Genomic DNA, 110,275 nt, shown 5'->3' on the forward strand with positions numbered 1-110,275 from the left:
CCGGAACCGATCTGGGGAATTTGCAGGAAGCTGAGTCAGGGAGGGCATCAGGTTTCCTGTGAGCTCTTGGTAAACTTCTGCAGAAGGTGAGGTTGTGCTTCTTTCGTCTCCCACCAGGTGGGTCTGCCATGTCTCCTGCTTTCCACATCCCTCTGCCTGTCGCAGGGGTCCCAGACCACCAGCGGGTCCCAAAGGTGGGGCATCAAATGGCTGTCTCCCCCCCCCCCCCAAATGCTCCCTCAGACGCAGAGGACAATCTACTGGCTGGAGGGATTGTCCTTTATGCAACTCCTAGGGGAATGATCTCATTAAGTCTTGTTATGGGTCACTTCTATTTCAGGGAGAATAAATTTGTGAGACTCTTTCTATGGGTACCGAGTTAATTGAAACCTGAAGTAAGGGTTAGGGGGAGGGGGAGGCTTGGGTGGGATGGTAGAGAAAGCCTGAAAGGGCGGGGAGTGGGACTGGCTGAGTAAGGAGCTGGGAGCTAGTTGAAAGGAGGAGCTAGAGGGTCCCTAGGAGGAGAGCTGATAAAGGAGAGAGACACAGGCCGTGGAGGGGGAGGGGAGACAGAACAAGCATCCACTGCAGCCTGATCTGCTGAGCTAGCCTCCTAGCTGCCTCCCAACCCTGCCCAGACACATGAGTCCAGACCAGCATGACGTGATTAAGGGCCTAGGCCAGGACGTGGCAATAGAGATGGAAAAGAAGGAGATAGGAAAGAACTTGGAAACAAATTTGATATAGAGATGGAGGAGAGGAAAGATCCCAAGATGACCTTAAAAGATCCCTGGAGAAAGTGGAGAGGTGCCAGAGTACAAGCCCAGCAGTGGCCTAGGATTAATGCCAAGTTCACAGCTCCTTTGAAGAATCCCTCTTCATCCACTTCTGAAAACATGGCATTTCTTGTCTCCAGTCTTCTGACGCTTCAATCACTCATTCGTTCATGGGTGTATGCATATATGCATGCAGCTAACATGAATTGAGTACCCACCGTGGATCAGACCCTATGCTGAACACTGGGGACTGCAAATATAAACAAAGACATTTTTTTTAAATTTTAAAATATCTTTTATTGATTGATTTTAGAGAGGGAGAGAGAGGAAAGGAGAAAGAGAGAGAAACATCAATTTATTGTTCCACTTATTTATGCATTCATTGGTTGATTCTTGTATGTGCCCTGACTGGGGATTGAACCCACAACCTTGGTATATCTGGACGACGCTCTAACCAACTGGTCAGGACCTTAAAAATACCCTTCTTAGGCCGAGGGACTTGAATCCATTCAGAGCACTTAGCTGCTCTCAGAAGTTCTTTTACTTAAATTACCTTTCAAACAGTTGTGCTGAGCTTTAGGACAGGCACTACAGAGAAGATAAAAAGATGGAAGACAGTTTTGTGTTGGGAAACTTAAGTTAAATGAACTTGTGACCTTTGGTAATGCTGGAAGACAGGTGACCACTAACCAATTAGGTGGTCCTTGGCAGCTCTCTTAAACTTCTAGGACTGGATTCTTTCATCTGTAAGAGGAGGGAGGAAGGTTGGGTGATTTTTGAAAACTCTTGTATCTTTCTTTCTATGCTTTGTTTTATGGATGTGAAAGTGCTTTGAAAAGTTTGATTTGTGCATAAGTGTGAGATAGTCCTGTATTTCCGAAAACAGTAATAACTAATGTGAGTACACACAGAGTGGATGTGGGGTGTGCCATGGAACCTCCAATTGTACTCCTGTGTTTCCATGTGGAGGGGGCCCCATTGAGCCATGCTCCTAGAGCAGCCGTGGGCAAACTACGTCCCGCGGGCCGGATCTGGCCCGTTTGAAATGAATAAAACTAAAAAAAAAAAAAAGACCGTACCCTTTTATGTAATGATGTTTACTTTGAATTTATATTAGTTCACACAAACACTCCATCCATGCTTTTGTTCCGGCCCTCCGGTCCAGTTTAAGAACCCATTGTGGCCCTCGAGTCAAAAAGTTTGCCCACCCCTGTCCTAGAGTCTCTGTCTTCTCTCCTGGGAAGAAAGACCTCTCTGATTGGAAAGTCTGAGGGAAGGAACTGAGCGTTCTCTGCTAACACATGCTGGGTACTTGCTATGGGCTGAATTGTATTTCCCCAAAATGTATAGATTGAACCCCTCTCTCCTCAGTACTTCAGAATGCGACTTTATTTGAAGATAAGGCCTTTAAAGAGGCAATAACATTAAAATAGGGCTGTTGGGGTGGACCTAATCCACAATGACTGGTATCCTTATAAGAGCAGATGAAGACACAGACTGATGGGTGACCACATGAAGACACAGAGGGAAGGAGGCCATCTGTGAGCCCAAGGAGAGAGGCCATAGAAGAAATCAAACCTGCTGACACATTGATCTTGGACTTCTAGCCTCCAGAACTGTGAGAATAAATTTCTGTTGTTTAAACTACCCAATCTGTGGTGCCTTGTTATGGAAGCCCTAGCAAACTACTACAATACTTTCCAGGACTTGAGAACTAATACAATACTCTTTTTAGGATTTGCCTGCCTACTGGGGGTAGTTGGGAGCCGCGGGGGGGGGGGGGGGGGAGCGGGATATTCTGGGCTGTTCATAATGTAGCAAACCTGCTTTTGGGGGGAAGGGCTGAGGTTGTCCCAGTCTATTTGAAGCTGGCTGAATATCTCTGCAATGGCCATGACATATTAGGACGTCCCTGGGGACTGCACCATGTCCATGGGGACATGTTTGTATCATGTCTTCCAATCTAGCTTTTATCTACCACAAAGGTGACATTTAAATGTTCACCTATTTCCTATGTCTTATTTCTCAATTGTTTACAAACTTGAGAAGAGGAAGAGAGAGGGCTATTTATTGCATTTCCACTCCCACCCCAGCAAGAAAAAAAGGAAAAGGAAGGTTTGGGGATTTTGTTCTTTTTTCCTAAACTTCTTTCTTACTATTGCCCTCACCACTCCCAAATGAGCAGTCGTCCTCCAAGTCCACCTGTTCCCTGGAGAATGGCTTTGCTCTTTGATTCTACCATGACGTCTGCCTAGAATGCCTTTCCTTGTCTCCTCTTTACTGCAAAATTCTCTTCATTCTCAAGGTCTTGGCTCAGACATCTCCTCCTAGGTGAGTACTCCCTGGGGCACAGGCCAAGTTTGCAGCTTCCTTGTCTCAGCCTCTATGATTCTGGGCACATATTTCCATTATGTTGTCATATAGTCCTAATATTAGATGACCTCCTATCTGTCTTCCCCACTAGGACAGGCTAGTGTGAGTGTGGAAGAACTTCCTCTGTTTCCATCTGTGTCCCCAGTGCTGACATGGTGCTTGGCTCCTAAGTAGGTGTTCATAACGTCCTAGAGAACGAGTAAGTGGCAGAATCATAGTTTGACATATTAATTTGTATGTTTCTCATAGTATTTTGCTCCCTCTTCTATTTCAAGTGGACTGCCCAGTTGGTAATTTCTTGTTTCAGAAATTTGGGCTTGGTGCAAAGCAGAGGGAACCTGAGGTCAATGACTCCTCCAGCCGTGGCAAAGATTTCTGCTCCCCATATTTAAGATGAAAACAGAGCCAAGCTACTCTTTCTTCCACTGGGCTTTGGAAAATGACATATCTGCATGGATAGAAGACTATATACTACCCTAACTTTTCAGGCATTTGGGTTCTGGGGGTCATGGGTGGGGACAGGAAATGAGGCTTCAGCAATGACTGATGTGGACTTTCCTGCCGGGTGGGGGCCTTAGCATAGAAATGAACTTGATTTACAGTATATAAAGAAAGTGATGTTTTTTGCGTACTTGAGTTGGAGTGAGATAGGGTATGTGGCTAAACAAAACTGCTATAACCAATAAGGGCTACAGGGACTATCAAGGAGATAGTAAAACCAACCCCCAATGGATTTATGTCTTAGAACCAGCAGAATCCAACAGGGTGACTAATTGCACCTAAAGGTAACCCTGAGTCTCATTATACGCTCATTGTAATACATTAGCATACAAAATGACACACCCTGTGCCCACCAAGACCCTAAAGAGAAAGCCCACAAAAGGTCACAAAATGGCCCTTTTGAGAAATTTCTACCCCTTTCCCAGAAAAATCTTTTTTTTTTAAAAAAAAATATATTTTATTGATTTCTTACAGAGAGGAAGGGAGAGAGATAGAGAGTTAGAAACATCGATGAGAGAGAAACATCGATCAGCTGCCTCCTGCACACTCCCTGGGGATGTGCCCTTGACCAGAATTGAACCTGTGACCTTTCATTCCGCAGGCCGACGCTCTATCCACTGAGCCAAACCGGTTTCGGCCAGAAAAATCTTTTTTTAAAAAAATATATTTTATTGATTTTTCCACAGAGAGGAAGGGAGAGGGATAGAGAGCTAGAAACATCGATGAGAGAGAAACATCGACCAGCTGCCTCCTGCACACCTTCTACTGGGGATGTGCTCGCAACCAAGGTACATGCCCCTGACCGGAATCAAACCTGGGACCCCTCAGTCCACTGAGCCAAACCGGTTTGGCTCCTAGAAAAATCTTGAATATTCCTCCCTCTTATCGAATGCCCTCTCACTCCCCCTCGATTCAATGAGCTTCAATAAAAAAAGTGAATCCCATTAGGCAGGGGCTGCTCTGCCTGTGGAGTAGCCTTCTCTGTCCCACTGCTTCACTAGTAAACTCTCTTTCACTTTAAACTCGATGCTGGCTCTTATTTGAATTCTTTCCTGTGCAAAGCCAAGAACCCACAGTGGGTCACAGACACGCAAGTGCCCAGACCCCCAGAATGCCTGCATTCCTTTTCTTTTTCTTTTTTTTTTTACATCCTGATATGTTGTTCCTCCTCCCCTTCTTTCACCCCAGAAATTTTGCCAAGGCCTGAACTGTCCCAGAATTTACTCCATTCTCTCGCTTTTTAAAAAATGTATATTTTTATTGATTTCAGAGAGGAAAGGAGAAGGAGAGAGATAGAAACATCAACAATGAGAGAGAATCATTGATCAGCTGCCTCCTGCACACCACACACTGGGGATCCAGCCTGCAACCTGGGCATGTGCCCTGACCTGGAATCGAACTGTGACCTTCTGGCTCATAGGTCAATGCTCAACCACTGAGCCACGCCAGCTGAGCACTCCATCCTCTCTTTACCCATTGCCTAGAATGCGGCAGTTTGGGGAGTGTTTTATCGTTTTTCTAGACTTACGGATAGTAATGTGTCCGCAGCATCCTGGGCCAGGTGCAGAAGAGGAAGCCTTCAGCTGATGGGTATTTCCTGCCAGAGACTAAAGGCCCCAGTAAAGAAACTTCTACTATTGCCTCAATGAGGATGGAGAGTGGAAGGGCTGCTCAAGGTCAAGCTGCAACCACTGGAGGGAAAGGCACCCTGGGGAGGCTAGAGGAGAAGCTTCCAAAGAAATGAGCCCAGGTGAGATGGGGTGGGGTGCTGGTGGGGGAGGTTGGAGGGAATGGGAGGGATCCCTCCAGTCAGCATCAGGCTACCTGCTGGAAGCAAATTCATAATTATGCAGGAAGTTCATCAGAAGGCTGATGGATCTTGGGGCGTCAGCAGGGCTGAAGATCTGCATATTATTACCTGCTGCCAAACAGCTGAGGGCAATTCCCCTAACCTGATGGTCCTTTGTTATTTAGCAGGCCTTACCTTTGATATGTATATCTGCTTTACTAAAGGGCAAAATGTGTGAATAAAAAGCCATGGGTGCGGACATTCGGGGAGCCCACTTCACTAGAAAGTGGAGCCTCCCCTGGCTCCCCCATGCCTCCCACATTTATATTTCTTGTCTAGTTATTCATTTATGCGCAGCCCTTGAACCCTTGCTGTGAGAAAGACTGAGGCACCTACCTCCAGAGAATAAGGTGTCCAAAGAGCAGGAGGTCAATAGATCTCTCTCTCAGACCCAACCGTGTGAGGGATCAGAATGAGTCACCCCAAGGTGTGCCAGTCTGGCATGCAGATTATTTCAAACTGAAAGCAGTCAAGGCACAGAAGGCTCAGGAGGAAACTTTGACTGCCTAAAAGAATTTAGACAGCCCTAACCGGTTTGGCTCAGCGGATAGAGTGTCGGCCTGGGGACTCAAGGGTCCCAGGTTCGATTCCAGTCAAGGGCATGTACCTTGGTTGCGGGCACATACCCAGTAGGGAGTGTGCAGGAGGCAGCTGATCGATGGTTCTCTTTCATTGATGTTTCTAACTTTCTATCCCTCTCCCTTCCTCTCTGTAAAAAAATCAATAATATATATTTTTAAAAAAAGAATTTAGACAAAGGGCTTGCTCCAGGAAGGAAGCTATCATCATAGATGACTATGTTTTAGTAAGAACTAGGTGTGATTGACAGGGAGGAACCTAGCAAGACCCATTTGACCAAAGTCCTCTCTGTGTCCATTGTTTCAAGATGGCCCAATATACATTTGTCTAATAAACAGTAACTCCTCTAATCTGTGAATTATTCCCCTTCCATAGTTCTGAATGACATGTAGACCTCATTTTGACTTACTGTCTTTGGAATCTTTTTTTTTTTTTTTTTTTAAATATATTTTATTGATCTTTTACAGAGAGGAAGAGAGAGAGATAGAGAGTCAGAAACATCGATGAGAGAGAAACATCGATCAGCTGCCTCCTGCACATCTCCCACTGGGGATGTGCCCGCAACCCAGGTACATGCCCCTGACCGGAATCGAACCTGGGACCCTTCAGTCCGCAGGCCGACGCTCTATCCACTGAGCCAAACCGGTTTCGGCTGTCTTTGGAATCTTCATGCTCATGTGAATTCCCTGTGTGCAGGTATCAAAACTTAATTTTCTCCTATTTTAAAAAATATTTATTTTTATTAATTTCAGAAAGGAAAGGAGAGGAAGAGAGAGATAGACACATCAATGATGAGAGAAAATCATTGATTGGCTGCTTCCTGCATGCTCCATACTGAGGACTGAGCCCACAACCCAGGCATGTGCCCTGACCAGGAATCACGCTGTGACCTCCTTGTTCATAGGTCGACTCAAACACTGAGCTATGCCAACCGGGCTTAATTTTCTCCTATTAATCTGTTGTATGTCATTCAACCAGCCAGAAGAACTAAGAGGGGAAGGGGAAAGTTCCCTCATCCCTGACACTAATCACCTCTATCCCAATTAAGACTTCTTTTTTTTAAAATATATTTTTATTGATTTTTTACACAGAGGAAGGGAGAGAGATAGAGAGTCAGAAACATCGATGAGAGAGAAACATCGATCAGCCACCTCCTGCACATCCCCCACCGGGGATGTGCCCGCAACCCAGGTACATGCCCTTGACTGGAATCGAACTTGGGACCTTTCAGTCCGCAGGCCGACGCTCTATCCACTGAGCCAAACCGGTTTCGGCAAGACTTCTTAATAAAGCCACAGGACTGTTGATCACAGAAACAGAGTTTCAGTCAAGCTAAAGATAGCATCTTGACTTTAGCTGTGTTTCAGCCCAGGCCCCGGGAAAGTGGAAGGGCCCTAGAGACCACACTCTCACAAAACCAGGCAGAACGATGCCATGGTTGACATCAGGACCTGATGCAATGATCAACGACTCCCTCCCCTGGCCTCAACCAATCAGTAGAGCCTCCGACTCCACTCACTCAGTCACCATGATGATTTCTCCTCTATATAGTCCAACCTCTGGAAACCATCAGATTCTAGCACTAGCTTACCTATGACTCCAGGCTTGGTACCATTTCCTCAACTGATAAACCACTACTTTCTTTGCAGAACATTCTTGTTGACATTTGAGCTTTGATGCACGTAGGTGAATGAACCCTTTCAGTCTGGTAACAGAAACTGCCAGCGTCTCTCCTCTCCCTGGCCCTCTCTTGTCCCTGCCACTCTCCCCTCCCTTGATGATGTGATGACACAGAGACCAAAGCTTCCCAGGAACTGTGTGCTGATGGAATCTCTGATTCCTCACACTCAGACGGCCTGGGACACACTGTCTCCAAAGTAGACGAGGGAGGAAAATAGACATTGAGAGAAGAGAACAGCAAAGGGAAGAGGGAAAGCCCAGTCGGGACTGGGGAGGAAAGGAAAGAGGAAGAAAAGCTGTGGCTTGGGTTCCCCCAAAAGTAGAGTTGGGCCCTGACCTGCTTGGCTCAGTGGATCGAGCGTCGGCCTGCAGACTGAAAGGTCCCAGGTTCGATTCCGGTCAAGGGCATGTACCTTCGTTGTGGGCACATCCCCAGTAGGGGGTGGGCAGGAGGCAGCTGATCGATGTTTCTCTCTCATCGATGTTTCTAACTCTCTATTCCTCTCTGTAAAAAATCAATAAAATATATATATTTTTTTTAAAAAAAAGTAGAGTTGGATACAAGAGCTTGTACACCCGCAGTCGATTGGGGAAGTACCCCAGGAATAGGAGGGAGGGTCAGGGAAGAGCTGCACAAGAAAGGAGGGAGGGCCATTCCCAGGGTGCCTGTCTTACCAAGTTAGTCCCCGTGGGGACACCTGGGGCGCGGTCCTGCTGTTCGCCTCTGAGGGGCTCTGCACAACAGAACGGGCTGTAGAACTGTCCACCCAAAGGAAAGACCAGACGTTTCTCCACCAGTTCTCACGCTACTGGCCAAGGGTAACCCCGTGGCCCTTCTCTCTTCCAGGTTTATCCAAGCCCGTCCCAGTGTCCCAGGAGGGAAGTTCCAGGGCAGGTGACATCAGCGCATAGATGGAGTGAAGGTAGGAACTGGAGCACAACACAAGAGAGGAGCATGAAGAAGAAATAGCAAAAGAAGAGAGATAGGAAGGAAAAGAGGGTGGTGACGAGGAGGGGAGGACAAGACATACATGAACAGTCCTGTTTTGTGGAAAGGTACAAGCAGGGCAGCTGGGGACCCTTTGCAAAGCCCCTGGCTGGGATAAGTTCTCAGTGTCCCAGTCTTTTCTGATGGGTATTTCCTCTCCCAAATGCTCCTTCAGACACAGCAGACAATCTCTTAGCCTCATACAGACAGGCCTATGTGCAGGGACAGAGTAGCCTTGGCAGTGACTGCACAACCCCACCCCCTTGTAGTCAGGGGCGAGCTCTTTTGGGCCTCCCAGGAAGATAAGCTGTCTCCTTTGTGTTCCTGCCTCTTCCAGTTCAATAACATTGAAGCTGGGGTTTCTGGACACGATGATTATATAGGGGATCAGACCTGTCAGAATGAAAGCAAGCATCCTATAGACCTTGTGGCAATGGGCAATCCTGTTTGGGCTATGGCTGTCCTCCCCAACCCCTGATGTTGGGTGGATTTGAGGATATAGACTTCGAAGCTTCTGAGGTTTAAGTGGAAATCTTGGGAAAAGAAGGGCCTTTTGCCCTTCTGGTGACTTGAAGGCCTCATGGCAGAAACCACAGCAGAATTAAAAGGCAGAACAGTTCTACTAAGGACTTTAAGTGACACATTTCTCCAAAAAGTAAAATTAGTAAGAAAAGATACCATTTTTCTGCAAAATAAGAGGGTGATTTCTAAGGCCCCCTTCTTGACCTGATGGTTAATCATGGTTGCCAGTAAATGACGATTACTCAAGAGGAGCGAGGCCTTTGGAAGTTGGTTGAGGTTCTGCTGTCCCAGGGGCTTGCTTGCCCGTCTGGTAGGGCCCTCCCAGCCAGCTGGCTCCACACCGATTCTGTAAATCTCTGTTTTGTCTTTCTTCTAGGGAGCCCTGTCCTGTTCCCCAAAGCCTGGTGCCTTTGCACTGACTCCTCAGAGAAATCACATGAAATACTTTGCTTCTTTAATTTGAGGTATTGTTGCTGCTGCCAGTCTATTGAATTCCTTTGACAAGTGTTTGTATTGTTCTTATACCCAGAGCCTTTTCCAAATGATCATCACATTAAAAAACACAGTAAGTCCAAGCCCCCTCCCCCAACATACATAAACGATGGTATTGCTAAGTACCCCAGATATATAGGTACAGTAGTGAGAAGAGTCAAATTGGTGACAGTGTTGGCAGAATTTACCTGGCAACTGGAAAACACACAATGAGTACTCAGAAGATTCAGTCAGGAAAAACCCTTTATTTGCAGATGTGTTAGTACAGTGACTCAGGGGAGTCGGTTTCCAAAGCCTGAGTACTGAATGCGGAGGGTCTCTCCCATTTATCCCCTTGGTTTCTTTGTCTCCCCAAATATGGACCAGGCTTCTGGACTTTTCATGGGTTTTGCAGTCCCTCTGTGGGTCGGGACGGGGGAAGTGAGATTACATACTAGGGCCTGGCCTGGGTGGGGCCAGTGACCTCCCCTCTGGCTAAGCTTTTAATTCTTGGTTTATGGCCCTTATAAACTGGGAATATTTAGGAAAACAGATTATTGCCTAAGGAAGGGGCAGTGACTTAATTATAGGCTAACAAGAATGTGCATTAGGATACTGGTTACTGGCACAGATTCAGATTGCTAGCCCCGCACCCTCCCCCAGTTTGCCCCCTATATTACCCCTCAACAGCAGAGCAAGATTTGGTCCTGATTTTCCCATTTAGGGCATGTTTTTCATTCATTCATTCATTCATTCATTCATTCATTCAGAATTTATTCATAATCTCCTTGTGTCAGTCATTCATATCATCTCTGCAAAATGCTAACAATACCCACCCTCACTACCTTTCAGGACTGTTTAGAGAAGCTAATAAAATCATGCTCTGAAGTGTTCAAAGTAAACTCTATACAAATGTATGTTGTTGGTATTAATCAGGCAAACAGATAAAAACAAAATTGGAGGGGTGAGGGATGACAGCCCAAACCATAGTACTTGATATACCACTTCTATGAGAAAGACACCTATTCTGGGCTCTTGGGTTGTGCCCTGCACTCAAGGTATCTCTTCGTCTCTGTCCTTGGACACCCTGCTCTTTATCCGAGGCCCTGGTCAAAAGCCTCCTCTCCCTCAAAGTCCTTCTTGCTCTTGGGGATAATTTCTCCCTCCTACACGTCCCTCGTCTGCCTCAGAGATCACCATGTTCCACCTGTGAACTATTGCAATTTGTTTCCATATTGATCCCTGTTGCAAGACAGACAATGTTGTTCTTGAGGGAGGTGACTGTGTTCTCTTCCCGGAACCTTCCCTCTGCCCCGTTAGCTCATATGACCTTGATCTTGTGTACGGCCTCGTCCAAGCTTCAGTTTCTGCCTTTGTAAAACTTGCCTACCCTTGCTGACTGTTGTGAGGATTGATGAAATGTCACATGTGCACCTGTGTTAGTGGGCAGGCTTCCAATAGATGTCTTTTAAACCAAGTTGAATGGCATGCATACTTTGCTGGGCCCTCCTCACATGCACATAGAGGAGGTGGCCACTTAATATTGCAAACGAGGGATGTTGGGACCATCGTCACCCAGCAGTATTTTCCCCACCAGGATTTGGTACCTGTAATATCACCAGGAAAGATTAATTCCTCCCCAAAGACACTCGTTTATGTTTCAATACTACTGGGAGAGGCAAAGCATTAAACCAATCCACCTTCTGAGTTTTGGGTGATGGGAGCTTTGGCTGCCAATGAAAAGGTGGACACAGTCATAGGGAAAGAGGAATCTGAAGAGAGACTTGGAAGAAAGGCCTCAAGGCTTAGCACTGGTCTTGTTTAATGCAACATGTTTATTTACAACTAAATATAACATATTTATTGAAAGCCAAAGCTTTAGGATCCTGTGTAATTATTTTCTGACACCAATTCTCTGGAAATGACTGGGTATCCAACAATTCAGTTCAATCCTGACACCAGAGTTAATGCAGATGCCACAGGTTCAGGGCTCAGTCCCACCAGACGGTCCCACTTCAGATGCCAGTCACAAGTGTGACCCCCAGGCTACCCACACTTATGCTCTGCAGACTGTAAATTCGGGATTGCCATGACTCCTCCTCAAGTTCTATAATTCTCTAGAATGACTCACAGAACTCAGGAAGTTACTTAACTTCTATTGTTGGTTTATTGTAAAGGAGACAACTCAGGAGTAGCCAAGTGGAAAAGAGACATGATGGTGGTGGTGGTGAGTTGGCACAGAGCTTTGTGCCTTTTCCAGGTGAACCAGACTCCCAGCATTTCAATGTGTTCAACCTGGAAGCTCTTCGAGCCCCAGCGTTTAGGGATATGTTATTGAGGTGTCATGATGTAGGCATGGTTAATGAAATCACTGGCCATGGGTGATTGAATTCAATCTCCAGCCCCTCTCCCCTTTCCAGAGGAGGGGGTGGGAATGAAAGTTCCAACCCTCCCATCTTGAGGTTGGTTCCTCTGGCAACCAGGCCCCATCCTGAAGTCATCTAGGGTCCACCAAGAATCACCTCATTACCATCAACTCAGGTTGAAAGGGGTCTCTTAATAACTGAAGGCACTTCTATCACTCAGGAAATTTTAAGGGTTGTCCTCTGTGCCAGGAGGTGAGGACAAAGATTTTATATATATCACAGATCCCCTGATGTTCTTACTTAAATACCGGAGTTTTCAGAGCTGAGGAGGGGAAGGTAGAGGTCAGGGGATGGTCTCCATAAAGTTGGTGTTTTAACTCCTCTGAAGCGCTTACAAGTCCTTGAGTCCTTTCTTCCAAACCACAGTATTCCTTTGGAATGTGTCCTCTCTGCCACCCACAAGGAAGGTTCCTAGGGCTGCAGGCACTTCCCTTCTTTCCTAATGCGTCCCCTTCTTTCTTCTCTTTGAGCGGTCCTCAGTTTTAGCCCTTTCCCCTCCCAGAGACCCACCTGCCTCCTGGTGTGGTCAGCCTGGGATCAATCACTCTCCTTCCTCTCCAAGTTGTCAGTGGGCCAGGGAGGGACTGCTTCCTGCTGATCTTGACTACAATACTCAGTAGGAGCCTAGGTGAGAAAGTCACACCTGCTTGCCCTTTAGTGCTTAAGAAATGAAGCCCACACTCCTTACCCTCGCATTCAGCTTCCCACCTCCCGCTGGCCTTCTTGTCCTCTGCTGCCCAGCCTTGCCCTTGAGTTGTCATCCTCCAAACATCTCAAGGGCATTTCCACCTCTTTCCCTTTCCTCTAGTGTCAGCTTCTCTGCATATTTGTTCTTCCAGTCACACATATTTACTGAATGTGTCCTGTCTGCCAGGCCCTGTGCTGGATGTCAAGAGGACCACGAGGAAGGATGGCCTGACTCTTCCTCCTAATAAACAGCTGTCATCAGGCTTCAAGTCCTCCCCCAGGCATTCCCCAATTGCCCTCCTCCCGGCCGCTCATCACCTTGGCACCTGGCACCACTTCCTTGTTTTGACATCCTTTCAGGTTTCTATGTCTCCCCAGCTAGATGCTTAGATGGACTTCCTCCATGCACTTCCCTGTACTGCGTGCCTGCCCCCAAGCAGAACAACAGAGTGTAGCCCCTCCCCTCTGGTCTGGTGTGTCAGATGGGTAAGAAAGAAGAGCATGGAGGTACACAGGAAGGCAGGTGCTGTGACGGGAACAAACAGTGCCATGATGGGCAGAGAGCCTGCTGGTTCAGAGATGGGGTATCCGAGGAGCCCTTGCCCCTCCCATCCCCGAGGTCCCACAAGGTGGGTGTTGTGTCATACAGAACTGTTCTTTTCATTGAAAAATGAAAGACCAATACGTTTTTGTTGAAAAGTTTAAACTGTCTTTTGCTTTTATGTCCAGTTTTTATTAGAAGTTGGTTATAGACTTTCAATATAGAAGCAATATTAGTAGGATCACCTGATTGAAAAGAGGGACTTGGAGCCCAAGACAGGGGAGCCTCAATTATCCATCCCAGAGGACGGAGGGAGCGGAGCGAGGTGCCCCTCCCATCACCCTGGCCACCGAATGGCTCCACGTTCATGACATCCTTCTGCCCTGTTCTATTCTGGTTCCACATGAACTTGTTGCTCTGGAAAAATGAATCTGTTGAGATGGTAATGCCCCTGTACTTGACCAGTGTGTCTGTGTGTGTGGGAAGTGCTGGCCTGGAGTGTCACCATCAGAATAATGGTCCTGTTTATAGAGCATTCTCTCTGAGCCAAGAATTGTACTGAGATCTTTACACACACCACTCGTTTCACCCTGACCTCTCACGAGAGCCTGTGAGGTTGTATCGGGTCAGCTGCATTTGACAGGTGAGGACGCTGAGGCTCCGTGAGGTTATGGAACTGAGGGAGAACCGGATCCAAATTCAGATCCGTCAGATTCCAGAGCCCCTGGTCCTGACAAGCATGCCACCTTAGAATGCTTCTGACCGGCCTTCCATATGCGCACGTAATGACATCCTGTGCAGTAATGCTCTGAGGCAGAGCAAGTAATGGTAACTCTGGAAGTGGTGACTTGTCTGAGGTTACGTGGCCACCTCAGTGCAGAGGTTCATTCCTGTCCCCAGCCCAATTCAACTGCCTGCTTGAGGTGCTGGGAGATCTAGTGACTGCTGGTTATGCTGGGAGGGGGTGGTTATGCCAAGAGAGGGCTAGCCCAGGTTTCAGCAATCTGATATGGAAAAGAAGAGGTGTCTCAGAGCCCCCCCAGAAAAGGGTCCTGCTCCTCAGGCCCCCCCCATTTTCCTCATTTAAAGAGTGATTCTAATAATAATGTCTACCTTACAGGGGCCAATGGTGGAAGTAACCTGCTTGGTCAGGAGGGAACAGACTACAGAAGAGTCAAAGCAAGGCCAGTGACATTCTGATGCTACTGCTCAGGTCACCATTTCTAACAGGCACCTGCTGCAGGCCCAGACCCATTCCAGGTGGTGCATCGTGAGCAAACAATAATGCTGACAGGCCTGGCCTTGGCCTCCAGGGCTTATAGCAGAAGTTGAGAGGAGAACGACCAATATGATTCAGTCGTAATACTGCAGAGAGGCCAATGGGTAGACATTTGTAGGACAGTGCCTGTGAGGAGAGGAAACTTGACAGAAATTTCTGTAGAGGCAACGGGGTGGAGGGGGATGGTGAGGGTGGTGGTGATGTGGGTGGTGTCAGGGCTGGGCTGAGCTGGGCTGATTTTATGGAGGTGGGGTTTCAGGAGCTGGAAGAGATGAGTATATGATGCACAGGAGATTCTAGGAGACAAATCCAAGGCAGCAGTAGGATCAGCTGTCCAGCCCTTCTACTCCTACAGGGGGTAGAAGAAAGCAATTGCCCTTTTTAGCTATCTCAATATGGCAGTAATAGGGATAATAAGTAGGATATCAAATGCACCATCCTCTAGCAATATGCACAGTCCATTCACTATAGGGAATCGACTTATTAGCATTAAACAGGAACAGCCAAGATGGTACATCAGTAGTCAGGGTCCTATATCAGTATCTCTATAGCACTGACAAAATAAGACTGTCAGGAATTGTTTTAAAATGTAATGTAGCCAAAACCTGTTTGGCTCAGTGGATAGAGCGTCGGCCTGCGGACTGAAGAGTCCCAGGTTCAATTCCGGTCAAGGGCATGTACCTTGGTTGTGGGCACATCCCCAGTGGGAGATGTGCAGGAGGCAGCTGATCGATGTCTTTAACTCTCTATCTCTCTCCCTGCCTCTCTGTAAAAAATCAATAAAAAAATATTAAAAAAATAAATAAAATGTAATGTACTAGTCCACATTCATTCATTCATTCATTCATTCCGAGACTGACAGCTTTGATCTGAGTAGTTATTTTCTTTTCTGTTTCTCCTGAAAGAATCTGGGCTCTTGTGAGAACTCACAAGATCTCAAATTCCTGGAGGAGGAAGGTAGCAGGGAAATAAATAAATGAACAAACAAACAAATGAGTGAAATAACCTACATAGACACAATGTGTATCTGGCACCCAGTCTGTTCTCAGTTAATTTCAAGGAGGCAGCTGGTGATAGTGGTGGAGAAAGCAGGGTCTGGAGTTGGGCTGCGTGGGAGTCCAGTCTTGCCACTGATGTGTGACCTTGGGCAGGTCCCTTTGCCACTCTGTGCTGCAGTTTCCAGCTTTGTCACCATGGGCTAGTCATACCACCACACTCATAGGGGTGTGAAGATTAAATGAATGAATCCATTGAAATGCATAGTCCAGTGGCTGGCATATAGTAGGCGTTCAATGAGCATTAGCTATTATTATAAAATTATTTTATCAGCTTATTCCTTTAGTTCGGGATGGAAAACTCCCGGGCATACAGGCAGTCGGAATAAATAAGTGATCTGGGGGGAGCTTGAAGGCTGGGTCTAAAGATGAGACTGACGCTAATGGGAGTATGGGGCCAGCGCCCTGTTTTCATAATCTCCTCCTAGGGAGGGACTGTCACACCAGGTCCCAGCACAGCTCCTGAAAACGTAAATACCTTTAACATTTTTCTCCTCAAACCCCATATTTATTTATCTCTCGAAATCCTGCTTGTAGGGAGCTCAGCCTCTTGGCCATACTTGAACAGTGTGGTTTGTTCTCAGCACCTCTTGTAGCTGCCAGGTGGCCTGTGCCCACTTCATCCTCCCTCCGGGTCCCGAGTCCCTCACGTTTCTTCCATCTCAGGCCGCGACAATTCATATTGTGCGCCCGTGCGCCACCCTCCCCCGGGAGAACTGCAAGTCAGAGTGACTCTGGACTCCGCAGTGGAGTGCCCAGGTGGAATTTGGGGTGTCTGCAGCGCGCCTAGGGGTGGGCGGAGCGGGTTTCCCTGGCGCACCCTGTATCGCCAGCAGGTGGCGGTCTATCTGTGAGGCCTGCAAGGTTCCCGTCCAGAAACTTGAACGGGATGTTGACGGCACTGCGTGAGAAGAGCAGAGCCGAGTATCCCCGCGCCGAGGTGGGCATCCTCGAAAAAGTGGGGAGAGAAAGCTGCTTCCTGTTGGAGTTATTCAAGCTTTCAGACGCCACGAGCTTCGCTCAGGAAGGCTTCAGGAGGGGTGAGTACGGAGCTGCGCACGGAAAAGGTAGCGCTGTCCTTTTCTTAGGGTATGGCCTATAGTTTGTACTGGCTGGCTTTTCGAACCTCCAAGAAAGATTTCTGGAACGGAGCTGCCTAACCAGGTGGAGGAAAATGCGGGGGGGAAATCCCGGGAAGCCGCTGACTGCGCGCCCGGCTCTCTGCAGCGGGAGGAGCGCGCGCTCCTCCCCGCCAGGTGGCGCTGTCTGGCTGGCCTTCGGCTTCCCGCTCCGGCCCCTGGAGATTCCCGCCGGTGCGGCCGCTCTAGCCGACCCCGCGGGCTCTGTGGTTCCGGGCGGAAGTGAGGCGCCGAGCCGAACGGCCTCTGGTGACATTTTCTCCGGGCGGCGCGGACGAGTGCTGGGACTAGGTGGTGGTGGACCCTGCGGAGGCGGCGAGATTCCCTTCGGCCCCGGCTGGGCTCTGACTGCAGCTCTGCGCTCGCCGCCGGGGCCTGTGCTGAGGAGGAGAAGGCGGCAGTGGCCGTCGCGGCCCTAGTCACCGCGGCCCGGAGAGTCCCGGCCGGGTCGGTGCGTGCCCCGACGGGGCGCGCGGAGCGGACGCGGAGGTGCGGCGCCGCCGCGGAGCGCAGGTGAGGCGGGAAGGGGCGCAGGGCAACGGCCTGGCCGGGGTCTCGGGGAGGGGCCGGGTTGAGTCGGAGGGTGGCGGGCCGCGCGGGTGAGGGACCTGCGGCGCCCGCCGGGGTTGTGACGGGCCCGCTGGCGGGCGCCGGGTGTTCGCACCGGGACTTGGCGGCAGCCGCGGCCCGGGTAGGGACAGCCTAGAGGGGTTGCTCGCTCGCTCGCCCGCCGCTGGTGACCCCCTTGTCCTCCGGCTCGGCCGAGGTGGCGGAACGAGCCCCCCTCCCGTTCCCGGGACCGCTTGGGGCCCGGGCGAGGCGCGTTCCCTCCCGGGGGGCTGAGAGGAGGCTGGAGGTGCCGCAGTCCGTGGGCCGCGCGGCGGAGCGACTTTATGGCCCTGGAGTTGCCTTCGTGCAACTTTCCGGCGCCCGGGCGGGCGGGGGAAGCGGCGGCAGCTCTGCCAACTCCGCGGCCCCGCGGCCGGTGCCTGGCGCCGACAGCTGCCCCTGCCCCTGCCCCTGCGAGCCAGGCAGCCGGAGCGCCGCGGCTGCGGGCGCCTCGGAGGCAGGAAAGGCTGCCCCGGGCTCGGCGCCGGCTGCCTCCGGGCGCTTTCTTCCCGGCGGCAGACGCCTCTGGTCCACGGGAGGGATGCGTCAGTCTCCAAAATGGGTGTCCTCGGGTGCGTTTGTCAGCTTTATTTAGAAAACCGGCGAGGATGTGAGGTGGCGAGCCCCAAGTGAAAGATCATCGTCTTCCCTGACTCTTCCCAGGGCGTTCTCTCCTTTTCCCGTAGCACTTCCTACGGTATGTCTCCTGACGCCGACCTCAGTGCACTGTCGGGGCAGCCCCCCCCCGCCCCCCCCCAAAAAGCACCAGCTGCACGTCCCTCGTTCTGCCTGGGAGATCGCCCCCTCCGCCGTCACGGAGTAGATGCTCCCTGGTCGGAGGAGTGAGCGTCTGAACGTGTTCTCCCGGGTGGCGCAGCTGGAGCGGTTTATCCCGGGTTGGATGTGCTTTTGGTTTCTTGCTTGAACTTTTGCTTTCTGAATTCTTCCATCCAGTCGGATGCAGGTCCCACTGATGGTGCTGTGTCAGGGTTGGCCCGCGTAATGACAAATTCTCCTGGCAGTTTTGCTTAGGCTTTTCTTGTGTCGTGTCGCGAGGCACATGCTAACCGTTTGAATGGCTCCCTCTCTTCTCCTGGGATATCTAAGGACGGAGGTTCTTAACTGTCTGGTGTAGTTTTGCTGGCCCTGGCAATCTGGGTTCTTCCAGGCAGAGCGTTGCCTTTGGGGTTAACAGTCATTTTTAGAGGCCTACGATTGATAGTTGTTACCCGAAGCCCCGAGGAGTCACAGCACTAACGTTTTTTTTTGTTTTTGTTTTTATAGGAAGTGTAATATTTTGGCAGAGTGACCTGGCTAATACAATGTCTAGTTGAGTACTTTATGTTCAGTAAATATAAAATTATGAATTAAGTCTGAATTCAGGAAACTAGATGAGATTTACTGTGATAATCTGTATGTTACTTTAAAAAGAGCTTAAGTGAAATTTCTTGCAGTTCCATGAAATGAGAAATAATATTTTTAGACATTTCTAAATTAGAATCCTTTTTGCTACTACTATAATCTTAAAACTTAAAATCGCATCCTTTTCATAATGTAAATATTATAGATGTAAACTTCAAAATAGGTGTATACAAATTAGAAAGGGAGGAACATGGTAATTTTACCTAGAGCATCAGCTAAACATGATTTCTTAATGGGAAAAATATTTTTCCTGACATCTTTTAGTGAAAAAATAGGAGGGACTGGATTTTTGAGCTGGAAACTTTCTCATTGTTAATTAGCATCATATTAAGTTCACAGTGTAGCTCTTAGTATTACTAATTCATATTAATCTTAAATGCATTTATCAAAGAGTGTCACTATACGTTGTGTTAAAGTCTTCATGATTTATCCAAGACTGATATATTAAAGAAAAACTAAGCTTTAGGTGTTGTTGTTTTTTTAATATATTTTATTGATTTTTTTACAGTGAGGAAGGGAAAGAGAGAGTCAGAAACATGGATGAGAGAGAAACATCGATCAGCTGCCTCCTGCACATCTCCTACTGGGGATGTGCCCGCAACCCAGGTACATGCCCTTCACCGGAATCGAACCTGGGACCCTTCAGTCCGCAGGCCGACGCTCTATCCACTGAGCCAAACCGGTTTCGGCAGCTCTAGGTGTTTTTTAAAAAATATATTATTTATTGATCTCAGAGGAAGAGAGAGATAGAAACATCAGTGATGAGAGAGAATCATTGATCGGCTACCTCCTGCATGCCCCCACACTGGGGATGGAGCCCACAACCTGGGCATGTGCCCTGACCAGGAATTGAAACATGACCTCCTGATTCCTAGGTCGATGCTCAACCACTGAGCTACACCAGCAGGCTAAGCTTTTAAGTTTTAATTTAATGCAGTTTTCTTAGAACTGAGTGCACGTATGTCCTTTAAAGGTTTCTTTCTTTTTCTTTTTTTGGTTAATCCTCACCGGAGGATATTTTCCCATTGATTTTTAGGGAGAGTGGAAGAGAGAGGGAAAGACAGAGAGAAATACTGATGTGAGAGAAACACATCAATTGGTTGCCTCCTGCAGGGTCCTGACCAGGGTCTGCTGGGGAGGAGCCTGCAACCTAGGTACTTGCACTTGACCATAATGAAACCTGGGACGTTTGGTCCGCAGGCTGATGCTCTATCCACTGAGCCAAACTGGCTAGGGCAAAGGTTTCTATTTTCATAAGTGACATTGGTAGCTTAAGTCTCCTAACTATATGACTAGCAAATTCTGGGAGCTTGTGTAGTCATTCTTCAAGGAGTCATTTTGCTGGGATCTTCGATTTATATGATTTATCCAAGACTGATGTACTAAAGATAAACTAATCTTTATATATGGGTAATTAAGATGTTTTTGCTTTTTGTCTTCAAAGTTTGGAATTGGTATATGCTGGAGACCTAAACCCTGTGTTTGTAACTTTGGTAAATCACTTTAGAATTTTCTAATTTTTCTGCATGTAACTAGGGAAACGTTTACTGAATTGACAATACTTGAGAAAACCTGTAACAGATGAAAAATGTACAATGGTATGTTTTCTTTTGAACCATGCTGATTTCAGTATTCTCTTATTTAGGAAAGAGTTTGGGGCCAAATAAAGTTTCTTGGGTAGCTGTAATTAAATAGTAAAAATGAAATAGATACATTAATAACCGAGTAGAAAGCCGAAACTATAGAAAGTGAGAAGAACTTTTTTTAAAAAATATATTTTATTGATTTTTTACAGAGAGGTAGAGAGAGACAGAGAGTTAGAAACATCGATCAGCTGCCTCCTGCACATCTCCCACTGGGGATGTGCCCGCAACCCAGGTATATGCCCTTGACCGGAATCGAACCCGGGACCCTTCAGTCCGCAGGCCGACGCTCTATCCACTGAGCCAAACCGGTTTCGGCAGAGAAGAACTTTTGAGAAAATACAGACAACAAAACACTCAGGTGGCACCTCTTTATTCTTACAGTACTAACTTATTGATCGTTTACTGTGTGCCAGTAGTACTCTAGTTGCTAGAGCTGAAGTGATGAATAAGACTGACAGGATCCTGATGGTATAGGAACTTACACATTTAAACCTGAGGTTTGAAGTAGATTTCAGGTGTGCATTCCAGGCTAAAGAACAGCAAAGTCATGAGTATTAATGATCTTGAATGGTTAAGTGTGTCCAAGTGCCTTGAGTTTATAGAAGGATAGGTAGGGTAGAAGGAGGTAGGGCCAGGTTGTGAGAGTAACAGCACCTTAGTCTGCTAATGAGTTATTATTTCTTTGGGGGGTAGGGGTGGAACTCAGGAGGAACATAAAAGATGAGATAGGCATTCTTTTAAAAAAATATATTTTATTGATTTTTTACAGAGTGGAAAAGAGAGGGATAGAGAGAAACATCGATGAGAGAGAAACATCGATCAGTTGCCTCCTGCACAATCTTTACTGGGGATGTGCCGGCAACCAAGGTACATGCCCTTGACCAGAATCAAATCTGGGACCCTTCAGTCCGCAGGCCGATGCTCTATCCCAGGGGTGGGCAAACTTTTGACTCGAGGGCCACAATGGGTTCTTAAACTGGACCGGAGGGCTGGAACAAAAGCATGGATGGAGTGTTTGTGTGAACTAATATAAATTCAAAGTAAACATCATCACATAAAAGGGTACGGTCTTTTATTTCAATAGTTTTATTCATTTCAAACGGGCCGGATCCGGCCTGTGGGCCGTAGTTTGCCCACAGCTGCTCTATCCACTGGGCCAAACTGATTAGGGCTTATATATATACTAGAGGCCCGATGCACAAAATTGATGCAAGAGGCTTGGCCCCCACCACCAAGGTGGCTGCCTCTGCCTCAGCCCCCTCCTGCTGTGGTGGTCACCTCTGCCTCAGCCCCCACTGCTGCGGCTTCGCCTGGAAGGTCGTCCGGAAGGATGTCCAGAAGGACATCAGTCTAATTAGCATATTATGCTTTTATTACTATAGATATGTGTGTGTGTGTGTGTGTGTGTGTGTGTGTGTGTGTGTATTGATTTCAGAGAGGAAGGGAGGAGAGTGAGAGAAACATCAATGATGAGAGAGAATCATTGATTGGCTGCCTCCTGCACATCCCCCACTGGGGATCAAGCATACAACCCGGGCATGTGCCCTTAACCAGAATCTAACCTGGGACCCTTCAGTCTGCAGGCCGATGCTCTATTTACAGAGCCAGACCAGCTAGGGCGAAAGATTTAGCCTTCATTTCAGTGAGTTGACATTTTATGGTTTTATTTTTTTTATTTTGGGTTGATTCTTTCATAGTTATTTTTTAGTTGTCAAATATCTGTTAAATTTAAATTTGACTGTTATCACGGAAGTTTTTATAATCCTTAGCCATTATCTTTAATTTTACCTACTTTCCTCTACTCTTTAAAGACTCATGATTGCATTTAAGGGAAGTACAATAAACAGTGTTTTCAGCTTCTGTGTGGGCAGTTTTTCTCAGTAGAAGTGGGATTGATGTTCATTTAGTCAGTTTTTTCACACTCTGCCTACATGTCCTTGTGGTAAAAGAAGGAGCAGGGTGAAACAAAAAAGTAAGTTATCTTGCTTTCCCTGGCCAGTGTGGCTCAGTTGGTTGGAGTATCATCCCATACACCAAAAAAGGTTGTAGATTCGATTATCAGTCAGGGCACATACCTAGGTTGTGGGTTTGAACTCCAGTTATGGCACTTAGAGGAGGTAACCAGTGTTTCACATCTATGTTTTTCTCCTCCTCCTCCTCCTCCTCCTCCTCCTCCTCCTCGTACAAAGATAAAAGAAATAATTTCTGTCCAGGGAACTCAAATGTAGTGCTCTAGATGATTTTTAAGTTTCTTTCCTGCTCTAAAATGTAGAGAAGAAAAGTAGGAGAAAAAAGTACTATATAATGAAACAGCTATAGTATGGAGTTAATCTTTTCCTTTATAAAATCATTTTAAATAAGGTATTGGAAGATAGCTCTTTTCTTAAATGGGTCTCTAAGCTTGAAATGATTGGAGTCTTTAAAAAAAATTAATTTCTTTTTTATTGTTTAAAGTATTACATATGTCTCCTTTACACCCCCTCCCCCCACCTCCCAGGACAAGCCTCCACCGCCCCAGTGTCCACGTCCTGATTGGAGTCTTGAATGTTCTTTTTGAACTGCCAGTTCATTTACAAAATACTTTTGACTCTGCCTGGAATTCTTGTCAGTGTATTAGTAAATCCGTTCTGATTGTTGTTCAAAGAGGAATGAAATTAAATCTGTTAAAACTTATACAAAAAAACCCCCAAACACTTTTTTTCCCATTTCCATGAAACTGGATGAACTAGGATTGTGTTTAGGTAATATAGAAATTAAAGTTTTCATTAGCATGGTTAGCATTAGGGAAACAAGATATCAAAGCAATCAGTGGAAGTTGTTTTTTTACTGAGTTGTCTGGTTAAAAAACAACAGCACTTTTATGATGTCCAGAGTTAGCGTTTTGTTAGTCTTATAATTAGAGAAAGGTATTGTTGGGGAGAGGGAAGTTGGGTGTGGACTAAAACTCTAGGAAAACAGGACTGTTTTCGTTTCTGTATTAAGAACAAAAACCTCATGTGGTTAAGATTTTAAGTAGTATCCTGTCTGCCTTAGTTTTAACCCAGCATAGGAAAGTATAGTGTATTCTTCAATCAACATTTTATCATCAAAGCTTTCCCATTATTTTTCTGCACTGTAATCCACTAAATAATTTGCCATGAGCCTGAGGGCATGTATAGTGGATAGGTTTTTGGCAACATATATTTTGGGGACCTCAGGTCCCAGCATGTGGTGATCCATCTTTATGTGTACTGTCTTCTGAGAGAGATACAAAGTGGCCTGAACAGCATTCTAGGAGGAAACCTAGAACCTGTGTTTTAAATTATTCTTGATTTACACTATTGGTGCTTTTGAGTTTTTAGAGGTCCTTTCATTAGCCACTGTGCATTTTTTGCATTTGATAACACCCTTGCCTTCTTATTTGATGCTATTTTATACGCAGTCCTGGTACTGGGCCAGATACATGTCAGTAGTAGTAGTATCTGCCACATGAAGTGATTTGAGCAGCCATTATCACTCTTGACCTATTTATAGAGCTTATATCAGTGAAGAAAAGTTGGTTGGCAAGCAAGCAAAACTCTCTTCCCATGGTTGCAATCTCAGAATTTATATTTTAGTTTCGCTTAAGCTAGATCATTGAGCTGCATTAATTTTTAGTGATCCCTTTCTGTACACTAACCTTTTAGCACTCCAGTTTCTTAACTCTTGAAGGAAAAAATACCAAATAACTATTATCACACTGAAAAATAATTGGGGCAGTAATTTCTTAATATGATATTTGGGGTTCAGATTTCTATATTTTATAAATGTGTTTTTACAGTAATTCAAATCACGAGTCAAATAAGGTCTGTGCATTGTTTTATAATCTATAGGTTCCCTTCCGTTTCTTATTCCTGGCAAATAATTTGTTGAATAAACAAGAGTTTTCCCAGTTTGAATTTGCCACTTACATTCCTATGGTGTTATTAAACACATTCCTCTGCCCCCCTGGGTTTCTTGTTAATTGGTATTAGGTTTAGAGGCTTGATCAAATATGGTTTCTATGAGGTATATTCTCTCTCATTTTTTCCTTTGAGGGGAAAAATGCTTTAAAGATGATGCTGAGTACTTGTATCAGGAAGCGCATAATGTTTGGTTCTCTGTGGTGTTAGCAGCTGTTGATGCTTATTGCCTAGCTCCATTAATTTATTACTCATATTTTCTCACTCTAAATGCCTTTTATCATTCCTAGTTCTGAGTTTTTTATATTGTATCTTATTTATAGCCTGTTCAACCTCTTTGAGAGCTAAATGAAGGGAAGAGTTGCTGTGGAGAAAAGAGCCATTTTCTATATTGTAATTCTGTAGTGTTTTTAATTCAGTCCTGATCTTTGGTTCCTGCGCTGTTCCACATTATCCAGGCTACAACTTCTGAGTGAAAAAACTAACCCCAGATCCTGACTCAAAATTGGGAAAATGTCCTTCGAAATGAGAATTTGTTTTGTAATATTGGTGTTTGTTTAAGATAAGGGTACTGTTATCATTAAGTTAGTATTTATAATAAGAATTAAAAAGGGGTTAATTTTTATATTTCAAAAGATTTGGGAACATCACTGTTACAGATGCAATATAATCTTCTAGACCAGTGGTTCTCAACCTTCCTAATGCCGTGACCCTTTAATACAGTTCCTCATGGTGTGGTGACCCCCAATTTCATTGTTACAAATTGAACATAATTAAAGTATAGTGATTAATCACAAAAACAATATGTAATTATATATGTGTTTTTCAATGGTCTTAGGCGACCCCTGTGAAAGGTTATTTGACCCCCCAAAGGAGTTGCAACCCACAGGTTGAAAACTGCTGTTCTAGACCTAAATATCTGGGGAGGTAGGGCTTAATTTTGTTTCTTAGTAAGATACTGCTCTTCTTCGGTTTTGTAGTATCTGTTTTTTGCATCTTTATGCATAAATGCACAATCTTTTTATAATACATATAAATGTAAGGAAACAGTTTTATTAGACTATTAGCAATGTGTCAGTTTTGTCTTATGTTTTTACTAGAGGCCTGGTGCACAAAATTCGTGCACGGCGGGGGGGTGGGTGGGCGGGGTCGGTCCCCTCAGCCCGGCCTGCACCCTCTCCAATCTGGGACCCATTGGTGGATGTCTGGGACCGTGGGACAGGCGGCTTGTCCCTTTCCTGGGCCACAGACACAGGTGCAGCCGCTGGTGCCCGGGACTGTGGGGTGGGCGGCTTGTCCCTGTCCCGGGCCGCAGCCCCAGCCGCTGTTGTCTGGGACTGCATGGCGTGCGGCATGTCCCTCTCCCGGGCAGTAGCCTGGCTGGTCCCCATTCCTCTCTCCCCAGTGTTGAGTGTCTGAGCTGTTACTGGGTGATAGGGTGAGGGTGTGATGACCATTTGCATATTAGCTCTTTATTATTTAGGATGTGGAAAGATAAAAGGAGAGTTATTGTCAGAAATTATGTTGATTCTTTGTAATGGGAAAACATATCTATATATTTAATATGTTTTTATAGATTTCAGAAAGAGGCGGGGGTGGCGGAAAACATCAGTGAGAGACATCAACTTTGATTGGCTGCCTCTTCTACATGCACCCTCCACTGGGGATCAAATGCAAAACCTGGGCATGTGCCCTGATCAGGAATAGAACAGTTGACCTCTTGGTGCATGGGTTGACACTCAACCACTGAACCACACTGGCTGGGCTGGAAAATATATATATATATGATAATAGAGAAACATGGTAATTAACCGTAACTTTGCTACCCTTCCCATTGGCTAATCAGCGAGATATGCAAATTAACTGCCAACCAAGATGGCATCCGGCAGCCAGGCAGTTGAAGCGAACATGAGGCTTGCTTGCTCCAGTGACGGAGGAAGCCAAGGTTCCCCACCTGCCGCAGCCCAGTTCTGAGCTCCAGATACAACAATGTTGCAATTATAGAAGCTAAACAAACCCAGAAACCTGCTTTCAGCCGCCAGCAGGCTCAGAGCTTAGAGCGCCAGTGATGGCAACAGAGTTTCAATTATAGAAGCTAAACAAACCTAGCCAGATACCTGCTTTCAGCCGGCAACAGCCTCAGAGCTGGCAACAACTCTCAGCTCCAGTGACAGGTATAGAAGGTAAATAAATCCCAGAATAAAAAAAAAAGAGGCTGGGAGGTTCAGTTGCCTGCCAGCCTGAAAACGGCCCTCAGCCCCTCACCCAGACTGGCCAGGCACCCCAGTGGGGATCCCCACCCTGAAGGGGGTGTGAACAGCTGCAAACAGCCATCATCCCCTCATCCAGGCTGGCCAGGCACCCAAGCGGGACCCACACCCTGATCTGGGGCACCCTTCAGGGCAAACCAGCCCGCCCCCACCTGTGCACCAGGCCTCTATCCTAAATAGTAAAAGGGTAATATGCAAACTGACCCTAACAGCAGAAAGACTGGGAATGACTGGTCACTATGACCCACACTGACCACCAGGGGGCATATGCTCAATGCAGGAGCTGCCCGCTGGTGGTCAGGGCACTCTCACATGGGAGGAGCTCTGCTCAGCCACAAGCCAGGCTGATGGCTGCCAGTACAGCGGTGGTGGTAGGAGCTTCTCCTGCCTCCTCAGCAGCGCTAAGGATGTCCAACTGCAGTTTAGGCCTACTCCCCGCTGGCAAGTGGACATCCCCCGAGGTCTGCCGAGCTGCCAGAGGGATGTCTGATTGCCATCTTAGGCCCAAACCCCCCGGGGAGTGGGCCTAAGCCAGCAGGTGGTCATCCCCTGAGGGGTCCCAGACTGCGAGAGGGCACAGGCCGGGCTGAGGGACACCCCCCTGCACTCCGAATGCACAAATTTTTGTGTACCGGGCCTCTAGTATATATATTTTTAAAAATATATTTTATTGATCTCCTGCAGAGAGGAAGGGAGAGGGACAGAGAGTTAGAAACATCGACCCGAGAGACGCATTGATCAGCTGCCTCCTGCACACCCCCTACTGGGGATGTGCCTGCAACCAAGGTACATGCCCTTGGCCGGAATCGAACCTGGGACTCCTCAGTCTCCAGGCCGACGCTCTATCCAGTAAGCCAAACTATCTAGGGCTGGAATACATTTTTATATGCAAGTCAGTAGTACTTAGTTTTAAGCAAACAAAAGATTTCATTAGTAGTCTTTTTTTTTTAAATTAAATCTTTATTGTTCAGATTATTACATTTGTTCCTCTTTTTTTCCCCCCATAACTCCCCTCCTCCCAGTTCCCACCCCACCCTCCGCCCTCACTCCCCACCCACTGTCCTCATCCATAGGTGCATGATTTTTGTCCAGTCTCTTCCCGCATCTCCCACACCCCTTTCCCCCCCAAGAATAGTCCATTCCCTTTCTATGTCCCTGATCCTATCTAATAAAAGAGAAAAATGGTAATTGGCGTACGACGATACCCTTTTCATTGGCTAATCAGGGCTATATGCAAATTAACTGCCAACTATGATTGGCAGTTAACTGCCAACTAAGATTCGCAGTTAACTGCCAACAAGATGGCGGTTAATTTGCATATGTAGGCACAATGCAGGGAGGCGAAAGGGAAAGCAGGAAGAAGCCCCCTGACACTGACAGTGATCAGAAACCCAGGGGGGAGCTAAGAGCTGGGGGGCAGGGCAAAGACGGCCCTGGGGCCGCCTTTGCCCTGCCCCCCAGCCATGATCGGAGAATCAGGCGCCTTTGCCACCCTGGCCAGTGATAGCAGGAAGTAGGGGTGGAGCCAGCGATGGGAGCTGGGCACGGTCGAAGCTGGCAGTTCCGGGAGCTAGGGGTCCCTTGCCTGGGCCTAAAGCGGAGCCCACGATCGCGGGGCCACTGCAGCTGCAGGTCCCCGCTGCCCGGGCCGGACGCCTCAGCCCGAGGCTTCCTGCAGGGGCAGGGGCGGAGCCTGCAACCGCGGGGAGCTGGGGGTCCCCTGCCCAGGCCTGACACCTCTGCCGGAGGCCTCAGGCCTGATCCGGTGATTGGTGATCGGAGGGTGATGAGGGTCAACTCCTCTGGCCAAGGCATCAGGCCTGGGTGGGGGGCGGAGCCGGGGATTGGGGGGATATGATGGTCCCCTTGCCCAGGCCTGAAGCCTGGGTCAGAGGCGTCAGGCTTGGGCGGGGGATGGAGCAAGTGATCAGAGGGAGATGGGAGTCCCCTGCCCAGGCATGATTCCTGGGCCAGAGGCCTCAGGCCTGAGCGGGGGCCAGAGCCAGTGATCAGGGGGAGATGGGGGTCCCCTGTCCAAGCCTGACACCTCTGGCGGAGGCGTCAGGCCTGGGCAAGGGGCCGATCAGGCGATCGGAGGGTGATGGGTGTCTACGCCTCTGGTCGAGGCATCAGGCCTGGGCAAGGGGCCGATCCTGCGATTGGAGGGTGATGGGGGTCAATGCCTAAGGGCTCCCATATGTGAGAGGGGGCAGGCTGGGCTGAGGGACACTCCCCCCCCCCCCCACACCCAGTGCACGAATTTCGTGCACCGGGCCCCTAGTTCTATTATAATCACCAGTTCATTCTGTTCATCAGATTATTTATTCACTTGATTCTTAGATTCACTTGTTGATAGATGCATGTTTGTTGTTCATAATTTGTATCATTACCCTTTTCTTCTTCTTCCTCTTCTTAAAGGATACCTTTCAGTATTTCATATAATACTGGTTTGGTGGTGATGAACTCCTTTAGCTTTTCCTTATCTGTGAAGCTCTTTATCTGACCTTCAATTCTGAGTGATAGCTTTGCTGGATAAAGTAATCTTGGTTGTAGGTTCTTGGTACTCATCACTTTGAATATTTCTTGCCACTCCCTTCTGGCCTGCATGGTTTCTGTTGAGAAATCAGCTGACAGTCGTATGGGTATTCCCTTGTAGGTAACTGAGTTTCTTTCTCTTGCTGCTTTTAAGATTCTCTCTTTGTCTTTTGCTCTTGGCATTTTAATTATGATGTGTCTTGGTGTGGTCCTCTTTGGATTCCTTTTGTTTGGGGTTCTCTGCGCTTCCTGGACTTGTAAGTCTATTTCTTTCACCAGGTGGGGGAAGTTTTCTGTCATTATTTCTTCAAATAGGTTTTCAATATCTTGCTCTCTCTCATCTTCTGGCACCCCTATAATTCTGATGTTGGTACGCTTGAAGCTGTCCCAGAGGCTCCTTACACTGTCTTCGTATTTTCGGATTCTTTTTTCATTTTGCTTTTCTGGTTGGGTGTTTTTTGCTTCTTCTCATTTCAAATCTTTGACTTGATTCTTGCGCTCCTCTGGTCTGCTGTTGGGAGTCTGTATAATATTCTTTATTTCAGTCAGTGTATGCTTAATTTCTAGTTGGTTCTTTATCACAACATCAAGGGTCTCATTAGATTTCTTGCAGATCTCATTAAGTTTATCGGCAGTTTCTAGAAGATTATTGAAAGACCTTAAAAGTATGGTTCTGAATTCTATATCCTCCATCGACATTTGTGTCCTGTTTCTTTGTCTCCGCATTTTTTATGCTTTCTTGGTGCACCCCCTAGTGGTCTTTGTGCGCAGTCTTGTTGTAGCTAAGCCTTGATTGTTGTAGGTAATACTGGGGGTGATTTGACCTCCAGGCCAACTGGCTGTGAGAATCAGCTGTGTCTGCAGTGGGAGAACTTCTGTCCTCTAGGGAGGTGCTAATCTAGCCCTTGCCTGAGTCTATCTGGCAAATGGCTCTGTGCAGGGCTTGGGCGGGGCGGGCCGCAGGGGATCAAACAGGGCGGGCGGAGCGAGCAGTTATGGCTGCTCTCAGTCCCGTTCCCAGAGGCTCTGCCTCTCAGAGTCCCAGTAACCACTGCAAACCTCGGAGAGAAAGCTGCCCTCGAGTTCCGACTGATGCCAGACAGTCCTGCTTCTCCCGTTTGAGTCTGGGTCCCTAGAGACTCGCCCAGAACTGGAGCTCAGAGCCTGAGACTCAGTCCCGATTGAAATCCAACCGCACCCTCAGCCGCCAGCCCGCTCCATGCGCACCTCCGCACCTTTGTGTTTTCCGTACTGTGCCTCCTCTGAGTCTCGGTATGCTGTTCTCTTTCCTTCTAGTTGAAGAATTTCCCCTCAGCCAGCCTTCCTGTGGTTCTGGGTGATGTCTGTTCCGTCTTTTAGCTGTATTTTTGAAGTGGTTGTGCGAGGCAGCAATCTCCGGTGTTTACCTATGCCGCCATCTGGGTTCTCCCCTCATTAGTAGTCTTGGTGATTTTTAAAAGTGATTGAGTTCATCAATTCAAATACTTATTAAATATTATGTGTTAGGAACTGTGAGTGAACTAAAGATGATTAACATAATAATCCCTGTTTTAACCTAATCTCCCTCTAAGGAGATTGTAATATAATGGGGCTGAGGGGAGTGAGTGAAAACATTTACATAATTAACTAGAAGGCAAAATTCTAAGGTTAGCTATATTCCTGTAGGCCATCGTTTCTCAACCTGTGGGTCGCCAACCTGGGGGTCGAACGACCCTTTCACCGGGGTCACCTAAGACCATCAGAAAACACATATATAATTACATATTGTTTTTGTAATTAACCACTATGCTTTAGTAATGTTCAGTTTGCAGCAATGAAAATACATCCTGCATATTATATATTTACATTAGGATTCATAACAGTAGCAAAATTACAGTTATGAAGTAGCAACGAAAATAATTTTATGGTGTGGGGTCACCACAACATGAGGAACTGTATTAAAGGGTCGCGGCATTAGGAAGGTTGAGAACCACTGCTGTAGGCAGTTCCATGGCTTTATTTTTTTTAAAAAGTCCCAGCCATTTAAGAAGTAAGTGGGTTTGTTTTGTTGTTTGTTTTCTTTTTGTTAATCCTAACCTGAGGACATATATATTTTTCCCATTGATTTTTAGAGAGAATGGGAGAGAGGAAGAGAAACAGTGAAAGAGAAACATTATGTGAGAGAGACACATCAATTGGTTGCCTCCCTCATGCCCAACAAGCACTGGAGATTGAGCCTGCAATGTGGGTACGTGCCCTTGATGGGAATCAAACTCACGACCCTTCAGTCCTTGAACTGATGCTCTGACCACTGAGCAAAACCAGCTAGTGCAAGAGCTAAGTGTCTTTACAGCAGTTTAAAATATAGTCCAATTGCTTTAATTTTTAGTGCTAGGAATGCATCATTTTTGACTCAGATTCAGCAGTAAACATGCATAGTTGAATATTTAAACTGTAAGTCAGCTAAGGGTTTTGAAGCTAAGCCCATTAAAAAATAACTTTTAAAAATGTGTTTATACTAGACTAGAGCCCCCCCCCCACCCCTTCGTCCACACTGCCCTCCCCTGCCTACCTGATCGTCCACAACCGCCCTCCCCTGCCGCGACCTGCCATGAGGAGCCTGGGACCCCCAGGCCTCACTGTGTGGAGTGGCTCCCAGGCCCCGCCTCGGCGCCGCGCGGCCACCATCTTGTGAGGGCGAGGGCACAGGACCACTTAGGCTTTTATTAGTAGATTGTTGGAGGCTATTTAAACTGCAACTCTATTGTTGAATAACTGCTCCCTCTTCATTTATTTTTTTAATTGAATTTTAGAGAGAGAAAAGAGAGAAACATTGATGTGAGAGCAAAACATCAATTGGTTGTCTCCCACACACCCTCTCCTGAGGATTGAGCCCACAACCAGAGCATGTGCTCTGTCCAGAATTGAAGTGGCAACCTTTCCGTGCACAGGTTGAACACCCATCCAACTGAACCACACTGGCCAGGGCAACTCTTTCTCACTTTATATTGCATAGTTTTTATTTTTATTGATTAACCATTTGGTGTGCCTTGGGCATAATTTAAAATAAACACATGGGAAACTACAGTTTTTTTCCAATATAAAGATAACAAAAAATGGTGGTTGTGTAGTTTGTATAAAATTAATCAAAACAATGGATGTTTTGTTTTTAGTAAAAATTTTCAAAGAAGTTTTGTTTACTTTCTGAAGTGTAAAATGTAGGTATGCCTTAATTTATATAAAATATATATTCTTGTATATTTTTTTGGAAAGCCAAATTTTAAATGACATACTTCAAATACATTAGGAAAATGTGTTTTAAAGGGGTCTATATTAAAACCTTACCTTTTAAATATGTAACCTAATTTAACTTTTACAAGATTCAGAAGTTCAGAACTTTTATTTTGGTTAGAGGAAGCTACTTGTGTAGTGTGATCTAGTCTTAGCTTAAGAAGCAGGTTGGAAATTCAGAAACTGTTCTAAATATACCTGTCTAAATTTTTCTAAATATATCTTGGCTATTGACCTACATGTTCTTTTCTTAGAAATGAGGATTATACTTTTCAGGTTAACTATGAGCCATAATTAATAAAAATAATTAAAGTGTTCCCCAGCCCTAGCCTATTTAGTTCAGTAGATAAAGTGTTGGGGGGGCCTGTGGACTAAAGGGTCCCATGTTCGATTTTGGCCAAGGGCACGTGTCCGGATTGCGGGCTCAATCCCCGCCATTAGGGGGCGCGCGGGAGGCAGCCAATCAATGATTCTCATCGATGTTTCTATCTCTCTAACCCTCTCCCTACCTCTCTGAAATCAATAATAATAATAATAATAATAAAAATGTTCCCCAAACCTAAATAGAATTGTTTAGATAATGTTAGTATGGATAGACCACTTTTAAAATTACAACTTAAAAAAAATCCTACAAATAATGCAATAAAACATTCATTGATTTTAAAATATACATATATTTTTATTGATTTCAGAGAGAGATAGAAACATCAGTGATGAGAATCATTGATTGGCTGCCTCCTGCACACCCCATACTGGGGATTGAGCTCACAACCTGGTCCTGGGTGGGTATATGCCCTGACTGGGAATTGAACCATGACCTCCTGGTTCGCAGGTTGACGCTCAACTACTGAGCCACGCTGGATGGATCAATTTTATCTTTTTTTAATCACTAGTGTCTGAAGCAGTCTTTTAGTGGGTTTTATTTTAAGCTGAAATTGCCTTTTATCTTTTTTTTTCTTTTTTAAAATATATTTTATTGATTTTTTACAGAGAGGAAGGGAGAGAGATAGAGAGTCAGAAACATCGATTAGAGAGAGAGACATTGATCAGCTGCCTCCTGCACACTCCCCACCGGGGATGTGCTCGCAACCAAGGTACATGCCCTTGACCGGAATCGAACCTGGGACCTTTCAGTCCGCAGGCCAACGCTCTATCCACTGAGCCAAACCGGTTTCGGCGCCTTTTATCTTTTTGCTTTTTAAAATATCACTTGAAACTTTTTGAAAACTTTGAGGTCTTGGATAATTAATTCATGGTTGAGTATTTATGCTGCATCTAAAATTGATCAACAGCACCAGTAGTGCCACTTAGAAGCACTAGTGTTCCAATGCTGAGAAGCAAAGGCCACGGTAATGCAAATTGTTCTTATGTTGCCTTTTTCATAAAGTCTACAAGTAGAGCCATTAATGCAGTGGTTTTTCTGTATGCTATGACCCTAGCTCTTATGAAAATATTTATGCAGAAGATAACTGTAGTGTGTGCACAGACACATACAAAGTAGCTTTACATGCCTTTTTAAAAAAGCAAAAATGAGATTTAGTAGGTTCATTTAACTGTGATAAGTTCAATATGCAACTGGCTTCTGGCCTAGTTGGATCTAGGAACTCATTTGATAACTGAGCACTATTTTTCTCCCTTTGTGTACTGGCTTTTTACTGCTTTTTTTTTTAAATTCTCATCTGAGGATATGTCTTTATTGATTTTTGGTCCAGCAAAGTGGTTGAGTGTTGAACCAAGAGGTTACCACTGTTCAATTCCTGGTTAGAACACATGCCTGGGTTGTGGGATCGATCCCCAGTAGGAAGCGTGCAGGATCTATGATCCTCTCTCCTCGATGTTTCTATCCTCCATTTCTCTCTCTAAAATCAATAGAAACTTTTTTTTTAAAGGTCTGTGTCTAGATTAATTTTTTTCAATGTGGCTGTTCAGTTGTCCTAGCACCATTTATTGAGGAGACTTTTTCCATTGAATTACTTTGGCTCTTTTGCCAGAGGTCACTTAACTATGGGTCTATTTCTGGGCTCTCTATATTCAGTTCCATTGATCTATGTATTTGTTCTTTGGCTGGAATTACACTGGCTTGATTACTGTAGCTTTATAAGTCTTGAAGTTGGATAGTGTCAGTCCTCCAACTTTCCATATTTTGTTGACTATCCTGGGTCTTTCGCCTTTCTACATAAATGTAGGACCCATATGTCATTATCTACGAAATTCCTTGCTGGAATTTTGATTGGGAATACATTGAATTTATGGATCAAATTGGGAAGAATTGCCATCTCAGCAATAATGAGTCTTTCAATCCATGAACACAGAATATCTCCCCACTTATTTATATCATCTTGAAGGTTAAGAACAGGAAGAATTGGTTTGTGATAAAGGTCAGAGTAATGATTACTTTTGAGGGGCAGTAATGAATGACCAGAGGTAGCAGGAAGGCTTTAGGATTTTGGAAATATTTTGTATCTGTGTGCTTACTAAATAGATATGTGAATTAAAAAAAAAAATCCATGAAGTTACACACTTCTTTTTTTTTTTTTTTAAAGATGAGTTTAGAGAGAGAGGAGGTGAGAGAAACAGCCATTTATTATTCTACTTATTTATGCATTCATTGGTTGATTTTTGTATGTGCTGTTACTAGGGAGTCAACTTTGGTGTATGGGGATGATGCTCTATCCAACTGAGCTACCAGGATAAGTTGCATACTTATGGTGTGTGTAGACTTTTCTGTGCTAATATTTAAATAAAATGTTTCTTAGAAAAGAAAAAAACTTAGAGGACAGAATCAATTTTGATTTAAAGAGCAGAGAACTTAGTACCCAAGTTTGTTTTATAGTGGCCTAACACCCACTTACTGGTACTTTTGAAAATTTGTGAGTATAGATTTTTTTTGGGGGGGGGGTGGCGGGAAGTGGGAAAGACTTTAAATATTGAAAATAAGCAGACTCATCTGAAAGGTAGAACTTTAGTGTGTTTCTTTTTTTTTATATATTTTTTAAAAAATATCTTTTATTGAGTTTTTACAGAGAGGAAGGGAGAGGGATAGAGATTAGAAACATCCATGAGAGAGAAACATCGATCAGCTGCCTCCTGCATGCCCCCTACTGGGGATGTGCCCACAAACAGGATACATGCCCTTGGCCGGAATCAAACCTGGGACCCTTGAGTCCGTAGGCCGACGCTCTATCCACTGAGCCAAACTGGTTAGGGCTAGTGTGTTTCTTGTGGACTGTTTTTATGTTGGATACTTCTGTTGGTCACAGATATAGACAGAATTTTTATTATCAATTTTAAATAAAATAGACTATAGTAAACTTAATCTTTGAAAATACTATGCCATAAATTCAATTTGAAATAATGTTCTCAAGGGAAGTTGGTATACGTAAGCCCTATCACTTGTTATTTGAAGCTAGATTAGATAAAACAGGTATTCTATTTGGACCATCCTGAATTGCAAGGGAATAGACAGGATCACTTATAAGGTGTTTTTTGTTTTGTTTTGTTTTTAACTTAAATTTCTTTGACGAAGTGTTATAGCCTCTACTCTAGTGGGAAAAATCATTCTTGTTTTGTCAGTAAAACACTGACCCTCTCCAAAGTTGCTTTTTTGTCTAAATATTAGATTAGAATATTGTTTTGTGCAAGAGAGCAAAGTAGGAATTCATGAATTTAATACTACACGTGGAAAATCAGTGTAAGCTAACTGGTTCATATATATCCTGTTTGAGGTATTAGCTCTTTGTATTTCTTAGAGTTCTAGGGTCGTGATATGAAATAAACAGATGCAGGAGTGTTAGCAATTAGCAATTCCCATTTTACATGACTGTAAAGCAAAATCTTGCCTAGAAGCAATTTAATTTAATGGGCTGTGCTTGTGTCAGCTTGTGGTTTCAACGGAAAGTGCCTGTAGCAACATAAACTTGTAACAAAAAACGACTTCAGTTTGCATTTGTCACATCAGGAAGGACAATACAGTTTGTTTATTCATTCAAGTTTGTGTCAGGGTAGTGGTGTTAAAGAATGGTTAATGATGGTTGTTGCTCACAGGAGGTATAATTGAAAGTGGTAAAATTGAAAGGCAAGGCTTTCTTATGTTGAATGCTCAATGATTTTATACATTGCTATGTCAAAACCCTCAGGAGGGTTTCCTGTATGGTTGCTCTTAGATAAGATCCCATTAATCATGGTCCTTTTTTACAGTTCTGAGTCTATAGGAAGTTATTAAATATCTGAGAATATATCTATGAAGGAAGTCTTCTGTACGTGCTTTCTAAAAAAAATAAATATTTTTATTGATTTCAGAGAGGGAGGGAGAGGGAGAGAGAGAAACATCTATAAGAGAGAATCATTGATTGGCTGCCTCCTGCACACCCCCCCACCCCCCACTGAAGATGGAGCCTGCAACATGGGCATGTGCCCTTGACTGGAATCGAACCTGGGACCCTTCAGTCTGCAGGCCAATGCTCTCTTCACTGAGCCACACCAGCTGAGGCTCTTCTGTGCACGCTTTCAATGGATATCTTTATATTTTTTCCCCCTGCAAGATAAGATAATTCTTACCTACTATTTTATACAATAAAGCAACTCATTTGTTTTTTAAATTTTTTATTTTATTTTAAAGTCTTTTCTCTGTTCATTTGATGCTTTTTCCTCTGGGTGAACTATTTTATTCAGCTACCATCTCTATTTTTATTGATAATGTCCAAATCTGTATTTCAGTTTTATATGTCAGTAACTATCCAAGGAATGATGTGTTTGATATATAATTTGTATGGGTTGAGTTGGTTGATAATGTTCAAGTATTCTATATTCTTGCTGATTTTCCCTCTAGTTTTATCTACTTAGAATGAGGAATTGAAATATATTAGTGTTGAATTAGCTCTGTCTTTTTTATTCTGTTAGTTTTTGGTTCATGTATTGTGAACCTGTTAAGTGCATATATTTTTATATGTATACATGTATAATTATTTTATTTTCTTATATATTAAATCTTGTATCATTATGAAGCGTCCGTCTTTGTATCTAGTAATATTGTCTGATGTTGATATAGACATTTCTGCTCTACCATAGTTGCTCTTTGCGTAGTATGTTTTTCCATTATTTCAGTCTAGTGTATCTTTTTTGTTTGTTTGCTTATTTATTATTTAAGTTTTTTGTCTAGTATATCTTTGAATTTAAGTTATGTCTATTGTAGAATTGGATCTTATTTATGTAGCCTGACGATCTCTCCCTTTTGATTGGAGTGTTTAGGCTACTCATATTTATGTAATTATTACGAAGGTTGGATTTACATTGCCATTTTGCTATTTATTTTCTAATCTCTCTTTTTTAAATCTAATGTCTCTCTTTTTTTTTTTTTAAAAAAAGATGTTTGCATTGAGGTTTTTTTTTCTGAAAAGATGCTTATATTAGTTTCCTAGGGCTTCTGTAACAGAGGACTGTATACTGGGAGGCTTAAAAACAATAAAAATGCATTGTCTTACAATTCTGGAGGCCAGCACTCCAAAATAAATGTGTTGGCAGGGCCATACTCCCTCTGAAGGCACTAGTTTGTTCCATGCCTCTCTCCTAACTTCTGGTAGCCTCAAGTATTCATTGGCTTATAGATACACTGTAGGCCTGAAGCACAAAACTTGTGTAAGGGGCTTGGTCCTCGCAGCCCTTGAAGCCCTGGCTTCGTCCAGAAGGACATCTGGAAGGTCATTCGGCTGTTCAGTCTAATTAGCATATTGAGCTTTTATTATTATAGACTACAGGCCCGGTGCACAAAAATTTGTGCATTCGGAGTGCAGGGGGGTGTCCCTCAGCCCGGCCTGTGCCCTCTCGCAGTCTGGGACCCCTCAGGGGATGACCACCTGCTGGCTTAGGCCCACTCCCCGGGGGTTTGGGCCTAAGATGGCAATCAGACATCCCTCTGGCAGCTCGGCAGACCTCGGGGGATGTCCACTTGCCAGCGGGGAGTAGGCCTAAACTGCAGTTGGACATCCTTAGCGCTGCTAAGGAGGCAGGAGAGGCTCCCACCATCACCGCTGTACTGGCAGCCATCAGCCTGGCTTGTGGCTGAGCAGAGCTCCTCCCATGTGAGAGTGCCCTGACCACCAGCGGGCAGCTCCTGCATTGAGCGTCTGCCCCCTGGTGGTCAGTATGTGTCATAGTGACCAGTCATTCCCAGTCTTTCTGCTGTTTGCATATTACCCTTTTACTATATAGGATAGAGGCCTGGTGCACAGGTGGGGGCGGGCTGGTTTGCCCTGAAGGGTGTCCCGGATCAGGGTGTGGGTCCCGCTTGGGTGCCTGGCCAGCCTGGATGAGGGGATGATGGCTGTTTACAGCTGGTCACACCCCCTTCAGGGTGGGGGTCCCCACTGGGGTGCCTGGCTAGTCTGGGTGAGGGGCTGAGGGCCATTTTCAGGCTGGTGGGCGACTGAAGCTCCCAACCTCGCCTTTTTTTCTTTTTTTTTTTTATTCATTCTGGGATTTATTTACCTTCTATAGCTGTCACTGGAGCTGAGAGCCAGCTTTAGCTCTGAGGCTTGGCTCCAGCTCTGAGACCTTGGCTGCTGAAAGCAGGTATCTGGGCTTTGTTTAGCTTCTATAATTGAAACACTGTTGCAACTCCAGCTCTGAGGCCCGACTGGCTGAAAGCAGGTTTCTGGGGATTGTTTAGCTTCTATAATTGCAACATAGTTGCTTAGAGTGCAGCTCAAAGCTGGGTGGTGGCAGGTGGGGAACCTTGGCTTCCTCCATCACTGGAGCAAGCAAGCCTCCTGTTCGCTTCAGCTGCCTGGCTGCCGGCCACCATCTTGGTTGGCAGTTAATTTGCATATTGCCCTGATTAGCCAATGGGAAGCGTGTCGGAGGTATGGTTAATTACCATGTTTGTCTTATATTAGATAGGACTAGAGGCCCGGTGCACAAAAATTCGTGCACTCGGGGGATGGGGGGATGTCCCTCAGTCTGGCCTGCGCCCTGTCGCAGTCTGGGACTCCTCGGAGGATTTCCACTTGCCAGCTTAGGCCTGCTCCCTGGGGGATCAGACAGTCAGACATCCCTTGGGCAGCCCAGGAGCCCCCGGGATATGTCTGACTGACAGCATAGGCCTGCTCCCCAGCCTAAGCTGCAGTTGTACATGCTTAGCACTGCTGAGGAGGCGGGAGAGTCTTCCGCCACTGCCGCTGCACTCGCAGCCATCAGCCTGGCTTGTGACTGAATGGAGCTCCCCCTGTGGAAGTGCACTGACCACCAGGGGACAGCTCCTGCATTGAGTGTCTGCCCCATGGTGGTCAGTGCGCGTCATTGCGACCGGTTGTTCCCAGTCATTCTGCTGTTAGGGTCAATTTGCATATTACCCTTTTATCATATAGGATATCACTCCAACCTGTGTCCTCACATGGCATTCTCCTTATGTTTCTTCACATTGTCTTCCTTCTGTACATGTCTGTTTGTTTTTATTGAGTTTAGAGAAAGCACAGGGGAGGGGAAGGGAGAGGGAGATGGAGTGAGAGAGAGAAAGACAGACCTTGATGAGAGAGAAACATTGAATGACTGCCTCCTGCATTCCCCCACTGGGGATTAAGTCCACACCCAGCATTTGTGCCTTGACCGAGAATAGAACTGGCAATCTTTCTGTGCATGGGATGAAGTTCAGTCTGCTGAGCCACACCAGTCAGGGCATCTAATGTCTCTTTTTTGTTTTTCCTCCATATCTTCTTGACTGTCTTTGGGGTGGAGGGTCAAATGATATTTTTGAGTTATTTTCTTAGTGGTTGCTTTAGGGATTTCATCTGTACCTTTAGTTATCACAGTCTTCTTCAAATTAATACTTAATTCCAATAAAATATAGAAACATTGCACCAGTATGGGAGAACTTGACCTCCTTTTATGCTGTTATTTTAATACTAGAGGCCCAGTGCATGAATTCATACATGGGTGGGGTCCCTCGGCTTGACCGGCGATCAGGGCCGTCTTGCCCAGTCCATTGCAATAGGGGCCGGCCAGCCGGGGGTAGGGACTGCGGGAGGTTGGCCAGCCTTGGGAGGTTGGCTGTGGGAACACACTGACCACCAGGGGGCAGCTCCTGCATTGAGCGTCTGCCCCCTGGTGGTCAGTGAGTGTCATAGCAACCTGTCAACCCGTCGTTCTGCCTGCTGGTCATAGTGGTCGCTTAGGTTTTTATATATATAGAAGGCTTTTTTTATATATATAGATAGGTAACATCTATGTATATTATAAACCTAGCAATACAGTGTTATACATATTGCTTTGTACAAAGCTTTTAAAAAGATAAGAAAAATATTATTTGTAGAGTCTTTATGTTAATGTACACATTTACCACTTTTTGTTACTGCAGTTTTTTTATGAGTTTGAGTCACAGTATGGTGTCATTTTCTTTCAGTTTAGATAGTTTTTCTTTTACTAATTCTTCTAAAGCAGGTCTGCTACCAATTAAATCTGTTAGTCTTTGTTTAGCTGGGGAATTTTCTTTGTTGTTTTCCCCTCCTTCATTTTGAAAGAGTAGTTTTGTTGGATATAGAATTCTTAGTTGATAGTCACTCCCCTTCCCCTCTGGCCTGAAGAAGGATGGGTAAATGATTTCTTGTTCATCATTGCCACCTTTCAGATAATTGTTCTCTTTCATTTTTCCCCATATTGCTGTCTTCTTTTTACCACTGACCCTTTTGTATTGTGATTTTTGTTCCTTGTTTAGTGTTATTTTGTCCATATTACTTTTAAATCTGTGTGACTTTAATATACACATAGATAATCCTTCTGACACTGTCCATTCATTCTGTGAACTTTCCCATAATGATTTTACTTTCCACCTTACCTTAGCCAAAGTACTTCCATAGTCATACTTTAACCAATACTTCTCGAACTATCTGTTGTGAAGGAGCAGTATATTTATTTTTAATCCATTATTATTAGTTTTTTTTTTTAAGTACAGTCAAAATCAATTACTAGAAAATTGAAATGCTCTTTGGATGTCATGACAATACTAAATGGCTGTAAATTTCTAACTTTACTCTAATTTTTACACTTCTTTCATTGCAGACAGTCAGTTATTCAGGGCACCACTTTAACACTATTTCGAGATCTTGCAGGTTACCAATAACTGCAACGCTTCTCGTCTCAATTTCATTCACTGTGCTCTTGGATTTCCACCATCTTTCTAGCTCACTCTATAGTACCCTGACTGCACTGGATTTTCTGTTTCATTGTTCCTACCACAGCTTTCACAGACTTGTACCTTCTTGATATGATCATTAAAATCATTTCCTTGCACACACATTTCCTTGCTTCTTTCTTGCTTTGTTTTACTAGCTTGGCAAAACTACAGTTCTGGTTAAATCCAGTTTCTACCTCCTCTGCCCTTGGATTTACACAGCTGAACTTGAAAGAAGAGAAAAACACCCATGGTTACCAGTCTCACTCTTAAGTTCATGACTACAACCCTTAATATGGGGGCTTTTATTGTTTGGAAATAACATACTTCCAGTTGCTTTATTTTCTCACTACTGTTTCACACCTGGTCCTCTGATCAGCCTCAACACCACCTCATTTATCTTCTCTTTTAACTGGTGATCTTGCTGTCTACTGCCACAGAAAAAAACTCCTACAGAGTCCCATTAGGCTTGTCATCATTAGGCATGCAAGATTAGAAAGACACCTTTTGTCTTTATAATTATTTTTGCCTTAAGGTATGTTTTTGCCTGTTAATCATTGTGTTAAATCAGCTGGGGTGGGGGGGTTAGTTATATAAATTTCCTTTAAAACTTTTTATGTCCTTATGTGTGGGGGATGGGCATTAAACAGTTACTTAACTACAGTTATGCAAAGTGTTTCGAAGGAAAGTAGCTGTGTAAAATGTTTATTATGGGGATTTTATTAGTCTGTAAAGTACCAAAGGCTGCCCCAAGGAAGTAATATTTATTCTGATATTTGTAATGAGTACTGGCAAGAAAGCAGGCACAAATATAATTGTGAAAGATCAGAGATCTGAAAAAACTATTTATGTGACATTCTTTGTAGCTGGAGAGAGGTAGGGTGCGAGTGGGCCTAGGTGAAAGTGGAGAAGTGGCAGAGATTTTGAGCAGGGGAGAGCAATCTCTTCTCTCCTCCCGCAGCCCCTTTAGTTTGCGAAATGGTCCATTTGTAGTTTGGAAATTGAGTATCGTGATTTGTTCTTTTTTGTCTGTGTTTTATTCTCTGTCAGATTTTCTGTGACAAATGTTCCATTTTTCACAAACTCCCAAACCTGCCTTCTGTTTCACCTTGTATTAAGCTTTGTTGACCAAGAATGAGGTTTGACATGAAACAACCTCCCTCCAGATTTTCACAGTAGCCTCTTTCAGCCTTATACTTCCCACTTCCCTGTCTCCTCGGAGTAGAGCAGTATATTCCTTTCTTTCTGTGATTTAACTCTTCTACCTGTCCTCATCTTAGTTTTTTAAATCAAGTACAAGGACTGGAAAAAACAACAACTCTATTTTGATTGTCCAGAATTAGCTGGTTTTAAAAATTATTGCATGTAACCCTTTTTAAGATACAGCTCAAGTTGCCTTTAACTACTTTCCGCTTGGTCATCCCCATCTTAATCTTATATGGTATTTAAAAAATACTTTCTATTTATGTGTAATTTAAAAAAAAATGCTTTTTCATATTAACATGTCACATTTACCTTGTGAAAATATTGTTCTGCCTGCTGTAAGGAAAACAGGTCATACCAAGACAATACAGAGACACAGGAGATGATTGTCAGTCATACTACTGGAAAATAAATGGCAGAGGTTGTGCTCAGAGTGATTGACAATGGAGATGAATTATAGTGGACAGGCTAGAAATTTAAGGAGGTGGGATTAATAGAAATTAGTGAGTGATGGGATACAGTGAGTAAAGGAGAAAGCATTATCAAAAATAATGGTTGGGTTTTTGACAAGAGCAGTTGAGATAATAGTGGTGCTATTTACTGAGCTACAGAGGCTTTAGATGACTAATTTGGTTTTGGACATGAGATTGTGGTGCTCTTGTGAAATGGAGATGTCAGGTGGCTTATTTGGTGGACTTGTATAGAGCTCAGAGAAGGCCTGAGATGGAGTAACAAATTACTAATATAGGGATGGTATTGGAAACTAGGTGTAGAAGAGGTCACTTGAGTGGGTGAGTAAAGGACGTAGCACTAGGACTAACTACTGAGATTTGGTAGAGGAAATTAAGCCTATAAAGTAGGCTGAGAAGGTATAGCAAGAAGAGTAGGAGACCTGGGAGACAAAGACAGTTTAAGGAGAGGGAGTGGGTTAGGCATAGGATAGGTGGGCAAACTTTTTGACTCGAGGGCCACAATGGGTTCTTAAACTGGACCGGAGGGCCGGAACAAAAGCATGGATGGAGTGTTTGTGTGAACTAATATAAATTCAAAGTAAACATCATTACATAAAAGGGTACGGTCTTTTATTTCAATAGTTTTATTCATTTCAAACAGGCCGGATCCGGCCCGCGGGCCGTAGTTTGCCCACGGCTGGTTAGACATTAGGATGAGGGCCAAACTGTTTGTTGGATTTAGAGATACGGGTTTTTTAATGACCCTGGCAAGAACTGTTCTACTAGTTTTATAGAAGAAGATATCAGATGGGACTGGGTTGGAGCGGGAATCTGAGAGGTAAACAAATAGAAGGAGGGTGTTTAGACAGCTCTCTTAATAAGGGCTTTGAAAGAAAAGTGGTACCTGAAGGGTGCAATAAGAGGTTGAGAAGATATGCAGAGGAGGATTTTAAAAAATGAAAGAAGAGATGAATGGATGGATGGATATCTAGTTGAGTGTGAGATGTTGATGAATGCCAAGGAATAATCATTAATGTAGGGTTCTAGGGAGGTGAGAGGGGGATGATAATATAACTAGAGGCCCAGTGCATAACATTTGTGCACTGGGTGTATGTGTATGTATGTGTGTGTGTGTGTGTGTGTGTGTGTGTGTCCCTTAGCCCTGCCTGCACCCTTTCACAATCCAGGACCCCTCGCTCCTTATTACCCGCCTGCTCACTGCTCCTTACCTCTCGGCTCACTGCTCCTTAGCACTGCCATGGAGGCGGGAGAGGCTCCCACCACCGCTGCTGCGCTCGCCAGCCGTGAGCCTGGCTTCTGGCTGAGTAGCTCTGCCCCTGTGGGAGTGCACTGACCACCAGGAGGTAGCTCCGGTATTGAGCGTCTGCCCCCGGTGGTCAGTGTGTGTCATAACGACCGGTTGTTCCACCGTTCGGTTGATTTGCATATTAGCCTTTTATTATATAGGATTAGTGGTGATGCAAATATGCTTATGAAATAGGCTACACATTGGGTTGTTTTAAATTAATCAAAACATTCATAGACACTAGGGACATTTATTTTCATGAACTAATTAAGGAAACTTCCTTCAAATGCCTATTTTATCAGTAGCTCAGATGAGGGCCATGAAAAACAAACAAACAAAAAACCCAGGTGTAGCCCAGCTGGTGTGGCTCAGTGGTTGAGCATTGACCTAGGAACCAGTAGGTCGCGGTTCAATTCCCGGTCAGGACACATGCCGGGGTTGCGGGTTTGATCCCCAGTGTGGGGCATGCAGGAGGCAACCGATCCATGATTCTTATCATTGATGTTTCTATCTCTCCCTTCCTCTCTGAAATTAATAAAAGTACATTAAAAACAAAAACAAAAAAAAAACACCCAAGTATATAGAAAATTTGTGTTTATACTAAGCAAAAAGTAGGCTTGGCATGTTAGATTAATAAAAGGTGTTTTAGATATTTTCTAGTTGCTGTCTACTATATATTTTAACTGTCAAGTAACCTGGAGTCAAATGATGGAGATGTCTTTTTACTGATTAATTTGAGAGAGAGAGAGACAGACAGACAGACACATTGATTTGTTGTTCCACTTAGTTATGCATTCTTTGGTTGATTCTTGTATTTGCCCTGACTAGGGATGGACCCTGCAACCTTGGCATAACGGGACGATGCTCTAACCAACTGAACTACCCGGCCAGGGCTGATGATGTTTCATTGTACCTGACTAGCATACCATCTAGCTTAATATTTTGTCTGTGACCTATGGGACATTATGATAATTGCCTTCTTTAACATCACATATTACAGGGTGAGGTATTTACAATGGGACCTTGACTTATGAGTTTAATTCGTTCCATGACGGAGCTCATAACTCAAATTACTTGTATGTCAAATCTTAAAGTGAACGGTGAGACACGTGATACTGGGCTGATGTGGTGGTGGTTCACTGTGACGTTCGCTGCGCCAACTAGCGGTGGGGTATCTGAAGCTGGCTCGTAACCTGAATTTTAGCTTGCAACTCAAAGCAAAAAATCGGCCGAGAGACGGCTCGTATCTCGAAAAACTCGTTAGTTGGGACACACGTAAGTCAAGGCCCCACTGTACTTGCTTTGCACATTTTTAGCATCCTCTTAAAAACTGTCAGTTAATGAAGTTTGCACTGTATAGGTTCCAACTCTGGTGGCTAAAGATTATGTCCTGTTTCTCCATGATTAAGTGGAATTGTAGCACACACAGTGAATAGGGTAAGAATGTTAGGTTCTAAAGTTAGCATATAAGGTGGAAAATGTGTGTAGGGTATTTTCTCTTAAACCCTTTAAATCATTCTTGGAATAGAGTGTATTAGGTTTTCTGGGTTCACAAAGTAGTTAAATAAAACATGTTTAAACACTAAACTCATATTCAGCATGATAGTACTGTGGGAACGAGGAGTACTGAAGAAAAGCAGAGCCAGGCCTTTCATCTTAATGCCCTCTAGAGCAACTTCTGTTGGGAGGGATGGCAGACAGGGTTCAATGCATATAATTACTTTGCGCATTTGCCAAATGCACCTAGTTGAAGGTTTTTTTTGTGTGTGTGTGTTTTTTTTAATATAAGGGTACATTGAATGCTACTCTACTGTAATTTCCCCTTTGCCTTTCTTTGATGATTTGAGTGTAAAAGTAATCATTTCATTTAACTTGTTCTAGACCAGTTTTTAAGCATTCTTTTTCATTTGTATTAAACCCAAAATGTACATATTAACTATATCATAATTTTGAGAATCTCTTTCTTAAACACATGAAATTAAGTTTTAGAGTTGAAAATCCTTGTTTGATTGTTTGCTGTCCATTCAAGTTCAGGAATAGAGGATTAAATTGTGTCATTTTTGGTAGCTGTGTATGCTAGTATTTTGATAGTTCTGAGTCTTTTGAATTTGACCATTGATGAATATATGAAGGCATATATATTTTAAAAGCCTGTATAATGATAACTTTTGCTACCCACTTAGAAAGGTAGGCATATTGTGTTAATTAAATAATTTGCCATTTCTGTTTGTTGATTTTGTGTGTTTTTGCCCAGGTTGCTTTCCTGTTGCATCTTTGACATAGTTTCCTTGACCCTGCTCCATGATTAACTCAAAAGTTTGAAATGAAGATGGAGGAGGCAGTGGGAAAAGTCGAAGAACTTGAGTCTGAAGTCCCACCAAAAACATCCAAACAAGAGACAACTAAGGAGGAAGATGGATCTGTAGAACTGGAATCTCAAATTCAGAAAGATGGTGTAGTGGATTCTGCAGTTCTTTCTTCAATGCCTTGCTTGTTGATGGAACTGAGAAGGGACTCTTCTGAGTCTCAGTTAGCATCCACAGAGAGTGACAAGCCGACAGCTGGCCGAGTTTATGAGAGTGACTCCTCTAACCACTGCATGCTTTCCCCTTCCTCTAGTGGTCACCTGGCTGATTCAGATACATTGTCTTCTGCAGAAGAGAATGAACCCTCCCAGGCAGAAACAGCTGTAGAAGGAGACCCTTCCGGCGTGTCTGGTGCCACAGTTGGGCGCAAGTCTCGACGGTCCCGATCTGAAAGTGAAACGTCCACTATGGCTGCCAAGAAAAACCGGCAATCTAGTGATAAACAGAATGGCCGAGTCACCAAGGTTAAAGGTCACCGGAGCCAAAAGCAAAAGGAGAGAATCAGGCTACTGAGGCAGAAACGGGAGGCTGCTGCGCGTAAGAAATACAACCTGTTGCAGGACAGTAGTACCAGTGATAGTGACCTGACTTGTGACTCAAGCACAAGCTCATCAGATGATGATGAAGAGGTTTCAGGGAGCAGCAAGACAATCACTGCAGAGATACCAGGTAGAGGATGTTTTTTAAACTGACTGTAGAGCACCTGATGGCATTTCTCAGCTTTCAGGCTCAGTTAAATGAGTGACACTTGAAAAAAATCCAAGAGACCTGCAGCTCTGTGTAAATTTGAAGACTGCAGTGTATTAACAAGACATGGCCAATTTAAAAAACCTATTCTGAGGTTTCCAGTGCACTTTAGCACATTAGCAAAAAAAAAAAAAAAAAAAAAAAAAATTAAATGGTTAATGATAGGGACAAGATTATTTTTAGATAACGGAATTTCTTATGTCTCTTTCTCTGTAACACATTACCTGAACTTTCATCATTGCCTTTTTAGCACTGCTTAGATTTAATACTCACTGCTCAGCATTATTACTAAGTACATTATCCTCAGGAATAGGCACCTTGCTTTATTATATAGCCACTGCACTTAAGCTTATGGTGTCTGAAATCACATGTCTTACCGTTCGTTAAAGTTCTCTAATAACTGTTTCTCCTAATACAGTAGTTTTATGTGCTTTTCCTCATTCAGTGCATGATAAGCTAGTTATACCTTGTTGCACATTTTTCTATTCTAAGTTGTCACTCTCATCAAAAAGAATGTTGTTTTTTTCAAAGTTTCCCCCTTACTTCCTAAGCTTTAAAAAGTTTGCTAGAAATTTTCTTGTTCAGCTCTCGCTGGTATAAGGGTCTAATTTATTACATGTTTGACATCCTGCTTTTTCCATATTATCACATCTGGTACTGTGCACTACAGAGGTAGTATTGCTATCTCATAGTGGGAGAAAGATGACGTTTGAATTGTTAGTAATTGGTGGATTCTTATTATTAAAGAGACTTATGATTAGGAACATTCTGTAAATTACATGGCACTTAGTAGATCACAGCAGCATTACTTATTACTACATTAAAGGGGGAAATTTTGGTTTTATGGGTGACTGTTTTTCCTTCTATTCTGAAAGTGTTTTTTTTTTTGTTTTTACACATGAAGATAACATATTGCTGATATACAAAGAATATTTGAAGAAAAAATATTGGTTAATTATACCAATAGCTAACTAAACTTATATAAACTCAATAACAAGAATGATTAGTTTTAAAGCTAACCAAACATAAACTCAGTAACAAGAATGATTGGTTTTAAAGCTATATAATTTATAATATAAAACACATTCATATGTTATGTTAGTGTTTTACAGTCACTAGACATGCTTACTGTTTTAATATCTATTGAATTCCTATGGTAGTTCTTGTGCTAAAATTAATGGGGAAGGGATTTAATTGAAGCTCATCATTGAATGCATGAGCGAAGCAGACTTTGGAGTTCTGAGGCTGGTTCTAGGTATATTTCAGTTTTGCATTTAATAATTTTAAAGCTTTTAATATCTATAAAATTGTTTGATCATGCATTTTATGTTCTGTACTAATCTGTTAACCAGGATAATGATGGATCTCTTGATACAGCGCTTAATTTCACTCACTAAACAAATTTTTATGTAACCACCCCAATACTTTGCCTTTTTTTGGGAAGGTAGAAGAAGTGGGTAAAAAAAAATTCCCTTTGAAGATAGATACTATTATAGAGGTAGCAAGAGTAGCATGAGAAAATGTCTTCATGGGGACTCTCCCTGTTTGGCTTATAAGTTAGGTGTGCTTTGTTTATATTTTCCATATCTCTTTGACTACCTTGACCAGTGTTGAAAACTAAAACACCGTTGGTTTGTTTCTAGTCTATTCTGAATTGTATACTAACTAAAACCTCAAAGTAAATTAACTGGATCTATAATTTAGTTTCTGTTTTTCACACCATTTAGTAAGTTTGTGGCTTTTGAAAATATGTAGAGTTTTCTAAGGTAATCATGGAGAATCAAATGGTAGGGAAGGTGCAGGGTCGCTGTATATGACTGCCTGTGCTGTGCCTTGCACAGTTTCAGGAGGTGCTGTTCACACAAGACATATATGAATGGTCTTCCTAGAATTATGCAAAGCAGCAAAGTTAGAACAGCCTAAGTTTAAATATTAAGTTGACATATCATTTACACTGACCATATTGTTATCCCAGAAAAGTTGCGACATTGTGCATTTTTGATATAATTTGTACTTCAGGTTTTTGAGTCACATGATTGGAGAAGGGGGATACACCCAAACTTATAGCAAGGGCAGTTGAAAAGTTGTGTAAATTGCAAAGATGGGATAAATTATGAGTTGACTTGAGTGCAATAACACGGACATTTAGGTGAACCTTAAACTGGATGTGCCTAACAATCTCTGGGATGTTGAAATTTGAATTCAGCTGTTACACAGAATGGAAACCTAGAGGAAAAGTAAAAACTGAGATTCTTGCTATAATATTTTATCAAGGTAATCTAATAATTCAGAAAATGCTTCATTTAGAAGCTGTTGTTTGGCAGCAGCTTAAATGTTGAAGGAATTATGCTAAATGTTCTCTTACGCCAAATAATTTAACAATTAATGTGTTTTCTTATAAGAGTGAAAATAAATAATGATTAGGCTTATATAGTGCATGATAATGCTTAATAATTGAGTTTGGTATTTGGGCAACAGTGTTTATGAAGACTTTTTTAGTTCACAGTTAACTAGCAGGCAGCTTATTGTGCATGTATATTAGATCATTCTCTTCTTTGAAATCTTTGAAAAATATATTACTGTTTTAAGAGTCTGTTTGGAGGTATCATACCAAGACAATTTTGGCAGTTCTTTCAGTTGGGGGCCTTGAAAATGAGCAAAAATAGAGTATTTTGTAGTGCATCTACACTAATAAAAGAGAAAGATGCAAATTGACTGTACCTTTGCAATGTACCACCAGCCAATCAGGAGTGAGTATGCAAATTAACCCAACAAAGGTGGTGGGTTAATTTGCATACGCAGGTGCCAAGTGGCCAGGGGCGGGGCACTTGCATCGTTGCCATGGCAACGACACAGGTGTTCCGCATCACCCCAGCCGCTCTAGGCCTCTGGGCAGTGTGGGAAGGCGGAAAGGCGGCTCCGGGCCAGAGCGAAGGCAGTGCCGGCAGCCAGGGGAAGGAAGGCCCATTCTTCCATGAATCTTTGTGCTTCGGGCCTCTAGTATTAATATAAAATACTATGTGATGGTCTTGAGTGTTCAGGGCTGTTATCAAATGTCTCATTTATTTTTATAGATTATCTTTTTTTAAAATACATTTTTATTGATTTTAGAGAGGATGGGAGGGGGAGAAAGAGATAGAAGTATCAGTGATGAGAAAGAATCATTGACTGGCTACCTCCTGCATGCTCCCTGCTGGGGATTGAGTCCACAATCTGGGCATGTGCCCTTGACCAGAATCAAACCCAGGACCCTTCAGTCTGCAGGCCAACACTCTATCCACTGAGCTAAACCGTCTAGGGCTATTGATTATCTTTTTATACTATTAATCACCTGTCAGTTTTTTGAGTAGAACATTTTTTCTTGGGGTGGGGGTGGGTTTCTCTCTGTAAAATCACTTTAACACATTGCGTACTGCATAGAAATCTCTAAGACATACGCCAGGGACCGCACGTTTTTGGGCAAACAGCATGTTATTTAAATCATCATAATGCACTTTAGGTGTTGTTTTTCAATAATTATAACGTTTTTATTTACGAAAACAAACAATTAAAGTTCCTAGTACTTTTTTAACGTATGGTACTGCATAAAACATTTTCCTCTATGAAGAGGGACCAAATAAAATTTACATAAGTATCTAGATTCGCTCCTTTTTCCATGGGCATGAAAAACGAGAACACTCGTGAGCGGTCTTTAACAGATGGCACGAGAAACACGACAAAACTCCTGAGCGGTACAAAATGTGTTAAGTTGAGACTAGATCTGGAAAGTCTGCTCTTACAGGAAATTTTGATTTTAGTGAATATGAATAATGGACATCAGACTTCATTCAGTTCAAGAAATTCTCTGAATAGACTAACATGCATCCGTGTACATGGCAGTGGGGAAAAGTTTTTTCAATACTTGTTTTTCATAACTACCCTAGAGTAAAACCATACGGTTGCTTCACCTTGTCGTGACTAAAATGACCTGCTTTTGTGTGGTTTAATAGTCACCATATAAATGCCTGCTCAGACTGAGGTTCCAAAAATCGTGCCCACTTTGGTAGGAAGGGTTGCATTTAGAAAATCTAATTGGTCTGTTATGGAGCATGTCAGGGAGGCTGCTGAGGACAAGTGTCTGAGATCACCTGAATTCTCATCTGTGTCCAGGTTAGAACAACTTAGTCCCGTTGAAACCAGGATCTCACCACCCATTATTCACCATAAACATCTGTGCACTGAAATGCATCATGATAGGGTATCTTACCTCACAGTTTTTCTGAGGTGGAGACTTATGCTTGATTAGTTAACTCTTGCTTGGAAATTTAAAAATGAAATGTTTGAAGTAGTAAATCCTTTGTAGAAATTTTTGAAAGTAGAAAACTGTGAAGTAGAAGATTAAAATCACTCATCCTGCTTTTGTTAACATTGAGTATATTGCTTTCCATAATATGTAACAAAAAATTATCATATTGTGTATACATCTCTTTTCCTTTCCTCTTAATTGCATTTTGAGCATTTAACCAAAACATAATATTCTCTCTAAAAAAAATAAAAATGAATACTTTAGCTAACTAAGAGAGCTTCCCTAACGATGGTTCTTTGGGCTGTTTTTAGTTTTTACTTTACACTTTAAGGCTCTTGACACATACTGTCAAACTGCTTTTTAAGAATATTTTAAGTTTGTTCCATCTAGGAGCTTGAGTATTTGTTGCATTACATTCTTGATATTGTTTTTTAAAAATTGCTGATTTGATGGGAGAATTGTATCTTAGTGTTAATTTGTATTTCTTTGATCACTAGTGAAATTGAAAAATCATGTTTGGCCATTTGTATTCTTTTAGTAAACAGTCTATTCATGTTCTTTGCACATTTTCCTGCTGCCACATTTGTTTTTCTTATGATTTGTGAGGGTTCTTAACCTATTGGAAATTGTATTACTTGGAAAAAAATTAATATTAATTTAAGCAGTGGGGACTCACGTTAAAAGACCATAACCCATTATGGGAATACCATGACCTTTTCCCTAGATTGAATATGAAGTGGCTGAAAGTCCCATATCCCCACTTTAAGCCTTTTATTATCTGTTTGTATTTTAGTAGCTATTAAGGAGACTCACTAAGTACATTGGTAACAAAACACTGAGACAGAGTAATCAGATGATAAATGCCTATTTTCATCTTAGTAAATGCAGATGAGTCAGGCAAACTCCATGCAGTTTTTAAACTGGCTCTATATATTAGAATCACCTGGGGAGCACTTAAAACTTAGGATGCCCAGACCCCACTCCAGACCAATTAAATAAGAACTTCTGGACCTGACCCAGTTATCAGCATTCTCCCCTTCCCCCCAGCTTTTTAGTGATATTATATATAAATAAATAAAGCATTGTGTAAGTTTAAGGTGTATAACATTGAATATTTGATAAATGTTTATATAGTGAAATGATTACCACAGCAAGGTCAGTTAACATATCTATCAGTTCACATAGTTATGATTTGTGTGTGTGTATATTGAGAACTTTAAAGTCTGCTCTCTTAGCTATTTTCAAATATACAATATAGTAAGTATTGTTAGCTATAGTTACCATGCTGTGCATTGCATCCCTAGAGCTTACTGTCTTATAACTGGAAGTTAATAGCCTTTGATCATCTTTTTTTTTTTTTTTTTTAAATATATTTTATTGATTTTTTAACAGAGAGGAAGGGAGAGAGACAGAAAGTTAGAAACATCGATGAGAGAGAAACATCGATCAGCTGCCTCCTGCACATCCCCCACTGGGGATGTGCCCGCAACCCAGATACATGCCCTTGACCGGAATCGAACCTGGGACCCTTCAGTCCGCAGGCCGATGCTCTATCCACTGAGCCAAACCGGTCTCGGCACCTTTGATCATCTTTATTCTCTTTCCACCAACTGCTCTATCTTTATGAGTTCCGTTTTAAATTCCACATATAAGTGAAATTAATACAGTATTTGTCCCTTTCTGTCTGACTTATTTCACTTAGCATAAAGGCATCAGAATTTTTAAAGTTCCCCCAGTGATGACAGTCTGCAGTTGTGGCTGAGAACTCAGTTGAGCCAGTGATGTTTTAAGTCAGAGCTAAACATCAGTTGTGAAATTTGTAGTTCTGTCATGGCTAATGGGTATCATATTCTGAACATTGGAGTCTGGTCTTAAAAACTCTTATTAGTTATAAAAACCACAGCACAGTTCTCTATTAGTTAGCAAGCATAAGCCCTTTTATTTTTACTCCATTTAAGTGATAACTTTAAAAGCATGTATTCTTTAAATGTGGTTTTCTCTATGCTACAATGTCTGGATAATGTTACGTTAAATTTAGAAGCTATCCTTTGGCAATTTCTAATGTTTAAAGCACCAAAGTATTATTTTCAGTGTGCTTTTTCTAACTTATTTCCTAAAGTGACTACCTATATTAACTTTGTATATGCAAAAGCATTAGCTTTGCTTTCAATATAATTCTTTTTCTCAAAGTAGGATATATGTTAGTGTCAATAAAAGAATAAATGTGTATTTAAGGTGAGAATATGGTCCTTGGTTTGGTGTTTGTTTTTTTTTTTATAGATTTTATTTTTTAGAGTAGTTTTAGGTTTACAGCAAAATTGAGCAGATTGTACAAAGATTTCACATATACTTCCTGTCTCCACTCATGCACAGCCTCACCCCTGATCAACATTCATCACCAGAGTGGTACATTTGTTGCAGTCAGTGAACCTACATTGATATATCATTGTCACTCGGAGTCCATAGTTTACATTAGGGTTCACTCTTGGTGTTGTAAGCACTATGAGTTTTGACCAATGTATAATTAATCCCTGTTTTTTAAGATCTGGAATTATTTTGCTTATCAGTATTTATTGTTGGTAGTCATTTTTATGAGGCTGCTTGGATCCAGCATAAGTATTTTCAGAACATTTTCTGAATTCAGCTTTTAAATGTTATTTTTCTTTGAAAAATAAGCAATGCCAGAATCTGTAACAGATCAAAGTAGCTATCTGATTTTCTGTCCTATACAATTAGGTTTACCCAGCATTGAAAATGGGAATAAACTGCTTAAAGAAAGTTTAATATTCTTTAAATTCCGCTTCTTTCAATAAGCTAACTATACTACCCTCTGGTGAAAGGTAAGTCCGACTTGAAGTTTATGTATAAAAAAGATTTTTTAAAACATGAAGAAGGGGATAGACTAACTAGGGGAAAAGGAATACGATGAAGTTATTGGGAAAGATTGGCAACAGACTTGATGAAGTTTTTATTTTCTAGGTAGAATGGAGCTAAAACTTTTTAGGCATTGAAAAGAGGTGTCATGATGGATTAAGCAGTTCTCATTGTCTAAGAGAAACACTTAATACTGAGAATTGATGTTTTTCTCTTGCATCTTCACAAAAAGTCACTGAGATAAATTGAACCACATTTCCAGAAATATCTAGGATTAGTTACAATAGAGCATTTCATAGGATTATTCTTTAGAAGACTTTATGGTACAAGTAGATATAAGGCCAAGATTGATTGATTCCAGCATTCATTTATTCAGTAGATATTTGAGCACCTCCCATGAAATAGTGAATGTAAAGCCCCTGCCCTCATGGAACTTAATTTTTTTTGAGGAAAACAATAAATGCTTTATCATGCTATCAGGCAGGAATATATACTATCCTATCCTCCTATATAATAAAAAGCTAATATGCAATTCGACCAAACAGTGGAACGACTGGTCGCTATGATGCGCACTGACCACCAGGGGGCAGACGCTCAATGCGGGAGCCTGCCCTCTGGTGGTCATTGCACTCCCCCTGTGGGAGCTCTGCTCACCAGAAGCGGGGCTCATGGCTGGTGAGCACAGTGATGGTGATGCGAGCCTCCCGCCTCTGCAGCAGCACTAAGGACCCCATGGGGGATGTCCAACTGCTGGCTTATACCCGCTCCCCACAGGTGGATATCTCCTGAGTGGTCCCAGATTGCGAGAGGGCGCAGGCTGGGCTGAGGGATTCCTCCTTCTCCCCCAGTGCACGAATGTCGTGCACCGGGCCTCTAATTAGTAATAAACAGGATAGAAGAGATAAAGATTGACTAGGAAAGGTTGCAAAAGCCATTTTAGATAGTGTAGTCAAGTGGTCTGAGGAGATAAAATTTTTTAAATAGCTCCCTGAAGACATGAAGAGTTCAATATAATTAGATGCTTTTTTTTTTTTTTAAGAGACCCAAATCAAAGATGATCTGGCCTAGTTCAAGATAAAACAGTATATGTAGAGGAGCATATCCTAAACTGAAATCCTATGAAACTACTGTTCTGCCTGTACACTATGTGTACATTGAGAAGTGCTGGGTCAGGTTTCTTTTTCCCCCCATATATTTTTATTGATTTCAGAGAGAAAGGGAGAGGGAGAGAGAGAGAAACATTAGTGATTAGAGAGAATCATTGATTGGCTGCCTCCTGCATGCCCCACGTTGGGGATTGAGCCTGCAACCCAGGCATGTGCCTTGACTGAGAATTGAACATGACCTCCTGGTTATAGGTCAACACTCAACCACTGAGCCACACTGGCTGGGTGAAACAGGTTTCTTTACTGCAAGACAGATCAGCCATTAATGTGCTCTCCAGAGGGGAAGATGATTTATAGCATATCCCAAACTTAAACATAAAACTATTTTTTAAAAAAATATATTTTATTGATTTTTTACAGAGAGGAAGGGAGAGAGATAGAGAGCTAGAAACATCGATGAGAGAGAAACATCGATCAGCTGCCTCCTGCACATCTCCTACTGGGGATGCGCCCGCAATCCAGGTACATGCCCTTGACCGGAATCGAACCCGGGACCTTTTAGTCCACAGGCCGACGCTCTATCCACTGAGCCAAACCGGTTTCGGCATAAAACTATTTTTTGAGACAAACTTTGTAACACATTGCACAGAGTAGAGTTTGTAAATAGCTGATTCAGTAATATACATGGATTGTGTATATCCTTTACGTGGTTTTCCATAAGGAATTTTTAAAAAATATATACTTTTATTTATTTCAGAGAGGAAAAGAGGGGGAGAGATAGAAACATCAGTGATGAGAGAGAATCATTGATTGGGCTGCCTCCTGCACACCCCCCACTGGGGATCGAGCCTGCAACCCCAGCATGTGCCCTTGACCAGAATCGAACTCAGACCCATTCTATCCCCAGCCCAATGCTCTATCCACTGAGCCAATCTGGCCAGGGCTCCATAAAGAATTTTTAAAACCTAAAAGGAGCATTTGATAAAACTCCCAGCTGAGAATTATTGTATATTGATTTATTATGGGTCAGCTGCCAAAATGACTTAAAGTCAAAGCAATAAAATATTCAAGGATACTGTGGTTCTCAACCAAAATTGTACATTTAAATCACCTGGGGCGCTTAAAGCAAAACAAAACAAATCTACAATGCCTTGGAGCCCACCTAGGTTTTGGTATTTGTTAAACACTCCTAGTTGTTATTTGTTTATTAGGAAAGGGTTGAAAATCACTGTTCTGGGCTAATAGTTATATAGTTACCGAATATGTGTTCCCAACCAGATACATTGAAGCTATGAAGAATGGTAGTGTTATGTTGATATTTTATTTTTCTTGGAATTACTTTTGTTTGGTTAATTTAAGTGCTGCTTAGTAGTGCTCTATATGGCTGTTCTTAGAAATGCTTATGTTATTTTCCTGAATAAGCATGTCTTAATAAAAATGCAATTTTCTGAATTAATGATGTTTTATCAAATGGCCTCAATGTCTTTAACGCTGACATCAGTCGTGCTTGGGGATCTGAAGGAGCGCCCAGGGAAATTCCAGGATTGCTTGACAGGGGTGCTGTGTGTGATAGGAACCGCATAGGCAGTGTCCTAGAAGAGGCCATGAGCTGTTTTTCCGAGATGCAGAGGCAGACAGAGGAGAAGTTCCTGCGTGTGGATGGAAAAGTTAACTCATCTTGACACTGGCGAAGAGAACAAGCCACTACTGGAATCCAGGGAACTGAAAATGCAGCTAGTTGGCCAAAGCATTACCCCATCAGGTGCTTACATGCAGGTGCCTGGTTCCCAAGAACAGCCACAGCAGCCCTTTGATTCTTATGTGACTTCTTGCCTGAATGTTGGCAGTACATTCCCAAAGACTTGTAACAGTTTTTCAGTTAACTTTGCTGAAAATGGGAATATTTCAGAACAACCCTTGAATCTATCACAAAATTAATTGTGTTAACTATGTTTTTTTGGATTATGTAAGACAGAATATGCTTTTTTGCCCATTGTAAGTTTCTTTTGATGATGTTTTAAAAGTTACAGTAAACAGTTTCTTTTTAAAAAATTAGATATTCAAAACACAGTAGTCTGACAAATTTTATCTTGAGTTACATATGGTTGGAACATAGAACCATATTTATACAATAATAACAATGATCCTTATTTTATGCCTTTTCATGCCCAAAATATAAATAAGTAAAATGAGGAATCTTAGTGAATCCAAATAGGTAAGTATTTAATTTCTTTTAGCATTTATTTTCTATAAACACTGCTGACCTGCTTCTGATTCCAGTGGGGGGAATCACGTAATTAATCCCATATCGGAGATTATGAATGGATATACTATATGAATGTTTTTATATCATTCTTCCATATATCACTTAATGAACTAGTTTGTTCCTAGTCTTTAATGAATTATAATATTAAATTGCATTTGTATGTAGGAAGAATGAATGAATTTTTGAGCAAATATATACCCTGTACCTATTATGCAAGATACTGTAGGGAAAGCAGATTTAGACTGGTGTTTGGTATTATGCAAGAGAAAAACAGTATTTTCCACTGCTACATAGATGCATTTTTATCTTGAGCTTTAATTTAAAGCTCGGTGGCTGAATCAGTAGCCTGGCAGACATCATCCAGGGAGGGTACCAGACAATTTCTGTATTGGAAGGAATATTGTGAGAAACAGCTAAATTAGGATGAAATTTTTCAATAAGAATACATAATTTTGCTAAACTAACACTAATTATTTTTTTAAAAACACTGCTTTCTACTGAATTTACTTATAATAAAATTTTATTAGTCTTTCCCTTCAGATTTATAACAGTCATTTCTCAATATGAAAAGGTTATTTTAAAATTTAATGAAGTTGCAACTTTGGGAAAAATGTAATTTTATGTTTTATAAGTGGAAGGATAGGTAGTGTATTTGGAGTTTCATATATAAACAGTCAAGACCTTTATTTTAATAATAATTTATCTGTAACTTTACTCAAAAACTGTCACCACTTTTTTTATTCAGTTCTATTTCCAAATATTTGCAATTTATAAATTAACTGTAATAGACTGAGCCCATTTTTTTCTTTTTCTAATTTTGACTGAAAAATAACTGTGATTTGGTGTTTCCTTTTTAGAACTTGGTGTTTGAGAATTGGGAGTTAACTTTGGCAAAGGCTTGTTAATGTGCTCAGTTCTCATTTAAGGATATGTATGAGTTGATGAAAAAGACTAGTCATTGTATAATGGCTGTCAAATTTCCTTTATGTAAAATTTGACAAATATGGGGTAAGGTTTGAACACCAATACAACTTAAAATAAATTTCTTAACAGTTATACTAAGCCCTTGCATAATGTTAGTATGAATTTTCAACATAAATATATAGGAGTTTATTATGGCCAATAGCTTTTTTTCTCAGAAATGATAGTGTAAGATTTGTAAACTACTTCAGCTAATTTTTTTTTTTTAAAGTTGTTTTATATCAATGGGAAGAGCATATTGGTTTTGGATGACTGACCAGATTTTAACTAATTTCATAACCTTTATTTGAAGTTGAGATGTTTTCAGGGACATTTGTTCTGTCTTCCAACTTTTTCCTGGTGTCACAGATTTTTTAGATATGGAATTTTAGACAAAAGAAAATATTAATTTCAGCATATTAACATGACTACTTTTCTATGCATGTGTAAACTGCTCAAACATTTAACAGGTTTCTTTTTTGTTTTATGATTTAATAGTTGATGTATTAAGCATGTTCTGAAATGGTTTTTATTTTAAAATAGAAAATATGAATTTATATTTTAAGACTAACATATAGACAGATTATTCCTAGTAATGCTCTAATTTTTGTTAGTAGATAATTTTGTGTGTGTGTCATTAAGAGAAAAATGAGCCCTAGCTGGTTTGGCCTAGTGGATAGAGCGTCAGCCTGTGGACTGAAGGGTCCTGGGTTTGATTCCAGTCAGGGGCATATGTCCAGGTTGTGGGCTCGATCCACAGGGTGTGCAGGAGGCAGCCGATTGATTCTCTCTCATCATTGATGTTTCTATCTCTTTTTCCTCCTCCCTTCCTCTCTGAAATCAATAAAAAAAAATACTTTAAAAAGGAGAATAATGAAATGAAAGATTATAGCGGAAAATTACAAAGGTTATATTTTATTGAGGTAAAATTGACATACAACTTTATATTTAAGGTGAATAACATAATGATTCAATGTTTGTATGTAGTTAACATCTGTCACAACACATAGTTAAATAACTATTTTGTGTGATGAGAACTCTTAATATTTACTTTTTTAGCAATGTTCAGAGATACATTACAGCATTATTAACTGTAGTCACCATGCTGTATATTATATCCCCATGACTTACTTATGTTATAACTGGAAGCTTATACTTTTTGATTCCATCCATATACCCTATTCCATCTCTCTCCCCTTACCCCTCCCCCTGCCTCTGGTAACTACCAATCTATGAGCTTGGTTTTGGTTTTAATTTTTTTTTAGATTTTCACATAGAGTGAAATCTTGATATAATGGACTGATTTGGGCGTGGGGAGGAGGGGTGTCAAAGCCAAAAGTCTGTAATATAATAAAGTAGGTTTTCCAAATGCATAGTTAAAAAATTCACAAGTTAGTTTACTTGTTTTTACTTATGTAGACACATTTGTGTAGGTATGTATGCAAAGTTTAATTTCACAGAAAAATTTTCCATGTGTATTACAGTAATTTTAAATTTATACTGAATAGGTCTAGTAAATTTGTGCATTCACCAGTCACCAAGAGTAAACACATGCACACGGCTGGGGCGTGGCTTAGCGCATGTCACAACATTGGCGGGCATCTGTTAAAACTGCTGCAGAAAGTCACCCCATGGGACAACCCCAAGAGTAATGATGTGATCACATGCTAATCATTTGCCTAACATTGTTTACGAGTGGTGACTCTTGGATTTAAATATTTAGACTACAGTTGTAGACATGTAATATTTATTTATGTCAGCAAAATTACTGTAATGTTTTTTTCCCAACATGGCCTGTTTGCTAAAATTTGTTAAAAATAAGTGAATTAATAACAAAAAGATAACCTGTTAATATAATTGTAAGCAAATCTTGGCTAAAAGCATTTAAAAATTAATTTTCACATTTAAATCCGAAGTCTGTTTCATTTATCCAGGGACACTTAAGTTATTTCCTTGTCTAGGCTATCCTATATAATAAAAGGCTAATATGCAAATCGACTGAACAGTGGAACGACCAGTTGCTATGCTATGACGTGCACTGACCATCAGATGCTCAATGCAGGAGCTGCCCCCTGGTGGTCAGTGCGCTCCCGCTGTGGAAGCTCCGCTCAGCCAGAAGCCAGGCTCACGGCTGGTGAGCACAGTGGAGGTGGTGGGAGCCTCTCCCGCCTCTGCGGCAGTGCTAAGGATGCCCAACTGACGGCTTAGGTCTGCTCCCTGCGGGCTCCCGGACTGCGAGAGGGTGCAGGCCGGACTGAGACCCCCTCCCCCTCAAGTGCAAGAATTTTGTGTACTGGGCCTGTAGTTATAAATAATGCTGCAGTGAACATGGGGGTGCATATATCTCTTCCAGTTAGTGTGTTCATTTTCTTTGGATCTGTATCCAGAAGTGGAATTGCTGGATCATATGGTAATTCTGGCTTTTTTAAAAAAAAAATATATATATTATTGATTTTTTAGAGAGAGGAGGGGAGAGGGATAGAGAGTCAGAAACATCGATGAGAGAGAGAGAGCGATTCAGCTGCCTCCTGCACACTCCCCACTGGGTATGTGCCCGCAACCAAGGTACATGCCCTTGACCGGAATCGAACCTGGGACCCTTCGGTCTGCAGGCCAACGCTCTATCCACTGAGCCAAACCAGTTAGGGCAATTCTGGCTTTTTTTATTATCTTTTTGTGTGTGTGTTTTTGTTGTTGTTAATCCTCAAGGAGGATATTTTTTCACTGATTTTTAGAGAGAGTGGAAAGAGGGGAGAGGCACATCGATTGGTTACTCCCACACCCACCCTGACCAGGGCCCGGATCAAGCCTGCAACCGGAATCAAACCCAGGATCCTTCAGTCCTCAGGTTGGCGTTTTATTCACTGAGCCAAAACAGCTAGGGGCAGTAGTTCTGTCTTTAATTTTTTGAGGAACCGCCATGCTTTTTTCCATAGTGGCTGCACCAATTTACATTCACACCAACAGTACACAAGGGTTCAAACATCGGTTTTAATAATTGATATTCAAGGTAGGAATAACATTTTGAATATTTAGGAGGTGTTAAATGTTAATAATTTTGGAAAGCCTTTCTACATAATTTTGGATAAAGATTTTGTGGAAAGAAGTTTTTGTAAAAAGAATTAGAATACCAGAATACATTGATTTAATTCATAGAATATATGCCAAAATATTAAAGTTAATTTTAAAGTACAATTTAGTATTTTGTGGTTTGGAGAATTTAACCATAAGAATAATACAGCAGAAGCATATGTATAAATTTTATCTTGATTTTTAGTTTCTCAGGGCCTTGAGGTGTTGCTGTCTTATTGTTTTGAAAACAATGTTTTTATGAGTTGTGCTTTAAAATGATTACACCTTTTCCAGATTGCACAATTTAAAAATTGCTCTTTCAAAAAAAAAATTGTTTCTGTATTGTGGACATTTAAATAAGCATCAAGTATTTGAAGTAGTTTTAATACTATTTTTTTAAACATGACTGCTTTTGAGGATTATTGAATTCTCTTTAACTTAGGCAAAGTCTGTGTTCTTAAGATTGTAAGTATTTATTAATACTAAGCAGAGGGAATTACTTTTGCCTTGTGTGGTGGCATTTTTATGTAGGTGGTGTTTTAGAAGAGCCTAGTGGTCTTCCCTTAATTTCCCTTGAATTCCCTTAATTTTTCTGGAACTTTAAGCAGAATAAGGAGTATATCCTCTTTGGACTCTTTTGTAGTCTTATAAAGGGTTAATGCTGGAAAGAAACTTCTTTCAACCTATAATATTAGGTCTTTCAACCTAGACATGATTGATATGCTGTTTATTTAAGAATAAAATTCCATATCTGGATTATTTTATTTCTCTTAGAATTTAGTAGGTGTTTACCTCACTAAAGGTAAATGTGTTTTCTGATAATCTGCCTGCAGGCTGCTTTCTGCCTAGTTTGTACTAATTTGTTGTTCTAGGACAATAGATACCTAATCATTTTAAGAGAATTTAACGAGGGAGGAGGTGGGTGGAAGTGGGAGAGGATATAGATGGGACAAATGGTGATAGGAAAAAAAAAATTTAGCAGATGAGAATGATCTGGTTGTTTGAGCTACTTATTATATAATAGTAATACTCTTAATTATATTGATGTATATATGTGTGTATTATTACAATTGAGTGTAATAAAAACCCAAATAAAATTTTAATTTGGAATACAACAGGGAGACTAAAATCTTAAGATTTAATATTTTGCATGAAGTGGGCTTTTTGCTACTTTTCCACTTTGAAGTAGAATAAAGGATAGTGTCATTTTGGGGCTCCAAGAGAATAGCCTGGTTTTTTGTTACTAATTCAGAGGTATGATCCTAGTCCAGCCGTGGGCAAACTACGGCCCGCGGCCCGGATCCGGCCTGTTTGAAATGAATAAAACTAAAAAAAAAAAAATGACCGTACTCTTTATGTAATGATGTTTACTTTGAATTTATATTAGTTCACACAAACACTCCATCCATGCTTTTGTTCCGGCCCTCCAGTCCAGTTTAAGAACCCGTTGTGGCCCTCCGGTCAAAAAGTTTGCCCACCCCTGGCCTAGTCTCAAGGGTGTGTGTGGATCTCCTTCAGAATTCTGTAATAATTAATTTTGTGTTTTTGTTAACATTATAGTTGACAAGCTGCTAGAGACAGATAACTATGCAATAATCTACATGGGTTTTAATAGATTCAGGTCATTAATATAATTTCCATTCATAGCTTCCTAAATGTTTGTAAAAAAAAAAAAAAGTGTTGCCCACATATAAACATAATTAGGATGACTAAATTGATGGGGGGGGGGGAACACGCCATTTTATCTTCTTTTAAAATTGTCAATGAAGGGTTTTGGACCTCTTGTTTCACTAGCAGACTGAGTAAAAGAATATAGACGAATTTATTTATTTTAATATATTTTTATTGATTTTTTACAGAGAGGAAGGGAGAGGGATAGAGAGTTAGAAACATCGATGAGAGAGAAACATCGATCAGCTGCCTCCTGCACACCCCCTACTGGGGATGTGCCCTTGACCGGAATCGAACCTGGGACCCTTCAGTCTGCAGGCCGACGCTCTATCCACTGAGCCAAACCGGTTAGGGCGAATATAGAAGAATTTATTTTGCTTCATCGCTTTTGTCATTTTCTACTGGTATATAGATTTAATAGCAAGGAACTCTGAATATAGGTGTATCTCAATTTACATAAGATTTATTATATAAATTTGTATGCAAGCCAGAATATTCGAAACGAAATCATTTGAAACTGTTAATGAAAGAAATGCTATAGGAATCCTTCTATTGAGTAAACAAAGCATCAAAAATTGATATTACTGATAATTTTAATTTTTAATATTAACTGAATTTGCCTAATGGTATAGTTACATGAAAATTGGTATAGGAAAGATGGTGTGCAGGCTTTATGCTATGCTTATTTGTTTAGAATAACAAATTATAGGCAAGTTATCTTACAGACCTTTTAAGTGATTGTACCTGTTATAGTTGTTGAGCTTATATTGATTTCCTTCTCTCTGTTTGTATTATTTAAGTGGTACAGTGAGGGCATAATGAAAAATATTTTGTGGAATGCCATATGGCAGAAAACAGTATCAAAAAAATTTCAGCAAATTTATTAAAGTTAATTTATTGTTAAATTTGTTACATAAAAATTTTTCTCAAATAAATATTCTTCTTAAAAAAATATTCTTCGTAAAATTCTTTCCAAAAATGGCACATATGTCCTCAGTCATTGTATAGATAAGAAATTCAGGTTTTAAATGTCTAGAAAAGTTATATGGGTATATGAACTTTAAACAGCATGAGTAACTTTCAAGTTTCTATGTGTACTTTAAAATTTTTTTGTTTTTAATTCCTCTGAAGTTTAGGAAAGTTAGTGGGAATTGAAACCAAATTTTAGTTTAGTATTGAGTTGGTCTTTTTTTTTTTTTTTTTTTAGTGAGAGAGAGGACGGGAGAAGGATAGAGAGATAGAAACATTAATGAGAGAGAAACATCATTCAGCTGCCTCCTGCACTTTCCCACAGGGGATTGAGCCTGCAACCCGAGCATGTGCCCTGACCAGGAATCGAACCAGTGATCTCTTGGTTCATGGGTTGGTGCCCAACCACTGAGCACAGTGGCCAAGTTTGAGTTTATCTTTTCATATTATATTAAATTACCACAGCACAGAATACATCCTAAAGAATGAAGGAATAATAATCTAGGAGAAAGTATATTCTTTGGCAACAAAGTCTTATTCATATAATCTTAAAATTTGGGGAGAATGTTATCAAATTACTGTGATTTTTATTTTACTGCATTTCCTTTATAGCTTTTATTTAACTGTGTATCCGAAGTGTAACAGCTAACCTAGATAAATAAAAATTTTAAAAAGGAAACGTTCCTTGTTACTCTATTGAGAGCAGTGTTGTTATTTTAGTAATTCCCTATGAGTTAATTCAGATTAGGTGTTCCTGAATCAAGAGACCTGCTTTTTTCCATAATGAAATGAATGCTATTAGTTTGTAGTTTAGTATAATAATAGATTTTATATGTTTTGGGGATAATTTTCAGTTTTTTTGTAACTGGTATATTGATAAAGGAAATAACAATACCATTGTTAACATAGAAAGGAAAAGAATATATATATATATATATTTTTTTTTAATATATTTTATTGATTTTTTACAGAGAGGAAGGGAGAGGGATAGAGAGCCAGAAACATTGATGAGAGAGAAACATCGATCAGCTGCCTCCTACACACCCCCCCACTGGGGATGTGTCCACAACCAAGGCACATACCCTTGACTGGAACCGAACCTGGGACCCTTCAGTCCACAGGCTGACGCTCTATCCACTGAACCAAACCGGCCACGGCAGGAAAAGAATCTTTACCTTTAATGCCTTATAGGTTATGCAATTAAAAATTGAAGAATATTTGGAAAATAAAATTTAGACTACTTTGTGTAGTTGTTAAAAAGCTGAATGGATGAATCTTTATAGGATGCATCAGGCATTTGGATGTAGTTAAAATCATGCTTAATTTTTATGTTTTTCTTTCATGTATGTAGGTGCGAATATTTTAGTTTTGTTCTCTATAAATCTGAATCCGCAAAACAGCAGGTCATGGATCTGTCCCTGAAATAGAAAGATATTGAAAGATGGTGACCGCTTCCAGTGCCGTTTTCTTGAGTGTGTGTTTTTTTAAGAATGCCATTTTATTCTCTCTCTCTCTCTCTCTCTCTCTCTCTCTCTCTCTCTCTCTCTATATATATATATATATATATATATATATATATATATATAATTGATTTCAAAGAGGAAGGGACAGGCAGAGAGCAGAGAGAGGAAAACATCAATGATAAGAGAGAGTCATTAATCGGCTGCCTCCTGCACACCCCCTACTGGGGCTTGAGCTTGCAACCTGGGCATGTGCCCTTGACCAGAATTGAACCCGGGACCCTTCAGTCCACAGGCTGATGCTCTATCCACTGAGCCAAACTGACGAGGGCTTTCTTGTGTTTTTATAGGTTCTCTTGATTATCAAGACAAATTACCTTAGTTATCTTTTTTTCTAAATGTATTTTTATTGATTTCAGAGAGGGGGAGAGAGATTAAAACATCAATGACGAGAGAGAATCATTGATCTCCCTCCTGCACGCCCCCTACTGGGAATCGAGTCCGCATTCCGGGCATATGTCCTTGACTAGAATCGAACTCGGGACCCTTCAGTCCACAGACTGATGCTCTATTCACTAAGCCAAACCTGCTAGACTTGAGCCTGAGTTATCTTTTGAATAACCTCTTGATTTGGTTTTCCCACGTATGTTGTTAGTGGTGAAGGGTTAAATTTAAATTGTTTTTCTTTCTTGTGATTAACTCCCCCCCCCCCCAATATATCTTTATTGATTTCAGAGAGGAAAGGAGAGGGAAAGAGAGATAGTAACATCAATGATGAAAGAGAACTATTGATTGGCTGCCTCCTGCACGTCCCCCACTGGGGCTCAAGCCCGAAACCTAGGCATATGCCCTTGACCAGAATCGAACCCAAGACCCTTTAGTCCGCAGGCTGATGCTCCATCCACTGAGCCAAACCAGCAGAGCTGATTAACTTTTTAACTACCATGATTATCTGAAATAATTTGCTTTTACCTTTTCTTTGATTCTTCCAAAATTAACTCTTCATCAGTATCATAGATAACTTTTCTTGAGTGGACAGAATGACCTGTCATTTACCAGGATGATATAAGGACAGACATAATCCTTAAAATTTTATATTCTGCCTTGGGAATTTTATATCTAAATTTTTAGTAATTGAGATGAGTATAATGGGAAATGCACAAAACAGACATTGATTGTTTTATTTGAAAAAAAATGACTTCATTCCCAAACAAAATTTCAGTGCACATTGCTGTATTTCATTTCCATTTAGCCCTGTGTTCTTGACAGTTTTCTTTTTACTAAAATCACTTTATGATGTTACTCTGAAGAAAATATATACAGTGCAATTTTTTTGTATTTAAAGCTATATTTTCTAGAGAGGTGCTTTTCTATACAGATTTTTGTCTCTTGTGGTTGATAAATTATTCATCTTTTCTAAGAGATACTCTAAATATAATAGCTTTCTATTGTTTCAGATTCTGTTTATATTTTATTTTTTGATTGATAGTGAAAATACAGCATAAATATTCTCATATTTTTCCTCATCTGCAAATACAAATTTCCATCTTGGTGAATATTTTTGGTGTGTAATGAAAAAGCTGTTTTTTCTTGGCTAAGTTTTCCTAAAATGCAAATTCCCTTCTGCAGCTCTTAAGGTTCTGCTGAGAACTCCTCTTTTAGATATAACCTTTTTTTTTTAAGTGCATTTAAACAAAATATATATTTTTATTGATTTCAGAGAGGAAGGGAGAAGGAGAAAGATAGAAACATCAATGATGAGAGAGAATCATTGATCAGCAGCCTCCTGCACGCCCCGCCCCATACTGGGGACTGAGCCCGAAACTCAGGCATGTGCCCTTGACCAGAATCGAACCCCGGACCCTTCAGTCTACAGGCTTACGGTCTATCCACTGAGCAAAACTAGCTAGGGCCAGGTGTAACTTTTTAAAATCTCAATATCTGGATTGAGGCTGAGTGTGATTTCTACCCCCTTCCCCTTCTCTTGATGTAGAGAATGGTACTGGGCCCAGGCCCTTTAGTGACTGGGTGCAGAGCCTATATGGGGTCCTTTAGTAGCAACAAAATAGATTTTTCCTCTCCCAGTGAGGGGTTTTGGGAGGTTGGCTGTAGTTGGGAGGAGAGAAAGAATTTTCTCTGGGCTTTATTGTGTGTTACTGTAGCCATGGAAATGGGAGTTGAAGGGGGAAGCCATGTATTGGTTCATTAGCCCACCTTTCCTTGGGCCTAAGACTTGCAATCAAGAGAGGAGGAAGAGCGACATTTTCAAGTACCTCAGGGATACTAGAGCAATTCCTGGATACTAGAACTAATTAGACTTCATACTGGAATACTGACAACACTCGTGTTAGTGCAAGGGCTGTGTAGGCAAGGATGATGCTAAATATGAAATAATCCAAAATAAGTTGTATTTGGCTTTGAAACACTTTTATGTGAATACATCCAAGCTGACATTTCACTTGAAACAAACAAAAATAGGAAAGTCACATTTGTGATGATTTCATTAATTCCAGCAAAGCATTTTCTTAACAAGTTGGGTTAATCTATAAGGCACCAGTCCATGCAGTGATGTTTTTCTCAAAGCTTTCTTGCATGAATGCCTTGGATAGCAGAGTTTACACGCAAAGATAAGCAAATAGATAATGAAGTAGAGCAAGTGCTAATTATAATGGAAAGGTGGGGCAACAGACCAATATTTGAACTCCTATGATATTCTGTGTTATATCTTCTTTAACCCTCACCATAAGCCTTGAAGAAACTGAGTCATACAGTTAGTAGGCAGGACTTCAACCTGTGTTTTTGCTGCCAAAAATCTGGGTGTACTTCTATGCTGCTCCCATTCTCATCTTGTATATTCCTTGTTCCCTTGTCAAGGAGAACTGTAATCTCTTCTGATTCCACCTCACTAGGATTCAAATTTCTTATCTGTAAAATGAGTGGTAATTATGTAATTACCTTGTATAGTTTTAAATTTGTGCTTTTGATTGTTAAGTTTGAAAATGGGTTTGTCAAGGATAAATGTAATAAAGGATATTAGGTTTTATTTTGCTTTGTTTTTGTGATTAAAATTGTTTCCATGACATTAAGAAGAGAACATATTTGAAAGAAAACTAACTCATAAAATTAAATATTTGATGATAATAGTACAGGAGGTTTAAGGTCATAAAAGGGTAAATCTCACTGTTAGGAATGTGATGACACAGATACATCTGCATTTTGGTATTTGAAAAGTTAGAACCTATTTATAGGCTAGGAGGTCAGCAAGAGGGTGCAAACCTATTTCTAGCATAAAATGGATGAGTTGATGTTCTTAAATAAAACAAGTAGCCAGTGGGTTGTCCAGCCTTTCATGTTTCTTGCCTTGTAATTGTTAATGAGCAGCACAATTTCAAACTATCAGTAAATGGGACTTGGATTAAGCACAGACCAAATAATTCTTAACTGACTGTTAAATTTACTCTTATAGAGAGATGATTTTAATGATTGTAGAAAAACTAGTGAGTTCATTATTGTAAATTTTTGTTTTCAGATTGTGACAGAGCAGATAGGAGAATGTGGAGTCTGAATAACATGGAATGTGCTTAACATTAATGATAACTTTAAATTGGAAATGTTTCCATGTTGAAGTGACTAGATGTTTCTGAAAGTTAAAATCTTGGTAGCAGTGCTGTTGTTTTAATAGCACAGAGCAATAATCAAGTGAGAGGAAGGACAGTATCTCCATGTTTATTCCATCCTGTAATGAATTGGCAAGCATCATATTGAAAGTATAGATCACTGCTTCTGATATTAGTGGCTGAGTTTTCCTAGCTTCTCAGTGCTTTGATTTGTTTCTTTAAGAGTTACTTCTTTTAAAAGGCAAATGATTTCATTATAGGACCTAACCTGTTTCTTAATTCTGTGTAGCAAGAGTCATTTTTTTAAAAGAATGTTACAAATTGTCACCATTAATTAACTAATATTCATTTAGTGCTTTAAAGTCCAAACCCTGCTGCTAAGTGCTTCAAACAACTCTTAGTTAATCTTGATTTGCTATTGATAAGTGTAAGATGACCTTGGAACACAAGATTCTTAATTGTGGTTTTCTGTTGAAAGACAAAGTCACAAAGGCAACTATTCCTTTATTAAAGTTGGTATAGTATTGACTTGTCATCATTTGAATATCCTAGAAAAGAGAAAAATGACAGTGATAATCATTTGTTTTAACTGTTAAGTGCAATTAAAATATGAAAATATTACTGTCTTTGTTTGTGATGAAAACTAAATTTAAGCTAAGCTATAAGGTGTGCTGTTTGGAAATATGGAAGATGCAAGAATGAAGCCAGATAACAAGTTTATGCTTGTATTTCCTACTGATGAAGACTTTCAGAGAAGTTATTTCCTTGGGTAGGTGATATCACACTGCATGTACATATATACTTAATACTTTTTTTGCATGATTATACATGTAGGAGTGGTACAATTTTGACTTGACTGTTGACCTGTTGCCTCAATTTGGTGATTGTGGTGGGGGATGTGGGGCAAGTGGCTCTGATTGGTATTAGTGATATAAATTTTAACATAAATAACTATTTTTTTTGTCAACACAAAACACTTAAAGCCCTTTTAAAAATAGAACATTTGGTCAAATAGTCATTATTGTACTTGACCTTCATATCTTCTGCACTCAAGAATTTGGACATTACATAGTATCTTTATTCCATAATCATTTTGAACTCTGATGAGAACTTCATAAGTTATACCATTTTCTTCTTTTATTAGAAAAGAAAAACCTCAAACATGAGCCAACTTCTTTGCTATTTGAACTAAAATCCATTGCCAATTGATACTGAGGCCACACTTGAATTTTATGAACTCGATTTACCCTTTTGGGAGAATTAGAAATTATTTTTAAGTAGTGAACAAACTGTTACGGTCGTCAGAATTTCATATTGTGACATGTCTGTTCCTTTTACAGTGACACTTAACTCATTTGCATTTATGTTTGGTCATGTGTTGTTTTTTAATGTTGCTATGTAAACCAGGTTTAGGAACTTAGTTTTAAGGGATAAATATCCGAAGTGTGTTCTGTGTTTTGTTCAGTGACAATTTACACAATGTATTTTTGTATTAAAACAGTAGTCTTTCATTGTGTTTTAGTTAAATGATTCATTAGCATATGTATTTCTTAGAATAGTCTCATAAAATAGGTGTATTTAATATTAATTTGTTGGATGATATTAAAAAATCTTTATGGAAATAAATTATTTGCCTGCACTTCATAGATAGTTGTTGGGAGAAAGAGCATCCTGTTATTTCTGCTTTCTTCTAAATTGGAGGTAGTAGTAAGGGATGTGTTTCATACTTGATTGAAAACTTTTTGCTGTTGTATTAGAAAAAGGGTAACTTTAGCATTTTAAAGCATGCATCTATTATACAAGCATGAATATTGAGTTATTTTAGCATGAATTGCTGCAGTGTAATTACTTTGTAACTGAGCTGCTTTTTTTTTTTTAGCTAGTTAGGGTGATTTGGAGGTAGAAGGGATCTCTTATTTTTCCGGTAAGAACTTTATCTTCCTCTAAAATTACCCGTAAGATTGCATATCATTTCCTTGGGGTGTGAGTTACTTGTCCTTCTCAGGGAAAAGAAAATATAAATATCCCTCACAAGACATCCAAAGCAAAATCCTGAAGATGGATTTTGTGTTGTCTTTTTGTAGAATGTTGTAAAATGTATAACATCCCTGATATTTTAAAGGGCTTCCTTGGAAATAAGTCAGTCAGGTAGAGCTCTTAGTGTTAATCTTATTTCTTTAGAGAGTAGAAAAATACATATTTGATTTTCTTTGACTCTACTGGGGAGTTTTAGTATTAGCTACTAAGAGAACTAGATTCATTCTCTTAAAAGTATCAGTTGAGTTTTAATAGTTTACATCTGTTTTTTCCTTTAAAAATCAGTTTCACTTTCTCTGTGGAGTCTTCCCTTTTTCTTAATCTTTTGCTCTTTAAGAGTATGGTGTCAGTTCAGCGTAACATTGTTCAGTATAGTCTTGTCTTCTGTTCTTCATAACTCACCTTTCCCTCCTTCCCTAATGTGTCCCTTATCTTTGTAAGCTTGGGTTATCTTTTTCACTTTCACATCATGTACAAAATATTAGATGTAAATATTAGCTTTTCTGATTAGCTAGAGTAATAAGATAAAGGCAACTGGCATTTAGAGGTCTCTTAGTTTCAGAAGTATTTTCACCCCACAAGTTAGATACAAGTATACATTTTCTTTCCTCCCTAGATGGACCTCCAGTTATAGCTTATTATGATATGTCTGACACCAGCTCTGACCCAGAAGTGGTAAATGTGGACACTTTATTGGCGGCTGCAGTAGTTCAAGAGCACAGTAATTCTGTAGGAGGCCAGGACACAGGAGCTACCTGGAGGACCAGCGGGCTTCTAGAGGAGCTGGATGCGGAGGCAGGTTGGTCTCCCTCCCCTTCCCCTTCTCTAATGTAATGTGCATGTGTCCTGGCAGCTGTTTCTCATAGTGGGCCCTGCTGAGGTGCGCAGGCTAACCAGCGGCATCCAGGGTGTCATTTATAACTGACTGTAAAGGAGTTTGGGGTAACATGTCATTCATCTTTCTTAATCAGGAGGAAGCAAAAATGACAATATATAAGACATTAATTGTAGGCATAAACAGATTTTAGTATGCATATTTCTTGAGTTAAAAATGCCTGACATGTAAAAACCACCCAGATACCTAATACTTTCCCATCTCATCCCCACTTCTCAATGGTTTTCCTCACTTAGCTGCGCAGCAGCCTTGCAGCTTGTTCATACTTGCCCTGAGGGGCTGTTCCTATATAGTGCTGCACTGTTCTTCCACCTCTTGGTGTGAAGTGCCCCTGTTATTTCCTCTACTGTAGTTTTCATATTTGTCTTTTCTAATCCTTTTCTTACAGTTTCTGCCTCTATTATCTCAGAAAAATTTCTTTCCTTGTCTTGCATTATTCATCTTGGTTCTGTGATGATTCTTAAGAGTGATATTTATTTGCTAAAAAACCCATTGCTCTTACCTTTGAAACCTTGCACAGATGCCTCCAAGTTTCCTTCAATATGGTTCTCAAAACTCTTTCAGTATTCTCATGTAAGCCTTTTTTTTTCCCTCTAAAAGTATTAGCATTTAAATTTAAGAAAGGAGGGGGAAGCTGTTGACAGACTTTATGTAGTGTATTTTCTTTCATGTTATAGAAAGATTATAATTTTCTATTTAAATTATGAATTGCTTTGGCTTTTATGAGCGAATCTAGTAACTTAATCACTACGTAAAATGTTTATGGGAAATGAGTTTTGTATTACACAAATAATAGGTTTTAGTTTAGAACTTTTTATATTTAAATTGTCAGGAAATAAAGACAGAACTCCACAGATCATTGTCCTTAATTCTTCCTTTCATACTTTTTGATGGAAGCAAATAAAAATCTCTTGTTGTTGAGCTTCTAATTAATTTATTTTGACTAATTTTGGAACAGAGCAGGACCTGGACTTAATTTTAACTATGTTTTGACTGCTAACTGCCTATTTGACCTTAGACAAGCTGTTCTTTTCTGGATGTCAAATACTTGCTTTGCATAACAAGGGTCTTTTAAGGATTTATTAATATGTATAAGTACTTTAAAAAGAATTAAGTAGTAATACTTTGTATCAAAGGAGAGTAGTTTGACATTTTCTGCAATATGTGTTTCTAAGTTTTATAATTTTTTTCTGTGTACTGGGTAGTTTATCTTAATTTTTCATCCATTGACAATTAAATGGTTCATTCTACTTCAGTTTTACTAGTATTTCTTTGTTTTCTTAGTTTGCCATTAAGTAGACCACTTTATTGTAAATGCTTGAGAAAAACATGAACAATTACCTCTTTTTTTTTTGCTTTTCATTTAGAGAATTTTAATATTAGTTTGACCTAAGTTGTTAATATTTGACTTTTGACCTACAACAAACCCAGCAGTTTCATATGATTCAGCCTAATAGTACAAGGTTTGGGGTCTTGTATCATTAGAGTTACCAGCTTTGGGGATAGATAGCATCACATTTTCAGATTCAAGTAATTGTTAGCTTGACTATTCAAAACATCATTAGCCTTTGTGTACTTAATTCTGTATTTGATTATCTTTTTGAATTTCAGTCACTCAAAGTTAGAAAGACAGTACCATTCAGGTACCTACCACTGGTCTTAAGAAATAAAACATGGCAAAAATATGTGAGGAGGGAAATACCCATGGTTTCAACTTTATTCACCTTATTTTTCCCCTTCTTACTCCAAAACTGTCATGATTTGGTATTTGGTGTTTGCTATTACTCTTCATTATTTTATGTTTTTATTGCATTTGTTATGTATCTGTAAACAAGCATGTTTTAATACTAATTGATATTATATTGAAGATAGTCAATTGCAACTTGCTTATTTATTTATTTATTTATTTATTTTATTGCTTAAAGTATTACAAAGGGTATTACATATGTGTCCATTTTATCCCCCCGCCCTAGACAGTCCCCTAGCCTCCCCTATTCCCCAGTGTCTTATGTCCATTGGTTATGCTTATATGCATGCATACAAGTCCTTTAGTTGATCTCTTACCCCCCTACCTCCTGCCCCCCAACCCTCCCCGACCTTCCCGCTGCAGTTTGACAATCTGTTTGAGGCAGCTCTGCCTCTGTATCTATTATTGTTCAAAAGTTTATAATGGTCTCTATTGTCCATGAATGAGTGAGATCATGTGGTATTTTTCCTTTATTGACTGGCTTATTTCACTTAGCATAATGCTCTCCAGTTCCATCCATGACGTTGCAAATGGTAAGAGTTCCTTCCTTTTTACAGCAGCATAGTATTCCATTGTGTAGATGTACCACAGTTTTCTAATCCATTCATCTACTGATGGGCACTTAGGCTGTTTCCAGATCTTAGCTATGGTGAATTGTGCTGCTATGAACATAGGGGTGCATATATCCTTTCTGATTGGTGTTTCCGGATTCTTGGGATATATTCCTAGAAGTGGGATCACAGGGTCAAATGGGAGTTCCATTTTCAGTTTTTTAAGGAAACTCCATACTGTCTTCCATGCAACTTGCTTTTTTAATTGAACATTTTGTGAGCTTTGTTTTCGGTAACAAATATGGTTCTAGTTAATTCATTTTTACTGTTACTTAGTATTCCACTCTATGATTATATCACAATTGACGTACCCATTTTCTTATTGGACATTTAAGGTGCTATTCCAAATGATACTGCCACTAACATTTCTTGTGTGTGTCTCTTGGTACATCTGTGTGATGATTTCTCTAGGATAAAAACATATGCTTATATCAGGCCATAAATTATGTGTAGATTTTTGTACATCATAGGACATGGTCATCACTGTTCAACAGATCCTCATGACATTTTCTTGTGAAGCCATTTATTGACTCATTCAAAGTGAGTCATCCCCCCCCCCCTTCTAAATATAGCAATGCAGGTATGTGAGTAATAAATAAAACTTAACACACTCGAGGTTTAATGTAATTGTTATTGAAGAAACTCATTTTGTGAATTTGAATGTACTTAAAATGTGTAAATGTTAAAAGAATTATCCTCAATGGCCAGTTTATAGTTTAGAGACTTGAGCTATTATCAATTGAATGGTCATTCTTCTGGTTTGAATTTAAGATAAATGTTCTAAAGGTTAATTTTCTCTCCCAACAAAATACAAACCCAGCCACTGAACAGACTAGTCAGGGGTTAATTAATAGCAGCATCTCAGACCAGGTCAGCAGCCCGACTCCATTAAGATCACATAAGTAATCATTGGAGATAGAGTAGTTTTTCTCTTTTTCCAAGCGTTTAGGTCATGTCCTTGTATGCAAAATAGTTTTTACTATTTATTTTTAACTTTAACCAAGGCAAAAGAGTTGAAATTAGGAAGGCCCCCTGGTCAATAAAAGACTTAAACTTTTCATTTCAACTGTTGCCATGTGTTTACTTTTTCTTACTTGATGCTAGAATTAAACAGTATAGGAGGTGGCAACAAAATATCCTGGTTTTGAACCAGCAGCCACTTAAAAACTGTGGGACCTCAGGTAACTTATGTAAAACTTCAGTTTCCCAATTTATAAACTAGTATCCATCCCTAAAGGTTAGTACCATTAATGTGAAGTAACATATATAATGTACTTAGAACAGGATGCAGCATACAGTAGGCCCGCAGGAGTGCTAACTAGCATGATGTTAATGTATTTATGCTGAAATACACCGAATAAGGAGGTGATTAATGGGCCCAATTAATGGATTGCTAATTTATGCCGTGCCCTGGCATAAAGTTGCTCTTGTTACAGTATTTCCTAAATTTTGTCTGAGTATAGATATTACCTGGGGTGCTTATAAAAGTTCAGACTCCTAGGGTTTCTCCCCAAAGGTTTTGTAAAGTAGATCTGAAATGTAGTCTGTGAATCTGTGTTTTTTTTAAAATATATTTTACTGATTTTTTACAGAGAGGAAGGGAGAGGGATAGAGAGTTAGAAACATCGATGAGAGAGAAACATCCATCAGATTAGCTGCCTCCTGCACACTCCCCCCTGGGGATGTGCCCGCAACCAAGGTACATGCCCTTGACAAGAATCGAACCTGGGACCCTTGAGTCCGCAGGCCGACGCTCTATCCACTGAGCCGAACCGGCCAGGGCTGTGAATCTGTTTTTAATAATCACCCCCCAGTTAACTCTTGCATTGGATATGTTTAGGAAACAGTACCAACATATCTGATATTTTTGTTTATTGCTAGTAATAGCTCACTGTAAACATGTGTAGATGAGGCTAAGAGAAGCATAAGTCTGAAGTTCTTTTGGTGTGGAAGACTTATAATTATGGTAAACTGAATTTATTTAGAGTTTTTCCCCCTGGGAAATTAAAAATTCTAAACAAATGATCCTATCCCCTCCCCTAGCCCCCATTCCCAGCCTGCTTGTTAAGAAGGTAAGCATTGAGCATTTTCTCATTCTTAAAATAGGGATAGTAATCTTGATTTGTCCATTATGCAAGCTTTGTTGTAGTTCAGAGAAACAAATCTTGGGTTTCCTGTCGTTAGTGTAGGGCTTTTTATAATCAGACCAGAACGGCCATGTTTCTATTATTAGCACTTTAAAGTCAATATATCAGTCTTGTGAAGGAGGTCAAGTTTGGTCAGGTTCCTCATGTTTACAAGCTTCATATGGACTCTTAAGATTTTAGTTTCTAACCTTTCCCTTTTTAAAGTTGCTTTTAACATTCTTGAACAAACTAAACACAAGCTAATAATTTGTTTGTTTTAAAGCTAAATGAGTAGCACCTTAAGATATTAACCTATTTTATAGCTAACATGCTGCTGCCATCCAGTATGTAATAATTTCCTTTAAGTGCTACAAAGAGGTCCAGGACTAGTTCTTAAAACTAGTGATTTTAAAAAGTAGCTACAGCCCCAGCCCGGGTGACTCAGTTGATTGCAGCATCATCCCGTACACCAATAGGTGGTGGGTTCCATTTCTGGTCAGGGCATATACCCAGGTTGTAAGTTCAATCCCTGGTCAAGGTGCATGCCAGAGATAACCGATCAATGTTTCTCTCTCACATGGATGTGTTTCTCCTTTTCCCTTCCTTTCTCTGGCATCAATTAAAAAATAAAAGAGCTACATTATTTCTTTTGAAGGCAAAAGAAATATTTCCCATGATAATTTAGTTACTACTTTTTCTATTGCTTCTTTCTGACTTATGTGTTGAAAAGGTCTGTAGTGGGAGGACAAACCATTTTCAGTTTAATATATGGTAATTGTGGTATTGACACTTTTTCTACAGAGCTTATTCTTGTCCTAGAATGGGAATAGATTACAACCACTGACAGTATTTGAAGAACCTCATATCATCTTTGCTCACTTTTGTGTATTCTTTAGGCAGTGTTCTGCCATTGGATTCCTGTGAGGGCATAGGGTGGGGAGGCGGTAGGGAATGGACCAAAGGCCAGAGAATGTCAGGCTCTGCACAGGAGCTCTCAAGGAATGTGACATGCTAAAGAGGGTTACATTGAGAGAAAAGGACTAATTGCCCTGGGTCTGAAATAGACAGAATGGGGGATTCATTCTTGGCTATTGGAGAATGCCTTGGTGTCTCTTGAAGAGCATGGCATTCCACGGACTTGATGTGGATCCCAGCTGACTTGTTATTTGAATAGCACACTTTATCTAATGGCTCTGACAGGAAATGTGGCAAAACTCTCACACCATTCACCAGGAAATTTGTATTTAGCCCACTCTAATTTAACCTCATGTGCCATATTTTGTTTTGCACTGATTTTTATTTCATTTTTTAAATTTATTTCAGAGAGAAAGGGGGGGGGAGAGAGAGAGAGAGAGAGAGAGAGAGAGAGAGAGAGAGAGAGAGAGATCAATGAGAGAGAATCATTGATTGGCTACCTCCTGTATGCCCCCTACTGGGGATCGAGCCCGCAACCCAGGCATATGTCCTGACCAGGAATCGAATCATGACCTCCTGGTTCTTAGGTCAGTGCTCAACCACTGAGCCAAACTGGCTGATCCCAGCAAACTTTTATACCCTAACCTAAATGGTAATATAGTGTTTCTTATGTTGCTTCTTACCTGTGCTTACTCCTTCCTGAGAGTTCAGTTTCCTTGATTATCCTCTAGTCTGGGAAATGTTCCTTTTCTATGTGTTTCCAGGGACTTTCTACCTCCTTTTCAGAGCAGTTTTCAAGCCACCTTGCAATGGACTACTTTTTATTATCCCCAGATATATTGTAAGCTTTTTGAGGGTAGAGAGTACACCTGTCTTGTTCCCCATAGTATTCTTAGCACTTAACACAGTGCATAGCATATTATAAACAAGTATTTATTGAAGAACAAATCGATGAAGTAAACTGTTATAGTTGCACAAAAGCAAAGCTGCTCAAAATAATTGAAAAAAGAGAGACTTGTCAATTTGTATTATTTCTAGAATTGCGGTAGAAATAGTATATATGACAATAGTGATAACTATAACACTGAAGTAGAAATTGGATAAAAGACTTGGTCACAAGCAAAGTATTAGAGTCAGAACAAGAATCTAGGTTTACCAAACCTAGACTTAACAAAAAACTCCATTTAAGCAGCTACCCTAACTTTAACAAAACTAGGCTTTGTCTGGTGGATGCCATCTCTTGTATGTGTGTAAGGTTCAAAGGTGAGTGCTCACTGCCACTGATAGAATCCTATCTGCACTGTAATATCTCAGTCACCAGTTGTATCTAGAAGCCAGTTGAAGCTTTTTAGTCTTCTCTTTTCTCATTTATGCATTATTTTCATAGAAAAAATACTGTTATAAGAATTGTAAAAAAGACCCACAATTATATTCAAACTTGATTACTTTTCACAGCTTTTACCAGCACCTACATATCTTTATAGCGTTATGTGAGATACTTACATGTTCATACATTTCCCCAGGTTTTTACATAGCACTGTAGTATTTATCTTTGGACATCATAACATTTTGTTTAAAGTTTTTTTTTTTTCCATTAGGCTGAATTGTCATGGGTGGGATTACAGGATCAAAGGGTATAAAAATGGTAAAGTTTTTGTTTTGGGACCACCTATAATTTTAAAAAGAAAAAAAATCGTTTGCAGGAGTATGAAAGTATAAGATTTCTCAATGACCTTGAAAAATTGAAAGAAGTGTGATTAGGGGAAAGGAGAGTTGTATTTATGTAAACCTTACCGGTTTAGTTTATATAAGGTGTCACAAAGGATTTTTTTTTAATATGGAGAAATTATTTGGTATTAGATGACAATATCCTATGTAATAAAAGCCTAATATGTAAGTGTATGACCGTTAGACTGTTCAACCACTTGCTGTGATGCACACTGACCACCAAGGGGCAGACCCTCCAACCAGTAGGTTAGCTTGCTGCTGGGGTCTGGCTCATCGGGACTGGGTAAGATGGGCCAGAAACACCCTGGAGTCCTCCTGTGGTCTCTCCCTGGTCCCGATCGTGCACCTGGCCTGTGCCTTCTCGCAGTCTGGGACCCTTTGGGGGATGTCGGAGAGCCAGTTTTGGCCCTGTCCCTGCAGGCCAGGCCGAGGGACCCCACTTGTGCACGAATCCGTGCACCGGACCTCTGGTATTTAAATAAAAATCCCTTTAAAGAATAAATGCAAATTTATACCCATTATAACTGCTTATTCATACTAACTCCTAGATTTTCTAAAATTCATCCTTTTATGTCAGAACATTCAAGACATGAGAAATAAGCTAAATTTTAACTCTTGCTAGAATTTTTTATAGAGCTATGTACTTTGATGCTATGTCATTAGCTTTTCTTGAGAGAGAATTCTGTGGAAGCTCATGCTTTCTGTGATGTTGGAGAATGTGTGTTTTTTTGTTTGTTTTGTTTTTTTGGAGAATGTTTTTTATTGCACTATGTAATAGAAGCTTTATTAAGACCCTTGTGAAATAATCCTCATGTGCCCCAGTGCCACAGTTGTTTTTCCCAGAGTTGTTTGGTTTGTGTCTGTCTAATGAGAACTGTCAACACTATACAGGTTATGTTTTAGTTGCTCAAAGCAAAAATTACAATCTTCACTTTTATATGTGGTTTGGGGTTAGATTTTTTAAGATCTGCATTTCTTTAGAGAAAATTGTTAAATTTGTTTAAAATTTAGTGAAGAGTATTTATTCCATTTATGCCTTTGAACTTTTCTGGTAGAATTTTGTTCTATTGAAATGATAAGTAGCAGAGAGCTCCATTGCCCTCTAGGTAGTGGCAGAATTCTTGTGTGAGTTATTTAAAGACAGACTAGTTAAATGCAAAAAGCATTATGGAACTAAACATAAAGTATTATTATAATTCATATTTACCTATATTTAGATATACTATACATACCTACCAAAATACTCTAAGTTTTTCCTCCTAAGGAATATAAGTAGAGGGTGAGACTTGGAATTCTTTTTTTTTTTTTTAAATATATTTTATTGATTTTTTACAGAGGGGAAGGGAGAGAGACAGAGAGTTAGAAACATCGATGAGAGAGAAACATCGATCAGCTGCCTCCTGCACATCTCCCACTGGGGATATGCCCGCAACCCAGGTACATGCCCTTGACCGGAATCGAACCCGGGACCTCCCAGTCCGCAGGCCGACGCTCTATCCACTGAGCCAAACCGGTTTCGGCGAGACTTGGAATTCTTACTTTTATGTACTTCCATGTTGTTTGAACACTCTTATAACTATGAGCATGTGGTGTGTTTAATTTTTTTTTTTTTTTTTTTTACTAGAACACTGCTCCTGTTTATTTGACATGGGTAACCGTTTTGTTGTGACAAGATCTTATAAGACCATTCTCTTTCTGTGATTGAACCTGGATGAGAAGTCTGTCAATGAGTTCTTTCTGCTGTTGTAAGAAATCAAAATATAGTGCTTATCTCCCTCCCAACCCTTCTCTCAGGTCATTTGGATCCAGGGTTCCTAGCAAGTGACAAGACATCTGCTGGCAGTGCACCACTCAATGAAGAAATTAACATTGCCTCTTCAGATAGTGAAGTGGAGATTGTGGGAGTTCAGGAACATGCAAGGTAGGATATTTTTTGGAGTATTATGATACTTTACATTGTGAATTTTAACTAGAAATACAAGGGAGAAGAAAATGGTAGGCGTCACAGTATGGCTGGCATGAATGGTGGGAGCTATCTCAGCTTCCTTTGGCTTAAGAAACACTTTTTGATTAGACATGATATGATCTTCAGAGTGTTGCATATTGTCTCATATTGAGAACAGTGTGACCATATGTGTATGTGAACTAGAACTGATGTTTTTCTTGATTAGAGTACATGACAGATTTTTCTCTTAGGACATACTTCCCCCCCCTCTTATTCATATTTTCTTGCCTTTCACTTTATCTTGAAATATGTTGGAGCAAACAATTGGGGAATATGCACCTGGTGACGTATCTCTTTTGCTTTTTTCTTAGAGTACTTCTTATCTTTCATTAAAACTTGCAAGTTACTTTGGTCTGTACCTAACAGAGGATATTTCTAGTGTTATGTGACTCAGAGAGTTCTCTTTCTTAGGGTAAAAAAAAAGCTACAGCCCTAACCGGTTTGGCTCAGTGGATAGAGCGTTAGCCTGCGGACTCAAGGGTCCCAGGTTCGATTCCGGTCAAGGGCATGTACCTTGGTTGCAGGCACATCCCCAGTAGGGAGTGTGCAGGAGGCAGCTGATCGATATTTTTCTCTCATCGATGTTTCTAACTCTCCATCCCTCTCCTTTCCTCTCTGTAAAAAATCAAATATATATATATATATATATATATATATATATATATACACACACACACACACACACACATACATATATATTTTAAAAAAGCTACAAGGCAGTCAATATTGTGAAAATATTTATGAAGTTTGGCATTTTTAAAAGAGGTCAGCAAACTAGTCCAATGGCCAAATCTGGCCTGCTGCCTGTTTTTGTACGGACCTTGAGCTAAGAATGGTTTTTATATTACTAAATGGTTGGGGGAGGGGGAATCAAAAGAAGAATGTTTTGTGAGATGTGAAAATTCTATGAAATTCAAATAAAATGTATTCATGAATTAAGTTTTATTGGGACAGAGCCATGCTTGTTCATTTACATATTATTTATGGGTGTTTTTTTTGCAACCAGTGGCAGAGTTCAGAAGTTTCAGCAGATACTTTATAGCCCTCAAAAGCCTAAGATATTTACCATGTAGCCCTTTGCAGAAAAAAATTTACTGACTCTTGCTTTACCATAAGAATTTGTTGCAGCCCTCAGAGGGTATTCTTGGGGAACATTTAACACACGTAGATATAAGACAAAAATTTAGACTTTGGAAAATCTGTATTCTATATAGCAAACAACTTTTCTCCTATGTTATAGAGTTAAGTTGTGGTTTCCTGATTTCTGCAATATCTACATTGCCTTGCCCTTAGATCTGATTTTAGCAATAAAACATTTACCAGCATTTCTGCTATAAAAGGTGAATTTAGAAGTGGAGAAGTGGGGCAAAATACGCATGGCACAGAAATTTAGGGTGCCTTTTTCTAATGAAAACTGATTATACTCAGAGCATTTTTCAGTTAAACAATTGAGACTTTAGGAATACAGAATTAAGTCATAGTTTAAAGTGCCATCTCTCAAAAGGGCCAGTTGTTTTTACTAGAACTAGTATTATCCTAGCATTTCATTCTCTATCTTTATTTATGCCATAAATATTCCTGCATAGCTGTTTCCTTTTCCTTTTTTAATGGTTATTTTCCCTATTCTCATGGGAAGGAATTTTCATTCTTAATCTTTTCTTTATCTCATATTTTTCCTCTTTTTTCTGCCTGTCCTAAAACTTTTCCTTTTTTCTTCTATTTTTCTGTTTATTCCCTTCAAGCTGACTTATCTATTAGATGAGGAAGTAGAACTCCTGACTTATTCCTTTACTTCAGCATGTGTCTGCTGTTAGTTCATTTTACCATTGTTCCTTATAATATAGAAGACATTTTCCTTTTAAGCCCCATGTCAGATCTTTCTAGAATATTACAGTATTTTTTTACTTCAGATTCCCTCCTATAAAACTTACTCTGCCTATTGACAGATTGATGTCGGTAAATTATCTTCATTTGTGCCAGGAACACATTATCTATTCACCAACTTCCTCTTGAGTTACATTTCAAATTTTAATTCACTGTTATTATTCATGTGTTCCTACTGAAGTAGGAAAGAGTAGATAGTGACCTATGTTGTTTATCTAATCTCTTATTCTGCTGAGATATATCACTTGGTCTAGTTCTCTAGTAACTCCTCCCACGTCTCCCTTCTTGACTGTCTCCTTATGCCTAAAATGTTGCAGAGTGAGCCATCTTTCTTTTCAGCTTCTTTGTTCAACTGTTCTTCCATCATGAAAATTTTTGCTTCTTTTTCTACCAATATTATTGCTATCTGGAGTTAAAATTATCATAGTTCTGTTAAAACTTGGAAATGTGAATTCTAAGTCCCTCATCACCTCCAACATACACACAGATGATCTCTAGTACACCGTCTTCTAAACTTGTTAGGTCTTTTATCCAGATTGTCATTTTATTCTATAAATAATGTTTGTTTTACTTTAGTTCTGACTTTAGCTACATTTTAAATGACATGCTATAATATTACTTTCAAGGACTTTTTCTTACAGGATCTGAAGTGTAAAGATGTGCTTTATTCTGACTCTTTGGTTTGAATCCTGGGGAAATCATATGTTAGAGGTGGCAATTCCATTCTGAAATCTCAGTGGTTATATTGTCTGAACAATGGAATGTAGAGTTAACAGATCCTGTTGGGGCTGTCTTTTGTTTTGGTCTTTGGTTACAGACTAAGTGGAGTCTCACTGACTCTTCTGTCTATCTGAAAAAATTTCAGCAGTTTCTTTAGAAAAGAAGCCTGATAAGCTTTTAAACATTGAGATTAAGTAGCTGAGAAGCAGGTTGGGGAGAGACTTTCCTGGTTGCTTCAGAATTGCCCCTGTGGCCGCCTGTATCTCATCTGGAATTTATTTCTTTTACAGGTCTAGGGTTGCAGTTATGAAGTATTGATGGGCTTCTGGCAGGGTTATCGCTTGGAAAAAGGTTTTAGGTTTTGATCAACATCTTTTTGTTCTAAGTTTTGCATTTGCATGCACAGATGTTTGTTTGAATTTAGTCATCCTTTTCTTACGATATTCTACCTTGTTGTGGGCTTTCTGAGAGGTTTTTTAAAACACGGACTTGGTCCTTGAGTTTTCTTTGGAATTGTGGTTGTTCTGGATTGCTTTGGGTGCCATTTTTCCATATTTGGAAGCATTTTGTTTGACCTTTGTACTTAGTAATTCTAGTTGTGATGTGCTTTAAAAAACAAAACAAAACAAAAAAAAAACACTTGCTTTTCTTTTCTTGCATGTTAACATCTTTCCTGCTCTTTTACTTCAATTTTGATATGTTCACTTCCGTGTTTCTTCTAGTCATAGACTAGAAAGCATGCTTTCTGAACTAATAATTGAATGCATATTTTATGGCTGCTTTGTATTGCTGTGAAGAACCCCTGACCTAAATGTTGTAATTTCCAGGTGTTTATTGTTGGACAGTCCACTTTCACAAGATGTTCTTTGCCAGTGAGAGACTTTTCCAACACCTCTAGTTCTGTGCCACTTCATTTTGCCAGCAGTTTTAATTTATGACCCTTATGCCAATATTTTTCTTGGTTCTTGGTCCCTTTTCCTTCTTTTCTTCTACCAGCCTCATTGGTAATTTCCCTAGGAAATTAAATCCTTATAGCACAGATCTTCCTGTCATGGAACTGTGTTGGAACAGTTCCTCTTTGGTTCTGTGGTCATTGGTATCAGTGTTTGATCATCCCTCAGCAAAAGAATAGATGTGAGAAGCGTTTTGCATTTTAGACTGGTTGCTGCTTCCTTGAACCCAATTGCTAACATTAATCCTAAAAAATCAAGGGAGTCAGACAAGTATTTTCCGAAAGTCACAGGATTCATTTCATCCTCAATTAGGAAAAATAAGTAGGAGTATTATCTAAGAGGTCACCTTCAGGCTCTATAAATGACAGCAGGAATGATTAATTTTTAATGTCATTGCTGTTTTTGTTTGTTGGCTTTTTAGAATATAAGTTAACTGTATCAAAAGCTGACCATCAGAGCCTGCCCCCTTTCTGTGTTCTTTTTGTTTTTTGTTTGTTTGTTTGTTTTGTTCTCTTCTACTGTGAAGTCTGTCCTTTATTGGTTTTTTAGTGTATGAAGAGCAGGAAATTATTCTATCAAAAGTTATTGTTTATGCCCTGGCTGGTGTTGCTAAGTGGATAGAGAGTCAGCCCACGCATACTGAAGGGTCTCAGATTTGAATCCCCGTCAAGGGTACATACCTGGGTAGCAGTTTTGACGCCTGGTTTGGAGCATGTGCCCGAAGCAAACAATTGATGTCTTCTTCTTCTTCTTCTTCTTCTTCTTCGTCTTCCTTCTTCCCCCTCCTCCCTCCTCCCCCTCCTCCCCCTCCTCCCCCTCCCCCCCCTCCTCCTCCTCTCCCCCCCCTCTCCTTCCCTCACTTCCCTTCCTCCTCCTCCTCTCTCTCCCCCCCTCTCCCCCCCTTCCCTTCTGCTCTCTCTAAAAGTCAATGGAAAAACTATCCTCAGGTGAGGGTTAACAACAACAAAAAGTTTTTGTTTACAAAGGTTCCCCCCCCCACCCCCAAATAAGGCCTAAGCATTTTCTTGGTTATGTGACTAGGTCCTGTTTTATACCTATTGCCAGTCATATGCAGATGTGAGAAAGCCTGTATCTGCACTAGAATTGGGATTGGACCAATTAAAAAATAGCTGAGTATGTTCTCACCCCATGCCTTTCATAATGTAGAAAAAAAGAATGTGTGATAATACATGAAAAGCTGTGCTTTATGTTAGTTGCCTTACAGTATTTTGAGCCTCTCACATTTTTCTTTATAGGGCATCTCTTTAGGGCTTATAACAATTGGGTTCTATTTCCTCCTGAAATAATGATGATAAATTGAGCTTTCCTGCTTTCCTCTCATTTGAATCAAAACTTACTCAGTGGTTTAACCTGGAACCTTACAATCCTATCATTTGACCAGAATGTGAAATGATTTGTCAGTACTTCTGAAACAATTTTCTTCCAGTGAACTCTTAGTGAGTTTCATCAGCAAGAGGCAGTTCTTTTCCTCTGATGGAGTACTTTTTGAGAATCTAAACTGAGTACTTGTTACTTTTAGAGAATCTAAACTGAGTATTTGTTACTTACACTGCACTAAAGCATAAGAAGTCCTGATGAAAGAGCCAGGTGTTTCTGTTCTCACCTTCAGAACGAGGGAAATTGATCCTTTGTACATGACATAGTACTTATAGACTTTTAGAAATTTAATACTTAAAGGGATATTACTATTACTGTCTTTGAAGGTGTTATTACCAAATATGGCACGGAACTTATTTTAAGAACAAGTTTCACTTATATTTCTTACTGTTTTATTTGTTCAGACTAAGATTATTTGGGCATATTCATTTTGTTCTGGATTTATATGGTGCCCTGTCCTGAAGATCCAAAGGCTTAAATGAGTTCAGAGAAATATATCCATTGTCACTAACAGACCTACACATAACTCAGGAGTTGTTTTTAAAAAAATATTTTTTATTGATTTCAGAGAAGAAGAGAGGGGGAGAGAGAGAGAAACGTCAGTGATGAGGAAGAATCATTGATTAGCTGCCTCCTGCACGCCCCCCACTGGGGATCGAGCCTGCAACCTGGGCATGTGCCCTCATCGGGAATCAAACCGTGACCTCCTCGTTCATAGGTCGACGTTCAACCACTGAGCCATGCTGGCCAGGCAACTCACGAGTTTTGAATGAGACAAAACTCCTGGCTTTTTTAGGCTAAACTGAGGGGGGTGCGGGGGTGGGCAGACAGATGGACAGACATGGAGGGAGGGAATAAAAGGGATATTGGTTGTGGGTTTCATGATCTTGCATAGTAGATCTTAGTAAAAGTATTGATCAGTACGAGTGAAGCTGTATTGCCTTCTATCTTTCCAGTAGTACGGTTAGCCATGCCTTTTCTCTTCATCTCAATTGTAGGTGTGTCCATCCTCGAGGAGGTGTGATTCAGAGTGTTTCTTCATGGAAGCATGGCTCGGGCACACCGTATGTTAGCAGCCGGCAAACACAGTCATGGACTGCTGTGACTCCCCAGCAGACCTGGGCTGCACCTGCAGAAGTTGTTGACCTTACCTTGGATGAGGATAGCAGACGTAAATACCTACTGTAATACAATGTCACTGTGTTCCTCCGCACTGTTCCCTTCCACTCCCTCCTCCTCCTCTTTGCGACATGGAAGTTCATTGTCATAGCTTCAGCCTCAGAAGCTGTTTGTGGCATTTGTATAATCAAAAATTATGAAAAGTTGCTCCCCTCCTTTTTCTTTTTTCTTTTTTGTAAATCAAAAGAAGTCAGGAAAATAACGTAATCTCAGAGAAAAAGAATTTCTTTCCCTCAGTAGGAATATGAGAATGATGAATTTATTAGACAACTTCATTTTACTTGGTGACTTTTTTCTTAGGAAACTCTGCCCTCCTTTTAATTACCAGGTGAAATGAATTTCAGTGTTTGAATCTTGTATTTATTTTTCTGTGTAATAAAATTAATATCTAGACTTGACCTCTGTCAGCCCACCCATTGGCACTCCCACCTTAGGGCATTTGCACACATATTAGTTAGGTCCTTATTGGCACCTAGTAGGGCATGTGCATTTGAAACCTATCCTTAGAAATAGAAGACAGAGTATTATTTTCTTTTAGCTTAAGTCTTCTAACTTCTTTCCTGACTTAGCTTCTGGCTGAATTCCCACAACACAAATAATTGACATGTCCCTTTGTGTTTATAAATACTTCTAAGATACTTAATTTGTCTCTTTGTTGCAATAATTCATAACTCTTTGGAAAATGTCTCCTTTTGTGGCCGAGGCATTTTGGATAGATACCCACCACAAGATTTTTTGGGCATATGAAGAGAGTACTGAGAGATCAGTAGGAAAAATCTCTCGCCCTGAACTTTTTCCTGATTTATTCAAATAACGGGCAAACATAGAAACCTGTTACTGCTTAGGTAGAATATAGAGTTGTGTGGCTTCTAAGGCTTTGGGCACTTGCAAATCTGAGAGGAAAGTGCCTTTTTTCATAGCTGGTCTCTCTATAAAGGATGTACAACAACTGTTCAAACTTGAGCTGAAATTGACTTGATTCTGTATTTGGGTATTTTTCTCCAATACCTTCTAAAATTAGGAAAACCAAAATACACCATACGAAATCAGATGCAAAGCACATTAATGGCACTGTAGGTTTTACAGTATCTAAAAGGTATGGCAAAGAATAGTAGGAGCTTCAGGGAATTCAGGAAATACCAGTGTTGGAGTTTGTGGCATTAGTTACTACCTTTTTCCTCTGACATGTTGCAGTTACTAGTGCAATTAGTTTACAAACAATACCTAGAGTTAAAACACTATGTACTGTGCACAAGGAGGAATGAAGTAATATTGGCTTAGAAGACCTCCTTTTGTTTCTCCACAGTTTTTGTTGGCCTTTGGGGGGTGGTTTGGTTCCATTTTTACCATATAATATTGCTAAAGCCCTTGGCCTCCCTCCCCAAATACCTTGCTGGCTCTTCCTTATCATAAGAGCATGAGAACTACTGTTTCTTAGTTTCATTCAGTGGACACTTATTTAGTAAGTGCCTGTTTCATATAAGGCAATTGCAGGTTGGGTGCTGTGGGGCTGCTGAGATAAATGAGACACCCCCTGTGTGTGCATGCACCTGAAGACCCCACCGGCATGGCTTCACCTGCCTGGCCTTTTCTTTTATATTTTGAAAGACTCAATTGTTCCTTTACCCTTCTTCCTGCTGCTTTACTTCCATACACCTCTTCCCTGGGAGTGTATTAAGCATGTGTTCTTGAGCTTCTCTGATGTCTCATTTGATCTGGCCTCTGTTCTGCATCAAGTTTTTATTTTTCTGTCATTCTACTCCTAATAGATCAAGCCTTTAAAAGATCACTAACTTCCAGTTTTAGCACCTCATATCTCTAGTCTCTCACATGGCTACAGTTCTAGACAAAAACCAAAGACCCAGAGGCCAGAGTGAAATAGGACCTTCTGCAGATTCACTTCACATTATACTTTAGGATTAATTTATTAAATTTTACTGTTACACGTTGTTTGTGACTTGAATTAAAATGCTAGACAAAGCAGAAATGTACAGTTTCTGGTCTGTGTGTTCCAGGAAAATAATTGGAAAAGAATAGAATGGATTATTTGACTTGAAGTTTTTGCGGCTTATTTTGTCCCCAATATCAGGGCAGAGCTCCGTTTTAAAGAATGTTTTGCAGTACATACTCATGTTAATATGTTTGTCCAGTTCTGTACAGCAGGTGATTTCCCATGACATATTTTCTTTAGCTCCTAATAGTCATCCTCTAAAGAGAATTATTTTATTGTGCTGTGTGCACTGTAGATTGGGAGCAGAGTGAAGTTGTAACCAAGCTCTTTTCTGGCCTTTGCTTTTATAGCAGGTTGCACTTTGCCTTCACCTGTGCCTCTTCCAGCTCCCAACCTCCTGAGTTGATGCACCAGAATAGAGATTTAGAAATTAAGATGCAAAAAAGCAGAGGAGAAGGGCTGGTAGAGACAGTCATCCTCTCCTCCTACTAGTTAGGAACTTTCCCACCTATTAACTATAGAGAGACTATGCTTCAGCTCCTCTTTCATTGCCAGATCCAGTAGAGCAGGGATGTAGTTTCTGGCAAGATATTAATGACAAAATTCTGTGGTAAACAACTCCTGTGACATTTGAAATTTCTTGTAAGGTGATCCTTTTTAACCAAAATTTTGCATTTGGTAGCATAAATACTTCTTTATGCTTCATAGAACATTGTCCATTCAAAATAATATATCTGCTAAATGGTGCACTTGGGTCACAGATGGTTTATGGCACTAATTTGGTTAAGTCTTCTCTCCACCCAATTTGAAACCACAGAGCAGTGACCAGCTATTTACTACATCATCACGACTGCCTGTAACATGTAATTGCTGCTCACTGTAGTTGTCCTTTCATTTTGTTGGAGGGAGCCAGACTGAATGGACTCCATTATCCTTTACAATTGAGCATCCCATAAACTGTTTTTATTATTATCAGTTGTGAATATGAACTGTCTGATTTGCTAATTTAGTCAATTGTTCATTGTTACTTTGAGCAGATTAGCACCATAGGTAACTTCAAAATGAATTTGTTGCCTGCTTTTTTGTACTGTGTCACAAAGTTTTTGAAAAAGCTGGGGACACAATTTTGTCTTTTAGTTTAACTTTTTTTTTTTTTTAAAGGCAAAGAGCCCTAATCCCTGTTTTCTAGTATGTGTATGATGTGACTTCCATGTATATATAAAAATGATTGCACCCTAACCAAACTTCCTCAGATTGTGCACTGTTTGTTTAAAATAATCACATATTTTAGTCCAATGCTGTTGTATTTTTTCATTTTATTTAAAACACTATGTACCTATTCTTTAACAAACTTTAAAGGGTAGTAATCTTTAAAAAAAGTCACTGGATAACTAGGAAATATTCTTTTGTTGTTGTTTTTGTTTTTTTAAAAAGAGTACAAAGGTCATTGAAGCCTTTTGCTCCTCTTACCGTGAAAATGAAATGTTAGCCATTGTATGGCTAGGAATCAATGCACTTGGTGGTTAACAGATCTGCTGTTGCTAGAGTGTGAGTGTGGACTTGATGCAGTGACGACAAATCATTGCTTAGAATTATGTTTTAAAATGTGCAACTCTAGTTTTTAAAACAATTTGGTTCTTTACATTCATTATTTAGTTTTTGTTTCCATTTAGTATTTAATGGTCTTTGGAGAAAAAAAATAATAAAACAGAGTGTTATATATATATTTTTTGGTGCAAGATAAGATTTTCTGTTTTTTTGAAATAAGTCTGTAGCATAAAGGTTAAACTATTTTAAGACAAAAATAAAATAGAGTGTATTTAAACAATGATAATTTCTAAGGATTTTTTTTTCTATACGCTTCAGTTAATTAGGTGGTGCCTAAAGCAGCTCCCTAATTAGCTTTTGGATGTGAAAGTGGATTATATTTTGTCAACAGAGTTTACTGTTATAAGATGCCTGATTTTTCCAAGTAATAACTGTATCCTGCTTCCAAAATGTTTTGCAAGTGGCCTTTGGTATGTTAGATGTAGATAAAAATAGCTTTGCATTAGCTTTCCTGTTCTCCCCGCCCTCCACCTCCCATGAGATTTCAAAGAGGGTTGAAGACTCCCCAGTGCTAGGCACCTTTGTTCCTGGGAATAAAATTCAGCTGACAGTTACTTCCCACAGGCCAGAGCACCAGGGTAAGACACAGTTACTGCATGCACTTTGCACGTGCTTGAACATTGAAGCAAATACAGGGTGTTTCAGAAATAGCCTACATAAATTTTCTGCACTAATTTGGTTCTATTTTCAGATTTTTTATTTGGTTATCAAAATTATAGGAACTACCAAATTAACATCTGGTTGCTTTTGTAATTTCATGTAAAGGAGAATGAGGAACCAGGGAGAGTGAGGCCTATATTTATTAAAACATACACTCCTGTATCTCTTAGTGTTGCTAAGAATTTTTAGTTCTACTTACACTAGAACAAGATCTATTAGCAAATAGTAAATGTTTTTAGTTCTTCTATACTATTTTGTATTTCCGACGTAGATATTTTAGTGCCGTGAGACTCCTTTACACAGGCTTGAGAAGACAATACTTAAAGTCTTGCTTTTTAACCCTTTTGCCCTGGGATGCTGTGCTTTTGAAGGTTAGACAAGGCATGAGTAAAATAATCAGTGGGTAGTATTTAATCTCATTCTGGCTTCCTCCTCCTATCTTTGCTGCCTTTTGGCCTTGCCTTCCCTTATTTGTATGTTTGTCACAGTTGTTGACAGCTATTTATAACTTCAGTCTAAATAGAGAAAAATTATAGGTAAATCTTTATCAAATATGTAAATATCTCTTCAGTTCCAATTTTGCAATCAAAGTGAATTTTTTCTAGGTTTTGTTTTAACCATGTTACTGATCTATGAAGGAGCAATCTTAGGAGGTATGATTTTCTTCACTTGCTCGACTCCATGTTTGGGAGCACCCTGATTCACAGAATTGAAGAAGTCCTGGGCCCCCGTGGAGCTTTGACTGGGAGAATCCGCCTGAGGAAAAGCAGACAGTAGTAAATACTGGAAGGAGCAATGCGCGTAGTAAAGAAATGCATGTGATGATCACAAACCTTGTATAGGTGCAGAAAAGCACCCATTGGCTCAACAGAGGTGGTGGGACTGTTGGCTCAGTTCAGCTGCCACGCTGTAGGTGGTGTGCCTTCTAGCTGGAGATGGATTTAGGCAGCAGGGATCTCTTTCTGCCAGGCCTCAAGATCCCATTTGGTGGCGGGGGGATGTGAGTAAAGGATGAGTGTACCTGTTGGCAGAGAAGTCAAACCTCAGAAGGAAGGTGTGGCGGCAGCAGCAGCTGGTATGCTCTCCAGATCCTGGCCTGCTGGGTGAGGGCACCCCTAGGTTGTAAATTATATCGACCCAGCTAATTATTCTTCGGTAAAGGAAGCTGTTCGGAACCAGTTTTTCCTTTGTGATTTGGTAATTGACATCTCAGAGCAGCCATTTGTTGCCTTCCCATGATTGCTTCTTCCTAAGCATGGGAAGGTGAAGTTAGTGGACTCTTGAGCCCTCACTCTTGTGACTGAGTCTAAAGCAGGTCTGACATCAGGATGGATCTTGGCACCTGCAGAATGAGGGGGATCAGACCCAGAGAGTGAGGTTACTAATGTATAAAAAGCCCGAACCAGGGAACGGGAGGCTCCCGAAAGGCTATCAGACCCCTGACAGATTTGATTTCTATGCCTGTAAAATGAAGAGTTTCTTCTCTGACACTGAAAGGTAGGGCTGTGGATAGGATATAATTGCCTAGGAGATAATTCATAGTTCTGCAGAGCCATCGGGCTTTTTAGGCAGGAATTCAGCAGAATTGCTTATTCCAAAAAGCTGTTCAGAGGACTACAGTTCTATCTTCTCACTTAAGCTTTTGGAAGGCATTGTGTGACTAACGCTCACAGAACTTTGAATTTCTGCAAACTCTTTATTTTCAAAGTTTTAAAAGAATGTTTATTTCAAAATTTCCACATGGGGATAAATGGTACAGATTGTTAGCCTAATTGTGCAGATTGGAAGACTGAGAACAGAAGAACAGCTTATTCAGATTTATATAGCTAGACTTTACAAGAGAAGATTTTTTCCCTTATTCAAATTAGGGCTTTTTAGCTTTAAGAAAAACAAAACCTCTTTACCTGGCTTTTCTTCTTTCCTTGCTGATTCTACTCACACTGGCCTGAAAACGAAGTGTTCCTGAGAAGGTAATGTTTGATTGGCTCCCTTTTCCCTTCGGCAGTTGCAGATTTAAACACCAGAACCACACACCTGAGTAAGCGTTCCAGCGCAGGCTCTGGAATAGCCATGGAAACTTTTTCTGTAGGTAGATCCATTTCTTGTAGTATATGGAAAAAGAAAATATAGATGGCCAGTAAACGTAGGACTGATGCTCAGGCTCATGGAAATGCATACTTACATGACAGGATGCCATTTCACATAGGCAGAATCAGATAGGAGTACATTTAAATCCACCAAGGAGGCAGAACAGTACAATTTGCTTGTCTTTGTTTGAGCATAATTTGCTGCTACAACTATTTTGGGAATGAGTGGAATTGTTTAGTGTATACTTCAAGCTATAGACTGAATGTTTGTCGTCTCCGCCCCCCTGCCCACCCCCCCAAACACACCAATTTATACGTTAAAAAGCCCTACTCCCCAATGGAGGTAGGGCCTTGGGAGGTAGTTACATTTAGTTGAGATCATAAGGGTGAAGCCCTATGATGGGATTAGTGCTCTTACAAGAAGAGGAGAGTCTTTTTTTTGAGGAGAGTCTTAATGGGAAGACAAAGTAAGAAGGCCTGTAAGACAGGAAGAGGACTTTCACCTGAATCCAACCATGCTTAGCACCCTGATCTCTGGCTTCCAGCCTCTAGAACTGAGGAAAAAAAAATATGTCTGTTGCTTAAACCACCCATTCTATAGTGTTTTGTTATGGCAACCCAAGCTAAGACACTCCATGACCCAGCAGTTCCACTTCTTGGAATGATACTCTTGAGCAGCTTTTAAACTGATGGTAGCCTACACAGAGAAGTCATGAAATCAATTCAGTGTCTATGAACCATCTTTGTTGTTATAATCCTCACCCAAGGATATTTTCCATTGATTTTTAGAGAGGCCGGAAGAGAGGGATAGAGACAGATGTTTGATGTGAGAGAGACACATTGATTGGTTGCCTCCTGCACTTGCCCTGACTAGGGCCTGGGATTGAGCCTGCAACCTAGGTACGTGCCCTTGACCAGAGTAGAACCTGGGACCCTTCAGTCCATAAGCTGATGCTCTATCCACTGAGCCAAAACGGCTAGGGCTATAAACCATCTTTTGTTTATGCATTTAAGGAACTATAGCAACATAAAACATGGAGACAGTGTCACGTGAAACTTTTGTTATATACTGAATATACATCTACACACAAACGTGCGTAGGGTTGAGGTATTGAGGTATAAAATGTATTTTTTACTGTGGGCTTCAGTGAAAAAGATATGGAAAGCCATGGTTCTAGGGTAACTAGTTTATGTGCTCAAAAATGTTTAGTGTCATTTTCCTCCTTTTTAGGTATTTCAGCATGGATCTCCATCTATAGGATGGATAAACACTGTATTTTACAATGTGGATGTTAATGAACTAGAGCTATATTTATATACTTATACCAGTAATAACGTGGACAAATCTCAACAATGTGGAGGAAAGCAGTGGCAGATAAGAATTACATGATACTATTTATATGAAGTTTAAAGAGACAAATCAATACTACTTATTGGTAAAGGGTACATACACATGTAGTAAGAGTATGAAGAAATGCATGAGAATAATAAACACCAATTTTAGGGTAAATGCCTACCTCCTGAGTGGAGATAGGAAGGGGACACAAGGACTTTATTGGCAAACTTTCTTAAGTTGGGTAGTGGGGACACAGGTGTATGTTGTTCTTTGTACCTTTATATCTTAATAAATCTTTATAAATTAATATTTTTCTTTGTCTCAAGTAGAACGACTAAAAGCTATGACTTTCCAGATGGTATTAGTGGGCATGAATAAGATGAGAAGCTGATTCCTTTTAGTGCCCTCAACACTTACTGGATGTATCATCAAAAGCACAAATAGCAACGAAAATAAATGTGATAAATGGTACTTTATGAAAATTAATTTTGTGCTTCAAAGGATACTATCCATCAAGAAAGTGAAAAGACCCCACATAATTAGAGAAAATAATTGGAAATGATATCTGATAAGGAATTTGTATTAAAATATACAAAGAACTCTTTAGAGCTTAACAACAAAAATGGACAAAGAATCTGAATAGACAGGTCTCCAAGGAAGATAAACTATATTTATAAAACCCTAATATACAAATAGACCAAACGGCGGAACAAACAAACAACTGGTCACTATGATGGGCGCTGACCACCAGGGGGCACATGCGGAACATAGCGGGCGTCGGCAGCGGACGGCAGAGCGTGGAACATGGTGGGTATCGGCCGTGGTGGGATGGTGGAGCAGGTAAGCAGGGACGCCAACCAAGGCGGGGCTGCCAGTCGCTGTCATCAGAGTGAGCCTCTAGTGGTTACTGAAAATTCTTTGCTCCCGCACATCGTGTTCCCATCCAGCACTTGCACCTTCTGCCGGCACTGGACCTGCTCACACCCAGTCCCAATCACTCAGCGGTAGCTGCTGCCCCATCACCCCTCAGGGCTTCTCCACGCCCCCTTGCTCCTGAGGGGCGATTGGGGCCAGCAGCTGCCTCTTGCACCCACTGCTGGTGACAGCCCTGCTAGCACCCATTGTCAGTGCTGGCCCTGCCACTCGCAACTGCTGCTGGCGCCGGTCCTGATCACTCGGTGCCATCAGTGGATGCGAGTGGTGGCTGCTGGCCCTGATCGCTCCTGAGGGCTTCTCTACCTCCCCCTACTCCTGAGGGGTGATAGGGGCAGCAGCTACCTCTCGCACCCACTGATGTGCTGGCCTTGCTCGCATCTGCTGCTGGTGCCTGCCCCAATCACTCCGCACCGTCAGTGGGTGTGAGTGGGGCCGGCACCGTCAGAGCGTTGGAGCAGGAGCAGGGCTGCTAGCAGACAGGACTGGGGGCTATGACAGGAGGGGCCGGGTGGGGGCGCGGAGGATGGGCCGAGACCTGCCCCTGTGCCCACTGCAACTGCAGCCTTGCGGCCCACAGTTCCTTTCAAGGTGCATGAATTCGTGCACTGGGCCCCTAGTTGATCAATAACACATGATAGTCAACATCATTAGTCAGTAGGGAAGTGCAAATCAAAATCACAGTGAGCTATAACTTCACACTTACGAAGTCAAACAACAAATGATGAAGTGGAGAAATCAGAACCCTTATTCATTGCTGGTGGGAATGTAAACTGGTGGAGCCATTTTGGAAAATGGTTTGACTATTCCTCAAATGGTTAAACGGAGTTACCATATGATAGACATTCCACTCCTAGGTATACACCCAAAATAAAACATCCACACAAAAACTTGTACACAAATGTTTATAGCAGCATTATTCATAATAGTCAAAGGGTGGCAGCTATCCAAGTCTCCTGTAACCATACCATTGAGTATTATTTATCTATAATAGGAATGATGTACTGATACATACTACAGCATGGATGAACCTTGAAAAATGCTAAAAAAAAAAAAAAGCCAATTACAAAAGACTTTTTTTTTTTTTCATTTATAGGAAATGTCCAGAAGACAAATCTATAGAAAAAAGTAGATTTCGTGGATGCCAGGGACTGGCTGGGGGCAGGTGGAAAATAGGGAGTGACTGCAAATGGGTAAGAGGTTTCTTTGGGGGAGGGGGCAGGTTTGAAGAAAATATTTTTAAATTCCATGGGTAATGGTACACTATTCTGAATATACTAAAAACCATTGAATTGTGTACTTTAAAAGGGTGAATTTTATGGTATGTGAGTTATATATATCAACTAGAGGCCCGGTGCACAAAATTTGTGCACAGGTAGGGTCCCTAGGCCTGCTTGCACCCGCCTTGGCTGGCCTTGCGCAGCCCGCTCGCCGGCCCTGCCCCCCGCCACTGCAGGTCAGGGCCTGTGGGCTGGAGGCAGCTCCTGTGTTGAGCGTCTGCCCCCTGTGGTCAGTGCACGTCATAGCGACCAGTCATTCCTAATATGGTTAATTTGCATATTAGGGTTTTATATAGATAGATAAAGCTGTTATAAAAAATGCCAATTACCTTTAGAATAGAGAGTACTATTCTTTAAGTTGTTAATCTGCACAAAATGGGTTTAAATAATGGGATATTAAAGAGTAGGAAGTTGCAACCCAGCTATAAAAAGGGACTCAGGAGACCAAGATGACAATAACTGAAGGCAAGAATGATCAACTTCCTCACTGAGTACAGATAGCCCTGACCTACCACTCAAGGGTGAAGATTATTCAGAAAGAAACCAACCATTCCCCACTGAAATGTGAGTGCTTGCCCTCAGGGCAAGGTCAGGACCAGTCTGTGAGCTCCTGGGACCTGCCCGTGGCTTTTGCCCAGAAAGTTTGCAGCTACCCTGAGGGACAATTTCTGACGCTGACATCCCACCAAGTGGCCCTAAATGCATCCTTTGGGCAGTGAGTCACACTGGGATGGGAGTGGGGCAGTTTCTCATTGTACATGCCTCTTTCCCCTGGGAGCTTCTGCTATGAGCTGCCAAAGTCACTGTCACTGTCACTGCTGAGAGTTTGTGTTGTCCTCAGAGGTACTGAGGCAGAAAATGTGCTTTAGGCAGTACTGGGTAGTGCCTCTTCTCTTTCATCCATTTAGTAGTTTTCCACCGTAGATGGCTGAATTCTCATAGCTCTTTGGGCTTTTGGCAGAGTACATTCGTTAGTCGTAACATTGAAAATTTGTACCATTAAAAATGCAAACTTATCACTCAGTGGTGAAATATCCCAAATCTCCCGAATCTTATCGAGACAGACACCACCCAGTCAGAACTAGCACTGACACAGGCCTCTGTGCAGGTATGAGAGTAACCCAGTCATTGCTCAGCTGTGATCCTGGGGGAGCCGCCAGGGTGGTGGGGAATGTGCTGTAGAGGCTCAGGCAGGGGCTGCTTGCCAACTGCCATTAAAAGATGTAACTATTTTAGCCCTAGCTGGTGTGGCTGGGTCGGATTGTTGTCCAGTGCACTGAAAGGTTCCCGCTTTGACTCCCAGTCAGGGCATGTACCTAGGTTGCAGGTTCAGTCCCCAGTTGGGTGTGGATGGGAGGCAACTGATCAGTGTTTCTCTCACACATTCATTCTCTCTCTCTCTCTCTCTCTCTCTCTCTCTCTCTCTCGTTCCCCTCTCTCTAAAATCAGTAACATGTACTATAAAATCAGTAAAATGTATCCTTAGGTGAGGATTTTTTTAAAAGATGTAATTATTTTAACAACTGATAGGACTAAACTAGTGTATACCATTGGAATATCAGTCTTGCATTCACCTAGCCTCTCTGCCTCAGGTTCCTCACCCATAATATGGGGATAATAGTATCTGCCATATGGGATTATTATAAGGAGAAAATAAATGAAGGCCAAGTCCATGCCATCAGTCTTGGCCGCTGGGAAGTGTGTAGACCAAATGAAACGTCTGTAGGCTGCTGACAATGTCACAGAAGCATTCTGAAACAGAATTGAAGTACTTTTTTAAAAAAAATCCTCACCCGATGATATTTTTTCCATTGAGTTTAGAGAAAGTAGAAAGGAGGGAGCGGGTGCGAAAGAGAGAGAAAAACATCAATGTGAGAGAGAAACATTGAGCACATGCACCCTGACCGGGGCTGGGAATCAAACCTGCAACCCAAGTACATGCCCTTGACCTGGAATTGAACCCACAGCCCTTTGATGCATGGGCTGATGCTCTATCCACTTAGCCACACTGCCCATAGCCAGAAGTGAAGTCCTTTAAAGCAAGAAAACAACCATTTGGGTATATGATAACTGGCAAGGGGTAGAAAAAAAAAGTGCCAAGGTCTGGATTTTAGTCCTGCCTTCAGGGCTAACCAGCTGTGTGACCTACTAAGATCCGTTATCTCTCTGGATCTCACCTTGTTCATCTGTGAAGGGAGAATACTTTCAGGCCCACCACCAGGTGGGGGCGAGGCCATCGCATAAGGTAATAGAATAGCACAGATGACTCAAAGCCTCACAGTGGTTCTCAACCTTCCTAATGCCACGACCCTTTAATGCAGTTCCTCATGTTGTGACCCCCAACCATAAAATTATTTTCGTTGCTACTTCATAACTGTAATTTTGCTACTGTTATGAATCGTAATGTAAATATCTGATATGCAGGATGTATTTTCATTGTTACAAATTGAACATAATTAAAGCATAGTGATTAATCACAAAAACAATATGTAATTATATATGTGTTTTCCGATGGTCTTAGGCGAACCCTAAAGGGGTCGCAACCCACAGGTTGAGAACCACTGCTCTAGAAGTTAGGGACTCAAGTGGCTACAGGAGCAAGGCTGATGGTGGAAGTGATGCATTGGGCGAGACAAGCGGGAGTGTGGCACAATGGAGAGAGCTTGTACTTTGTCCACGGGAAAGCTGTGTCCCTGGCCATGAGAGAGTGCAGGCTTGATGCTGTCAGATCTATGGATTTTTCAACAGAAAACAGAAATCGGGATTTTAAAATAGAAACGAAATTCCTGACTTGTAGACGTTCTTGTGTGGCCACAGTCAGACCTGAAGAATGTACAGCTTGAATAAACTTGCTATCTATCCCCTCGTCCCTACTCCCCATCCCCTGGGTCCTCGCGTGGGATAAAAAGCAGAGGGCATTCTGGTGCTCCCACCCTCACTCTGTACAAGCTGCTGAGTCTTTGGAGCTGCAGGCGAGTCTCTGCTGTAAGGGCCAGAGTGTACCCCAGAGAGCTGTGGCCACTTGTATCCTTGGTCTGGTGCAGTGCCTGAGTACCTCTCTCTGGTTAGTCAACCAATGGGAATGAAGGCCAATTCTGTGCCTTCAGCCTCACCCGCCCTGTAACCTGATCAATCCTACTTGGGCTTGTTCAGCCAGGAGGTATGTGGGCCAAACAAAACTTGTCTGCGATCCTGATTTAGCCTGCAGGCTGCCGTTTGCTACTTTTGTGCCATGCAAATTTCACTGGTTTGGCAAACTCTTAGTAAACACTTGCTGTGTGCGAGGCACAGAGCCAGACCCCCGGGACAGGAAGGTGACAGGTGACTGGAAGCCAGTCCTCATCCTCAAGTAACTTGTTCTGTCTGGTGTCACAAACCATTGTCACAAAGCCTGGCAAGCACTAAGCCAGCTCAGTGCAGGAAGGCGGTGGAGAAGGCGCCAAAGCCAATGTTGGGGTGGAACGAGCAAATGGGAGAAGAGTCATTCAAGGGGTGATGGTTGCAGGATGGGGAGGTTTGCAGGATGGGGAGGAACTATAGGGTCAAGGGAAGTAGAGAGTGGAGGTTGTGAGGGTGTCATTCCAGGTACAAAGCTCAGGAAAGCATGTAGATGAGACAGAGCATGGTTCAATAGGCAAACTGCTAGTTGGGTAAAGGGGTGAGTAGTGGGGAGTCAATTGGAGATATGTTGGGAGCCATGTGGTAAAGGGCCGTGAATGCCTCACTGACCTCCCAGACACTGGGTGTTGGTCTCCACCAATAGAACATGTCCAATACGCTCAAAAAGTCTGCAGTTAGAGGCAGAAAATGAACTAAATACATACATACATGCAATAAAGGTGTACCTCTGAAATGATGGGAGCACTGAGGTATTGTATGGAGGAGAGGAATAACAGCAGCTCTTCCTGGCAGGAAAAAGGGGGCATGATTTAGAGGAGAATTGAGGTTGGAAGTGGGGAATTTGGTTAGGAAGCTCCAAGGTGATGGGAAGGAGAGCAGTGAGATCAGAATGAAGAAATAAATTTAAGAGGTATCTTCAGGACTTTGTGGGCAGAGTGTTGGGGGCTGCAGAGCATATGAGCAAGGTTGGCTAATTCTTGGAGGCATTCTGTGAACTCAGGAGATCGCAGTGAAATTGAGCCTCCATTGCTCACAGCAGTACTTTTGATAATGGATCTTATGTTGGCTTTTCCTCCTCTGCTCTCTCATTCTCTTCATTCCTTACTCCTATTTCCTGAGACCACCTCCCAATGAAACCACCTACAGCTAAGTTCTTACCTCAGGCTCTGCCTTTGGCTGAATCCAAAGATGGGGAGAAAGAGGTGGTGTTCACTCTGAGCTTAGTAAACACTGGCCATGTGCTAGGCACTGAGCCAGACACCAGGGACAGGAAGGTGACAGGTGACTGCTGAAGAGACAGCGAGTGGAAACAGGAGGCAGACAGTGGCCATGTAATTTTAAAAGATGTAGACCTTATATGTTAGCAAAGTGGCAGAAAACAACATGGGGAAAACATATTTAAGGGGTCAGTGGAAGGGGATCACCCTTCTAAGGCAGTGGTTCTCCTCCAGGGGCCCTCTGACATCTGAGGACAGTTTTAGTTATCAGATGTAGGTGGAGGGGGAGATAATGCTGCCACTGGCATCCAGTGGGTCGAGGTCAAGGACGCTGCTAAACACCCAGCAATGCACAGGTCAGATCCCAGTAACAAAGAATCATCCACCCCAAATGTCAACAGTGGAAAAACTTCTGTGAAGATTGCCAAGGAGCAGTAAGAGTGGTAGGAGGAAATCCAGGAGAGAGTGGTGCTGTGAAAGCCAGAGGGCCAGTAGGTCAGCACTGCAGGGGACCAGGGGATGTAGGAACCATAACCACCCATTTAGTTTCGCAACATGGACCTTTGTTCAGCAGCAAATGGGGCAGCAGTCGGTTTGGAGTAGGGGAAGGCATGACTGAAAGGCAGTGAAGACAAGCACTGGCTCTTTTCAGGAGCTTTGAGATGAAGGAAAGGAAGGAGTGTTTGGATGAGCTACAAGGAGCTATAGGCCAGAGGAAGAGTTTGGAAAGATACTGTAGAGACAAACATCTGTACATGGTGGTGATGATGATGAAGGACCAGTAGGGATACAGGAAATGGGATGATTGATGGAAGAGAGAGCCCAGGGACATCTAGGGTATAAAAACCCAGAGCACAGGTTCACTAACGTGGTCAGCTAAGGAAGCCTTCCTTCTGAAGCTGGGAGGAGGCAAGGGTGGGCATAGTTCCACAGACTGTTGAGGGGTTCACCTGAGGCCTTTTTGTCCTTTAGCTCTTCCTGGGGAGATATGTGATTTAACAAAGCGAAGACTGAGTGTGGGTCTGATGAATAGGGCAGTGTTTATTTTGGAAATTAAATTGAATTAATACTTTGCTAATTAGTTAGTTAATTTTTGTATTTTGATCTGGTCCCATGAGAAAATTGGTAGCACCTCTCCAGACTCTCACATCCAGTCCAGGCTGCAGATGGCTCCTGGCGCAGTGCTGGCAGCTCCCAGCAGGGGGCGGCCTCACTCTTCTCCGTCTGTGGCTCGGAGCTGCTTGGAGATTTGGTGGAGGCTCTTTCCCTAAGCTAGGGTTTGGCAGCGGTTTTTTTGACCATGACCCACAGTTGGACCTGCATTTTACATCAGTGTAGTTTATGCACATGTGTATTTTTCTAAGCAATACTTACCCTTACTGCATGGGTGCACTCTGATCTTTTTCTAGTTGGTTCTGTTGTAACATTTGGTGATTTTAAAAAAGCTGCTCACACTTGCCAATAGATGGAGACCTGTATTCACAAACCCTCTGGGAGTCTAAGTTGGGGAGTGTGTGCATGAGGGGGGGTTTGGGGTCACTGAGGAAAGGGCCCCTCAGTATAGCAGTGAGGAGTGTGGGCTTGGGAGCCAGGCTGCGGCATGGAATCCGGGCTCAGCCTTTTCTCCATCTGTGGCCTGAGTGACTTACTCCACCCTCTGTGCTCAGCAAAAGACAGCACTGGTGGTAACAACAGCTCCTTTCCAGTCAGAAACAAGATCGCTGCAGAGTGCCGTCCCCGCGGAAGCCTGCCTGGAATCTCAGATTCAGTGATCCAACATGTGTTGACACCTGTTATCAAAGATAACGGAGCAGAAAGCTGTGGGCCTGGCCAATGTGGCCGAGGAGCACACAGTTACCACGGATGTGGTAAGAGTGGAGGTGGTGATTGGCACTGGGCGATCTGAGACACGTGGGCACCTAGAAGACTCCTTAGCTCAGTGGCTAAAACCCCACTGTACAGGATCGGAAACTCTGGGGATGGGCCTGGCTGTCCTTTTCAATAAGCCTTCCCACTGATACTGACGCCTATTCTAATTTGAGAATGGTTGCCAGTGGTTACCAGAGTTTGCTGTACTTTACAGTCATCTGGGGGCACCCAGTACCAATTTAATCACAATGTCTGGGACAGGGCGCAGCACCAGTTTTTACAAGAGATTCCAACGTGACTCCAACATGCAGCAAAGTAGGGGACCCCATGCCCCAACCCAAGTCTGGGGTGTGGGGCACTGAGAAAGCTTCCTCAAGGGTGTCATGTGGGCAGAAACTTCACATGCACTGTGGGCTTGCCAGTGAGCAGGGGGTAGAGGGGAATATGGAGGATTGGGGGGCTGCTGGTGGCCATAGGAAGTTCAAAGGAACTGTAATCAGTTCAAAGGAACTGAAGAAGCCGGGCTCTGGAGACAAGCCTAGTGGGTGCAAGTCCTGCTATGTCCTTATAGCTGGTGTGGCCACAGGCAAGTGACTCAACCCCTCTGTTCCTCTCCACGTGGGTTTCCCATGAAAATGTTAGCCTGGCCAGCGTGGCCCAGTGGTTGAGCGTCGACCTATGAACCAGGATGTCATAGTTTGATTCCCAGTCAGGCCACATGCCCAGGTTGCAGACTCGATCCCCAGTGGGGGGCATGCAGGAAGCAGCCTATCAGTCATTCTCTTTCATCATTAATGTTTCTATCTCCCTCTCCCTTCCACTCTGAAATTAATTTTAAAAATATTTTTTAAGAAAAGAAATGTTATTTACTACTGTTGGGATGGGATTGTAATTATAAGTGGAGCTAAAGGCCCAGAGATGAGCAAGGGAATCGTGGGAACTTCGTGTGATGGGGGATGACACTGGAGAGAAGGAGAAGGTCACAGAGGGCTTTATCACCACGCTCTGGATGTAAAGCCCCCACCGGAGAGTCAGATGTGGGCACCCCTGTGCAGATGTGTGTGGAGAATGTACCAGAAAGCAACAGGGCTGGAGGAGAGTGATCAGGGAGGGGCTGGTTGCCACAGGACAGGTCAGATGTGACGGTGGCCCACCTGGCAGAGGGGTGATAGAAGGGTGAAATAGGCAGGACTTGGAGATGAGGAAATGTCATGTTTCTGGGCTGCACAAACCAGGTGGTCCTGGGTTGGGGCACACCCCTCTCCACCCAGCCCCACAGGTTTCTCTTTGTTCTGTAGATAGAGGCGCAGTGATAGTCATGGGCGAGTGGGCCCCCACCCCTCCCTGCACACATTCTTCCCAGGGACTGTGTGAGTGTTCTGGAGTCACTCCTTGGTTGAAGACAATGAAGGCCCATCACCCAGGCTCAGGTCTTCTCACCCAAATGTGTGATGCATTTTCCTGTCTTTGTCCATGCCTCTGCCTTTCCTCCTCGTCTGTCAGAAGCCTGCTCTCCATCCATCCCCTCCTCCTTCCACGCTGGAAGCCCTCCTAACCACGGCGATGGTCCTGGAAGGGACAGCCGTAGGGATGTGCCACTCAATCCTGTCACCTAGTCCTGCACCGCTAGCAAAAGAAATATAAGCGCCTGCAGGCCAAGGAGGGTCTCCATGCCTCTGGCCCACCCCAGCTGCCGGGCCCAGTATTTTGCAAAACAGACGTGGGGGTGAGGCACCCTGACTGGGTTGGGAGGAAAGCACAGAATTTAATTACCAGCCAGGAAGGCTTGGTTGAGAATTAGATTATCAGAATTATCAGCTGGGGCCTCAGCCTGTAGGGGCTCAGTGGGAGAGAACAGAAGTGGGGAACTTCTCACAATGTCGTCCTCCCGTGTTCAGGGGGTTGGGTCCATCCCTCTGGCTTCTGCGATGTGGTCTGTCCTTTATCCTGCAGTGAGAGGTGGAGACCCCTGGGCCGGGCCCTCCATGCACCCTGCCCAGCCCCCTCCAAGGCAGCTTCTCCCAGCGCCTGCTGGTGGAGATGACGGATGCTGCCAGCACCCAGCCTGGGGTGGAACCAGGCATTGCTCAAGAAAAGCCACTTGGCTGCCCAGGACCCACTGACTGAACACCTATGGCCATGTTAGGTGCTACCCAGGAGGAACCAGAAATATTAAGATGAAAGCCCCAGAAACAACAGGAGAAGGGCTGAATTGTGTGACGCAGATGCTAATACCTGGGGGTAAGGTAACTAGAGCTCTGACTTGGGGCCCAAACAAATCAGAGATGTTCATCAGCTGAGGGATGGTGAGCAATGCAGGAACCCGAACCTCTGAATCTCAGTTTTCTCATCTGCTAAATGGGGATGCTAACAGCACCTGCTTCTCAATGATTAAAACTTTAATCCTATATATTCAGAAGTGTGATGCAGTGATATTGGGTGATATGTGTGATAAAGTATGTAAAGCCCTTTAGCGAAGTGTCTGGCGCACACACTAGTAATACGTGGTACCCGTTACCATTGCTGGTTGTGAATGATTACTGGAGTTCAGGAAGGGGCGGAGCCACCAAATGATCCCGAGGAGACAGGACCTGTCAACTGGGTTAGAGAAGAGAGGAAGGATTAGCCAGCCAGAGGGAGCAAAATGTTCTGATTTTCAAAAAGAGAATATGGTGCTGGGATGTAAGCTTAATGTCACTCCACAGCATTGTAGAATTATTAAACAGATGGTCTGGGAGCACGTTACAGAGAGCCACGCTTGTTCCCGAATTAACTCATTAAATCACATCAAGCCAACCTCCCAGCGACTTTCATTAGCAAAGGGGTTTTATTTTACTTTATTCATTCAACATAGTTATGATCAGCATGGTTGGAAAAGCAGAGGATATCTTGGCAATGCACTGAATGACGTTTCCCGTGCTCTCCATGTGGACGGGAGAGAGAAATGTGAGGGGGGCGGGGAGACACAGAGTTAGGTGAGGTTTGTAACAATATGAACAGTTTCCCCCCAAGAGCTGGGTGAGTTAATCAATTTCAAAGAGCTGTCCCCATTGGCAGGCCACGGGGCCAATCCAGTCATTGTGGAGCCCGGGGAAGCACAGGGTGGGGAGAGATGGCACAGTAGAGTCTGTCACTGGCACTTAAGATCTCATCTAATTAAGAGCAAAAAATACCGGGGGGGGAGGGGGTTGGGGGGGGGGTGTTGCTTGCAGGTATTGTGGGAGAGATGAGGTTGGAAATGATGGAGCCAGAGCTAGTTGGGAACATTCTTCTGACCATCAGATGTATTACATCAGAAACTGTGGTTCTCACCAATTCTCATTCAAAATGGAAAGGCAATCCTCTAATTGACAAAGATTCTCTCCTTGACCAAATTGTAGGCCGGCTCCTCTGAACTGTCTTCTCTACCAGGCCCTCACATTTGGGCTTCCACATTCCAAATTTAGCAAGAATCCTGCTAAGTCAGTTTAACCAGACCTCCCCTCCATATCTGATCATTCTCATCCTCCCCCACGGCCTCCCCCGAGGTGATGTCTGATCACCTGGTCTGCCTTCAGTAAGAAGCCTGTGGGTCAGTTTAGCCAGAACCTCCCTTACTCATGACGTTTCCTCTTAGTAGTTTCCCACCCACCAACCCCAGCCCTGCTCCTACAAATTTCCACTTTCCCTTGAATTAAGCCTGATCTCTCTCCTCTACTGAAAACCCCAGTAGCCCCCTTGAATAAAGCCTGTTACCATCTTTAACAAGTGGCATGAATAAATATAATACATTCTCTCTCTCTCTCTCTCTCTCTCTCTCTCTCTCTCTCTCTCTCTCTCTCTCTCTATATATATATATATATATATATATATATATGAATCCCCTGAAATTTCTGGCTGATTTGAACAAGAAAATGTGAAATGCCCTTAATTTCTATACAAAGAGACAGATACAGATGTCCCCAAGTTTAGCAACAAACCTAAACATTTAGATGACTATAGCAATACTCATCTGTAAACATGAACATTTTCTAAACTATCCATCATAAATAAAAACAAATTTGGATCGACCATGATTGAGGAAAGGCTAGACCAGGGGTGGGCAAACTTTTTGACTCGAGGGCCACAATGGGTTCTTAAACTGGACCGGAGGGCCGGAACAAAAGCATGGATGGAGTGTTTGTGTGAACTAATATAAATTCAACGTAAACATCATTACATAAAAGGGTACGGTCTTTTTTTTTTTTTTAATTTTATTCATTCCAAACGGGCCGTAGTTTGCCCATGGCTGGGCTAGACTATCTGTTTTCTCTATGGAAAAAATTATGAAGAAGAGGTAACCAAAGAGGATGCAGCCAAAAAGTATAGCAGAAAAGTATAATAGAGGTGGATTGGGCTGTACATTAATAACCATGTTAGCTTATTTTTATGGGTTTTGTGGTATGTCTCTGCTTTTCAATATTTGTAATTTGCTATGCTTTTCTCATTCTAGATAAATGTTCATCTTTGTACTAATTTTGTATTTGTAGTTTTGTATTCTTTTTGTAACAGAGGCCTCCTTCCCCGACCCCCTAGCACCCTCACCCCCCCCCCCCAAAACAACAACACACAACAAAAAACCCCACTGCAGAAGTATCCCTGTTCCTGCCCTGGAGATCTGTGACCTGGTCACTTTCTCTGGGCCTCTGCCTTCCTAGGCAGGGTTGGTGCCCCGACCTTCCACCAGACCTTCCTCCAGGGAGAATTAAAGAGAGGAGCCAGTTAATCCTGCCATCACCCTTCCTGCCTGCCGAGGCAACGCACATGGCGTCCACTATTTCATTTGATCCTTACTGCAAACCATCAGGGGGAAAAACACCCACTTTTTATTATAGAAACGTTCAAGCGCATGCAAAGTGCGTGGGATAATGCAGCCCGTGCCCCAGGTTGAGTCTGGGGGAGTCCCGTGGTGCTGGGCTAGGCAGTGGAGGAGCTGGAGTTAAAGCTCGGTCCCCACCCTCTCTCGGTGCTGCCCCCACGTTTTGTGGCCCAGGATACATGGGGCCTGTGCTCCATCCGCACTTTCCCCAGCTCCGACCCTTCCCCGGCTCCGACCTGAGCAGCGGGATAGGAAGCCAGCGCAGCCTGGGGCTCCTTCGGAACATGAACTGGGACTGAGGCAGCTCCTCCTGGGGCCTGGTGGGCATAGGTCTCCAGACGCCCAGGCCTGGGGGTGGTGGGAGGAATCATTGGGGAGCTATTTCTGATGATGTACCGAGCTCTGAGCCCCAGCCTATTCCGATACAAGCCCAGGGAGGAGAGGGTGGGTTCATGTTGGAAAATTTCCAGGCAAATCTGATACCCACCCACTTTTGGGATGAGAACCAGGCTGGAGGGGCTCATGGGAGTAACAGGGAGCTGCGGGGACCCAGACCTGCTCACCTGCCCCTGGTGGAGGGTGGAGCAGCTGGATATACAGGGCTCAGGCCAGACCCGCCTGGGTATCCCTACCCACAGCAGCCCTTTGACCCTGGCAAGTCATTTGACCCTGGAATCTGTCTGCTCATCTCTAAAATGAAAATAGTAGAAGCTCAAAAACGTCAGCCCCTGCTGTCATCTCCGACGTTGCCGTCAGCCAAGGGTGAAGAGAAAGTATATTCCCTTCTCTCAGGCCCAAGGGAGGCAGGCTCCTCTCCCTCCCTCACCCAGGAGGCCGGAGGCAGAGGCGGAGGCGGGATGCCAAGGCCAGTCTTGTCCTGAAATCCAGCCCAGATGGACGGATCTCTTTTCAGCTCAGCGGGACCACCCTCCTTTGTCTGGGGCTGGGAGACCGGTTTGGGGACCCAGTCTCTGGTGTCCCTGTCCCCACTCCTTCTACAGGGAGCTGGGGTCCCCTCCAGACAGTTTCCTTTTCAGCAGGAACAGGTGGGAAGCCTGGAACCAGAGAAGGAAGCTGGGGGAGGGGTGCGCCTGGCGGTGTCTTTGGCTCCGCTGTGCAGGAGGCTG

At 41.7% G+C, this 110,275-nt stretch overlaps 1 protein-coding gene across 4 annotated transcripts; it reads left to right on the forward strand.

Annotated features, from left to right (window-relative positions):
* Positions 1 to 16,629: 16,629 nt before the first annotated feature.
* On the forward strand, positions 16,630 to 96,209 carry ARK2N (arkadia (RNF111) N-terminal like PKA signaling regulator 2N). Of its 4 annotated transcripts, XM_059707218.1 has the most exons (6): positions 17,106 to 17,379; positions 45,488 to 45,660; positions 46,914 to 47,694; positions 72,706 to 72,888; positions 81,906 to 82,032; positions 88,070 to 96,209. In XM_059707218.1, exons 3-6 carry the CDS (start codon positions 46,983 to 46,985, stop codon positions 88,257 to 88,259), a joined length of 1,212 nt encoding a protein of 403 aa, XP_059563201.1. In that variant the 5' UTR covers positions 17,106 to 17,379; positions 45,488 to 45,660; positions 46,914 to 46,982; the 3' UTR covers positions 88,260 to 96,209. The 4 variants fall into 4 exon arrangements, with proteins under 4 accessions (XP_059563202.1, XP_059563201.1, XP_059563200.1 ...); XM_059707219.1 differs by lacking the exons at positions 17,106 to 17,379; positions 45,488 to 45,660 and adding an exon at positions 16,630 to 16,767; XM_059707217.1 differs by lacking the exon at positions 45,488 to 45,660.
* The last annotated feature ends 14,066 nt before the right edge of the window (positions 96,210 to 110,275 follow it).

The sequence above is a fragment of the Myotis daubentonii genome, chromosome 8 (assembly GCF_963259705.1).
Source record: "Myotis daubentonii chromosome 8, mMyoDau2.1, whole genome shotgun sequence".
In the NCBI taxonomy this organism is placed as follows: Eukaryota; Metazoa; Chordata; class Mammalia; order Chiroptera; family Vespertilionidae; genus Myotis; species Myotis daubentonii.

Coding starts and splice junctions, on each gene's coding strand:
- ARK2N (XM_059707219.1), top strand. CDS start 46,983: ATGAAGATGGAGGAGGCAGTGGGAAAAGTCGAAGAACTTGAGTCTGAA. Junction 72,889..81,905: donor GGAGCTGGATGCGGAGGCAG/GTTGGTCTCCCT, acceptor CCCTTCTCTCAG/GTCATTTGGATCCAGGGTTC. Junction 82,033..88,069: donor GGAGTTCAGGAACATGCAAG/GTAGGATATTTT, acceptor TCTCAATTGTAG/GTGTGTCCATCCTCGAGGAG.